This window comes from Canis lupus, chromosome 6, assembly GCF_011100685.1.
Source record: "Canis lupus familiaris isolate Mischka breed German Shepherd chromosome 6, alternate assembly UU_Cfam_GSD_1.0, whole genome shotgun sequence".
Taxonomy (NCBI): Eukaryota; Metazoa; Chordata; class Mammalia; order Carnivora; family Canidae; genus Canis; species Canis lupus.
Genome location: NC_049227.1, coordinates 4,580,549 through 4,724,727, shown reverse-complemented (window position 1 = coordinate 4,724,727; position 144,179 = coordinate 4,580,549). Strand labels below are relative to the sequence as shown.

General features: G+C 43.1%; 2 long non-coding RNA genes across 5 annotated transcripts; one reads left to right on the top strand and one right to left on the bottom strand.

Annotated features, from left to right (window-relative positions):
* Positions 1-59,379: 59,379 nt before the first annotated feature.
* On the bottom strand, positions 59,380-65,552 carry LOC106558872. 3 transcript variants are annotated; one of them, XR_005360316.1, is made up of 5 exons: positions 65,382-65,552; positions 64,850-65,100; positions 61,255-61,375; positions 60,977-61,076; positions 59,380-59,975 (listed from the first exon to the last, which is right to left on the bottom strand). It is a non-coding gene; the product is annotated as an uncharacterized LOC106558872 (long non-coding RNA). The 3 variants fall into 3 exon arrangements; XR_005360317.1 differs by lacking the exon at positions 65,382-65,552 and having other exon boundaries at positions 59,388-59,575; positions 59,745-59,975; positions 64,850-65,346; XR_005360315.1 differs by lacking the exon at positions 65,382-65,552 and having other exon boundaries at positions 64,850-65,345.
* Positions 65,553-65,661: 109 nt separating this feature from the next.
* LOC111096187 lies at positions 65,662-125,292 on the top strand. 2 transcript variants are annotated; one of them, XR_005360313.1, is made up of 6 exons: positions 65,662-66,127; positions 70,098-70,153; positions 70,641-70,705; positions 75,049-75,181; positions 80,603-80,731; positions 125,137-125,292. It is a non-coding gene; the product is annotated as an uncharacterized LOC111096187 (long non-coding RNA). The 2 variants fall into 2 exon arrangements; XR_005360312.1 differs by lacking the exon at positions 70,098-70,153.
* The last annotated feature ends 18,887 nt before the right edge of the window (positions 125,293-144,179 follow it).

The window sequence follows — 144,179 nt, the reverse complement described above, 5'->3', positions numbered from 1 at the left end:
GGAAGGATTGCCGGGAAGCAGTCTAAGCACAGGGGATTGACAATAAGACAGACAAGCCTCTGCTCTCCTGACATTCCCATTTCAGGGGGAGGCAGCACTGCAGAGCTCACACAAAGGACAAGCAGACTGCAAGTTAAAACAAATGCAGTGATAAAATTTGAAAGGGCTGATGTGGTAAGGACTCCTGACTCCAGGGTGGAAGGAAGAGGCTGTGTCAGCCAGACAAGGTCTCTCTGAGAATGTGACAGATGAGCTGTCACCTACTTGAGAAAAAGGAGCCTGCCAGGTGAAGCTCTGAGGGCAGAACGTTCCAGGCCAAGGGAACAGCACGTGCAACCCACTGAGGTAGAGCAGAGCTCAGCGCATTTCCTCCTGGATACACAGAATGCCCAAGTGCGGCCCTGGCATGGCGAGAGAGCTGGAGAGAGGGCCGGGGAAACAATGGTGTGATCTGGCTTATGTTTTTAAAAGATCACTCCAGATTGCAAGTGTATGGGTGTGCAATAGCTCACATCCCGTGTCACTCTCACATTCTTCATGGAGACTACAGAAGTGTTTGTAAGGTTTAGCAATGTCTGACACATCATGCATGTGATAAAAGGCTTTTATAAAGTATGTAGTATGTGTTTGGCTACTTCTTAAAGATAGCAATCCAAAGATAATTAAGATAAGAGACTGCCTTTAGCAGTTCAACGTCTAACAAGGACACACCAATAGATGATTCTAAACCACAGACCTGTGTGTACTCAAGAACATGGGTTGGAGCAGGGTGGGAAGGAGCTGACCAGAGGGTGAAGGAGAAAGGTGGTCCCAGCAGGAAGGGGAACAGTGTGATGTATGCAGGTGGTAGGTGGTGCTGAGGGAGGCTGGAGACCAGGTAGGACTCACCTAATGAAGCATTTTTGTGAGCCCAGAGAATGAGCAGAACTATGTCCTATTGGTGACAGGGGGTCGCTGTAGAGATTTTGACCAATGGGTACCTTGCCAATGACTGTCATTTTGGGGTACATTCCCCCTGCCCCTGGAGGGGCTGGAGGGTGATTCAAGGAAGGGGGAGAAGAAGCAGAGCAACCTTGCAAGTTAGTTGGTTCGTACCATTCCTGATGATGGAAGGGAGGAGGGGGTCAGATCAGATCATGGGAAAGAGATGATAAGCAGGCAATAATAAATATAATATATAAATAATAATATAAATAATAATAAATATTTTGGAGGGAAAAAATAAACCGCACTTGACACAGAGTAAACAATAAACATTTTTAAAATAAATAGGTTGGGTTGCAAGGAGGGAGTGGCAGTAACATCTTTGTTGCTTGTCACCAGCAGTGAGCCTAGCTGAACAGCACTCACGTTCAAAGCCAGGGGGACCGGCTAAGGGGTCATCGGGAAATGTCCGCCACCAAGCTCCCCTTATGCTGCCAGTAGGTCGTTGGTGGTGGCTGTAGTCTATCTGCTCCTCCTCTGGAGAGCATGCAGCCTCATCCTGGCCTCCAGAAAGGATTGTGACCTTTCCTGGCACAGATAATGACCAGGTGGGGACCAGGTGATTGCTAAGGCCCCATCGCAACCTTGGCATTGCAGCAAGTTTGCCACAAATAGATATGGACCATGAAATGATGACCGATGGCTCTTTCAGCGGTTCCCGGCTCTGCTGGCCATTGGCCACCTGTTCCAGCTGAGTTCAGCTGTCTTAATGACACTCCATCTCCCACACATGTATCTCAGAAGTGTCCTCTATACTCGCTCCTCTCTGTCCAGCACAGATATCTGAGCTGAAGTAATCTAGATGGGGAGGGGGCATCCCCCACCCGCTCGGCTGTGTGTGAGGAGGATGGGGTGTATCTCAGGAAGACAGCGACACATTGCGGACGCTCTCCCTGGGTCTCTGAGTCCTTTGACCTTTTTTGGGTTATCAGATGGCTGAAAAGCCGCATTTTTCTCTGCGTTGAAAAATATAGTTATATCCTTGGCTAGATTCTCATTAGCTCAGGGCCTGGGAGGAGCGGCCTGAGGTCTGGGTCATCCCTGCAGGTGTTGGGGAGATGATCCCAACTGCACTCCTCACCTCCCACCCCTACCATGGCCTTGGCCCCTTCTTCACATTCTGCAGGTATGCTCAACAACCCACCTTGACGATTCCTCGGGGATAGCAAACTGAAGCTGGCACTCTTTCATTTTGCCTTTATTTTTTTCCCCTTTCTTTCCAAAACAAATGACTTTATAACAGCAAAGAAGATGAGAAAGGCCTTATCTCAGAATAAAGAATACTAATTGCGACAGAAAATATTAAGCAATGCTTCACCAAAGCGTATATCATAATGGCTAAATATTCCATTTTCCTTATAACCAGTGAAGACTCCATCACAGATGCTGAGCATTCAGGGTCCTTTTCCCACTGTTGCTGAAAGACCCTAGCGTCCCATGGAAGAGAATCAGGGCTGGGCGAGAGGCTCAGTGCAGTGGGTGGGGACCACACAGAATCATAAAGAAGTTTAAGATTCCCCAACTGTTACATCTAACACAACCACAGTACAATGATCAAAATTCAGGATGTTCACGTTGCTCCTATGCCTTTTATAGACCTTATTCTCATTTCCCAGGTGTTCCTTTTCTGGTCCTCCATCTAGAGCCACACATCTAGGACCTCATCTAGGGCCACCCATTCTCTTTAGTGGTCTACTTATTCTCATTCCATTGTTCAGGCTCTTTTATTATTCTGTTACTATTGTTATTACTGTTCTCCTGAAATCTTCAGTCTCCTTTATTATCAAATAAACTAGATTGTTTTACAGAATTTTCCTTCTAGCCTTTATATGCTATGAATTCAATCTTTCTTGCTGTTTGCCTAGGTGATAATTATGCAGTATTTTGCCAGCGTTTGTATGGGGTACACTGATCTGAGCTTCTGAAAGGTGAGCTCCTGATAAAGTCTCCCCTGCCTGGTAGAGCCTTTGAATCTAAGTGCAGGAGTTAGCTAAAAGCGATGGTGTGGGAATGAACATCTGGCCTTAGCTGGCTGAACTCCAGCTGAGCTGATGATCCCCAAATATCACTAGTTTGTACCCAGATAAATAGGTGCCAGGGAGGAGCTACACCCTGCAGGGGTAGCATTGGGAGAGCACTCGGAAGGGGAGAGAGTGAGGGGAGAGAGTGTAGAGTTTCAGCCGAGATTTTCAGCCGGGATCTGCTCCCCACACCCACCGCCTGGCCCCAGGCTGTATCTGCCGCCAAAGGGTGCCTTTTCAGAAGTAGTACAAAGGTGTGAGTGGCAGCTCCGCTCAGGCAGGTGCACTCACCCCAGAGCAACGCATCAGCAGGCCCACCAGTTTCACACAGAAGCCACCGAGGCAGTGTGAATGATTCAGAGGAAATGTGTCGCCACTGCTAAGAAGGCTCTGGAAGCAGGGAGGCAGGTGCGGCCACCTGGAATGCTCTCATCACCCAGAAGGGGGGGCGAACATGGCAGTGGTCACACAGGCATTTCCTCAATCAGGAGGGACACACACACACACACACACACCCATCCCTCTCACTGTAGAGAATGCTTTATTTGATGCTTTTACTTGGTTAATGTTTAGTTTTCACTGTAAACGCCATAACTTCTCATTAAAGACAAATTTGAAGGTAAGTAAGGTGAAGGTCAGAACAAAAATAAATAATTTTTGCTGTACCCACCACAGGTGAGGACTACTGATATCTGTTTGTATTTCGTGCTCAGCTTTTTAATAGAACCCGTCAATATTACAGACAGTTTTCTTATCACTATGATTGTGGGGCACCTGCGTGGCTCAGTGGTTGAGGATCTGCCTTCGGCTCAGGTTGTGATCCCAGGGTCCTGGGATTGAGTCCTGCATCGGGCTCCCTGCCGGGAGCCTGCTTCTCCCTCTGCCTGTGTCTCTGCCTCTTTCTCTGTGTCTCTCATTAATAAATAAATAGAATCTTTCAAAGATCCCAAACTTTACTATGATTGTATATCATCCTGCTTTTAAACTTTCATTAAATGATAGATGTTTGATATTATTACATCAATCAATGTATTACATCAGCTATATATTATTTCCTTGATTTAAATTGTCTGTGTAATGTTTCACTGAATCATTTTACTACAGGTTGTGTAACCTTTGCATTATAGCTGGGCATTCATGGGATCTTTAACTCGTATCATAAAAATTATAGCTTCCCTCTAATTTAGGATTATTCTCTTAGAATTCTAGAAATGTGACAACTTTATTAGAGGCCATGAAGAACTACACTTTACCTTTTTACTGTTCCATTCACTCCGTTCATTCATAAGTTCATTCTTTTTTGCATATCTGAATTTTTACTGGGTTCCAACCATGTTCCAGATGCTGTGTTGGGAACTGGGTATTAATTAGGGAAAGAAAAAAATCACAATTCCATTTTTTATGGCTGACTAATATTCCATTGTGTGTATATGTGTACATGTGCGTGTATGTATGCATGTATAGTATGTGTGTGCTATATATATCAGATCTGGTCATTTTCAAAAACATGGGTGGACCTAAAGGGTATGATGCTAAGTGAAATAAGTTGGTCAGAGAAAGACAAATACCATATGATATCACTCATAAGTGGAATTCAAGAAACAGAAGAACAAAGAAAAACAAAGAAATACACAAAAAACAGACTTTAAATGCAGAGAACAAACAGGTGGTTGCTAGAGGGGAGGAGGGTAGGGAGTGGGTGAAACAGATAAAGGGGATTAAGAGTACACTTATCTTGATAAGCACTGAAAAATGTATAGAATTGTTGAGTCACTACATTGTACCCTTGATACTAATATAACATCATATGTTAATTATACTTCAATAAAAAGGGTCACAATCTCTCTATGAACATTGTAAATCCAATATAGCAGAAACTGCAGTCAAGTAATCAAACACACACATGTATAGCTTAAAATGGTGATAAGTGCTATGCATTAAAAAAGAGCAGGATGCTCTGAGAAAGCACAGTAGAGGAGTTCAAATGAGATGGGAAGTAGAGCAGGGAAAGCTTTTCTATGGACCTCAGCTAAAACCCAGGAGTGAAGTAGGACTTCGATCCACTAAGAACGCAGCAAGGTATTGTCCACATAGAGGACACAGCATGTGCAAAGGCCCAGAGCACAAACAGAGGATGGTATGTCAAGAACTGAAAGGAAACCATTGTTCCCAGAGAACAATGAGCGAGAAGAGTGACCCCAAGATGAGGATGGACAGAAAAATTTGTAATAAATAACTTAGGGACTTGTAGTTTTATCATAAATGTGGTGGGACGCTGGAAAACCATCAGAAGGAAAATAACATGATAGGATATGCTTTTTTTCTTCAAGGGTTGGGTGGCAGGTTGGGAGGATTGGAGATAATCACTACATGGTGTGGGGTTTCCTTTCAGAGGAGTGAAACAACGTTCTAGAATGGATGGTAGCAATGGACGCACAACTCTGCGAAGTTACTAAAAATCTTTGGATCGTACACTTTAAATGGGTGAATGGTATCGCATGTGAGCTCCACCTCAGTAAAGCTGGTATGTGAGGCTGGTCTCAGTGTGGATGACGCATTGTGGGCAACAAGAGTGGAGCAAGTAAGCAGTCTGTAGGAAGCCAGGACATGGTGGATGGGTTCTTCCAGGCTCATGGCCACTCAGAAGGCAGCTATGGACAGATTCCGGACATGCATTGGACTTACATTTACTTCTTAGATAGACTATAAGCTTCTCAAGCTTAGAGATTCTTTTGCTAAATACACTCTTTCCCCCAGCTTTATGGAGGTTCAATTGACAAGTAAAATTGTAACATATTTATTTTATTTTTTTTAAGATTTTATTTATTTGTTCATGAGAGACAGAGAGAGAGAGAGAGGCAGAGACACAGGCAGAGGGAGAAGCAAGCTCCATGCAGGGAGCCCAATGTGGGACTCGATCCCACGATCCTGGGATCACGCCCTAAGCCAAAGGCAGATGTTCAACCGCTGAGCCTCCCAGGTGCCCCCAAATTGTAACATGTTTGAAGGGTACAACCTGATGATCAGATACACATACACACTGTGGAAGGATTCCCATGATCGTGTTAATTAACACAACCATCGACTTACATAATTACTTTTTTTGTGTGTGAGAATACTTAAGATCTATTAACAAATGTCAATTTTACAATTCAGTATCATTAACCATAGTTATCATGCTGTGCATTAGATCCTCATTCATCTTAAAACTGAAAGTTTGTATCCACTTACCAACCTCTTCTTACCTCTCCTACCCTACCAGGGCCTGGCAACAACCATTCTGTTCTATTTCTATGAGTTCAACTTTTTGTGGGGAGATGGTGATTCCACACACAAGGGATATCACTATTGGTCTTTCTTTGTCTGGATTATTTCACTTAGCATAATTTCCACTAGCTTCACCCAAATTGTCATAAAGGGCAGAGTTTTCTTCCTTTTAGGGCTGAATAATATTCCATTGTATATAGGTATACCACATTTTCTTCATCCATTCACCTGCTGATGGACACTCAGATTGTTTCCATATCTTGGCTATTGTGAATTGTGCTGCAGTGAACAGGGGAGTATAAATACCTCTTCCATGTTGTGAATTCATTCCCTTTGGATATATACCCAGTAGTGGAATTGCTTAGATCATAGGGTGGTTCTATTTTTAATTTTTTTTAATTTATTTTTTATTGGTGTTCAATTTACTAACATACAGAATAACCCCCAGTGCCCGTCACACATTCACTCCCACCCCCCGCCCTCCTCCCCTTCTACCACCCCTAGTTCGTTTCCCAGAGTTAGCAGTCTTTACGTTCTGTCTCCCTTTCTGATATTTCCCACACATTTCTTCTCCCTTCCCTTATATTCCCTTTCACTATTATTTATATTCCCCAAATGAATGAGAACATATAATGTTTGTCCTTCTCTGACTGACTTACTTCACTCAGCATAATACCCTCCAGTTCCATCCACGTTGAAGCAAATGGTGGGTATTTGTCATTTCTAATAGCTGAGTAATATTCCATTGTATACATGGAAGATGTGGTTTACATCTTCTTTATCCATTCATCTTTCGTTGGACACCGAGGCTCCTTCCACAGTTTGGCTATCGTGGCCATTGCTGCTATAAACATCGGGGTGCAGGTGTCCCGGCGTTTCATTGCATTTGTATCTTTGGGGTAAATCCCCAACAGTGCAATTGCTGGGTCGTAGGGCAGGTATATTTTTAACTGTTTGAGGAATCTCTGTGCTGTTTTCCACAGTGATTCCACCAGTTTGCATTCCCACCAGCAGTGAACAAGAGTTCCCTCTCTCTGTATCATTGCTAACATTTATTATCTCTTATTTTTTTGATAATAGCTATTCTTAAATGCAACATGATATCTCCTTGTGGTTTTGATTTGCATTTCCCTGATGACAAGTGATGAATATCTTTTCACATACCTGTTGGCCATCTAGGTATGTTCTTTGGGGAAAAAAAATGTCTACTCAGGCCGCTCCATTTTTTTGTAACTGGGTTGTTTAGCCAAAATGCTAAGTGAGATCGAATAATTGCTTAGACAATGGGAGGGCAAAGGAGAGAGAAGAAAGTATTTGGAGGGGTTGGGGGAGCCAGTGAGTTGCTGGGAGAGAGTGGGATGATGCCAAGGGATGGAGAGCATGGAGAGTACTGTGAAAAGCTGGAGGAAACAACACTACCCACACTTCAATCAGGACGCTTTGGAAAGTATTTTTTTTGGTTGTGAGATAGACAGCCATCAACAAAAGTGACTATCTACCCAAGTCCCTCCGCTATTTATTAAAAACTGTGCTTTTACCATGTTCTTCTGGGACACTCAGGAACACTGTATTTTTTATCCACCTGTTCTGGGCTGATTGCAGGCACAGCCCTATATGTTCATATCTTCCTTGATCCATGCCCTGTGATGTCCCTCTCACACTGACTCTGGGCCTGCTCAGGAAGCTTGCTCTATTGGCTTCTAATTGCCACTGTCACAATCACCTGAGGTTAGTGGCTTAAAGGGACATAAATTAACATCTTGCAGTTCTGGAGGCTAGAACCAGGGCTGAGATCCAAGTTGTTGGCAGAGCTGTATTCCTTTCTGCAGGCTCTAGGGTATAATCCATTTCCTTGACTTTTCCAGTTCCTGGATGCTTGTCTGGATCCCTTGGCTCATGTCCCCTTCCATCAACAAAGTCATCAATGGTAGGTCTGATCTTTCTCATGACGTCATCCCCCCATTTCTCACTGTTCTGCCCCTCTCTTTCCTAATTAAAGACCTATGTGATTACACAGGGTCCACTTGGATACTCCATGATAATCTCCTTATGTTAAGACCAGCTGATTAACACCCTCAATTCCCCCTTGCCATGTAACACACCATTTTAACACATTTCAGAAATTAAGACATGGACTACTTTAGGGAGCCATTATCCTACCTACTTCCAGCCTCCAAAGATTCAACTCCCACATACAAAACACATTCGCCCTTCCCCAAAGCTCTGAATCCATTGCAGTTGCTTTGGCTAACGAGCCAGTAGGAAATGTGATGCAACAGAGATACTGAGATGCATCTGCACTAGGTTGCAGCAACTTGTTCTCTTGCTATGCTGAGAAGTCTGAGCTGCCTGCTAGCTGATGAGAGAGTCATGGCCAAGTCATCCAGAAGCAGAATCTGAACCAAGTATGTGAATCAGGCCAGTGAAATCCAGAGTTAATTGTCAATTCACAGAACTGTGAACTAAGCCTTGGGGTGGTTTGCTGTGTAGCAACACATAACTGAGATATTCCCTCATGGGTAGGTGGGCTTATGTGATTAATTTTGATCAATGGACAAAAGTGATATACATCATTTCTAGGCCTGACCCCTAAAATCTTCTGCAAGAGAATCTACATGCTTCCTCTTGGCCATAAGCCCAGATAGCAGAAGGCTGTAAGGAGGCTCTAGGAGACAGTAGGCAATCCAAATGGAAGGCGCATGAGTCAGAGTCACTACCTGGAGGGTAGCTGTTCAGAGAGCCACCAACTAGGAATATCCTCACTGGACTTTGAGGGAATGAAAGGATCAGTGCTTAGGTAAATTTTTACATTGAGTCGCTGAGATATTTGTGGGGTTTTCTTGTTTCTGATTTGTTTTCATTTTTGTCATAGCAACCAGCATTAATGAATCTACTGTTTGGTATTGCTACCTAATATTTGGAACTAGATAAATAGATATGTATCGTGCATGTCCTGATACATCAAACCCATTGACTAGATAGTGGGAAAGGCAATATGTTGATAAATGGGTGAACTGGGGAGAGAATATGAACACGTTTTAATGCCTGCTAAGGCATTTAGTTATTGTGTTTTAAGCAATAAAATGCTAATAGCCTTTTTTTTTTTTTCCAGCAGGACAGTGACAAGATGAACAAGGACTGCCAAATACTTTTCTCTCTCTCTCTCTGCCCACACTTTGCTACCTAACATCATGCTGTGATCACCGGTGGTGTTTCATAAATAACTCCTTACATAAAGGCAGGATGGAGCTGTGTGGAATGGTGCTGTCAGTACCTTCATCGTTCTGCTGTTCTTAGCAGCTGTGTGATTTTCAATCTTTATTAATTACGTGTGTTGCTTTGAGCTATGGTGTTGGAAATTCTTACCTGAATTTGGTTCACTGTCTGTAGCTTTACTCTGCCCCCTTTTAACCCTCTTCAAGGGATGCACCTGTTCTCTGCTTGTCTTTGGAAGGACTCCCTGAAATAGCTCCAGACTATGAAATGCATCTCTATTGATTCCTGGAGAATTCAATCAGCAGAAAGTCAGCCTAGATCTGATGTGAAGTTTGCATGGTCTCTTCTCCCTTCTGGAATCAGGGACACATCATCTCTTAAGGATTACTTATTAAAATGTAAGGTTCAGGGGTGCCTGGTGGCTCAGTGGGTTAAGTATCAGATTCTTGGTTTCGGCTCAAGTCATGACCTTGGGGGCTTGAGATAGAGCCCCAAGTTGAGCTCCATGCTTAGTGCAGTCTGCTTGTTCCTCTCCCTCACTCCCCTCCCCAGAATAAATAAATAAATAAAATCTTAAAATAAATTAAAATGTAAGAAGAAGGTCTGTGAAGTGCCAGTAATCTTTGTTTTCTCTTTTTTCTTTTTCTTACTATAAATCTCTGTGCCTACTTTATCCCATTGGATGAGAATCAGGCTACCCTCCCATCCATTCCCCCTCTTCATGATCCCTCCTCCCTTCTTCATGAACATTGAGTCTTGCTGAAATTGCCAGGTCCAGGTTGTTTAAGATATATTTATTCTGCCATTTAGCTAAAGAGAAGGTACTCAAGGTAAGCACTTTTATTTTATAGGGTTCCGCTCATGTTGTCTCTGATCAAGAAATTAGTAGACTGACCCTTTGTTAAGATTAGCTCTCATGTTAATGGCTTGTCCACTTAACTAACCAGTGGTCACCAACTTGATTTAAGGATGCTAATGAATTAAAAATATTATCAGAAAACAATAATTAACCTTGAGTATAAAAGTATTAACCAGAGACAATCAATCACTCTCCTAGCCTTAGTAAACACTTAGAACGTATTAACTGTCCCTAAAGGAGTAATTAAAGAACTTACCTCTTCTGTTGCAAACATGAAGAGGAAAGGGTCAAGCACAACATGCACATCTGGTGGTTGCGGATGAACGTTAGCAAAATGGTTGACATTGGATGTTGCACTCACAGAGCCAGATGCTCCCTGATAAGTGAATCTATAGCACGTCGGGGTCCCAGGATTGAGCCCCACATCAGGCTCCCTGCTAAGGGGTGGGGAGTCTGCTTCTCCTTCTCTCTCTGCCTGCCTCTCCCCCTGCTTGTGCATATGCAGTCTCCCTCTCTCTGTCAAATAAGTATATGAAATCTTTTAAAAAAGTAGTTTGTTCCCATTTATTGCAAAGCAGTATTCCATTGTAAGGATAAATCACAGCTTGTTTCATCCATTCACCTGTTGTTGGACTCAAGTTATTGGCTATTGTAAATAAAGCTGTTATAAACATTTGCATACAAATCTTCATATGGTTTTACTTCCCTTGGATAAATATCTATCAGTCATATGGCATGTGTATTTTTCACTTTTTAAAGAAACTGCCCAACTGCCTTCCAAAGTGGTTCTGCCATTTTGCATCTCAAGCGGAAGTTTATGAAAGTCTCAGAATCTCAGAATCTTTTAAATTGAATTTAATATTCAATTTTATTCAATTCAATTAATATTATGTTTATTTGGAAGTACTCATTTCTCTTGGGAAGGGTCCATTGCCTAAATATTTGCAGCCAATGTATTTCCAACATGATGTTTACATTTTAGTTATTGTCTGTGTTTTTATTTTTTTTACCATTGCTTATAATTATCCATTTGGTCATAATTTAAGAAAAATAACAGCTATTTATTTCTAGTTTTTCCACTTGGTAAAATAAATCTATTAAATAAATAAATCCGTGTGAAAGGTTTTCCTCTCCCTATATCTTTTAATCTCAATTTTCATGATGCAAGTGTCTTCCAAAGCTTCACCTAAATTTTCTGTCTCTGTATTTATTATGGAGCTTCACTTTTATTTCTGCTGTCCTAGTGCTTTTTGAGGCTGCCTGGAAAACCTACCTCCCCAATCCCCACTGACCCCACAACTAGCCATGCTTACCTTAGGCCAAGAGCAAGTCTGGCAGAGAGATGATTTCAGATCTCTGAGTGTTTGGTCTGGGTGGCCAAGAGCATCTCTACCTGCTATATAAATAAAATGCATGAGCCAACTATTACCTTGAATGAACCTAAGGATGCCTCCTCTGGGTTTGGGGTAGGGAACAACCTTGGTTTGGTAAAATTTTTTGTGGTTTCCTGACATTGGTTAGGGATGGGCATTGGAGGAGGGGTAGTATTCCATAGGACCTCATTTGAACTTTCTCATATATATTTTTAAGAATTTATTTATTTATTCATGAGATACACAGAGAAAGAGAGAGAGGCAGAGACACAGGCAGAGGGAGAAGCAGGTTCCATGCAGGGAACTTGACGCGGGACTCAATCCCGGGACTCCAGGATCATGCCCTGGGCCAAAGGCAGGCACTAAACTGCTGAGCCACCCAGGCATTCCTTTCTCATAATATTAATGTGAGAAAAACCTAGCCTGACAATAGCATATATATCTACGTGTGTGTACACACAGACACACACACATGCTCATATATGGCCAGTGATTGTATTATTTGGTATAATAACATACATTAGACAATATGTATGTAATATCTATTATTATTTGGTATAATAATAGTGTTTACTATATTTGCTTATTTTTAAAAAAGATTTTATTTATTTATTTATTTGAGAGAGAGACAGGTAGTGAGAGAGAGCACAAGTGAGTAAGGGAGAGAGAGAAGCAGGCTCCCCACTGATCAGGGAGCCCAATGCAGGGCTTGATCCCAGGACTCTGGGGACCTGAGCTGGAGACAGATGCTTAACTGACTGAGCCACCTAGAGGCCCCTATATTTGCTTCTTTTATTTGACACATATATATTGGTGTACAAAGAATATATGTTTGCATCCAACACTTTGGTAAGTCCACTAAAATGAATAGTATGGGGTGCATCAGGTCAAAAAACTTGTTTCTCCTGAAGGTTTGAAGGAAACTTAAGATATTTTTGGAAGAATAGTCTGGAAGAACCATTTAAACCAGTTATTCCATGGTCCTACCATTCTACTACTTTGGAAAAGAGTTGGGCATTATCTACTGATCATGAATATATCTACACCCTATAAACCAGCAGTTTCACTCCTGGATAACAAATGTACATACTCAGGCACACGTGTGTGTGGGGGTTGATGTACATGCTCAATAGAGATGCATTTGCATGCACCAACAGATGAATGTAAGAATGTTCATAGAAGCATTTGGGGTTATAAACCCAAACTGTAAACAATCCAAATGTCTATCAACATTAGAATGAACAAATTCATCACAGAATATTTATACAGTAGAATTCCACACAGCAATGAAATAAATGATGGGTTGCTACATAAATGAATCTTCCATACGTCATGTTGGGCAAAATAAACCAGATACAGAAAATACATGTGTGACTCTATATTAAGTTTAAGAAATAGGCAAACTAATTCATTATGTTTGAATATGCATGCTTGAGTAGCAAGGCTATAAAAAAAGGCAAGAAAGTTATTAGGATATTGGATATCCTAGTTAGGATATTGGTTACTCTTCTGGAGAAAGGAAGGGGTGGTAGTTACACAAAGGAACATGGGAAATTTCTGAGGTGCTGGCTGTTAGATCATGCTTTTGAGGAGTTTGCATTTTGACAAGTCATGGTTATGTAGATTTCTTTTGTGTAGTTTCCCACATAAAATGTACATTTAATAAATTTATGAAAAGAGAGATTTAAAAAATAACAAGCTCTTCAGCCATTGTCCATGGCAGTTGGCCCATGCACTGGCAAGAGATGCCATTTCTTTCTCTTGCTGGCTGCTGCCCATGCTGAGACCCGCTGGTCTAGTCACCTCTGATTCCTCTACAAGCTCCCCTCAGTACTAAGTAGCCCCAGATCTCTATCTTAGATTTCCTTTTAAGGAAAGGAAATGTTCTGACATCTCACTCATACTCACCTGTCTTTCTAGGTGCTTCATCCTTGGTTTATTTCCTCTCATACCAGTGCCAATGGTTTCCCGAAGCTGTCACTACTACAGCAGGAGAAGTTTCTACAGAAATTCCTGGAGCTGGGGTGCCTGGGTGGCTCCATGGTTGAGCATCTGCCTTCAGCTCAGGTCGTGATCCTGGGGTCCTGGGATTGAGTCCCGCATCAGGTTCCCTGAAGGGAGCCTGCTTCTCCCTCTGCCTGTGTCTCTCATGAATAAATAAATAAAATCTTAAAAAAAAAAAAAGAAATTTCTGGAGCCATGGTCTCACCCTCCCCATGTTCTTTATTCCCAGAGACTAGACACACTCAACTATCATCCATTGGCCTGATGTCCCCCTGGGAGCCAGCCTGAGAGACAGTATGCACCCTGTTATCCCAAACAGTCCTTTCCTTTATGCTAGCCTTCCAGTATCTCTTCTTGATGTGCCCTCAGGGCAAGAGACTTTGGAGAGGGATCAGAAAGGGAAGAAGACCACACTACACTGATTAATTGGCTTTAATTAAAAAACAACAAGCCACCATCTTCCAAGTGAACTTACCCAGATATGTCCTGGTTCTTAAACAAATGATTGACCGTGTCCCCAGAGAGTGTACTCATTGACAGTGGTTTAAGGATAGAATGGGAATAAACGATTATTGATTTCTTACTCTGTGTCAAATATGGTGTTAAACTCTCATGCAGTCCCACCCTACAGGGTACATGTCCTTACCTCCAGTTCTCAGGTGAGAAAACAGACCCAGAAAAGGTCACTGGCTTGTCCTTGTTCACTCATACAGAGAATGAGAGACTCAGGATTGAAACTCTCCTGCGCTTGGCTTCAAAACAAAGGCTCTTTCCCTGCCATGATGGTTAGAGCTCCTGGACAGGATGATATATAGGGCAGACCTGGCAAAATGAATATGTTACATAGTAAACATCAGGCGAGTCAGATATTTGTCAAAGCAAATGAATTCTAATGTGAGGTGAGAGAGGAGAGAGCTTCCTGCGTGTTACCTTCATACTACCCTTGAGTGAACAAACTAATTATTGGTCGAGGCAAAATCATGGTGCCTGGATAACTCATTAGCTCTTATTTGTTTAAAGTCTGATGGTGTATGACAAAAGGATCTGTTCCAGATGTCAAAGCAGCACAATAGGGTTTAACAGCCTGTGAGTTAGGAAGGGGAGGAAATCGCAAGAGGTCACTGAGGCAGAGAGAGGCTGGTGGGAGCTGGGTCAACATGGCAGCAAGTCCCCACCTGTCCTCCAGGGAAGTCTCCACTCTCTGACCCACCTAATCCATAAAGTCTTTGTCTACAATTCTGAACGTTAATGACTTTTCCAGTTTCTGAACTTAAGCTATTTGAAAGGATTATTGAGATAAATTCCTTTTGGGGTTTGGTGCTGGAAAAACATTTAATCTGAAAAAAATATATATATGTATAATCACATGATATACTTAATTTGACACATTTTGCTTTTTCTGCTGGTTTTCAGGAAGCTCAGACTTTAATTTCCTACTCAAGCACAGAGCTCTATGGAGCCTAACTTCCTCATAAAATTAATTGCCCACTCTGTTCCATACCTTGTTTTATCACTGTTTAAATGACCCTCTATTTGTTGCGTGAATCTTTATCCACTTTACCTTTGTTTCATTTTTTCCCCTTAGGTTAAAGAACAAAAATTTAACTAAGTAAATTCAAAGATCTAACTGGCTTTATTAAAAGATTCATGAATCAAGAATCAGCTTACAAATAGAAGAGAGCTCCAAGGACTTGTATAAAATGGAAAGTTTTTATAGGAAGGAAGGGGGGCAAGAAATTATTAGCAAAAGAAGAGTTTGTTTCAGGGGTACCTGGGTGGCTCACTGCTTGAGTGTCTGCCTTCAACTCAGGATGTATCCCGGGGTCCTGGGATCAGGGTCCCTGCAGAGAGCCTGCTTCTCCCTCTGCCTGTGTCTCTGTCTCTCCCTCTGTGTCCCTCATGAATAAATAAATAAAATCTCCTAAAAAGGAAAAGTTTGTTTTAGGCAAGACCACCAGCTCTGGGGGAAGAGGAGGGGGACTTGTTAGATGAATTATTTTATCTTTCTTTTTTTTTTTTTTTTAAATAATAAGTTTATTTTTTATTGGTGTTCATATTTTATCTTTCTTTAGAGGGGGGATCCCACGTGATGGATGACCTCGCTGGTGCAGACCAGAAAATTCCTGACCGAACAGTTGAGACAACATTTGAGGGGAAGGTTGCAATTGCACTCAGGTTAGGCATTTAGCCCCAGTTTAGTGATTTGTCCTCGCATAAGTGACTCCATTTTAGGCCTATGGACTTTCTTTGTAACATTTGGCAATGATTACTTCCTGGAGTATCATTTATTTACAAATTAGTTTATTGCCTATCTACCAATAGGAAGAATATAAACTCTACAACACACAGACCTCATCTCTTCTGTTCATCATTTTATCCTTGGAGTCTAGGACAGTGCCTTGTAGACTCTAAGTGCTCAGGAAATATGTGGAGAATTGCATAATAAGGATTCCTGTCAAACGTTTGGGAGGTGGACATGATTATCAATCTCACCTTTACATACTTTAGAGGAAGGAAGCAAAGACATGAGTTTTGTGATATTTGAGTAATAGTGATCCTTACTTTTCCAGTAACTTTCCTTGGGAGATTAGAAAATATATCCATTCATCATTAATTCCTTTCAACCTGCCCACACAACCTGTCTGTGGTCATGGAGTGAAGGCCAATCTAGCGTTTTGATGTTACCACTGCTCAGGGTGCTGCTGCTTTTGTCTCCCTTACCCACACCCCATCTCAAGTACTTCCCCACTTCCTTATAAATGGACCCATTCTGGGGCACATGGGTGACTCAGAGGCAGTTGAGCATCTGCCTTCAGCTCAGGGCATGATCCTGGGGTCCTGGAATCAAGTCCCACATTAGGCTCCCCGCAGGGAGCCTGCTTCTCCCTCTGTCTGTGTCTCTGCCTCTCTGTGTGTCTCCCATGAATAAATAAATAAAACATTTAAAAATAACTAAAAATAAATGAACAAACAAACACACAAACCCATTCTTTGCTATCTCACCCCTTGGCTGTCCTTTGGACTTTGCATCTTTTCCACTTGTTGATTTGGTTTCCTGCTTGGCACTCTAGTGTCTGTGAAGACTTTGGGAATGGATATAACCCTGCCTGCTCCTGAATGCTAGTTGTAAACCCCAAGACTCCCAGCCTCCTATGAGGGACAGTAACTGTATGTGCAATAATCACAAACTCTTGGACATGGAGAACCACCTGTAAAGTCCCTGGGAGCCTAAACCCTCACATCCCCTCCCTTTCTGTACCTGGGTCCAGGGTGATTGGGGAAGACTTTTGGGCATCTGTTAAAGTCTTCCTGACATGACTTCTGACACTACTGCTGTCCCTCACCAGATTTATGACTTGTTTGCACAACTTCTGACTTTTAATTCTCTTGCCGTCACCATCATTTCCTTAATTTTGCCAAAATGGGGAGGCATATTCTATGAACTATGTCCTCAACTGATTAAGAACTCCCAAGGAAAGCCTGACTTTGTCCATAACTAAACAGTTACCTATAGGACCACTCATCATTTCCAAAACCCTTCCCAGCTACTTATCTGGGAAGATTTAGCAGATCCTCCTCAAAATAGGAGCGAAAACAGCCTGTTCTAACCTCCCATGGTTTTGTGGTGGGCATGATCAGTAGGGTCCCTCACTAATAATAAATACAAAATGTTGCCCTTTACTGTGTGACACACGCAAGCATCACCAAAAATATTTCTTATACCTTTCTTGTTTCCTGAGAGAAGCTGGAACTGTGCCTCTCACATAGTAAGTGGTCGACGAGTATTTGTGAGACTAGATATTAGCTATTGGATTCATTCATGATCTTTTTGGAGCTGGCACTAATAAAGAAATGGGCAAACATCATTTTAGAATAGGAAGAAATCCCTGTGAGCAGTCATGCCAACATATGGAGGGATTCCATGGCTCTCAGATTTAACTTGGTGAAGCTGCCTGGGTGATGTGTCTTCCCAGGCTGGGCATTTACTGGTAGAGCACATGCTGCTCTCTAGATAGGGTTGCTCCATCTTGTCTAAAATGGAATTGGTTTGTGTAAATGACCTCCATCAGTTGGAGGCTTACAGATGTTTCTGGCCCTACGGCCTTTCTATTTTCCCTTTAACATACTACCCTCCTTCTCACCTTCAATTCCCCAAACCCAGCTATCTGAACTAGACTATTGTAAAGATTTGATTCTGGGTTCTTAGGGTCTCTGGTCTGTTTCAATCATTCTGAACTTCCTTTGTCCAAGACTGGCCCTCCTGACTCTCCATCCCTTTCTCTTGACCGCCTTGCTTCAAATCTTTCCTTTGTCTAACTACGCCTCACTCAGCTAGGTCAGCTAAGTCCCATAGCAGACTAGTTTTCAAATTTACTGACTTAAGCCCATAAAACAGTATCCCTTCTTCAGACAGTAGCCCAGTATAGTAGGGGGAGGGTCATTCTGAAACCCAGACTCTATGATCCCCTTGGGTCCCAGGGTTTTCCACTGAATAGTCAACAGCATCATGCAGTGTGCATCATCCTGTTCACATCCCGCTGTCCAGAATGCAACCACGTGCTCCTTCCTCTGTTCTCAGGAGGAAAAGGAAAAGAAGAACGGACATATTATAGTCCCTGCATAACCAGTGTTATGGGACACATTGCACAGCAGCTTACATCTCTTTTGCAAATCCTGGGATTATTGCCAGGCTAGGGGGAAGAATGGAGTCTGTTTAATATTTAGAAGTCACCAATCCCATCCTGGTTTAATCAGTGGAGATTAATCAAAAGATCCAAGTCTTCTGACAATAATCATAGCTAACACTTACTGTGTACCAAGAACTATTCTAGTCACTTTACATTGTACTTTTCACATTGTATGAGATAGGTTCTACTATTGTCCCCATTTCACAGGAGAACAAACCAGGAAGAGAGAGGTTAAGTACTTCCCCAACATTGCACAGCTAAAAATGCCCAAGCTGGGATTTGAACCAGTCGGTCTGGCTCTAGGATCTATGAATTTCACAACTTTGATACTTTGCCCTAGAATGGGCCAGGATCAGACAAGACATTTTCTTTGATACTAGAGGGTGTGTTGGGCAAAGGAAGTGTCTTGTCCTTTTAGAAATCTTGGAGATGTGCCAAAACTTTAAGCTCGCATGTACATGGAGCCTGTTCTCCTCCTACTTCTTCATCTTTCTTATACAAATGGCTAGAAACGACACAAACTGTTTAGTAGTGTGCCCTCTACATGTTATTTGTCAGCCCCACTGGCTACAAAGGAGAACTCAGAGCACTTCATCTTCCACCTCCTCTCCCCTGTCCCACTCAGCTTTTCCACAATAAAGGATATTTAATGAGCACCTACTATATGCCAGACATGTTTCTAGGTGCCAGAACTGGAAGGAGATGAAAGGAGTCAAAACAACCAGATGCAAGGCATGTCCCTAACAGCATCTGGATTTATAAATGAATAAGAGGCAAAGCACCACAATAAGTCTAGCAGGTCAGATGCTCCATATCTCAGTATCTAGTATGGGGACAGCTGGTGTCAAGTGCCTCAAAGGAAGGGGTGAGGGTGTCCACAGAGGTCTCCTGAGGACATTTGGGCAGAGACATGAATGACCCCAGAAAACCCAGTATTTTAAAATGCACAATGAAATGCAAAAGCCTTCCCAGAAGAGAGAATAACATGTTCAAAGACTCAAAGCAAGCAGCCTTTCATCTTTTGATAATGACAAGGTTTTAACATTTTCAGGGTTTGTCATATTTATATTCTGCTTTTGTAAAAGAAATTATTTTGAGCGGCACCTGGGTGGCACATTTGGTTAAGTGTCCAACTCTTGGTCATGATCTCATGGGGTGTGGGATCGAGCCCCATGCTGGGCTCTATGCTCAACTAGAGTCTGCCTGAGATTCTCTCTCCTTTCCCTCATGCACTGAACTCTGTCTCTCAAATAAAGAAATAAATCTTTAAAAAAATTAAAATAATTTATTTTGAAGTAATCACAAACATACAGAAGAATTATAAGTATGATGGAAAGGATGAAATAGTTGAAAATGAATGAAAGTTAAAATCTCCCTTTCACCCACATTCCCCAGCTGCTAATATTTCATTGTGTTATTCCATATCTTCTCTCTGTCTTTCTCTGTCTCATACACACACACACACACACACACACACACACACACACACACACAGGTCTTTTTCCTTCACTATTTGAGAGCAAGCTGTAGATGTGATATCCGTTTATTTGTAAATACTCTAGTATGTATTGCCTAAAGCAAAGATAACCATGCTACAAACCTATAAGTCAGGAAGACAATATTTTTACACCACCATCATCCAATCCAAAGATGCCACTCACATTTTGCCAACTATCCCAACCATGTTTTTCTGTCTGTTATGGTCCAGGATGCCACCCAGAAACCTGCACTGGATTGTGATGTCAGGTGTGCTATTGCCTCCAACCTGGAGTAGCTCCTACCTTTCCTGCTTCTCCTGTCCTCAATAATTTTAGAGTACTGGCCTCACATGCTGTCAGATGACCCTCAACGTGATCTCCCCAGGTCATGCATTCCTGATGGGGATATCACGGGAATGATGCTATGCCCTTTGCAGCACATTGACCTCTAAAGATACACAATGTCAGCCCATACTACCCATCACTGCTGAAATTAACCTTGATTACCTGGTCATGCTGGTGTGTGCCATGTTTCTCCACCATAATGATTTCATTTTTCTCTTTGTAACTATCATTCCATGGGGATGGGTATATTCTGAGATTGTGCCAATATCATGTACATCCTCAAACTGCCACCCACCTAGTTTGTGTGCCTGAATCAACACCTACCTGAATTAATGACCATAGGTCCACTGTACCCAACAACCCCTATGATGGCTGCCAAAAGGTGAGCTTCCATTTCCATTTCTTCCACTTAGTAATTTGATTTTACTATAGGGTAGAGCTTTACCTTCTGCATTGGACCCAGACATTCTTTTTTTACTCACTATATTATAATCCCTAATCCATATTGGTTTGAAATCACAATTTTCCTAAGCTTATTCCCACAGTTAGATTGACTCCATACTTACAGCCAGTCTGTTTACCATAGCATTACTGTGCATTTCTGGGTTGGCTGGAGTTTATCATCTAGAATTTCTTTAACAAGACCCTATGGGATTTCTATCCCCTAAATCCTTACACACTTCAAAATGGTTTTTCCCTCATAACAGCTTTATTTAGTTATAATTAATAGACCATACAATTCACTTAATTTGTACAATTCAATGGTTTTTTTTTATATTGACACTTGTGTAACTATCACTACAACCAAATTTAGAACATTTGGATTGAACATTATCAATCCAAAAAGGAAGGTTGTACACATCAGTAGCCACCCTCTGTTCTCCTCACCTACCTCCCTGGCCCTTATCAAAAAAGAATGTATTTTCTGTCTATGTAGACTTACCTATTGTGGATGTTTCATAATGAAATCATATAATATGTAGTCCTCTGTGACTGGCTTATTTTCCTGGACATATTGTTTGCAAGGCTCATTCACATTGTGGTATTTCATTCCTTTTATGCTGAATAGTATTCCATTATACGGATACGCCATATTTTGCTTAGTCATTTATCCATTGGTGGGTATTAAATAGTCATTCCACTTTGAGTTGTTCTGAAAAATGCTGCTAGGAACACTCACGTACAGTCTTGAGTGTGCACTCTTGTATGTGTGGATATACACTTTCATTTGTCTTTGGTATATACCAAGGAGTGGAATTGCTGGTCATATGGTAATACCAGGTTACATCCCCACCACCAATGTCTCCACATCTTCACCAACACTTATTATGTAACCTCCTCATGGTTGACATCCTAGTGGCTATGAAGTGGTACGTCATCGTGGTTGTGATTTGTATTTCGCTGGAGGCTGATGATGTTGAATACCTTTTTAGGGGCTTCATGGCCATTTGTATCTCTTCTCTGGAGAAATGTCTACTCATATCCTTTGCTTATTTCTTAAACTATGTTATTCATCATTTTATTATTCTATCTTTAGTGTTCTTTATATATTCTAGTGATAATTGTCTTGTGAGATAAATTATTTCCAAATGTTCTCTACCATTTATGGGTTGTCTTTTCACTCTCTTTTAAAGCATAAAACTTTTTAATTTGGATAAAGTCCAGTTTATTTTTCTTTGTGTTGCATGTGCTTTTGATGACATATCTAAGAAATTCTTACCTAATCCAAAATCACAAAGACTTATTTCTATGTTTTCTTACAAGAATTTTATAATTACAAAGTTATTACTTTTAAGTCTTTGATCCATCTTGAGTTAATTGTTGTATATGATATGAAGTAGGGGTCCAACTTCATTTTTTTGCATGTGAACATCCTGTTTTCCCAACACCATTTGTTCAAAAGACTAGTCTTTCTGCCATTGAATTGTTTTAGTACCTTTGTCAAAAATCAATTCCTTGTAATGTGAGGACATATTTTTAGACCTTCAGTTCTAGTTCATTGATCTATATGTCTATCCTATGCCAGTACTAAAATGGTTTCCTTTTGGCTTTACACTTGAACAAAAGTTTTTCTAGGGGTATCATTTCTTACCTTGAAAAATTTTGAGTATAGTTCAACTACACCTAGCACTAAATACGGAGAAAGGCTAAGGCCCATCCAGTGATTATTATCTTCAGAGCCAATGCCTAAAGGATTATTTGTCTAAATGTTCACTACTTTTTAGAATACATCTTGATGCTGAGAGCCTCATGTCAGGTTTTCCTGAGAGCATGTTGTGCTTTCATTACATGGATATGATATTTATTACGTGGAGAGGTTTCTTAAATGCTAAATCTTAAAACACATTATTCTAATTTAAGTATTTCCATCTCTTGGGGGTGACAATTATGACAGATTGGAACTTTTTTGTCTTTACTCTCTACATAGATATGTATAAACAGACGATAGGTAGATAGAAGAGAGATGGATGGATGGATAGAGAGTAAATAGGTAAGATATAGACAATACAGTAGATAGATGGTATAGATATTATAAACATACACTTAAAGAATATATATGTATATCATTTGGTTCTGGTTTTATGTAAATTTCTGTTTCATTTTGCTTGCTTCTCTCAACTCTTTCCTCCATAATAATGACCATGCTTCTCACCACACTATAATTCCCGTCTGTCCCGTCTCTAATGTGGCTTGTAAATTTCTGTTTTTATTTTTCTCTTCTGCTTCCTCCTTACTGGCTTCTTTCTGCCAGCTTATGTTTCATCTCATCCTGTTGCCTTGCCCTATATTCTCTGTGCGCTTATATTTCCGCCTCAAGCTTTATTTTTTTAAAAAATGTTCCCTCAACATCTTCTTTCATGAATGAAACTACAGTGACACTCTTCCTCTGTTCAAAGACTGTTTTTCCTCTAGGCGTTTCTCATGTGCTATTTTCTCGTGCTGCTTACCTCCTGTCTTCTTGTTCAGTATTCATAAGGTTCCAGTCTCGATCCCTTTTCGAGTACACTTTGTCTTTGATTGAAGCGAGTTTTTTTCTGGACATACCATGTGTGTAAGGATTTTGTGTTGGGAGGGTGGGGGTGGCGCCATGACTCAGGCCTAAAAGAATCCTCCCCTCTATCCCATGAAGCTGTCGGGGCTCTTGGGTGCCAGGTGAGCAGACCCCGACTCCCTTCAGCGGGTGGAGGCATGCTCCCAGTGCGTTCCTCTTGCCCCATCCTGCCTACTGACTTCTTCCTGCAGTTGCTGTGCACCTGCCCCCGTGTTGATCATTGCTGCGTGTTCCCGAGCACATCCAGAAAGAGAGTCTAACAAAACAGCATCTGTGCTCTCTGAGATGCTGTGCTACGGGGTGCTTTTATCCTACTTGTAGTCTCGTTGTTAACAAAACTGTATATTCTTTCCATAATCAGCAAGTGCGTCATATTAAAAACAGAAGGTTCATATGGCTGCAGGGGGATGAAAGGACCTGGGTGAGTAGGGAGCTGGATATACCAGCCAATCCCTCTGAAGTGTACCACACTAATAGCTAATGACAGGGCAACTGAGGGGGCCGTAGGGTGAGGACCTGGCAAGGTAAGATGGGTCACTACAGTTAAACAAATCACCAGGTCAAGCAGGAAAAAAACCCTGAAACAAGGCCAGGCAGAGGGGAAGTCTTATACATCCAGATTATTATTACAACCAGAGAACTCCCACCTTGGAGGAAACTAAGGCTCAGAGAGGTTGGGTCAATTGCCCAAAGTCCCTCCATCGTGAAAATGCCGATTAAATCATGCTCTTCCAATTCCACATCCCAAGGCTTTTCCTCTCCTTTCTGCCTCCTTATTAGTTCTCTAGCCAGGGTGACTCAGTGTAGGGTATTGCTATTAACTGGGAGTGGGAGCACAAGGGAGGGAAGGAGGCAGCTTGCAGGGAGAGATAATGAGCTCTGTTTTGGACATGATGAGTTATTGTGAGCACAGCACTCACAGCTCTACTGTTGGAATAACATGGAGGCAGAGGCATCATTTCATGTGAAAGCCCACTGTTCCTGTCACCTCACTCCTGTCAGTCAAGCAAGGAAAAAAATAATGTTTCTAGAAACCTGCTGGTGGCTGTCTTTCTCCCAGAATGAAACCACCTAGTACAGATGACACTGGATCTCAAGGAGACGAGGCTCTGACAGCGCCTGCTCTGAGTCATCCGAGGCCCAAATAGCATCGGGATCATCTCTTGGCATCAGGATCATTTCTTGGCATCCATCCGGCTCAGGGCTCTTGAATGGGGCCTTCCAGACACCTTGAAGGTTGGAGGGGGTAGGAGCAGTGACAGCCTTATTGAACCACCCAGGAGCTTCAGAGATTCACCTTCTCCACTGTGGTCTAGGCAATCAGCCTCAGGGGAATTTTACCAGGGTCGTTTTCCCCTTAGGACTGACAAGCACGGCATCCCGAACTTTTATCTGCCTTTGTGCATAGGCCAGTTTGTCAAGACTGACAAGGTGGCGGGGGTGGGGGTGGGGGCAGGTGTCCAACAACAATAACAAAACCACCACCAAAATACATCCAGTCAAACTAACTAATAGCAACTTGGGTGAGATTAAATTTTTGAACAGGAGGTAATTGCTGATTCTCAAACCTATTTTACAAGTGTACCAGTATGAAAAATGAGGCTACCCCATTTTTTTTTTAATCACAAAGGACTGACTTACGTGTGTCAGATTTAGATTCAAATCCAGACTTTACCACTTAGCAGTTCTGTACCCTTTGGAAATAATTTAGTTTCTAAACCTCAACTTTCTCATAATAAAATGGACAGGATAAGCAATCTCATGACATTCTTGCTAGGATTCTATTAAATGCGATAATGTGGACAAAATACCCAGCTGGAGCATAGCCAAGCATAAAATAAATGGCAACTCTCATCAATATTCTTTCACAGAATACAATACGCAATTCCCCACAAAAAAAGTGTACCACGCACATGACTCCAGTGTGATGGTAGCTCATAAGATGTGGCTCCAATGGCGCATTTGGATGTCTGGCTTGATCCTCCTTTACAACAGTGCAGATAAACTCTGTGCTCCGGCATTCATGCAAATGGGACCTTTATCAATACACAGCAGTGACAACGTGTTCCAGTTATGGGTCACCTGCAGAGTGTCGGCAGAAGAGAACAGACACCCTTTTTGTTTTATGTATCAATAGGTCCCCAGCATCGAGTACCTAATAGGGTCTTAATATACATTTTAGATGGAATAAATGAATTGCCTATTTGCCCAACACCATAGGAGTAGCTTTGCAGACTTTGCTTCTTTTAATTCTGGACCCCCGTGAAAACTAACAGAGCCTGTATCTGTCAGGATTGGCTAGGTTATGCTATAGTAACAAATATCCCTCCTGTCTTAGCAGCTTATGAGTTTCTGATTCATTCATTCTACATGTCTAATGATTCAGCTGGCAGCATTGCTCCCCAGTTTCCTCAGCCCCAGATCTAGATAACAGAGCAGCCACCTTTGCCAGTCTCAGGGCACAGAGAAGGATCAGGGAGACTCACAATCTGGCTGGTGGCTCCCATCCCGAAGTGATGCGGGTTTCTTATGCTCCCCTGTCACTGGCCAAGCGTGCCACCTGGCCCACCTAAAATCAAAGAGGATGCGTTGGAGGTAGTGCAACCTTTGTCAACTGCTTCAGAGAAGCAGGCAATGTTTGGGAATGGTTTCTCCACAAGGGAAATTGAAACTCTTGGTTAAGCAACTAAGCCAGGTGTAAGGAAGTGAATCATGGTCTGTCTGACTCCAGAGCACATTGCGTCCCATTTGTCTTTTTGGTCTGCCTGCTTCTCATGTTTTCATGGAGCCAAATATTTGGTCTCTCCAGGAAATCTGCTTTTCCCTAGATTTAAATAGACTGAGCAAATAGAACCAGGTTGCTAATTCAGATAACTATTAAATTCCGGCGAACTGACTCCTAGGCAGAAAGACTCTCTCCAGAACCCAGGAATAGCTGGTTGTCAAGGCCCCACATGTCACCCAGAAGCTGGCCTTTGTCACTCTGATGTGGCACAGATTTCCAGGCCAAGTGCCAAATGCTGTCAGGATTTGTGGTGGAGACGTCCCTGCAATCCGGGCAGATATTCTACTGGTAATCCAAATCCAGGCCTGCTTTTCCCAAATGGCTTGCTAGTCTAGTTTCCTGAGCAATCACTGCCTTGCAAAAACAAAATGCAGATCTTGTTACTGATGCTCCCATTCCAGAAAACTCATAGAACATCTCTACTTATATAAATGTGACGGAGGAAGAAAGAGCATATACCTCTTTTTCTTTCTAAAACATTGAGTAACTCATTTTTCACCAAGTGACATTTCCAAAAAGAAAAGTTGTTTCAGTTCAACCCTTTTTAATTTTTTTCAGTCATGGAGTCGGAGTTTGGGTTCGATTAGGTAAAAGCACTATGGAAATGTACGTGCAACACCGAGGTCTGGAATCACTAGCCTCCGTGTGTTCAGCCCCTGAAGCCTCATCTGAGCCACTTATGAGAATCTGAGGCTTAGCCACTGCTTTTAGCTTTTTCTCTTCCTAGCCTTCTCTTATTGATGTGTTCAAAGAAAATCAAATGGTCACAAGTGAGACAGAAGCAGATGGAAAAGGTGAAAAAGAAATGTGAATCCATTCAAGACTTAATTCAGTGGCTCTCAACTAGAGGTGCGAATCTGCATCATTTGCACACATTTTATAATATCTATCTGCCCAGGATTCATCCCAAACCAATGAATCAGAGCTCTAGGTATGGCACCCCAGACCCTTCTATTCTCAAAGTCCCAGGGTGTCACTTTAGGGTTGAGAACCACTGAATGAGATCATCAAACTTTGAGTGGTTGAGCCGGTGCCTGTTCCTAACCTCCCTGCCTCCCCTTTATTACTTTACATGTTTTGTTCTCATCAAATGAATGATGCATTTGTAGATGTTATGTTGAGGTAAGGGTATATTTATTATGTTAAACCCTAGAAGCTTCTGGATGCTAATTAAGGTCACTTTCAATGTTTGTTCATAAGTCTGCTAGAATAATAACCCTCACTTGTCAAGCAGTGTGGCCTTATCACATTCCCTGTGATAGGTGTGGGAGGGGATGGTTGTCTCACACGTGACTCCTGCCACATCCAATACCTCTGCCTGGTTCAGCATCTTTATTTGGGTCATCTGCACGGGGTACGGATCTATCCCTCAGCTCTGGATTTTCTGGCTCTGGCAATGCTGCATGCCCCACCCCCACCCACCTCCAGATCCCTGGCTTTGACCTTCCTTGCTGGCTTGCAGGAAAATGATTCTCCCTTTCTTATTGGTTATTCATTTTGGAGCTGAGGGTGCGGGGAGAGGGCATGTAGGTCTCCAAGGCTGAGTTGCACTGAGTGTGAGAGACCCAGCATTCCATGTTACCCCGCAATAATTCTTTCCCTGCTACTCAGGCCCCGACGGTCCATCCAGTTGGACTATCATGCCCGACTCCTTCATTTGTGGCATTTTATCTGTCCTCCTCCCTGCAAGTGAGTTTCTGTAGCTTTTCCATATGTAGGCTATTTCAGGACCTTTCTTAAACCTACATTTTGGATTCCATTCCCATGATGTGGTTTGCCTCCAGGGAAGGCAAGGAGGCAGGATCTTTGCTGAAGATGAAGGTCTCCACAGTGTCAATTCCCCAGACTCACAGGGGTAAAGCTGGTAGCACAGATTGGAAAGTGGATTCATGGGGAGGGCTCTGGCTAGAACTGAGACTAGGATTTTCCTTTGACACTCTTCTCCAAAGGACTCAGTGTCTGGAGAACTTTTCATCGTAGAAGCACCATGGCAACTTTCCCAGGAAAAGGGAACAGTGGAGCAGGAAAGCAGAGTGTTGCCTCCTGCCTCAGTTTCCACTTTGTAACACTTGGTAGCTTTTCATTCTAAACTGAGCTCTGAGATAAATCTGCATATACATAAATTTAAAAGGAAGCTGGGAGAAGCTGTTCTATGGCTTTGCAGATCCAGGGTACCCAAGAGGCAGAGTAAGGTGTGATGGGGAAATACTCTGGAGATGGATCCTCACAAAGGGCTGTGGAGCTGAGTCTCATCCCCAGAGGAGGTGAGGTAAAGGGGGCTTTAAAGCACCATTTAAGGCTTACAAATGTGCTCCTGCTTTCAGGAAACACAGGAGACTGATGTCTGAGAACAGGAACACGGATTGTAGACTGCATCAGATTTCCAACCTGAAAGGTCACAGGTGGAGATGGGAGAGGATGACTGGCCCTTTGCCTTGGTGGTGGTGCCTGGGGTAGATGGCATTGGGACTGGCCAGCAAAGGGTCTGCAGGGACATGGGGAATATGAGTGTTCCGTGGCGCAAACACAGGCGACACTGCACAAAAAGAAACCATGGGGTCATCTTGGGTCCTTTTCCATCAGGCTACCCAGAGGGACGAGGAATCCCAGCAGAAAGAGGTTGGAGAAAAAAAAAAAAAAAAAGAAAGAAAGAGGTTGGAGGACCACGGCGGGATGGCCAGGGATGAAGAAAAATGGTAAGTCATGACGTGGGACAGAAACATTCACCCCATGGGCAGCTCTGGTTGTGCAGCTGTTTAGCGCTGCCTTTAGCTCAGGGCCTGATCCTGGAGACCGGGGATCGAGTCCCAGGTCGGGCTCCCTGCATGGAGCCTGCTTCTCCCTCTGCCTGTCTCTGCTTTTCTCTCTCTCGAATAAATAAAATAAAATAAATAAAAGAAAAGAAACATTCACCCCAGTCTCCGGGTCAAGGTAGCCACCCAGTCTTCTAAAGAAGCAACAACTAGAAAATGTGAGCAGACACAAAGCAGAAACCAGATGATGTCAGAACTAGTTCAAAGAACACCTTTCCAGCCCGTCTTTCTCCTGGATGCACAGACACTGCAGCTGTGGAGGCCAAGGGTTCGGGGGAAGAGAAATTTGAATCCACTGGCTCCTGTGCCCCCCTCCTCCTGTAGGCTTCCAGACAAGTCCAGAGTCTCTATTTAAATTATGGTGTGGGCCTTTATTCGAGTTTCTGAATTGATCTGTATTTGTGATTTCAAGCAATATTTAGATGTTCTACTATCTGAGAGTGAGCAGAGAAAGCAAAGACTTGCCTGCCCACTAGGAGAAATATCTAAGATGACCCCATGAGCTAAAGTTTAAAGGGACAGTGAGAGACAATAACATTGTGGTGTGCTCACCGACCTACGTGTCTCCATACAATTTTTGACAGGAATCCGAAGGCAGAAGTCAGCGGAAACCCATATGCTCTGAGCTGTGCTTCTTGATTTGCCTTTTATGAATTTCACATATTATTTTTAAAAAGTAAATCAAGGGGAGGGACTCCAGTCCACGCTTGTACTAGAACTTGGAGGAGTCGATTGGAGGGTTGTAGTGCCCCCAGAGGGACAGGCTCATGAGTCCCAGGAATGAGGTGAAATTCAAGGCCTGGGGGCCCCATTTGGACACACACTTCCTGGTGGTAAAAATCTATACTTTGTATGTGTGGCCTCTGTTGGTTTGCTAACCCCTCAGGAGCTTCCTGGGTATGATCTGAAACCAGCCCCTGTTCTCAGAGAGGAGGGAGAGACCAAAGAAAGAGGCAGGCCACTCCAGATGGGTAGGCGGAAGGTTTTCTAAGCAAGAGGACTTACCTACCAGGCTCATCTTGGGCTCTGCATCAGCCCAGTACCCGAGGGAGTATCTAAGTCAATACTACTGTAGTAACATTGTGTAGTGACAGATGGTACCTACACTTTCGGTGGTGAGCAATTGTTGAATCACCACGTTGGACGTCAGAAACTAATATAATATTATATGTCAGTTATACTTCAATTAAAAATAAAAATTGAAAAAATGTGTAAAGTTTATATAGAAACCTTAACTGGGTTCCGTAGCAGGTGCTCTCAAGGCTGTGGCCCCCTGAGCAGCCTCTGGGAGTGAGAAAGGTGGGCAGGAATGCACATGCCCAGGATGGGACAAGGGGCGAGGAGCTTCCCTCATTGCTTGGGTCCCACTCGTGGGTCAGCCGGTGATCACCTCTTCTGGAAGACTTCCTCCAACAACCTCCAGTGGAGAATCAAACTGTCACTTTAATCAAACTTTCCCAGGAGGCCCCAGGAATCATACAGAGAGCACAGAGGCAGAGCTGGGGGGAAGGTAATGTTCACCTGGAGCTCCACTGTGGAGGATGGCACGGATGCACCAGCCACCTTGAATGCAGCTGCACCCCATCGGGATATTTATGCATTGTAAGTTTCACTGGGTAAACAGGTTGGAAACACAAACACTATTAAAATCTAATCAGTAGAAAACATAGCTAAAGGGCAGATTGACTTCAAGAGCCTCGGTTAAGTATACAAAATTGCAATATGCTTTTGGTTTGTTTCCACCTCTTGCCCAGAGCTAACCCATGGACAATGTCATCCTGTGGTGTCATTTGGGAGACGATTTGACTTACATTGGAAAACAGGTCAATGGTATTGATCTGAAACTTCGTGACACTGCCCGTTGTTACTGATAAGCAGTGTGCGGTCAGACTTCTTTCCGGCGGCTGCCCTTTCAGAACTGTGGGGTGGCAGGCAAGTCTGGCGTGGCACAGTGCCCCAGAATTATGGACTTCTGCTTGGAAGCTTCTACTCCATTAGGAGAGGCTCTTGCTCTTGCAACGGTCTGGGCAACTCTGTGGATGCTGTCTTTCAGCAAGTGGCCTTATGAACTTGGAGGGACCTTGAGATCAGAACCCAGTAGACTTGGTCTGAATTTTGACTGCCACTGACCTAGCACCTAATGGTGCTGATTCTCTACATGGCTGCCTCTAAAGCTTGAAGGCTTGAAGTCTTGTTCTGAGGATTAAATAAGTTTTATATTCGAAAATTTTTTGCACAGTGCTTGGCACATAGCAGGCCTTCAACGGATGATAGCTGATCTTTATAAGTCTATTTTTATAACAACACAATAACTCTGGAAGTTCACTACTAAGATGCCCTATCTCATAAAGAAATAATTTTAAGATTTTATTTATTTATTTATTTATTTATTTATTTATTTATTTGAGAGACAGCATGAACAGGGGAGCAAGGGAAGGAGAGGCAGAGAAAAAGGGAGAAGCAGGCTTTCCACTGAGCAGGAAGCCCGACACAGGGCTCAATCCCAGGACCCTGAGATCAGGACCTGGGCTGAAGGCAGAAGCTTAACCCACTGAGCCACCCAGGTGCCCCTAAATATATCATTCTTGAATAGGAGTCAGTGGTTGTGAGTTGATGGATGATCAATCCCCAAACTACTTAAAGTCCAGGAAGTAAAAAATTGGCAGCATTGTGCAATTAAAGAAAACCTAACATCCAGCCCATTTCAGAATGCTCACGGGATCATATTTCCATAAACACTAAAATTGGAGAAAGATTCTTGAAAGTTCTGTCTCTACTGTTCCACTCCCTTTCACCTGGCAGCCAGCCTTCTTAAATATGCCTCCACTTCTCATCTTCCTTTTGAAAGGTTTGTTGAGTGAGCCACTGACATTTTTAAGGCAACCCTGGAAACACCCGAGTGGGCAAAGCACAGTGTTACTAACAGAGGGTATTAAACAGATAAATTGTGGACTGAGAGAGATAAAATTATATGTGAGTGTAAAGGGAAAGTTGCCGTGAGAGGTTATTTGAAGCATTTCTGTAGAGCCTGCAGCTTTTCAGGTGTCGAGCAAGAAGAGGCTGCAAAGCAACCAAAATGTTTACTTGGGGTCCCAGGGATTGCCATCCGGGAGACAAAGGGTCGCAGGAAATTGGAAGTGTGCTCAAAACTGCAAGCAGGCAAAACCCGCAAGGTTACACAACTTGTTTGAAAGAATTGTGCTCAGCAATGACAGAGTTAAGCCACCTAATAAACCCTCCTTACCTAAGCTAACAGCTGTTACATTATCTCTATTTCAGTCCAGGCAGAAGGACCTGCTCCAGTAGGTGGGCGAGTTGCAGTTGACAAAAATCAAAAGTCCACATGTTCCAGAGATCGAAACAGGAGATGTGCCTGGTCCAGCTTCCTCAATATCCCCGGGAGCCTATTTTGAATGACTTTTAGCCATGCTTACTTCACTTTGGAATCTCCTTTCGCACAGCACAAGCTTTCCAGCTGGGAGAACACTTTTTTTTTTCCCTCCCTGCAGTTCCTTAAAAATGTTCCTTATGTAATGAGTTAATTCCTCTGCCAAGAGCTCTCAGGAGCAGATACTCACTGCAACAGCTGCCAGCCTCCGTCTTCCAAATCAGTGTCATGATTTTGAGCCCTTCTCCCCTTTGATCGCTCTGTCCTGGAGCCTCCTGAGCTTCTCCACGTCCCTCCTTCTCGCTCTTCCATGTGGGCGCCAACCTGTGTCGACATGGCTGGGGTTTCCGTGGACTCCTGTTGACTCTTAAGCCTGGGGTCCACACCCCAGCCCCAGCTTGATATGTCAACAACCTTTCTCTTCAAAAACTTAAAGGCAGCCCTTTCTGTTTATCCTCATCATACCAGCGTTTCATGACTGTAGCCGTGTTCCAGACTCTGTATCAGAGGTTTTACATTGGAGCGCCAGGGTGGCTCAGCAGGTGAAGCACCTGACTCTTGACCTCAGTTTAGCTCGTGTTCTCAGGGGCATGAATTCAAGCCCTATGTTGGGCTTGGAGCTTACTTTAAAAAAGAAAAGAAAACCATTTTACATTTGTCACCTCATTTAATCTCTAAACCAGGAGTTAGCAAACTGTTTCCATAGAGGGCCAGACAGTGACTCTTTTCGGTTTTAGGAGCTCTGTGGCGGCTACTTACCTGTGTCACCTTAGCACAAAAATAACCATAGACAGTAGGTAAACAAAGCATGGCTTCGTGCCAATAAAACTTTATTTAGATAAATGTTCAGCAGCATAGTCTTGGCAGACAAGACTCCTCTAAATGACCCTTTGAAGTAGGCATGGTCTAGAACACTCTAGAACGAGAAGACTTGTTCTACAATGGAAAACATGAAGCATAGAGAAAAGATTAAGCAAATTTCCAAAGATCATGCTGGTTGTATGTGGCCAGCCAGAGTGTTTTTGATTCCAGCACCCATGTACACACCACATGGAAATCTCTGCAAATAATGAAGACATGCACCTCAAGAAGAGAGAGAAGGAAGACAGATGCTCTCCCCCACAACCTGCCCCTTCGGCATTATTACAGGCTTCTCCCTAGGATCTCTTCAGCTCCACACTAGCCTCTATTTTTTCCTCATGGGATGGAATCCTGCTCAGGGCAGCTAATTAATTGCTCTTGGTGCTCTGACATGGGTGTCAGACTGTTGCTAGCTATTCTGCATTGAAATGCAACTTCCAGAAAGTTTTCCAATAAACACAACAGCTTTTTCATACTTTGCCTGGAAGTTGAGTAATAATTTTTATTTTTTAAAAGATTTTATTTACTTATTTGAGAGAGAGAGCACAAGCAGGGGGAGCAGCAGGCAGAGGGAGAGGGAGAAGCAGGCTCCCCCACTGAGCAGGGAGCCTGACACGGGGCTCGATCCCCAGGATCATGACCTGAGCTAAAGGCGGACACAACCACCTGAGCCACCCAGGTGCTGCAGTAATATGTTTTAGTGCATATGTTAATGGCATTTAGGAATTTAAGAAATTCTGAGTGTATGTGCATGTGTGTCTGCATATACACAACAGACATGGAGCTTAGTCCTGGGAATGCACTATAAAATAATGAAAACTTCAGACCTTGTTCCTGCCTTGGTGAAATACCATCTAGACATATGTGATTGACTCCATGTTGCTTAGATCTATGCAGTTTGGCCCTTGTCTGCATTACGTGGATTGACCCTCACAACCTGAACGAGGCATCAGTTACCCCATTTTAATGGTAAGATCAGGCTGGGAGATGCAGAGACCTGGCACACAGTGACGACTTTGATGGTGGAGCGGTCTTTGGCTTGGGGCTTCTGACCCCTGCCCTGTGCCCCATCCAGCACACCTTGCAGCTCTGCTTCTCCCAGAGCCATGCTCTGCACCATTCGGCTTTACTCCTGCACCCCCAGCTGGCAGTGTCTTTGTCTGAACTTTATATAACCTGGCTCCTTTCCAGGCCCTCTGGCAGCCTTCCCAGTTCTTGGTTTCTATCTGCCCAGCATCTCCCAGGTTCCCTTCTGAAGCTCTTATCCTTCTCTGGCAGCCAAATGCCCTCTATTTTATTTTCTCCCTAGGGCACACTCATAGGATGGAGAAAAGCCAAGAGATTGTTCACTTTCTTAACAGGAGCTGCTTTCAATTCAGCCACAGCTGCTACACGTTTCAGAAGTAAGATGGATCCCAAGACAGATGGCTCAGCAGCGACTATTTTAAGCCCGAGAGTCACAAGAACAGATCCAAAATAACTCAGTCCAGCAGGGGTCAAACACAGAGCAGAGCTGCTGGCTTTGGAGAAAGCGTGACCCCAGGTTTTTGGAGTCACCAAGTGAGTCAGCCCTGGTGTTTTCTAGTTAATAAGACTTCTTCGGCACAGTTCTTATGCTGATGTTTCAGGACTGAGTCAACTCTATGTTCAGCTGCTGCTCTCAAAAAATCTGCCTCTGTTGGCTTCAAAGCTCTTATTTGAATATTTGTTACTGCTACTGAGATTCCTACCAGGGGAAACTCTGTTCCCCTGTGTATCAGTCAGCTAATTGTAACAATGATGCTGTGTAAGATTCTAGCAATGATTATTTATTCCCTTTCATGTGCCTGAACTTGGCTGGGGTTCAGCTGATCTGGACTCAGCCTAGTTAATCTTGGCTTCAGGTTGCAAATTTGCTTCTGCTGCAACACCCACCTTTCATCCTTGTTGGGCCAGAGGGTAGAAATGCAAGAGGAAAAGTCTCACTATCTCACTATGCTTGCTTGTTTCAAGCCTTCGTTTGCATATGTCTGCTGAGAATCACATTAGCCAGAGCACTTCATGTGGACAAGCCCAATATCAGTGAGGTAGGAAAAGACCCCACAGATGATGGAGCAGGGAGGGCCTGTGAGGTCACAGGTGTGGCTAGGAGAGTGAAGAATTAGGAGCAACATTGGTACCCATTACCCTTGGGCTGCAGAGCACTTGGCAAAGAGGGCTGTATAGAGGGGCAGCAGAGAAACCTGGTGATCTTTCCCTGTTGAGCAGCTATGGCTGCTCATTTTCCTTATCACTCAAGAGTCAGAGTGGAGTCAGAGCCATGACAGATTGCCTGACTTCTCCCTTTGGGATGGCCTTAAACTATCTCTGCCCTCTTTTGTAAAGACTGGCCTTCTGACCCTTGAGTGGGCTGCCTGATGCTGTTGAAGGAACATTTTAATAGATTTGGTAAGTCCAGAGATACAAACAGGATGAGTGAGTAATTGGAGAGCCTGTGTGGTACAGTCGGTTAAGCATCTGACTCATGCTTTCAGCTTAGGTCATGATATTGGGTTCATGAAATCAAGCCCCGTGTCGGGCTCCATGCTCAGCACAGCCTGCTTGAGATTTTCCCTCTCCCTCTGCCCCTCCTGCTTGTGCCCTCATTCTCAGTCTCTCATCAATCAGTCAATCAATCAATCAATCAATCAATCAATCAATCTTTAAAAACAAATGATGGGTAAATAGAGGGTGATTTAAAGTCTTGAGTTCATTTATTTGCGTACGTCTTTCCCTGCACATAAAAGAATCTTGAGTTTCAATGACTATACCAGAGAAGTGGGCTTCCAGGAGCTTGCTGGAGATGACAGCACATTCAAGGTGAAGCTATCTTGCATTTGAGGCCATTATAACGGGTGCAGGCTGGCAATGGGGGCAGACATTCTATGTATAGTATTTTCACATATAAAGAGCATATAACACTAGTCAGTGGCATTGATAGAATCACACAGAGCTTCTCACTGCGCCTACCCCTGTCCAGCACACTGAGCCTTGGTGAAAGGGGCATTTGGCTTCAGAGTCACGGGGGCAATAATGTAATGCCATCTGCCTTCCATTACTCCCTATGCCACTGCCCTCCTTTACACGTTTATGGCATCTGTCACTGTATGACATGCATTTGTGTATTCACTTATTGATTGCCTGGCTCTTCCACTGCTCCTCATGGGCAAAAACTCCATTCATCTCGTTCAGGATTATATCCCCAGAACCTAGACTCTGACATGTAGTATTAGTCAAAAAAGAGTTCAATTAGACATTTGTGAAATAAATAAATAGTCTTGCCTCATTGTGTGAAACAGAGTATTCATTTCCTCCCTTCCTTCTTTCTCTCTTTCCTTTTTTCCTTCTATCTGTCCTTCCTCTGGATGTATGTTGAAGGCCCCATCTAAGACTCTACTTCATCTTTCCCAATGTGCACTGTAAACTTCCTTTTAGCTATATCAACATTTAGGGCCAACTAGTGATTTTAGAGGAAACAAATCAGTCTTGGCTCATGGAGGCCCGACCTTTGGAAACTCAGATGTGAAGACATTAAGGTCTCAGGAAGAAGGGGATCACCATTCTATCTATAGATCTGTCTATCTATTTATCTATCTAATTATAGATTTTATTTATTTCTTCGAGAGAGTGAGAGAGAGAGAGCATGAGCAAGAGGAGGGACAGAAGGAGAAGCAGACTCCCTGCTGAGCAAGGTACCTGCCATGGGGATCAATCCTGGGACCCTGGGATCATGATCTGAGCCAAAGGCAGCCGCTTAACTGCCTGAACCACCCAGGCCCCCCTGGATATTGAGAAATTGTCTCTCTTTTCCTTCATAGAGAAATATTGGAAGTGAGTGAAGAGCAGAGGCTTAGCTCTCCCAAATGCCAGCATGGTACACAGAGCAATGGCCCCTCCGTGATACCCACAGTCTAATCACATTCAGATCCTGTAAATATGTTAGATCACATGGCAAAGAGGGAATTAAGGTTGCAAATGGAATTAAGTTTTCTAATCAGTTGACCTTGAGATAAGGAGATTATCTGGATTATGTGAGTGGGCCCAAAGTTAAAAATTGGGTGGATCCAATTGTTAAAAAATAAAGGATTTTGATGGGAAAGAAAGAGGCAGAAGATCAGTGTCAGAATGACATTGTGTGAGGATGATTCAACTAGCCATCTCTGGCTTTCAAGATGGGAGAAGGCCCTTAGCCTCAGAATGTGGAAGCCGGAAAAGGCAAGAAAACCGATCTTCCTCTAAAAACCTCCAGAAATGTACATTGTTTTTTAAACTTAATGTAAGTTTTGAAGGAAAAGTTTTAAATTCTGATGTAGGTCAATTTTTTTTTTTGTTTTGGCACTTGTGTTTTTGGTATTAAATACATGAAGGCTTTGTCTATCCCAAAGTCATGAAGATGTATTCCTTTATTTTCTTCTAAGAATTTTATAGTTTTAGTTCTTTTTTTTTAATTTATTTTTTATTGGTGTTCAATTTACTAACATACAGAATAACCCCCAGTGCCCATCACCCATTCACTCCCACCCCCCGCCCTCCTCCCCTTCCACCACCCCTAGTTCGTTTCCCAGAGTTAGCAGTCTTTATGTTCTGTCTCCCTTTCTGATATTTCCCACACAATATGATACCACTTTATACCCTCCACAGCTATTAAAATAAAAAAGATAGACAATAACAAATGTTGTTAATTAAGGATCTAGAGAAATTGAAGCCCTCAACATTCCTAGATGGAATAAAATGGTGCAATCACTTTGGAAAACAGGCCAAACATTAAACACAGAGTTACATATAATCCAGCAATCCTATTCCTAGGAATTTACTCAAGAAAATTAAAAACATATGTCCCCACAAAAACTTGTAAACTAATGTTCCCAGCATTTATAATTGCCAAAAAGTGAAGACAATTCAAATGTCCACCAACTGATATGGATAAATAAAACGTGATTTCTTCATACAAGGGAATGTCATCTGACAATGAAAATATATGAAGTACTGATACACGCTACAACATGGATGAATCTTTAATACATGGAAAGAAGCCAGTTTCATGTGATTCAATTTATATGAAATGTCCAGAATAGGCAAATCCCTAGAGTCAGAAAGTAGATTGGTAGTTACCAGAATCTGGAAAGGGGTTGGAGGAAAATGGGAAGTGATTACTAATGGGAGCAAGATTTGTTTTTGGTTTAATGAGAATGTTCTAACACCTGATTGTGATGATGGATGCACAACCCTGAATATACTAAAATTATTGAACTGTATTAAGTGGGGGGGACATTTTATGTACATGATTTATATCTCAATAAGGCTTCCTTTTTAAGGAAGAAGAAACTAAAAAAGAAAGAATGCACCCTTAAAAAAAAAAAAAAACTGAGCTAAGAAGTAGAACAAACCTGAAGAATTATTATGTTAGAGGGTATTGTTGTGCCCCTGGAATGTAAGAGACCGTCCTGATGAACCGTCAATATATTTAATTTTAGAAAAAAAATAAAAAAAAAATAAAAAATAAAAAAAATAAAAACCTCCAGAAATGAACGCATCCCTGTTGGCACCCTGATTTTAGTCCTTTTTGGACCTAATGGCCTCTAGAACTCTGAGATAATGATTTTGCACTGTTTTCAGCCACTATGTTTTTATGGTTTTAATTTTTTTACAACAGCAATAGGAAACTAATATGCCGGTTTACTGATGGGATGAAATTTTAATCTTTAAAACCAAGGGGACTGAACTCGATGGCACCAACAATTTTTCCGGTTCTAATTTCCTCTCATTAGAAAACTCTTCATTTCTGTAAACTGTCAAGGAGGCATAACAGGGAAAGGACTGGAAGTTGGAGTCAGGCCGAGCCAGGGTGACTTGTGTTCCTTAGCTCATTCCGAGCCTGTTTGCTCACTGGGAACACCATCATCCCCTTCCCATGGGCATGGTGTAGAGGTCATCAACCATGGCTCAGGCCTTTTTACCTGTTTCTCTTGCTGCTTCCTGTCAGTCTTCCTTTCTGTAATAAAGGTAGAGGGATCATGGTACACACATATGGGACAGAAAAGACACTGGCTTAAGCTTAGCTGAAGGAACCTCTGTGGGTTTGGTTGTTGGCTTTGTGGGCTTCACACTATCTCTATCATGTCTACTTCTTGTTGTCCTTTCTGTGTCAGAACAGGGTGGTCAAGGAACATCCCTCTGGGCCAGACTGTAAGACTCTGACTTCCTCCAACTGTAGTTTCTACTTCAAAAAGTGCTCCATATACAGGCAGGGGTGATGGCTGGGATCCTTGGGGAGACACTGATTCAGGAGAGAGTCCAAGGCTCTCACCTTGGAACCGTAGGCAAATATACTCAATGGGGTTGTATCTATTGCAAGGCTCCTGGTTGGGATCTGAACAGAAGAATATAAGGAGAGGAGGTAATTCACACTGAACAAGGAGGGAGTTTGGAAGGTTACAAACCTTCAGGGTAACCTCAGTCAGAGGCAAATGACCAATCGACCACAGGGTTCAATTTGATGAACTACAGGGAAAGACTCCCAGGGCACCTGGGTGGCTCGGTGGATGAACATCTGACTTTGGCTCAGGTCGCAATCCTGGGGTCCTGGGATCGAGTCCCACATCGGGCTCCCTGCATGGAGCCTGCTTCTCCTTCTGCCTGTATCTCTGCCTCTCTCTGTGTCTCTCATGAATAAATAAAATCTTAAAAAAAAAAAAGACTCCCATTCCAAGTGATTCCTAACTCTCTGTGCTCACACTATTTTTTATTTATTTTAAATTTTTATTTATTTATTAAAGATTTTTTCTTTATTTATTCATGAGAGACACACACACACAGAGAGGCAGAGACATAGCCCGATGTGGGACTATATCCTGGGACCCTGGGATCTTGCCCTGGGCCGAAGGCAGGCACCAAACCATTGAGCCACCCAGGCATCCTTCACTCTATTTTCTTTAAAGTACTTTTTATAAAAGTTAAAATTTTTAAAGTTCATTTTCCTTTTTTTTAAAGGTTTTGTTTTTTTATTCATGAGAGACACAGAGAGAGAGGCAGAGACACAGGCAGAGGGAGAAGCAGGCTCCCTGCAGGGAGTCCAAAATGGAAATCGATCCCCAGACTGGGGGATCACACCCTGAGTCGAAGGCAGGCACTAAACCGCTGAGCCACTTAGGCATCCCTAAAGTTCATTTTCCATCCAAAACTAATTTATATTTTTTGTAGGTACTTTACACTATCTAAAGTTGTTCTGTACTTTTATTTAACAGACAATAAAGGCTGATATTTTATATTAGAGATCAAATTTAACATGAGAATACTGCACATACTTCCGAAAAGGTGGCCCAGCTAGCTCAACCCATTAAATAGTTGGGATGTTATCCTTGCTGAGAGCTAGAAACTTGGGAGGGCAGATGCATGCAGATTCTCCAAAAAATGAGGAAGTTTGACATACAGGATGAAGGAAAAGGGGGTTGCAGAGCTGGGGGGACAGAAAGAAGACCCCTCTGGGGGCCAGGGGCTCTCTCAGCCAGCTTTTCCATTAAGGAGCCAAGTCCACCTCTCTCTGACTGTGGCAGAAATTATACCACTTACATTCCCCAGGCCTCAAGAGACTTGCCACTTCATCTCTTGCCATTCTTGGGAAGCCTGCAGCCATCACTGTGGGAATCAGTCAGGGTTAACCTGCTGACTGACACGAGTGTGTGGCTCAGTTCCTCTGACCCCTAGCCAATCACCAGCCAACCACGTCATGCAACTGAAGCCTTCTATTGTCTGCTCACCGTAAACATGAAGTGAGCCCAACCCACAGCCACAGAAGTGCCCAGCCGCACTCAGCCCAAAATGCCAGCCCATGTGAGCTATAAATGATGGAGGACTTTATTTTAAAGATTTTGTTTATTTATTCATGAGAGACACACAGAGAGAGGCAGAGGGAGAAGGCAGAGGGAGAAGCAGGCTCCCCATGGGAAGCATGATGTGAGACTTGATCCCAAGACCCCTGAACCAAAGGTAGGAGCTTAACCAACTGAGCCACCCAGGTGTCCCTAAATGATGGAGTTTTAAGCCACCAATTTGGAGGCTTAGTTTTTTAATACGGCAAAAGCTAATTGATTAACTTGCGACTGCAGAAGGAAACCTGGAATTTTTGGGGTTTTACTTACAAGGACATTGTCAAGGACACTCAATGGTTAACTGAAGTTCTCCCAGGGGCCTCGTTTAGAGCTGGGAGAGGAAAGCTGTGCTGGCTGAGTGTCTGGCCCAGGGTGGAGGGAAGCTGTTTGAAATTCCAATTCATTCTCTCCTACTGGTGGACAACAATGACCCTGTGCTCTTAGCAAACTGTGCTTTTTTTCATTAGAGTAGTCACTGAAACGGTAGAAAAATCAACACGGCCTCAAGTGATGGCTTTGCTCATTGTTCACTGCTGAAAGAGGTTTCGCCTTAGAATATACAGGCTGAATATCCCAATCTGAATTCTCTGATTAGAAGAGAATGTCTCCCCACCAACAGCCCCACCCCACCCAGCACTGTGCCAGCAACGTTGGGCACCGCCCTGGAGACAGTGAGTGTTATTGGCTGGCGAGCCTGGAAAGAGATTTTTCTGAAGCAGAGACCCTGGCTCTCCATTTCTAGATGCAGGTTCTTGTGTCATTGCTTCTTTTTTGGAAATAGAGCTCCCATTGACATCAAAAAGAATCTTTCTCAAAGTGTGGAGAAACCGCAGGGCGGGCAGCGGGGTTCTCCCAGCGGCAGAGAATCAGCTCCTGATGCATTGACTGGAGATCAAATTGGGTTAAATGCCCCCTTCCAAGCAAGCCTGGAAAATTCTCCAACACGAGGTCTTTCATGCGTTAGACCTCGAATGAAGGGCAAGCCTCAAAGCCTGGCCTAGTTCTAAAATTAGATCAGTAATTTTATCCGAGAATGCAAGCGCACAGTGAATACTTCTGGTTTTCCTTCTCGTCTCATGCCCGAGTGGGGAGGATTAGGGCTACATTTGTGCCTTGACAATTTTGAGAAGGTGTCATGTGGATATTTCTCAGTGAAAAGAGCAAAAGTAATAGGAGACCAGCTTAAAATGTCAAGTCACATTATTGGCAGACACCTAAGGTGATCTTTGCTGCTTTTTCCCTGCTCTTAATTCAAGCAACATTACATGTGCTATGACAACAGAGAGCAGTTTGGAACAGACTGCTTGATCTCCGCGAGCTGGCTGCCGCAAGGACAATCTGAATGGTCCTTCATGCATTTTATCATCCTTAAAGGGGTGCTTATTCTCTGGGGGTCGCTTTATATGCTCTAAGAGCCATAGCAACAGAGAAGGAGTGAAAGGCTCTTGGTGTGCTTAGAGTTGATTTTAAATATTTTAAAAGTTAAATGAATATATGCATATGTATGCGCGCGCACACACACACACACACACACACACACACACAAACACACACACCCCAAAACTCCACATTCTAAAATATCAGCTGCCTTTCTTTGGGGATTGAATTATTTCAGCCCATCCTATCAAATGTGGAAAAGAAGGTCTAACTGGGGGGCGCCTGGGTGGCCCAGTCAGTTGAGTGTCTGACTCTTGGTTTTGGCTCAGGTCATGATCTCAAGGTCGTGAGATCGAGCCCCGAGTTGGGCTCCACACTCAGCGTGGAGTCTGCTTGAGATTCTTGCTCCCTCTCCCTTTGCCCCTCCCCCTCTACTCTCTCTCAGATAAATAAATAAATCTTTTTTTAAAAGGTCTAATTGGCAATCATCTATCTATCTATCTATCTATCTATCTATCTATATTAATTTAATAAAAAAGAGCAAAGTAATTAGTGGTTAGGTTATAAACACAGTGTGTTAAGGTCTCAGGGAGAACAAGCAGGACTCGCTCACCCAGCTCTGGAATTCAAAGGCCCCCCTGAAGGGGCACGGGACTGGCCAAGCCAGCAGACTGAATGGCCACATTGGGAGAGGCCAGCAACTCTGTAGTGATTTTTCAGTAGAGTCGCTGCAGAATGCAGATGTTTCGATGAAGATTTTCAGAACAATCCACGTGCTCTTGAGGCGAATCTTGGACTTACCTGTCTCCCTTATAACCTGAAAAGCAAGGCACGGGGGTTTGATTGAATTGCCTAGTAATTCTGTCATGAACTGCACTGCTTTTTTCTCCCTTGAACACATTACTGATGGTAACAAGGGAGTTATTTTCAATCAAAGCATGCTCCAACGAAAAAGATTTCTCCTAACATTGTGATCCCTTCCTCTGAAATCCATTTCAGATTGGCGGATAAAATGTGATTATATTTACACTTCCCTGACACAATTCAGGCAGCAAAATAACAGCCTGCCGGAGACATTTTTCTCCTTCATATTTAGATCTGTCAGTGCTGTAGTGGTGGGGGAACGGGGAGGGGTGCCAGAGGCAGCTGGGGTTGGCGATATGGTTTCGTTGGCTCACAAATAGAGACGTCCTGGGCACTGCGTGTCTATCTCTTTCTCCCTCGTCTCAGAGTTCCTTGAACACCATCCTGAATAGCGTTCAGAGTGATGATACAGCGTGCTAATCAATAGTGCTCTATGCAAATCAAATTTCTCATTTTTGCCTTGACACAGCCCATAAATTATTTCAACATAATACGTTAATTGGTTCACACTCATTAGGGGACGTACGATGTATGACTCACCAGTTTCCATGTAAGTCAGTTGCAATTTGTATTAAAAAAATCTAGGCTTCCAGATTGCGAGGTTAGAGTGGAGGATGGGACAGTGTAGAACAGGAGAGTCTTGAGGTGAGGGGAATCTTAATTCCTGTTCTCGACCTGCAGGGATTTACCGTATATAGTATTAGCCAACTCATTCAACTTCTTTGAGCCCAAGTGTCCTCATCTGTACAATGAGTGGGTTGATTTAGGGGGTAATCAGGATTTTATGTATGTGAACCCCCTGCCTATAGTCCCCAGAGTGGCAATGTCAAGCTTGTGTCCCAGTCTCCACACTCGGGCAAAAATGGACATTCCATTTCAACAAGATTATAAAGATCATCAGGGATCTCACAGACATCACTCACCCTGGACCCTTCCTGAGGAACCATGTTTCTAACTAAATGCAACACTGTCCCTCTTGAATCCAGAGAGGAAGGTGACCCTCCTCTTTCTCAGGTCTTCTCTGAGCTCTGGATCTGTGGTGGATATTGTGATCTAGGAATAAAGGCCTTCTTGGCTCCACAGCTGGGAGCGCTGCCAGCAGATAGCAGCAATTGGCTACCTTTGGGGATTCCCTTAGCAGCAGAGAGCAGAGCCCATAGCCCCTTCCTGGAACAGGCTGCATCCAGTGACAGATGGATATGGAGGAGTGAAAGCTGGGGCTTCTCACCTCAACCTGGGACAGCTCAGAAGGGTCATTCCATCTTGAGAAATCCCCAGAAGGTTGACCGAGACTTCCGCAGACACTACATCGAAGTTCAATGTCTTCCTCTGCCCAGTGTTGCTTCTCTCCCTCCCTTCCCAGAGCACTCACTAATAAACTTATTACCTGCTGAGCTCCATCTCAGGGGCTGCATCCAAAGGAGGCCAATCTGTACCGTGATAAAATGTGTTTCCTCTAGGACCGAAAATTTAGATATCTTCCATCAGCCATACAATGTGGATCCCAGACCCAAGTTCAGTAGCCAACCTTCGAAAACTAGGAGATATTTCACCAACCTACAGATTTCTTTGGAAAATGTTGGAGGTCTCTGAATGTTGAGACAAACACAGCAATAAGCTGAGGCTGAGTAGCCTTGTACCCCTGAGATGGGACCTATCTCTTCTCCCCTATTTGCTATGCCCCCTGCAATGCCCTATTGCTCTCCAGTGTGAAGCTGACTGCAATGATATTTTTGGTGCCAAGTTAGTGACTCCTTTTCTCACCTTCTTCCAGATTGGTAATTTCTCTTTTTATCTGCTGATGCTTGGACACATGGAGTCCAAAGTATCTTGAAAGCACCTATAGTTTGTAGTTTGGTGGACTCTTGCTGTGTCCTCTAGTAAGTATATCTACTTTGGGGGCTAGCCTACAGAAGCCAGAATTTCAGGAATAGAAAATACAAAGTCTCCCAGGGGCTCAGTGGTTGTGATGATAATTAGGAGCAAATTGGCTTCTACCCCATTGTTCCTAGACCCATACAGTCTTCTTATGGAACACAGTTATCAAATAAAGGTCTCTGATTTAATTGTGAATGTATATTTTTAAGGATACCTTCTATGCTTTCCAAGTATTCCTTTCAAGATGGTTGTTCAGCTGTGCATTTAGAAGTCTATTAAGCATTCTTTGAGGCCATTTCTTTCAGGATGGCATAGAATATCATATGACCGTGATAGACAGTATGCCCTTGCTCAAATCTTTACTATCAAGTGGGCCCCTGGCCGAATGCTATGTTGTGTAGGATTCTATCTATGAACCAGGCATTTGTAAGTTCTGTGGAAAAAAACAAAACAAAACCGAATTGCTTGTCTAGACACATAGCCCTATAAGGTGGAACTCCTGGCCCTTCATGGATGGAGGGGGCCTAATGTAGCTAGGTTGCTAACAATGGTCTGCTGGTCTCATTGAGGAAGATTTCTTTATTGGCAGTGGTATGCTGGGGTCAGCTTGTACCAGCTACCGGAAGTTACTTGTGTACATCTTTTCCAACTCTGTGTGAAGGGACATCATATTGGTAGCTTGAAATTTGCCATGGTAGAGTATTTATATCACTGAAATTGGAAAACACCACAAATGAGAGCCACTTATTAAACACTTCCCAGCATATCACTGCTTATCACTAAACTGCTATACACACTGCAGAATTAATTCTAACCCTCACCCCAACTAGGCATTTTTGTTGGCTTAAATCTAAATCAGTGAAGGTTTCTATTTCTACTTATAATGGGCATCTTCTCTTAGAACTATCATCTCACTGAAAGCAACTATGAATTTTTGATGAAATCCAGAAGCAAGCACATTTGAAATGTCTTTTTGATGGCATCAGTGCACAACCAAGGCAACCATGTCTTGAGAAACCATATGAACAGTGCTTTCCCTTGCTTAGGGAATTTGCTGAGTCCCAGCCTGGAGCCTATATGGCCATCAGGAAACATCAGACTAGAGCTTTTAGCACTATCATGGGGATGGGATAGAAATGAGAGTTCAGGGCTCCAAAGGCTTCCAGGATTTGAGAAATCAAAATCCTGGACAAAAGAGCCTACAGAGACATTCTGTGCCGCTTTTTTACCTCATGGTATTTGCTGAATCCAGAGTTGAGCTGGACAAAAAGCCGATAAATAAAGCAGAAAATGGAAACTTACGGCGGAGGTGGGGGGAATCTATAAGCAGAGCTTTTAGTCTCTTGAGGTGCTAGGAATACAAAATTGAACTTCAGAGAGAGCCAGGAAGTTGGCTAAACCTTCATGGGTGAATTTATTTGAGACCCATAAAAGGCTATGCTCCAGGAGTCAGTATGGACCAAAAATAGACAAGCCCATATGGAACCTTAAATCTAGTCCTGAATCATCTTGGCCCCTGAGTAGATGGAGATTGTCCCTGAGAGTCAGGAAAATTTTAAATTCTCTCTGGAAGAATATAAAATTATCCATTAGCCTACAATTTTTTATGCAACATGTCTGGCATTCAATAAAAAAATCATCATGCATGCCAGGAGACAGGAGCAGGTGTCCAAAAGCCAAGAGAAAAAGCAAAACAGAAGAAAGAAACAGACCTATAGGTGATATACATTTTAAGGTGAGGACATTGACTATGATGAATATGTTTAAGAAAACAGATAAGGTGGAAAATTTCAACAGGGAATTAGAACATATAAAAATAACCAATTAGAAATTCTAGAACAAAAAAATAGTAATGGCTAAAATTAAAAATTGATGATTTAATGGTGGATTTGACACAGCAGAGGAAGGAACTCACAGATTGGAAAGTAATATATACAAAAAAATACAAAGTGGTCACAAAGAGAAATAATACTGACAAGTAGAGAAAAGAACACATAGGGCATGTAAGGCATGATCTGTAGGCTAACATGCTTAGAATTAGATTCCTGGGAGGAGGAAAAGCTAGAATGAGACAGAAGCACTATTTTCAGCACATTGGCTAAAAAATTCCCCAAATTGACAAAGGGCACTAAGCCACACATTCAAAAAGCTTAACTGCTCCTTACAAGCATAAATACAAAGAATGTCTTACTAGGCACATCATAATAAAACTCCTGAAAACCATATTGAGACTCTTGAAAAAAGTCATTGACAAAAATACAGATTGCCTTCAAAGGCACAATAATAGTTTTTTAAAAGCTTAAGAGCTGGGTTTTTTTTCTACAGAAATAATGTAAACCAGAAAACAATAAAATGTGCCTATCAAGGTGCCCCTTCCAAAATTATTTCTAACCTAGAATTATATATCCAGTGAGAATATCCTTCAATAGCAAAAGTGATATAAAAACATTTTCAGACAAGCAAATATTGACAACATGTGTGCCCAGTAAAAGTTCACTAAAGAAAATTCTAGAAAGAGTTTCTTAGGCAGATATTAAATGATCCATATAGACGCATAATTATGTAGCAAATTGGTAAAAAACAAAAACAAAAACAAAAACAAAAACAAAAACAAAAACAAAAAAAACCAACCCTGGAAAGAGTATGTCAGAAGACTGAATATTTTGTATATCTCTTATATGTAGAATCTTCAAAAGCCAAATCCTGCAGAAACAGGGAATAGAATGGTGGTCACCAGAAGTTAGAGCAACTAGGGATATGTTATTAAAGGGAACAACACTGCACCTGGAAGATGAGTAAGTTCTGGAGATCTAATGCACAGCATAGTGATAATAGTCAACAATGCTGTACTACATAACTCACAACTGCTAAGAAGACACAGATCTTAAATGTGTTCACCACAAAGAGGAAGTAATAATTGCATGAGGTGTTGGAGATGCTGGCTAAAGCTGCAATGGTAATCATGTCACAACATATAAACATATGAAATCAATACTTTGTATACCTTAAACTTACATAGTGCTGTATGTCAATTCTATCTCACTTTCAAAAATACAATTGATACGAGCACAAGTTAAGATCAAATCCAGACCAATGGAATACCATACACATTAGTCACCTGATCTATGGTAAATATGCTACTGCAGAATTCCTTTTTATATATAAATGTTAATTTTTAATGTAATCTCTATGTCTAACGTGGGGCTCAAACTTATGGCCCCAAGACCAAGAGCTGCATGCGCTATCAACTGAGCCAGTCAGGTGCCCTGCCCAAATGACAAATGATGAAAAGTTGCTCAACACTACTGGTTGACGGGGAGAACTATGTTAGAACTATAAGATACCATGACAAACAAACAAATACAAAAGTAGCGTGGCTAAAGTTAAGAGGAAAAAGTTGGCCATGCTACACATTGGTAAGATTGTGGAGCGACTAGAATTTTCATAGTCTGCTGGTGAGAGCATGGTTTGGTACTAACCACTTTGGAAAACTTCCAATCACATATGGTGAAGAAGGTAGGGCAAAGGTGAAGGCAGAGGTGGCAGGAGGTTTAGTCGTGGCTCTTATTGTGTAGATGCCAAACTATTGGGACTAGGGAAACAGCCTCAAAGTCTTTCTCCCCTAGCTCAAACGTGGGGTTTGGTAAACTTCAGTAATTAATCTTACAAAGAAGCCTCCGATTTTCTGGGAATTACCGTTCTCCGTTTGAATCTTCTTATGCCAACTACAGACATATGACCTTCCAAGAGATCTTTTTAATATACTTTTCTTTCCACAAAAACATGAGATGGAATCTACTTGATACCAAAGCAGTGGCTAACTTAATTTTTATTTATTTATTGGTTTATTTTTAAATTTCTTTATTTCTAATGTATGTATGTATGTATGTATGTATGTATGTATGTATTATTTTTTTAAGCAATGACTTACTTTAGCCAGTTCTGGCTGCTTCTCTAAGTACTGAGGTCCCGGGATGCCTGAGTAGCTCGACTGTTGAGTGTATGCCTTCAGCTCAGGTCATGATCCCAGGTCCTAGGATCGAGTCCCGCATCAGGTTCCCCACAGGGAGAACTACATAACTCACAATTGCTAAGAAGCAATTGGAATTAGACTAGCAGTTCCTAACCTGCCTGAACAAGGATACGTAAGATGATGGCCTCCCTACCTAAACCCATCATGATGTCTTTGGCTGTGGTTGCTGGTTTCTCCTTTTTGCCTGTGAGGATAGAGGTTCAACTCTGAATGTCAGCAGGATACCTAACAATCTTGTTAGCTCCACATTCCAGTGGCCCACACTGGACGGTGCTTCTGCAATAACCACCAGCTATTGTTGGTTGTTCCCTACATAGGCCCCAAAAGATGTTCCGTACCACAGGTAGGTACTTCTGAGCAGAAGATCGTGACAACCCCACTCAACTTCCTATAAATACATTCCTCGTGGACCCCCCCCTCCAAACTTGGCCATCCCACATTAAACTGAACTCACTATATCCCCAGATTTTGTGATTCGTGCTATCTGACTTAACAGGCTCACCACATTTGTGGCCTTCTCCTTCCAGGGTATTTCTGGTATGTGATATGATTCATGGAAAAACTAAAAAAATCTGTCAAACCAGTTGTTGGAATTCATGTGTACTTGTCTGACAGAAATTTAACATTTCAAAGGCTTTAGGGAAAATTGTGTCAGGACAAAGGATACTTAGAATAATAGATGTACAACATCTCTGTTCAGCGCAGCCTTCCTTGGTTATTAGATCTGTAAGTTGTTACTTAAAGATGCATTTTTCAGTTTGATTTTGTTTAAACATTGCCTCTGAAAATTACATTTCCAGAGGCCACAGGACAGTCCATACAACTTAAATAAATTGGGCATATTTGAATCGATAAATAAATGCATAAATAAATAGAGTGTCCACCCACTCCAGTCCCCTGTGCATGGAATATTCTTGGGGAAAGGTCTAAGAAAATCTTGAGAATTACCACAAGACAGCAGAAAAAATCCTTCTGGAGCAAGGTGAAGTGGGACACCCACCTACCCATGAGATGAGTCAAACACATCTCCAAGGTACGGGGCAGGGAATTTTGTGGTGGAGATTTTGAAATCCAATGGATAGATTAGTTATTTTTTTAAAGACTATTTTTAGAGCTATTTTAGGTTTACAGCAACATGGAGAGGAAGGCACAGAGATTTCCCATTTACTCCCAGCCTTCACCCATGCACAACATCCCTCATTTGTCAACATCCACCTCTGAGTATTATCTTTGTGGTGATGGATGAGCCTACATGGATACATCACAGTCATCCAACGTCCCCAGTTTACTTTAACGTTCAATCCTGGCGTTGCACATTCTATGGGATTTGACAAAAGAATAAATGACATATAGGGACATGTGGGTGGTGCAGTCAGTTGATCAACTGATTCTTGATTTCAGCTCACTTTGCGATCTTGAGGTTGTGGGATGGAGCTCCTCATCCAGCTCTGTGCTCAGTGCAGAGTCTGCTTCAGATCTCTCTCCTCCTCCCTCCTACTCACTCTCTGTTGCAAATAAATAAATAACATCTTAAAGAAAAAAAATAAATGACACGCATCCACCATTTTGGTACCATACATAATAATTTCACTTCCCTAAAAATCCTCTGTGTTCTGCCTATTGATCTCCTCCTCCCCCCCTCCCACCTCCTGCATTCCATTGGTAATTTTACTGTTTATGTAGTTTTGCCTTGTCCAGAATGTGATATGGTCAGAGTCATATAGCATGTAGCCTTTTCAGCCTGGCTTCTTTCCCTTAGTAATATGCATTTAAGTTTCCTTCATGACTTTTCATGGCTCAACAGCTCATTTCTTTTTCTGGGGAATAATATTGCCTCTTGTGGATGTGCCACAGTTTATTTATCCATTCACCTGCTGAAGGACATCATGGCTGCTTCCAAGTTTTGACAATTATGGGTAAAGCTGCTATAAACATCTGTGTTCAGGCTTTTGTGTGGACAGTTTTCAGCTCCTTTGGGTAAATACCACAGAGTGTAATAGTTCAATCATGTAGTAGGACTATTTTTCGCTTGTAAGAAACTGCCAAACTGTCTTCCAAAGTGGCTGTTCCATTTTGCATCCCCACCAGCATTGAATGAGAGTTCCTGTTGTTCTCCACTCTCACCAGCATTTGGTGCTGTTATTGCTTTGGATTTGGGCTAATAGACGTGTAGGGCTTTCCCATTGTTGTTTTAATTTGTAGCTTCCTGACAGCATATGATGTGGAGCATATTTTCATATGCTTATTTGTCAGATGCATATCTGTCACCCTCTTTGGCCTATTATTTAATTGAGTTGTTTCTTTATTGTTGAATTTTAAGTGTTCTTTGTATATTTTGGGCACCAGGCTTTTTTTTTTTTTTTTTTTTTTTGGCACCAGGCTTTTAGCAGATGTTATCTTTTGCAAATATTTTCTCCCAGCCTGTGCCTTGTTTTCTTGTTCTCTTAAGCATGTTATTTTCTTGAGTTGATGGGTACAAGTCAATGGGGTTTGTGCATGATTAATTTCATGAAAAATTATAAGTTAAAAAAAAAACCATCAAGTCTTTGAGCACTTGTTTACTAGAGAGACTGGAGACCATAGTGGTTAAGGTTAAGTTTATGTTTGTGCAGCTTGAGCTGGGAATGGGAGCCAGCGACTGCTCTGCGTCAGGCTGCTTGAACTCCAATCCCAGTTATACCACTTAATTGCGAGCAATCTGGGACAAACTACATAACCTTCTCTGCCATAGGTTCCTAACCTGTCAAATAGAAATAATTATATGGTAAGCATATTGAGAGGATACAAAGATGTGTTTGACTAGATGCAAAGCACTAAGAACACTGCTAGCACTTAGAAAGTGCTCAGTCAATGCTGGTCACTATTATTATACACCCATTCCCACTGGGGTATTTTTGAGGATGCAGGAGAAAAAGACATTCCTACTCAGGGCCATCATATTATTACATTGCAAAAGAAGATTAAAATGCAAGATAATAGAAGCAAAGAGTAAAAGTGAGCATAGGCCATTTTTGAAAACATTCCACGTCACCTAAAGTCAAGCAAAATGTCGGGAACATAGTGGTTTCTGAATACATGTTTCATTCTTCCATTTATTACTCAACATAAAGGCTTACCTTCGTGGTAGGTAAGGTAGAGACATCGAGAATGAAACCGTCTAAGATGATTTAATGAAAGAAAGTGGGATGGGCCCAAATCCCAAAGGATTCAGCCAGATTTGGATTAGTAAGGGAAGAGGAGAAAAGCATAGCAGATTGATGAATAGTAGAAAGGGAGGACTGTATTCACCAGACATGGGTAGCCTGGCAGCAGAGGAAATTAGACAGGAAGCGAAGGGCCATATTACTTGAATATGAATGACGTCAGCTGCCAATTTCCAAACCAGATTTTGCATGTAGGAATAACTGCTTATAAGAATCAATTACTAGGCTTCACCTCCCCTTAAATCTGCTTGCTGAGCAGCTGCTTTCAGAATAACCAGGTGGTTGTTGAATTAAATGGTTGGGTTCACCTGGGCATTCAAGATCGCATTCACCCACCCACCGCCATGTAACTTAGTTCTCCTTCCTGGGACATCTGTTAAATCTAGTATTTCACTCTTGGGGCAAATGCAGCAAAAAGGTGATTTGAGATTCTCTTCACTTACCCAGCCTCCGAGGCCCTCTGAGAAGCTTCAGGCAAAGTGTTTAAATGTTGAACCGCCCCCCTACCCTGCCCCCCGCCCCCCCCCCCCCCCCGCTGTCCAACTAAATGTTTATTGGTTAAAATTGAATTCAATATACAAGGCATCTGAAAACTGGAGGCAACCATGATGTTCTCCTACAGGAGAAGAGAGAAACCCTGGTACACCTGTACAATAAAGTACCATTCAGAATCAATAGGAACAAGCTAGCAAGTCATAAAAAGACATGATGCAGGGGCAGACCGGGTAGCTCAGCAGTTTAGTGCCGCCTTCTGCCCAGGGCATGATCCTGGATTCTGGAGTCGCTGGATTGAGTCTCGCATCAGGCTCCCTGCATGGAGCCTGCTTCTCCCTCTGCCTGTGTCTCTGCCTCTCTCTTTCTCTGTGTCTCTCATGAATAAATAAAATCTTAAAAAGAAAAAAAGACACGGGGCATCTTAAGTGCATATTGTTAAGTGAAAGAAGCCATCTGAAAAGGCTGCATATGAAAGACTTCATCTATATGATGTTCTAGAAAAGATGAAACTACAGAGATTGCAAATGCATCAGGGGCTGCTAGGGGGTTCCGGGGAAGGAAGGAGAGGCTGAAGAGATGAGGCATGTGGGATTTTTGAAGATGGTGAAAGTAGTCTATGTGCTGCTGTAAGGGTGGCTACATGATGCTCAGGAGATATTTGTTAAAACTCACAGAACTTTATGACTTACAGAGTGAACCTTAATGTATGTAAATGAAAGGAGTCATGTAGGAATTCTGGAGCTCCCAGGATGGCGTAAAGAATGTGGCAGCAAAATGTCTAGGTAAATTACAAATGTATGAGGAAAAATCCTGATAAAGGGGATAGGGAGGAAGGGTGCTGACCCAAGTACATTTGAAAGAGTAGACATAATGCCCAGCCTTTAGCGATTCCGTGGGGGTGGCCCAGATGCTGAGCAGAATGTAGGTCCACCCACTCCCCAGCACCTTTAGGAAGACTTTGCAGCTCCCTGGAAAGGAGCCTAGCCTTATAAGTTTGCCAATTAACCTTGGTGCCCTGGGTCCTTTGCCAGATAGTAGGCCTATCTTAAGTGTCATAAGGGTGCAAACTGAGGACAGTTGTCCGGACAGGTTTCGGTTATGGAGAAATCCCTAAACTATGCAGGAGTCCTGGGATTTCTCCCTGTGGCCCCACAATATCTTAGGGTGGCAAATCAAGGCAGAATTCAGCAGAAGTCCCTGGCATCCAAGTGTAAGCGTGTTAATTAGCCCGTGGTGCCTTTCCAGGCCATGCATGCCATTCTATGAATTCAGTTAGTAAGCCAAAAGCAGTGAAGTCACACGTCATCACGTCTGTCACCGAGCTACCAATTATTTTGAAACTTACCTGGGATTTGTTCTAATCATGTATGGTAAGATGACAGACATGCAGACAACTGCCTTGAGAATAGAGTTTATTATCTATGATTCCCGGGGGTGGGGCATGCCTCTCTTCTGTGGGGGCCAGATGAGGAAGCCCCAGGGTCAGTCAGGAGCAGAAAGAGGGAGAGGAAATGGTAGACAAGAGTCTTTATTCTGGGGTGGTGGGAAGTTGTTAGCCCTGGATGTCCTCTGTGGGGCGGGAAGCAAAATGCAGATGTTGGGGTTTGCCATTGGAAGGGTTGGAATGTGATTTCTGTGTGCTCAGGCACCACACCTCAGAGATGGAAGGGACATAAACAATTTTGACTCATGACTTCAAGATGTCAAATTATCAGTTCTGGGTGATCAAGGTTGATTATCACAATGGGATCCTGAAGCAAAATAAGGGTGGGGGGGCATTAGGTAAGAAGTAAGGATATCTGAATAAAGCATGGAATTTAGGTAAACGCAATGAAGCAATTCATTCATGAGTTGTGACAAATGTACCACTCTGACGAAGGGTGTTAAGTCTGGGGGAAATTGGGTATGAAGTATATGGGAACTCTCTGTGCTATCTTTATAACTTTCCTGCAAATCTGCAACTTTTCCAAAGCAAAAGTTTATTTCATAAAACCAACTTTGAGAATAATGTGTACATTTTAGTTCTCTCTTTTAAGCTTCTTTTTTTCCCCCCACCTTAGGTATGTGTACTTCCACAGGAAGACAGAAAGAAGAGTTGGTACTCATCCTCTCTCAACGTTTGTTAATTCATTTTTCAAGTGCTTATTGAGCACCTGGCTGTTTCTGGCCCAGTGCTGGGGCCAGATCAAAAGAAAAAAAAATGCTAGCCCTGCTCTGAAGAAGGACTAGCCCAGTTCAGTGGACACTGTAGATGTAAAATCACCAAAGTGCCACACACTGTGACAAGTACAGTGCCAGGATTGTACGCAAGATGCCATGAGATACTTGAGAAGTGTTTGGAGGACCTGGGGAGAACTTCTCAGCAGAGCCAACATTTAAAGACATCTTGAAGGGTAAGGAGCAATCTGAGAAGATGCAGAGGAGAATTTGCATGAGAACACGTCTAAAGGCAAAGACACAAAGGCAGAAAGTCATGGTGTTTGGGCAGGACATGGAGCCATGGTCAGGAGTGGTAGGAGATGCATCTGGAAAGGAGTATTAGGGCTCTAGCTATTAGGAAACAATAAACATTTGCTGATTAACAGAATGAATAAGTGACCAGAAGCTGAAAGGTCCCCTGTGATTTCTAGAATTTAGATTTTACTGTCTAGGCAACAGAGAGCCACCTCAGGTTTCCAGAGGGGGCATAACCTGACATGTTGGTGCTCTTGCCACTTCAAGTATGGCTCATGGGACCACATGGTTCATGCAGCATCAGCATGATGTGAATGTTTGCAAGAGCCAGAGAATCTGAGGTCAGACTCCAGAATCAGAATCCTCATTTCATCAAGAACCCTGGGGTTGGGAGCGCCTGGGGGTGGCTCAGTGGATGAGCGCCTGCCTTCAGCTCAGGGTGTGATCCTGGAGTCCCGGGATCAAATCTCGCATGGGGTTCCCCGCAAAGAGCCTGCTTCTCCCTTGTGTCTCTCATGAATAAATAAATAAAATCTTAAAAAAAAAGAACCCTGGGGGTGATTCGTTTCCATGTTTAGATTCCAGGAGAGCTGCTTTAGAAAGATCACTTTGTTAATAGAGGGGGGATAAATAGTCTGGTTTTGTTGTGTTGTGTTGTATTTTGCTCCACACCAAAAGAGAAAGAAAGAGAGGGAAGGAGGGAGGGAGGGAGGGAAAGAAGGAAGAAACAGTAACACACATAAAAGATGTGAACCAGCACTGTTCTCCCTGTTTTCTTCCACTTAAGTCCTGACTTGTGAAAGAAGCAATGTCTCTGATCCCTTGGGCAGCCTTTGAAAGGGCTACTTGGCAATTGGGGAGGGAGCAGGACCGGCTGGACCACTGGTGGCAGAGCGACCAGGGCAACCATGGAACCCTCATTCCCTCTGCAAACAGAGGAAACAGGCACCGCATTCCCAGGAAAGTGGCTGCTGGGATTGCAGCTGAGGGCAATCCAAGGCTCAGCGGGCTTCCAGGATTCACACTTGTTTTGTGTGGCCAGAACAGACGATGGGACGGCAGGGTAAAAATGTCCCCGGCTCTTACTGGTGCACTGCTGTGTAAAACCCATCCCGCGCTTCTGTCCCCAGCTGCGCACTTGCCCAGGGCAGCCCAAATCTGGATTCGTGCAGAGAAAAAAAATGGGAATGTCCCACTCTGCGCAGGTACGGGCTGCTGCATGGAGTGATGCACCTCCACCACCTCATCTGTCTACATCGCCTGTGCTGCTAGGCCGTCCTCCTCCCAGGGACACTCACGGTGGTCTATTTGCATTTACCCACAAAGGCTGAATTTCCTTCTGATGAGCTATACAGGATAATGGTATCCTTATGTCTCAGGCTTTTATTTGGGCTGAAAGACCCAACAGAGCCTGATTAGAGCCCTAGGGCCAGTGATTATGTTGGGGGAATAGAGGCAGGGCTGGATTTGGGGTTTTGTTCTCTCCCTCCTCTCACCATTGAGAACAGAGCGCATTCTCCGATAAAGCCTGGCGGCTGCTCCCCTGCTCTGTGCCAGCCATGCTCACACAGCGTTTTCCCTTGAAGCTCCTCACAAGCACACTGGAAGGCCAGCCACTTGTTCCTAGTTTACAGACTGGGACATTGATCCTAGCAGCAGGGCTGGGATTTTGCCCAAGTCCGTGTTTTTTCCCCTGCATCGCTAGTGACAATATTCATTCGAGGTCGAAATCCTTTCACAGCCACCATCCTGGTTCCCTGGAGCAGTATGCTCTGGAACAATCCCCCACCCGGGAGAGTGCCAAGTCTTTCATACTAACACCGATAGCTTACCGTTGCTAGAGCTTTGGGCTTTCTGAACTGTTCATCCCATCTTCTCTCATTTGTGCTCAAGAGCATAAGACCTGCAGGCCTCGAGTAGCATTTCCAACTGTTCCCGGAAAGGGACTGAGCCCTGCACAAGCAACAGCATGGCTTAGCGGGAAGCTTCCTGGGAGAATGGAGGGGCGTTGAGGCACCTTACCTCCCCACCTGTGTGCACAGGCTCCGGCCTTCTCCCAGCAGAAACTGGGATGTGAAGTTTGGGATTGATGGGATGGAATTGGAAGGCTGTGACTGTTGCCTTAGAAAATTTGAAAAAAAAAAAAACATTTTGAAAATGGCTAAGAGAAGGAAGCAGCAGCCTTGGTGTGTGTGTGTGTGTGTGTACATGTGTGTGTGTGTGTACATGTGCGTGCCTGTGTGTGTGTGTGTGTGTTTTCCAGAAGGCTGTGAGAAGGAGAGAATCCAGCCTCTGAATAGGTCTCTGGCAAATCTGAGTCACCCCACTAGCTCAGGCAGATGCAGTTAAATATGGAGACAGGAGCCCTGAGCTGCACATCTCATGAGAACCAGAATGGCCAACAAAGTGACCAGCTCCCCAAGGTGCCACTTGCCTAAAGATGTCATGGGCTTTGTGTGCACAGAGTGAGAAAAGTCCATGGGGATTATGATCTTCCAAGACTGAGATTCTCAAATCAATTGGGAAGCAGCTCCCTGCCCTCCCTTGCTCCCCTGGGCCACATGATAAAGGTACAAGGTGTGCAACACAGACCTGAGCGGACAGTTGGTTGGTAGCAAGGTGGAAGCATTGGGGCTGGTGTCACGCTTACCATCTTTGAGCGTCATCTTAAGGGAATCCAGCTGAGATCCTGAAGAGAGTGACTGCCAGGATCTGGCAACCTCGGTGCCACAAGAAACTGAGTAAACAGAACCATTGAGGGCTGAGGACTACAAGGAGATGTGTCACATAGTCATAGGGAGGGCCACACTCCATCCCAGTGTGGCTAGCTGGCCTGGAGGAGCTGCTGGAAGCATGTGGAAGTGACATCCACTCAGCCTCCATGGCGTTGGCAGTCCCTGTGTGACCCATGGGCAAGGATGGGAGGGGGAAGAGGCGGGGTGGCACGGTCCAGCTGCGACACCAGAGCCATTAACAGGCCAGGAGGAAGATGGAGTCCAGCCAAGCAGCTGTAGCTGGAGAACTTCAATGACTCCCAGGATGGGGGGAGGGGGGTTTTCTGAGATGATGCCTGAGGGACCCTACCCACAGGACACCCCAGTTCTTCTCTCTACTTGATTTTATCTTATTCAACCTTTAAAACCCAGCTCCAAGGACACTCCCTGAAGTGTTCTGTTCTAGAAATGGGTCATCCTCCTCCGAACTCCTGGAGCTCCCAAAGCTCTTAACCTTTATTACACACGTTATTTTCCATCTTGTACTTGGGCTGGCTGTGGTCCATTTGCCCCAATTAATTTTTCTAGACCATAGCCACCTGTCCTGTGTTCCTCTGTCCTCTTTACATCCAACATCTCCTTTGAGATCAAGAGACCTCCTCTCCCGAGTCCTCCCTGCAACCCAGGCAGAGTGCTTCACACATCACGGATGGGGTGATTTTATTTTGAAAGAGTGACTGCATGCCTAATGAAGAAGGCAAGAGGGAGCCCAGATCGGGGAGGGAGACAGGGTGCTTTTGAGTCCTTTGGGAAAGGAATCGCTGTGGCTTTGGCTGCACTGCAGCCTCGTTTTCCCAGGAGGGGTTAAGTCTTGCTCACAGTGGGTGAGCCAAGAGATGGAGGGAAGGAGACAGCCAGTGCAGGAACATGAGTCCCTCAGTTCCAAGGGACAAAATGCCCTTGACAGGGGCAGCCTGTGCTGGGGGCCCCGCCCTGGGGATGTGTTATCCCAGCTGCCTTCCCAGGAATTAGAGGCAGAGAAGGCATGGAAAGACTCATGGTGGAGGCTGGTGGGTGAAGGGACAGGAAGCAGGGATGCGGGTGGGGGCGGAGAGGACACCTGGGCTGACTAATTAAAGCCTTTGGTAGCTGGCCCCCACCAGCTCAAGCAGATTATCACTGCTGACTCAGCTCCCTGCCAAGGCCAGAGGCACACTCCCTTTTTTCCTGCTTGATTTGCCTAATGGAAGCTGACAGTGAAGTTCAACCCTGATTGTCAGATTTCAGTAGGAACCTCAAGGGGGGAGAGGAAGGCAGACATTTGAGGAATAAAAATAGCTCACATAATGAGATCCTTTATTTAGCTGAACCACTTTTTAATGACTCACCTCTCCCTCCCTCTTCTCTCTTTCTCTCTCTCTCTCTCTCTCACACACACACATGCACACACATAGTTGTCCACACAAATGTCTGATTTTCAAGTAGAGCTTGCCTAGAGCCCATAGGAAAGAGGCTGTCCGTCCCGGACCGTCGGGGTCTGCAAAAGGGGATGTGATCTCATGGCGGAGCAGGGAGACATTTGTCCACACCCCTCCGACCAGCCTTCCTTTTAGTGATCCATTTTCCAATAGGTGACCCAAGAAATTGGTCTGGCCAGCAAAACCCAATGTGTGGGCTGGCACTCACGGCCTTGGCTGCTTCCTTACCCATCTGTGCTCTGGTTCTCAGCTGAGGTCTGGAAGGTCTAGTTAACTTCTCAAAATCTGAGCTCCTCCTCATCACAATCAGGCTGACCTCTCGTGCAGAGGAACAAAATGGCACAGGGAAACTTCTAGACACCACCTGTCACACCGCATCTGGCAAGAACGTCAGCGCCTTCTCTCCTCTGACGGGCAGTCTTCTGTGACTTTTATAGGAAGTCACTCAGTAATTGTAAGCTTGGGATTAAAAACAGGAAGCTCTAAAACAGGAAGCTGGGCTTTCATAATGGGAGGTTCTGGGCCACCTGGGTGGCTCAGTGGTTGAGCATCTGCCTTTGGCTCGGTCGTGATCCTGGGGTCCGGAATCGAGTCCCGCATCGGTCTCCCCTCAGGGAGCCTGCTTCTCCCCTTGCCTGTGTCTCTGCCTCTCTCTCTCTCTCTCTGTGTCTCTCATGAATAAATAAATGAAATCTTTAAAAGGGGCGCAGTCCCGAGGGTTTGTGAGGGCCGGGCTCCTTTCTGAACACTTCATGCACACAAACTCAGGGAAGCCTCCCCACTCTTGCCCCCCATTTTACAGATGAGGCAGCTGAGGCACAGGATAGTGAAATTTCTTGCCCAAAGTCACCATGGCATTCATCCGTGGTGAACCTAGACTTTGTGAAAGAACTGAAGAAATTGCGAAGGCTCCATAAATATAAGACGTTAGTATCCTGGGTCACATGTGTGTAAAGATTCTTTCATAAGGAGCTAATAACAAATGACAAGAGCAAAATTCTGTGTGGGAGGGACATGGGCCCAGATCCTTAGGCCTCATTGTGCTTTGTCCCCTATATGCCTCCCTCACCCCATGCTGACCAGGAGATGCTGAAGGTCACTCTGCAGTGACCCCCTTGTCCTGAAGGTCCAGCTAAACACAAACCTTCCCACACTAGCTAATGTCTCCAGAACAGGCTTCTAGAGAGCAAGTCTGGATCTACTGCCTGAAGCCAACCCTGCCTCAGGTATCGCTGAACCCTGAGGGGAAAGGCAAGCCAGAAGGTCACTCTAGGAAATTTAAAAATTGACTTGTGGAGTGTTTTTCTGAGTGGTCTTTTCCCCCGTTTGGATATAGACCACACTTTCTGCTCCTCATCTATCAAAATATCTACTGAGAGTTAGTTGCCATTTTTCATGGTGATGCTTTGCCCCCATTTGTCAACATTTCCACCCCGTCTCTGGTTTCACAGAGGACTCACCTGAGGCACAGAGAATTGATGTAAGTTGCCCAGGATAGAGGCAGCCAAGGAAGGCCTGGTGTCCAAAGCCTGAACTCTGTTCACTGTAAAATGCTCCCTCCTTATGTGGTCAACATAGAATACGAGGCATAATGAGGCAGGGAGGAACAAAAGAAGAAAACCCAGTTAGTGACCCCAGGACCTTGGAACTTACTGTTCTGCGTTGACTCCTATATTTTTTAACATGCCCATGTGAGGGAGCCACACAAACCACCACCCCAGATGCCTGTATTTCTCACCTCATACATTTTCCTTAAATTTATCTTCGTGTCTCCACCATAGGAGAATCTTCCGTTTGATTCTGAGGATTCTGCACAGCAACTCAGCCCTGGCCAGCCTGCCCACCTCTCCCTTCCGCTCCTGCAAAAGAATGATCTTCATATACATTCACGTTTGTTGTTGAGCAACAGTCTATAAACCTATGCTCTGCTCATTGCCACGCAAAGCAACAAAATCACGCACTTTTTAAGGTTCTCTGTGCAGCTATTCAAATTAATGTCTAGGGGCACCTGGGTGGCTCATTGGTTAAGGATCTGCCTTTGGCTTAAGGCATGATCCCAGGGTCCTGGGATCGAGTTCCGCCTCGGGCTCCCTGCATGGAGCCTGCTTCTCCCTCTGCCTGTGTCTCTGCCCCTCTCTCTGTGTCTCTCATGAATAAATAAATAAATAAAATCTTTAAAAAATAATTAATTAATATTTAACTACTTTTACAAGGCAGGCATGATTTTTATCAATCCCCAGCTTCCCATCGTTGGTGAACTGTTAATTTGGAACATATGACCAAATAATAACATCCATTGAAGGATTCCCCAACTTTTGCTCACTTCATTTTCCATCTGCTCCATGACCAAGTGACTAGAAAAGTGGCCATCAGGAGGCTGGTGACAAGACAGAAACAGCAAGAGAAATCTGCAATCAATAAAACAAGTGGGACTCCTATCAGCTCCTCACCTGCTTGGCTCATTCACTTCTGATCAACACCTGCCACGGGCTTCTGCTCTCTCCCTGTCAGGGGGACAGACTGACCATCACCAACTCTGCCCATGAGACCCCAGATGAATCCAAATGAAATAAAAAGCATGCCCACCCAAACCGAGGGAAGGGGCATGGGAGTGGGTTACTGTCGTTAGTGGTTGAGAGATCTCAAGACAGTGAAAAAAGATGAAAGCCACATAAAGTGTATTGTTGGGTAAAACAGGAATCTTAGCTCAGAATATCTAAAGAGATGCAGGGGTGCAGAAGTTGGCCTTCTGAGAAGAGCTCAGAATAGACTCCGGACTAGAAGGGGAATAGAGGCTGACAGAGGGAGGAGAAACAGAAGCAAAGAACTTAATTGAACATTTCCTTGTCCTCAGAATGGATATGCCATGAACCCTTCCCTCTATGCTTATACTTAGGGAATGGAAATGAGGGAAGTTCTAGGATGGAATCCAGGAAGCACCTGGATTGAGTTTGAAAAGAGAGTTTGGGAGGATCCAGGGAGAGAAACTGGGTGCTCTAATAGGTGGAATCGTTGACAGATGGGATAATTTCGAGGATTTGGGTGAGACATAATATTGTTTTATCAATAGATAAGAGAGAAGGAGGGAGGAAGGGAGAAAGGGGGGAAGGAAATAAAGGAAGAAGGAAGGGAGGGAGGGGGGTGGAGGGAAGGGGGTGTTCCAAGTGGCGGAAAGAAACTCAGCATCCAAATATAAAGTGAAGTAAAATGTGAATGTTTCTGAGTCATTAATAGAGTTTTCAAAAAAAAGGAGAGAGAAATTCTACTTCATCTACATGTTTGAAACCTTTTCCCTGGAGTGGGCATTATGCTCAAGAAGGAAATGTAGTCCTAGTATACAGAAGTGCTTTGCAGACCAGAAACTTTATATAGTTAGGTTAGGGTGAATTGTTTTTCAAGTTTTAGAATTAGTCTGTAGAAAAAGTAAACAAGTCCTCATTTGGGTTATGGAACACCATGATTGTGTTTTTATCTTGATCACATAAAAGTGATATTGTTGGAGAGTGGTCGGAGAACAGAGTTAGGGATGGAGGAAGAAGAGGCCAGAAGGCCAAACTGACGAAAAGGATCCACTCTGATGGCCTAAAGTCAGGCATCTGCTAAAGTCTATGCAAGAAGAATTAGAGGTTTAAATATAGTATTTGGGGGCACCTGGGTGGCTCAGTGGTTGAGCATCTATCTGCCTTTGGCTCAGGGTGTGATCCGGGGATCCTGGGATCAAGTCCTGCATTGGGCTCCCCTCGGAGCCTGCTTCTCCTCCTGCCTGTGTCTCTGTCTCTCTCTGTCTGTGTCTCTCATGAATAAATAAATAAATAAAATCTTTAAAAAATAAGCAAATAAGTATAGTACTTAAAATTGTCAGCAGAACGGTGAGGAAAAAAATCCAAATCATAAATATCAAATGTCAGGACTGAAGAGGTTCCTACTGTATTCCACAAGGAGTAAATAGAGTGATCCTGGAGGGAGAGGGAGGCAGAGCAAGTGACCAACACGGTTTTCTTTTACAGTATCAGGTCAGTGTATCTGCTTTACCATCGACAAATTAGGAAATGTTGCTATAAGCGCTTTATCTGGAGGAGAAACAAAACCAAGGGAAGTTGAAAGTTCTAGCTTCTGTGGTTAAGAATGGGAATCAGAAGACCATTTCCCTTCTGTTCAAGAATTTTTGAACTATTTGTTTTCTTCCCCCATATACATCTAATATTGTGATTAAAACTTAAATGAAAAAAATTAGATCATTCTAGCAAATGAAAAAAAAAATTGAAGAACTATCATTCTCCCCTGGGAAATTGTGACTCACCTCAGGATAACAGATTTATTTGCTTCAGACCAAATGTGAGAATCTTAAATTTTGCACATGACTGGAATTTTTGTAAATTCAGGAAAACGCAGCTGTGACTCTCATGCTTTACTTCTAGCTTCTGTCTCACTGTATGTATGAGTTGCATGCTTTCCTGAAGACCTCCTAATCAAAGGTCTAAGGCACCATGAAGTTAGCTTATCAATAACCCTTCATCTCATCTCCCTCATAAAGCTTATCCAGAGCCCATTGCTTAAGATAAATGTCTTTTCTTTTCTTTTCTTTTGAAACATTGGCAGGGGGAGAAGCAGGCTCCTTGCAGGGAAAACCCTCCCCCCCCAATGCTGGACTAGATCCTAAGGACCCCAGGATCACGACCTGAGCCCAAGGCAGATGCTCAACCACTGAGCCACCCAGGTCCCCAAGAAATTCATTTTCTTGTTTCTGTTCTCTTTCCATGTGTGTTACAGACCTTCAGATAGCATATCAGTTCACCTCATCCAAAGACTTCCCATTCCACCTATCGATTCTGCTCTTTCGTGCTCCCTGCAACTGTCTGCTCCTGACCATTATCTGCCTCATCATTGGCAGGTTCATCTTGTATTCACTGTCTTACTTTTACTTCTTCTGGGACCTGTCAGGTAGTGTCCTTTGAAACTACATTGATGGCAAGGAAGGAAACCAGCTGGGAACTCAAGTAAAAGTTTACCCCTTGCTAGTAGTTGATTGTATGGGAAAAGAATATACATGATCCAGAGAACCAGCATCTATTGAACACTCTCAATACTATGGTAGGTGTTCCATAGGAATGATCCACTAAATTCCCACAAGCAACTCATGATAAAGGAATTGTTTCTTCTCTATTACAGATAAGAAACAACTTCATTAAAAGTTAGGCACCTGTCCTGGCCATACTGTTACTATGGGGGAGTGCCAAGTTTGACCTTAGGTCTATCTGGCTTCCCGTGTCTTTTAAAAATATAAATCTGATAGTAATTTCATTGTGGCTGGCTTTCCACATAAGACAACTTACAGTGAATAATAAAATGGGGATCAATATAGCTGTATTCCAACCAGCTGGCTTCTAGGCAGTCGAGAACTTGGAGTTGGTGCCATACGTTGGCATCAGGAAACAATCAGCAGGATTGAGGATCCAGGGATATTGGCTTTCATCTAGGCCCTAAGACCAAATAGCTCTTTGGACTTCAATTTTCTCATTTATAAAATAAATCATTTTTACTGGATGATCATTAAGCTCTCCTCTGACACTGTCGAATCTGTATACTTGAAAGAAATAAGGCTCATTAAAGTTATTGTCTAATTCAGATATCTTGCAAATCACTGTGGTGAATGAGGTGGAAAAATGGATTTTTAAGGTTAAATAGTAAGATAATAATTGAACTAAAAATAAAATCCTCACATTCTAACATTTAACTTGTTACTGCATGGAATGGAGTTAAAGTACTATAGTGTATTTGTCAGCTCTGGGCTGCCATGACAAAAAAAAAAAAAAAAAAAAAAACACAGACTGCATGCTGTAAGCAACAGAAATATATTTCTCATACTTCTGGAAGTTGAGAGAGCTAAGAGCAAGGTGCCAACAAGGTAAATTGTAGGTGACCACTATCTCCCCATGTGCTCATGTAACCTCTTTTTTTTTTTTGTATGTGTGCAAAGAGAAACAGAGAGAGACAGAGCCAGGGAGAGAGAGGGAAGAAAGGGAGAAGGGAGAGGAAGAGAGAGAATGTTATCAGTGTTCTTTTCTTACTGTGACACTAATTCTAATCCTATAGGATCAGAGTCCCACCTTTATGTCCTCATGTAACTTAAATTACTTCCCATCTCCAAAGACAGCCACGTGATAGTGAGGAGGGGTTAGGACTTTAACATATAAATTGTAGGGGGACACAAACATTAAATTCAGAGCATTAGAATCAGGAAACAATGGCCTGAACCTGTGAGAGCTGAATTGCCAAATTATCTCCCTCAAAGAAGAGCAAAGGAAATATCCCAGTAAAAGCCTTAAGTTGTAAATAATGCAGAGCAGTGCTTTCTCAAACTTTAGCATGCATAAGCATCACCTAGAGAGCCTGTTTAGATGTATAGTTTAGCTGTGAAATTGGCTCTCAAATTACCTGTGAACAGAGCAGAAAGGAAAACATGCTGGTTGTACACTTTTCATTGTCCATAAGAAATTTGATATAAATCCCTTAGGGGAGCTAAGTTTTTGCCATTGATTAATTCTAAAATAAATGTATCATCTCTATGATAATGAGAATAAGTGAATGATGCTTGGAACAAAATCCTGACAGTAAGTAATAAAGCTATTTCTTAGAGCATTTCTCAATATAAGTTGAGGCTATAATGTCAAAACCAACTCAATAAAATCATTATTCTGGGATTATGGATTATAGACTATTTCAAAATAAATGTAAATTTGTTTCTTCCAAATGCATAGAGTAATTAAAATTGGGCCAACAAAACATTGTCTAACAAAAATCCTTGGGGGACCTGCTTTAATGAATAGATAACACATCTTCGATAAGCATGATTTAAAAAAACAAAAAACAAAAACCGAAGGTACTTCTGTAAAGCTTGAAGAGTTGTTTGTCTCCTAAGTAGTTTAATCATTCTCCTGGGGCTTGTGTTTATACAATTAATTTGCTTAGGAACACTTTTTTGTTTTTGTAGGCCAATAGGTTTTACCTAGAAATAGGGATGTTAATGAGAGAAGACAGGCTGTATGTATAAGATTCAGAAATCCTATGTCCTATAACTTTTATATCTATTTTATGCAGCTGGCCTCTGATGCCTGTCTTTATGGTGTGGTTGAAGGGCTGGTTGGTAAAATATCCATAAGAGTTTGCTCAAAGATATGTAAGACAACAGATTACATTGGATGGGGCATAGTTCTCTGATCCCAATGCTTCTCCATAATATCACTTAAAAATGCCTCCACACAAGTGTTTTGTGCTAGCCCGGGCACTGTATATCTCATCTCTTTTCTGAGCCAGAGGAGATGTGCAGATATGAGGGGAAAAAACAAAGAGAAAACAACAAAATTTCATTGTGTTTGATTTATGGATTTGTTCTACTTTGGGAGTCTCAGAGGCGTTCTTTTTTGATAAGGGCCATAACCGATTAGAAAGTAATGAACTATGGAAAAGAGTCCAAAGATACTGAGATTAGATCTCCATTGAACTGAAACTGGTAGGACTTGTATGAAATGTCCTCTTGCTGTCAGCTACACAAAATGTGGTTGCCTCCCTGTTGTCATGTTCTTTACCTTCTAAGAGCTAGGTTAGAGAGCCAGAAACACCAGCAAAAGGAGTGAGCATGCCTTTGTGCTTGGCAGTTATGTTACCTATTTTAAGTAATGTTACCTCTATTAAGCCATGGGAGTGGGGTGTATGGTATTACAACCTTCCCAGGAGCAATATTTATACTTCCTATACTTCAGCTAAATGACTAAATCTAATCTAGTCACTGAGATCAAAAGTGTTCACAGATAATGTTTGCCTCCTCTTGAGGTAGATTCACCATAAAGATTTCTGATGGACTCCAAAAACACACACAGAATCATATTGTCTATCTTTACATCACGATTGTCTTGTTAGGGCATGTCAGTGGAAATCCAGCTCAGAATTAATATGTATCAATCACTTCTAACTTCATCAGTCACACCATAGACAAGTTTATACTTTGGTTTTGTGCTATTATATATACCTGGAAAGACATCTTTTCATCCATCCATTTATTCAAAAAGGCTTCAACTTCATACCGAGATTGAAATAGAGAAACTAAAGCTCATCTTATTTGTTCTAATTATTTATCCTACAGTATTTATTTTGAAAAGATAAGCAGAGTACAGAAATAGTTCTAGTTTTCAGGGGCTCTGGTGGGCAATCCCAGCAACCCTTTTCATATCAATATAATTGATAAACCTCTAGGCAGACTCAGAGTGAGGGAGAGAGAGAGAGAGAGAAGGAGGGAAGAAGGGAGTAGAGGAAAGAAGAAAGTAAGAGAGAGACAGAAAATCCAAATTATCCATACCAGGAATGAAAGAGGTAATATCACTCCAGATTCTACAGATAATAAAAGGATGTGTCAATAATTTCAGCAATTTAGGTAACAAGGGCCAATTCTTGAAAAAGCACTCAAGAGTAAGTAGATAACCTGAAGAGTCTTGTATCTATTATAGAAATGGAATTTATAGTTTAAATCCTCCTCACAAAGAAAACTCCAGGCCAAGATTACAGCATTGGTAAGTTCCAACAAACATTTAAGGAGGAGATAATTCTAATTCAACACAAACTCTTCCAAAAAATCAAGGAAGGGGGAATACCTCCCCATTCATTCGATGAGGCTAGCATTATACTTACTTCAAATCAGACAAAGACATCCCAAGAAAAGAGACCTGTATACCAATATCCCTTATGAACATTGATGCAAAAATTCAAAACCAAATTTTAGCAAATTAAATTTAAAAATAAAAATAAGACATCATGAGCAAGGAAGGTTATCTCAATAGTACAGTTTTGGTTTAACATTATTAAAGGAATCAAAATCAATTCACCATATTAATAGAGGAAAAAAAGGAAACTCATCTGAACATCTAAATAGATGGAGGGAAAAGCATTAAAAATAAACAGCTTATCTGCATTTAAAATAAACAAACCTCTCAGCACTATAGGAATACAAGGAAATTTCTTCAATCAGATAAAAGGCCTCTAAGAGGAAGCATAGACAAGGATATCTTCTCTCATCACTTCCACGCTGTATGTATTTGGGGTTGTAGCTGGTGCAATCAGGTACAAAAAAAGAGTTAAAAAGCATCCAGATTGGAAAGGAAGAAGTTACCAGTCTTTATTCTCAGACAACCTGATAATCTTTATAGAAAACCCAATGGAATCTACAAAAAGTGCTACTAGATCTAGAAAGTGCAAAGTTGTAGGATCTACAATCAATATACGAAGATAAATTGTATTTCTATACGAGCAATCAGTAATTGAAATTAAAGAAGTAATACCATTTAAAATAGCGTCAAAGTACGAAATATTTAGGAATACATCTGACAAAGTGTGCAGGACTTGTATATTGACAGCTACATAATATTGCCATGAGAATGTAAAGAAGAAATTGATAAGTGGAGAGTTATGTCATATAAGATCTAGAGCTATAAAGCTTTTAGAACAAAATATAAGAAAAATATTTTTACTTTTGCATTCCATACTTTAGATAGGACACTGAAAGCATGATCCAGTTTTTTATTCTGTATGTTGGTAAATTGAACACCAATAAAGAATAAATTTAAAAAAAATAAATAAAAGAAAAAAATTAGACAAATCGGACTTCATTAAAAACTGAAATCTTTTGCTCTTCCAAAGACACCAATGAAAATGAAAAGACAAGCCATGAACTAGGAGAAAATATTTGTCAATCAAACATGTAATAATACATCATATATATTATTATATATAATAATACATTATATTAAATATATTAATATAATGTTCATATATAAAATGATATTAATATGACATAATTACATATATAAATATATTAAGGATGTAATATATATTATATATTATTCAGACATGCAGATAGAAATATGTACAAATAGGAAAACATTTTAAATAACATTAGCCATTAGTGAAATATAAATTAAACCATGGTAAGATGCCTATTACATTGGTGAAAAAAAATAATGACAATGTCAAGTGCTAATGAGCATGTTGAGGAATTGGAACTCTCATGCACTGCAGGTGGGAATGTAAATGGAACAATTACTTTGGAAAGCAGTTTGGCAGTTTCTTTAAAAGTCAAACATACATTTACCATATGAGCCAGCCATTCCACTCCCAGGTATGAATCCAAGAGAAAAAAAAAAGTATGTGTCCTTTCAAACACTTACACATGAATATGCTGTGAAGCTTTATTTGTAATAGCTCAACACTGCAAACAACCCAAATGCCTGCTCAGAGGTGAGTGGATAAACAGAAGGTGGTGTAGTCTCACGATGGAATACTACACAGCACTAAACAGGAATGGGCTCCTGCTAAGGCAGAATCATGGATAAATCAAAATAAGTGTACTGCGTGAATAGTGGTAGATGAAACAAGAGTAAAAATACCAGATAGTGAAAACATCACTCCAATCAACTTGCACTGTCCACACTTTGAGGACTGACCATATCCTATTTTGAGCTAATGAGTGATTTTCTTTTTGAAGTTCTTATTTTAATTCCATCTGGTTAACATACAGTGTTATATTGGTTTCAGGTGTACAATAGAGTGATCCAACACTTCCATACAACACCCTGTGCTCATCACCATAGGTGTGTTCCTTAATCCCCATTACCTATTTCAACCATCCCCCTCTCCCCCTCCCTTCTGGTATCCATCAGTTTGTTCTCTAGAGTTAAGAGTCTGAGCTAAGGAGTCTTTAAAAAACAAACAAACAAACAAGCTAAATTTGTGTTAATCTGGAAAGCCATCAACCCACCTTTGATCCTTTGAACCAGTTGGATGAGTCCATGTATCCTAGCTCCTGCCAGGTGACCAAGCTGAGCCCCCTAGAGCTGCAACACCATAGCCTAGAGCTCATGGCTACTGCATGGACTGGGCCTCCCTTTCAGATGCCCTACTCTCTCCCAAATCCTATTGCCACCAGCTCTCACTTGGAGATCCTGGAGTTACAGCCCTGCTTTCCACCTGGTTTTTGGCTTGGAAATTTGCTTTTGCCCTTGGTTTCTCCCAGCATTTGATGCAAACAGTCCTCAACCAGTCTGAGCTGGCTTACCTCTCTGCCTTCCTTGTTACCAGGTTCCTGATCCTGACCCCTACCATGCAGAGAAAGCCAGCCCTGGGTCTCCTGTGATATCAGGCAGGTAATTAGTTAAGAGTGTATGCACGTTTCATCTGAGTTTGTATTGTCTATCAGGTTGTGTGAAATATATATGTTCATCTCCATGCCTATTTAACACAAAGTCCCTATCTCTAGGGGTAATGTGCCATTTTATCAGTAGTTTTCCATCAAGTGAAGATCATAACATCCTAATATTCTCAGTTCTGTTCCTCAGTTCCCCAGGGAATCCCTTTTCTCAGGTACTAATCTTGGCAGCAGTGCTCATTAATATGATAAGGCTCTCTGGTTTTAAACAGCTCTTCAGACCCAAACAGACCATAATTGAATGGAAGATTTAATTGTTTTTTTCTCAGCAAACAATCAGGCCAGGAGAGCAAGGACACTGCAGACAAAACAGCACCGTTCGACTCTGGAATGAAAGGCGTGTGTTTCCATTCACTAATAGGCAGAAATGTCACTGGATTGCAGAAAGGCTGACTCGGGTCTCAGTTCGGAGGAGGGCACTATTGAATGCTCCCTTCTGGCTGGCAGACAGCTCAGCTGAGTGGCTCTCTCTTCCGCTGTCACTCCTGTTGATTTGCCTTCAAGGTGGTCATTCAGAGGGAAAGAAAAGGCCACAGTTTGCATTTCAGGCCCAAAGATTTAGCTGTGACCCCCATCCAGCCTCAGCTTTCAGCTGCATGGCTCAGTGAAGCTCCAGCAGAAGGGTGGCACACCTTGCCTTACTGTTGTCTTTTGTTCGCATTAAGTAAGATCATCACACAGAGGGATAATAACTGCTTCCCACCCACCCACCTCCCCGCCAAAATCCCACAGCCAGGGGCATGGGTTGGATGCATCGGTAGCTAGCCCAGGATCAGCCAATCCCATATTTCACTACACAACAACTTGGTAAATCATCTTTTTAACCTTATTGAGAGTTGGCATCTCCTCTGCTTTATTACCTTCTGCCTGACTTTGCTCTGTTCCTCCGCTGGCACTCAATTTTCCAACTCTTTGCATTCGAGCTGGAAAACTTTGTAAAACCTGAATTTTCAGCTTTTTTTGCTGTTGTTCTCAGACAATGCGAGAGAGCCTGTCTGTATACGGTATAGATCATGTTTGCTGCCATTTTGAGGGACTTAGAATCATAGAGCAAGTTTATAATATAGTTTCAGGAGAGGCATGCCTCTTGAGCAGGGAGCAGAATGGGAGACTGGACATGTTTCTAGCTATACTGGAATCAGATCTCCATATCTGGAGAGGAAACAAAATCCCAGAATATCACAAGTGCCTAGGTCTGTGGTGGAAGGAGTCAAAACACATCTTAAAGCCAAGTGACCAAAAAAAAAAAAAAAAAAAAGTGACTCTGAACATGCCCAAATTCACTTCTAATAGTGATCATTAATGAAAATAAGATCAATTGCCCCTCTGTAGTCTGGTAGAGATTGCTAGAAGTTTGTACAAAGTTTATGCATTGCTAGAAAACCAATATTCCTTTCTTCATGGATATATTATTCAGAGTCCATGTAGGAAAACAATTACATTTCTGTAACTAGTCTCATTGATACACATAACTTTCTTCTTCACTTCCATTCTACTATCCCTTTGTCTTTATTCAGATTCCAAAGTGGTTAGAGTTCTTGACCTTGTTGATGATATGAAACTTCTTTCCTGATGGGTCTGAATATTGAGTGGTCCTGCCCTTCTTTGATTAGTATAGTTTTCTATTGAGCATGGAACCAAAAAATGGCTTCTCTAGAGAATCCCTAGTTTGAAGAATGATCTGGAATGTCCCTCTTATGTGGCTGCAACCCTAAAAAAAATCAAGATCTATCGGGATCCCTGGGTGGTGCAGCGGTTTGGTGCCTGCCTCTGGCCCAGGGCGCGATCCTGGAGACCCGGGATCGAATCCCACGTTGGGCTCCTGGTGCATGGAGCCTGCTTCTCCATCTGCCTGTGTCTCTGCCTCTCTCTCTCTCTCTCTGTGTGTGTGTGACTATCATAAAAAAAAATTTAAAAAATCAAGATCTATCACTTCAGTCAACAGAATAGCAGCCTTCTTTGTCTATTGGATCAATGGCATAAAGATCCCAAAATGGGGGCACCTGGGTGGCTCAGTCAGCTGGGCATCTGCCTTCAGCTTGGGTTGTGATCCTGAGGTCTTGGAATTGAGTCTTGTGTTGGGCTTCCTGCTCAGCAGGGAGTCTGCTTATCCTCCCTCTGCCCACTTGTGCTCTCTCTCTCTCAAATAAATAAATAAAATCTCTAAAAAGAAAAATCCCCAAATGGCCAGAAGGTCAGCTAAACTTCGTACTTAATGGAACCCTAGGCGTGTACTTTGTTGGAAGTATGGGAATTAAGCCTAGAATGGCAAGGATGGGAAGCAAATATTTGCAAATTGGTCATTTGGTATGTTAATTCCCAGACCCATGTATTAAGGCTATGAGAGAAACAGCACTGTACATAGGTCACTTCTTGAAAGTACACTCTACATCAGGTTTTAAGAGTTCTTTCTCCCAACTGGGACTATAATCAACTCTTAAATAAGCAATTTTCCCATCTATCTGACCAGCTGCTTCAGTGTAATGTGATACATGGTAAGACTAGTAAATTCCATGGGCATGAATCCATTGTCACACTTATTTTGCTGTGAAATAGGTTCTTTCATCAGCAGTAATGTTGTATGGCACACGGCGACTGAAAATAAGGCATTTAATAAGTGCTAGTGCTGGCACAAGCATTGAAAGAAAAGAAGGCATGTATGTATCTATCCTAGTATGAACGAATCACTGCCTTCTTCATGCCAGAAGGAGACTGGAGAAGTTAATTCACCACCATGTAGCTGTCTGGTCACCCTGGACAAAGGCACCAAAGCAGGGCTTAGCCCTGGTCTTTGCTGTTGGAAGTTATACCCTCAGACCACATTGGTGAGCCAATACATAGCCTTTGTCTATGTCCTTCTGGGAACTTTGCACATCTGACTTTGCACACGTGACATCTATAGAATGTGTCATCTTGTCCATGTGATTATTGAGAGCCTCCTCTGCAGTGCACAGCCTTTGCTTGGCATTAACATGGAACACAAATATGTTGACACGCTGCTCATCCAATACCTCTTCCTCAGACTTGTTGTTGCTAGTCTTCCAATTTTGTGCCTTCTGATGCCTGACCAACGAGCCAAACACTTAGCAACTGCACATGAATCAGATACATCCAAATTGCTCATCTCTCAGTCCAATCAGAGTAGAAAAACAACTGCCCAAAGTTTTGCCATTGGGAAAGATTTGCCTGTATCTGTATCTTGACCGAATATTCCTGATCAGAGCTGTAATACCACAGCAGTTCATTTCAGATTGTGGCAGCACATTGTGCAGAGCAATCTGTGAACCAGATCAAGCTTTTTTTTTTTTTTTTTTCAGTAAACCAGTCATCTTTGAAGCCATAGATGTGGATTGAGAGAAAGGAGTGTTTGCAGGAGGGATAGATGAAGTAGGAATTGGGGCCTCCTGTTCATGCATCTTACCTCCCTTTCAGACCTGCTTAACCCCGAGCTCTTTCATAGCATTCTAACTTGATGAGAGATGGTTGCTGTGCATATCCAAAGGTGGTGAGTCAGTTAATAGCCAGTTCATAGTTGGTAGAGTAACAGATGCTTTGGTGCTCTGCCCGGATCTTGACACTCATCATTTCGGTACATGCCAGTAGCGTTCTGCTGTAGTCATCAGCAATTCTCTACTTGACAGCTTTCTGGGCACATGGCACACCAATGTGCAGAGCAGTTAACAGCCCTGGGAACAGCTCTCAGCCAATGACAAATGGGAGGCAGAGAGTCAGTACACCAGCTTCCTCATCCCTTTAGGTAGAATGTTCCAAACAGTCTCCCAAGGGTTTCCAGTGGGATTAACCACTGTGAGTTGCTCACAGTTCAAAACTCATGAATGTGCTCATAGTCCTTTGTTTCTCTTCCCTGCCTCATATCTCTACTACTTTTCTTTACCAGTGCTTTCTGGGATCATCTTTCAAACAAACTATATGTATTCAAGTCTTGTCTCCAGGTATGCTCCCGGGAGAACCCAGGATATGACAGCTCAGATGGCACAGAACTCGATGTCAGGTGCTCAGGTTCTTTTCAAAAATAATCAGGAGCTTTACCTCAGGAAAAGGATATGTAGATGTGAAGGCATCCACGACTTAGCTCTAAAACCTCTATCTGCATGTAGGTAGGAAACCACACTTCCCACCTCCCTTGAAGCTCAGTGTGGAAATGAATCTGAATTCCAGTCAATAGGATGTGAGCAGAGAACTGTGTGCTACTTTTTAGGAGCCTTGCTCATAAGCAACAACAACTCCCATGAGTACTCACCATGCTCTATTTCCTTTCAGGCTACCTGCAGTGGCAATACCTGATTTGTCACTGGGAAGCACATGATAAAGCTAAGAGACTTGTTAGCCTGGGTGACTGTATGGAACACTCCCTTCCTCAGCTTCCTGGGAATGGCACTAAACTGGTATATGGGTAAGTAATGAACTTCTTTGTCCTTGAGCCAATCAAAGCATAGATATTATTCTACCTTCACCAATATATATAAACCTCAAAATATATAAACCTCAGAATTATTATTTTAAGTAGAAAAGATGAGAAACAAAAAATAATGTTTCAGAGAAAATCTTTTTTTAAAAAGATTTTATTTATTTATTCATGAGAGACACAGAGAGAGAGGCAGAGACACCGGCAGAGGGAGAATCAGGCTCCATGCAGGGAGCCCGATGTGGGACTCGATCCTGGGCTCTAGGATCATACCCTGAGCCAAAGGCAGGTGCTGAACCACTGAGCCACCCAGGGATCACCCTGAGAAACAAAAAAATAATGAGAAGTTTCAAAGAAAATCGAATCACTATAGTAAGCTTGATTTTGTTTGGTCCACATCAAAGCTGCTCAAAAACAAAAGAAAATAGAGAAAACAAATCTATAGAAGTTCATCAAACCTGCATCCAACCAGGGCCCACTGGTCACCCCAGAGTTATGCAAAATCATTTTGCTCTCTCTCAGAACAACTTCCCATGCCATGTAACTTTTGCCCACTTCATCAAGGGGGAAATCTTTGTTCTCTCCTTGAATATTTTCTACTCAATTTGCATTCCTGTTAGGCAAATGCCTTTTCCAATGATCTATAGAGGGTCTCCAAATATTCCACTCCCTCATTTCCCCATTGGGCTGCCCATACCACCATTGAGAGATTCAAATCACAAGTAGGAAGCCTCTCATTAAACAAATGGATTAAAGACAGAATAAATGGAAGTTCCAATTCTTGTAACTGTGAAATAGTTTTTATCTGATTAAATTTCATGCAGAAAACAATGATGAAACTGGGACAAACAAAACAAAACAAAAAAAGCAAAGAGGGATGTTTCTATTGGTACTGGAGAACGATCAAAAGCAGGCAGAAATTGGAATGGATTCAACACTTGAGTGAAAGAAAATGCACTGGGTGAGAGCTATGTTTATATAGCTTTTCCCCTGAGGGCTTCTCCAGTATGCTCAATGTAGGTTGCCTAGAACTCAAACTACTGTATCCAGCCTTTTAGTCTGAAGTATCAGAAGGAAGAATTTGGTGCTTCCAGAGTAGTTGAAAATTTAGGAGAAGAATGTTTAAAAATAAGGAGCTACAGAAAGAGAAGACCCCACATTTACATGTAAACTCCCCTCAAATTCTTGATGTCACTTGAATTATATGTAAATGAGGGGGAAGCAGTGCTGCCAAGACACTCAGCAGAGAGCAGAAACTGGAAAGTTGAAAAACTTGAGCAGAGAGTTCAGTTGTGACCTGCTTGAGGAGTGATAGAGTTCAGAGTTTGAATCCCATCAAGTTACAAAGTACTGGTCAACATGTCAGGTTTCTACTGATTTTCAAGGACAATGCCTTCATGACTCTTTCCCAGAACTAAAGAAAAACTACATCTGACCCACACTAACAAAGGATAAAACAAAACATCTACAAGTTCAAGTTAACTAGCTAGCAATTAGATCACTGGCTAGAACAAAAACTGACTCATTCAAGGAAGATGAGTTTCTGAACATCTACAATATCCAATACACAATAAACAATTAGTGGACATGGAAAAAAAAAACAATTAGTGGACATGGGAAGAACAGTGCAGTGTGATCCAAGAGAAAATTCAGTCCATAGACTAAGATCATAGATAAGTATGTTGTTATTAACAAACAAGGACTTTGAAGCAGTAATTAAATATATGATCAAGAAAGTAAATTAAAAGATAGTTATAATTAGTGATCTGAAGAAGAATACCAACAGAAAAATACGAACTATAAAAAAGAACCAAAATTAAATTCTAGAACTTGAAAAAATAATATTTGAAATGAAAAATTCACCTGATGGGCTAAGTAGCAGATTATATATGGTATAACAAAGTCACTATGAACATGAAAGAGGAAAAAAATGGGAAAAAGTTCAATAAGTTCTCAGGAACATAAAGGACAATATAAAATACTCTAACACAGGTGTAATTGCAGTCCCTAAAGGAGAATTTTTTTAAAGACCAGAAAAATATATGAAGCAATTGTTGACTTTCCAGAATTTGGCAAAAACAATTAACTTATATATCCAAGAAACTCATAGAACCTTCAGCAGGATAAATATAAAGGAAACCATAAGTTGATAATCATATTTACACTGCTGTAAACCAAAGAGAATAAAAAAAAATCAGAGAGACATGACACATGATGTACAGGGGAACAATACTTATTATAAATAACTTCTCTTTTGGAACAATAGGGATCAAGAGACAATGGAATGTCTACCTAGAATTCTGTATCTAGTAAAAATAGTCTTTGAACATGAAAGCAAAATGACATTTCAGATAAACAAAATTTGAGAGAATTCATAGTCAGCAGACCTGATTTTAAAGAAATGCTAAAGACATTTCTTCAGCCTAAAAGTAAGTGAAACTTGATAGAAACTAAATTCTGTAGAAAGGAACGAAGAACATCAGTAATGATAAGTCGAGTCAGTCCTCATTATTCAGGGATTCTGTATTTATGAGTTCACCTATTCACTAAAACTTATGAAGGACATGTGCCAAGTGGTGGAAAATGTGAGTTGTCTGATGTGCATGTTCCCAGCTGCAGTGACACTCTGCTTTCTTGCTTCAGCTCTCATAGTGTAAATAAATGACTTTTTAGTTTTACTTAGTGCCGTATTTTTCAAATATCTGTGCTTTTTGTTGGTGATTTTGCCATTTAAAATGACTCCTTCAAGGGGCACCTGGGTAGCTCAGTCAGTTAAGCCTCCAACTTTTGGTATTGGTTCAGGTCATGATCTCACAGTTGTGGGATCCAGCACCATGTCAGCCTCTGAGCTCAGAGTGGAGCTGCTTCACATTCTCTCTCTCTCTCTCTCCCTCTCACTCACTCACTCTCTCTCTCTCTCAAATAAATAAATAACATATTTAAAATAAAATAAAATAATAAAAGTGGCCCCTTTGGGGCATCCAGGTGACTTAGTTGTCAAATTCTTGATTTCAGCTCAGATCATCATCTCATGCTAATAAGATGGAGCCCTGAGTCCCTGCTTTAGATTCTCCCCTCCCTCTTCCTCTCCTATCCTCGTTCCCTCTCTCTTTAAAATAAATAAATAAATATTTAAAATGGCCTCTTCAGTGTAGTGCTGACGAGCTGTATAGTGTTCTTAAGTGTAAGTGGGCTATGACATGACATGTGTGTGGGTAAGCTTCATTCAGGCATGAGTTACAGTACTGTTGTCCATGAGTTCAATGTTAATGAATCAACAACATATATTTTAACTAAGGTGTCTTTAAACATAAACACACATAAAACAAGGTTAGGTATTGGTCACTTGATGAAAATGTTGTGACCAGAGTCTTGAAGGAACATTACCCTGTATTTCCTATAGAAGTGAGAGCTCAGTATTCACTAACTCACTATTCATAGAACTTGATGGAACATTACTAACAGAGTATCAGCTGTATAGAACATTACCATGAATAATGGGAAGAGGAGTCAATTGTTCCTTATTAGCTTCCTTAAAGACACATGACTAACACAAAAATGTTAATACTGTTTTGTGGGTTTATAAAGTATGTAGATGTAAAATACAAAACATAGGTAAACAGTAAACGGAATCGTATTGTACTGTCGCAGGTTTCTTACATTTTATGTGAAGTGGTATAAAATTAAATCCAAATAGAGTATAATAAGGATGCATATTATAATCCCTAGAGCAACCTCTACAAAATTGATATGAAAAAAATTATAGCTTAAGAGGCTATTAGTGAATTTAAATGGAATATTAAGAGTATTTGATTAGTTCAAAGAGGTCAGGAGAGAAGGAACACAGGAACAAAAATCAGATGGGACAAATATAAAACAGATAGTGAAATGGTTGACCTAAATACAACCATGTATCAGAATACACTAAATGTAAATACATGAAACAGATTGAAACGTAGAGAAATGTCAGACTGTGTTGAAAAAAAAAATGAGTGAATGAACAAACTATCTTGAAAAATGGGTCAAATGGGACTAGTGAATATGTTGTCCTTACTGGAAACCATTTAAAGAACTAGCATCCCCCACCTTCATTCAGTTCACCCAGTGTAATGGTGAGTCTAACCCTATCTGTGGCTTCCAAACTGGGCATATAACCCAAACCTGGACAGTCATAGCATAGTTTATCCCTATCTATAGTGACTGACTAAGAAACAGGCATAGTACCCAAACTCTACTAATGAGTCACAGCCAACACTTTCGCTGGTATGCTGGGGAAGAGAAGTTATTTTTTCACAAGGTTCTAAGCTGATAAAATGTAAACCTGGGACTTCCATTTTTGTCAGTTTAATGATGACAGTAACACAGAAAAAGCAGAATTGAAAAAAACATAAACAGTTTTCTGATGTTATCATTTTAGCCATTTGCGTTCAGGTGTGCCTGTAGCCATATATACTCTGTCTTTTGAGTCATTAAAACAAAAACAAAAAAAACCCTCTTTTAGTTTCTATTATTTTCAACCAAAAGAGACCTGATTAAGATAAGTAGCAAACCAACTATTTTCCAAATAATCCTGAATATTGATTGAAACGAGATATGCCTGTTAAATGAGTTTGTTTTTAATTTCTGACCCATTTTCTTCAACCCTGAGAAATCCTTGCAAACTCATAAACCAGAAATGATATAGAGAGCTGCCTTCAACTTTTCACAATTGATGGATATTGTTCATGAAAACGTTGTGCCCTCGAATTTCCACATGACATGTTAGTAGGCCCCCGAGGGTGTGCTCTCAACCATCATCTATTCCCTCTAGGGTGCTCCCCTTGGAAGAATTCTTTACCTTTTCCCCAGATGATTGGCTCAGTGTCCATGACTATGGGTTTATGTATAGGAATATTAACCTCCTCTTCCCACAGCATGGAAATGCTGTTTACATATACTGAACCTAGAGCTAGGTGGATTTCAAGTAGATCCCTACTTGCCTATCATTGATGAAAGTTTTTATGAAATTAAAAACTAAAGGGATAATCTATGCTGTTCTGTACTTTTAAAATGTCTGATGTTTGGGGGATTTGTATGATTAGAAAGGGAAACTATCCCTTAATTTTCGTGAATTGCCTTCCAAGTAATTGACTTTCTCACATGTCTTTTTTTTCTTAAGATTTTATTTATTTATTCATGAGAGACACAGAGAGATTGGCAGAGACATAGGCAGAGAGAGAAGCAGGCTCCCTGCAGGGAGCCCAGTGCAGGACTGGATCCCAGAACCCAGGATCACGCCCTGAACTGAAGGCATATGTTCAATCGTTTAGCCACCCACATGCCCCTCTCACATGTCTTTAAATGTGACATTTCATCTGTAATGAAAGAATGAGTTTTTAGGGACTTGTAAAACTAACAACTGTTTTTTAGGATCTTCCTCCACAACTATCTACTGTCACACATATAAAGAACAAGTCGGCTGCCAGTGGATTAATAAATGTACACCAACATAGGCATGATATATTGATCAGCACTCAATTCAAGAAGCTGTTGTGGGAGGTAAGTGCAAAATGGCTTAAGTGCTACTTGTTTATTCATACAACATGGTAAATTCTCAATAAATGTCCCATGGATTGAATTGAATATATGCTGGAACAGACTTGTGTGCAAAGCGTACTGGCCTAAAGAGGACGCAGACAGAGCCGGGACAAGGGGGATAAAAATGAGAGCCTAAGGAACAGAAGAACAAAGTACACATGACCCTGAGAGTGGATAGCTCGAAGATGAGCCAGAGATGCCTCACTAGCTTTGCCCTGGTCCTGGCCTTCAGTGTGGGTCATGCATTCCAACCAAGAAGGATGCAGAAAGTATTCTAAGCATAGGGAACAATGTGCACTACAGATCAGAAACATGGAAACAGGTGTAACTAGAGGAGAAAGAAGTAGTCCTTTTAAGTATAGCCAACAATGTGGAAGGGAGAGGGAAGAGGGGTAAAAGATGAGTCTAGAAGAGTGGGCTGTGGCCAAATGGGGAAGGATCTTATGTGCTACACTGAGGACTTGATCATGGAATGTGTCTGATGAGGAAAGGCCACATGTAACTCCATGGTCTCCAGGATGAGCAAGTGGGTGAGTCTGCCCACGAGGAAAGACAAGAGAAAGGGGCAATCAAGAGAGTAAGCTGGTAACATTGAGTTCAGGGCACGTTTGAAAACATTCACCTTGTGTGTTAGCTCAGCCTGCTGTAACAAAAATACTGTAACCAGGGCAGACATTTATCTTGAACAGCACACATTTATTTCTCATGGTTCTGGAGGCTGAGAAGTCCAAGATCAAGGTACTGGCAGACTTACTTCCTGGTGAGGGCTTTCTTCCTGTCTTTCGGACATCTGCCTTCTCGCTGTGTCCTCATATGGCTTTTGCTTTCCTTGGTGCAGGCACGCACTCCAAATATCGTAGAACAGAAGAGATAGACGGATGGAGGAAAAGCTTTCTGATCTTTTCATGTAAGGCTAGGAATCTCATTACAGCTCTACCCTTGTGATTTCATAACTACTCCCCAAAATCCCCAGCACTACATACCACCACAATGGGAGTTAGGGTTTCAACATATGTATTTGGGAACACCAAAGGAAACTCAGTCCAGAGGAGCTCGGAGAACTTTTTGATTTCATTGGCAGGAAAACTGGACTCCATTCCTTGGCACTCCATAAATACAGTCAACAGAGCTGTCTCTAATCTATTTTTCACATGTTCACAGCTGGCCACCAGGACTTGATGGGCAAATGAGATCTCACCCGTGACTTGAACCACTTTAGCTCAGGAAATATAAAGGCAATTCCCAGTCTTACTTGGAAAAAAAATAAGCAAGCTTGTCCTGGAAGCCCAGTGCTGACCCCACAGCCCCAGCTGACAATCTTTTGGCTTTGGAAATTTGTGTAAAGTGTCTCCTGGGCCTTACCATTTTTCATAACCTTTATTTTCAAATCAACCCCTAGTTCCTGATCCCCTAGGCCCCTGCTGGAGAAAAGTTGATATATCTTAGAACCAAGGTGTATACATGCAACACTTGCTACTCTACCATATTTGCCAAATGTCAAATTCCCCTGCTGCCTATTTTCAAAACTAACCTTTCATCTCCTCCTCCATCAGTATCCCCCCCAAATGCCCATATTATTATTATTTTGACATCTCTTGGGTCTTCAGATTTAGATGAAGGCATAGCATGGCTCAGGGGTGGTTTCAAAAGCCATAGATCAAAATCCATTTTTTTTTTCATTCCACCTTGTTAGCAGAAAATTACACACACGCATACATACACACGAGAGCACACTTCATTCTCAATTATTATTTTTTATTTATTTATTCCTGAAAGACACTGGAGAGATTGGCAGAGACACAGGAAGAGGGAGAAGGAGGCTCCTCACAGGGAGCCCGATGTGGGACTTGATCCCAGGACCCTGGGATCATGACCTGAGCCAAAGGCAGACGCTCAACCACTGAGCCACCCTGGTGCTCCCATTCTCAATTGTGAATATAACAAGAAGACTCGGCTCTCCCATCCTGGACAGAGTGTATAATTGTAAGAAAACTGGCTTTATGTTCGTAGAGAGGCTTCAGACAGCAGAAGGCACAGGTGCATGTTCCATAAGAGCCTGTTGCTGAATGAGTGAACGATGGATTTACAGGCCCTCCTGGGTATTGAACAAAATGCTCCTCATCTGAATAGCAAAGTGCTCCTACCAGCGGGGCTTCTCTGCTGTCTGGCACAGTGAAGGCCCTGTTCTCTGTGTTAACAGAGGGTTACAGGACAGCAGGTGGGGATGAGGGCTACCCAGAGCCCAGGTGATAGAGCAGTTTCCAGGTGAAGGAACCCCTCGTTCTGACCATTTTGTCCTGAGCACTGACTACAGCAGCCAGCTGGCTGTGGCTCACCCACAAGGACCTTCCTTCATCTCCCACTCAATGCACTCCCCAGGAGGCTGTCTGCAGTCTGGGACCCGGGTCACGAGAAAGGCACTCTCCCCACAGCTGCCATATTATTTACTTGGAAGCTCATAAGATCCAGGATTGCAAATTCCAATTCCGAAATAGCCAGGAAAGCAATTACAGCAGGCCACACTGATGCTCAGTTTTAGAAAAGACATGTTCTCTCCTGATGCATTTGAATGCGCTGTTTCCTCCGTGGACCTCTACTTTGTCACATGCTCCTGCATTCAGTCAACAAACATGGCCAAGTACCCACTCCCCATGAGCCAGCTCTATCTCACAAGTCACTCTCTTCCGTGAAGCCCTCCCTGGCTTGCTCAGCCTGAGTTAACAATTCAGCAGCACTTATTTGCCATTCATTTCAACTGTGTATTTACTGCTTTCACTGCCCACCTCCAGTATGCCATCCTCGAGGGACACTGAGGCACCCAGCATGCCCACTGACCCACAGGAGCACAACAAGCCATCACGTGGTGTTCAAAATCCCACATTGGCTACAAAATCCCACTCTTCAATACCAGAGATTTTTCCAGGATAAATACTACATATTTCTCCCTACAGGGTTCGAGTAATGCACTTAGATTTTTCGGTTGTTTCTTTTTGACACTAGAAATAGCTTCTTGGGACACCTGGGTGGCTCAGTGGTTGAGAATCTGCCTTTGGCTCAGGTTCTGATCCCATGGTCCTGGGATCGAGTTCCGCATCGCGCTCACCACAGGGAGCCTGCTTCTCCCTCGGCCTGTATCCCTGCCTCTCCCTCTCTCTGTGTCTCTCATGGATAAATAAATAAAAGCTTAAAAACAAAAAAAGAAATGGCTTTTTTATGAATAGCTTGGCTGTTGTACACCTGCGTTTAAGGTGGACTTCACACCACAGTCAGGATTATCAGAGAATAATCTCACACGGAGATCTCCGAGTATTGGGTCCCAGAAAGAAAACAGACAGACAAACAACAACAAAACCCCACTTCCTAAGAGTGCTTAGGGGTTAAGTCTGGACTCCATAAGAACTTCAAGGCCCTGAGGACAAGCCAATGGTTCAAAATCTGTGGTCGTTTCTCAGCCAGGTGTTATGCTGGAATATCCTGTGTCCCAGGTTTCTGAAATAAATCATTGCAGTCCCAGCCAAATGTCCTAAATACTACACATTATTAATTAGTATGACTAAAAAGGCCAGCACGGGCCAGCAACATCCCCAAATGGGACAGAGTGTTGAATAACACAGTCAGTGATTTCTAAGGTATCCGGCAAAAATAGGAATGTGCTTGCTTGTAAAACCAGCAAAGTAAGCCTTATTAAGAGGCAGTGCTTTGTTGGTGGTCCTGCAGGTCAAATAGCTAGGCTATCTGCAGACAGACAGCAGAGGGTGAGAAAGAGAGGGGACGAGGGGCAGAGACAGAGACAGAGAAGGGGAGAGAGCTGATGCTAGAGACGCTGCTGGAGGGATGCTGGGGGCAGAACAGTTCTGTGCTTTCTGCTAATTTATGTCTTTGGTTCCCCACCGATTCCTCCATCGACTGAACCCGGATAAAGTCTGGGAGATGCAGTGTGCAGGCCAGGGCCCACAGACAACGCAGGCTGGGCTGGGGAAGGCGAGGCAGGCTCTGACGTCCCAGAGACCCAGAGCAGGCACAGCGGTTCTGGAGCTGCCACGGCTCCACGGGACCAAGAGGTGAGCATGCAAAGAGCAATGAGTCCCACGCTGTTTTCCAGGGAGCCACTGCCTGTGACTAATGTTAAGCATGTTCCTGAAGGTCTTTATTCACCTCTGTCACATGATAGAAAGTTAACCCCAATACCTTGCAATTCCTCTTTCCCTTCATGGGCAGGTGGGTGTTGATCCCAGCAATTTGCCCCGTGTGTGGGAAGCAGCCTGGATGATCTGAGCCCTCTGGGACTCCTGAGCTGCTGAAACATTGGGTGACCCGTGAGAAGGAATCGCTGAGCCCGGGCCAGCACACACTGTCCCCTGCTGGGCTCATAAGCGCTCCAGTCAGACAGGATCTATGAACAGCTCAGATGACGGTCTACCCAGGAGCAGACACAGTGAGAACCTGTGTCCTGTCTTCCTCCCAGTGTGTGTTAGTGTAAGGGAGACAGAAGAGGAGGAGGGGCTTTAGCTTTAGTTAATATAAAAGACAGAAGACGCTTTCCAGAATCTTCTCCTTGGCAGAATGAGAGGCTAAGAGCCAAGGGCCACAGGTGCTAGGCACACACAAAGCTCCTCGACTGGGCCTTCAGCTCAGGACCCACGGACCCCACATGCTGCAATCACAGAGTCACGGGGCTAAAGTGACTTTCTGTCCAGGAGACAGTCAACTATTAAAGCTGCTTGATTCGGGAGAGCTAGCTGTAAACCTTGGATCTGCCATTTATTTGTTAAGGGTCTTGGAGGCAGGTGACACAAATCTCCTAGAGTCCCAGTGTTCTTGTCTGCAAAGTGCTATTCCTCACTGCATTGCTGGAAGAATTAAATAAATAAGATCTCCGAAATATGAGAATCCTAAATAAATGCATGTACATGTTTCTGTTCCATTTCGAAGAATAAGATTGTGACAGCTACTCTTGATTTGACTTAGCGTAATGATGACCATGATTTCTATAGCTCTCGGGATAGGAGCAAGAGAAATATGTCTCTACTTTTTGATTTAATAAATTGAAGCTTCTGAGCATAGGGAGAGGGAGTGGATGCTGCTTCTGGGATGGGATGGGGGCTGTCAATCTTTTCGGCTTCTCCTGTTCTTTCCTCAAAAGAACATTGCCTTGTTCACAACGGCCTGGGGGAGGGGAGTGGATACGTTGTTGGGTCCCTTATGAGGTGACTTGAAATGAATTTCTACCATTGAACAGGTAGCCAGGTAGCTTCTGGCTGTCTCTCTGGCTGGTCCCCTCCTGCTGATGCCCCCAGAGCACCTGTCTACCAGTTTCCATGGCAGCAGCTATAAGAGTAACAAGCTGGACCACAGGGAGGTGATGGTCACGTGAGATGTCAAAATCTGATCACCTTGAATCCTGCTCCCAACCATTTATTCCTGAGCGTCGCTCTGTAGGCAGAAGCCTAAACCCCTGCTCCTACCTTCCCTGGTGTCCATTTCCCTTTGTCCTTTGTCTTTTTATTTGTCCCTTAAGGCCTCCCCCATGTTATCTGTTCAGTGATATATCTGGAAGATGTTCACTTGATCCATTTCTCCTGTCTTCACCCTAATCCAAGTCACAAACATCTCTCAACTAGAGTGTTGCAGCGGCTTCCTAACTGGTCCATGGGACTCTCCTCCAGCCCCCATCATCCATTCTCCAGGCTGCAGCCAGAGAGAGCTTTTAAAAACACAAATTAGGTAGTGGTATCCCCTTCCTGACTCTCTTTAATGGCTCCCCATTGGTTGGAGGATCAGAAGAAGATTCTCAGTGCAGCTTCCATAGCCTTGTGAGGTATGGCTGACACCTCCCATCATCCGCAGTCAGCCACACCAGCCTTCTGTTCTTTCAGTGTAGAGGTCTTGTCCCTTAGGGCCATGGCATGTGCTGTCCTCACGGCCTGCAAACTCTTCAAAACCTCCCCACCTCTCTTCTTCTTGAGAATGCCTGCCCACCGGATCTCAGCTGAACTGTCTCTTCTACAGGGAGGCCATTTCTTCCAGGACAAGCTCACTGCCGCAGCCAGCCTCTCTAAGACACGCTGGAGTCCCATGTTCTACACTCACCCAGGCTGTTGTTCTTTGTCTTTCAGAGACATTATCATGGTCATAACTACATGGGATCTCTTATAACTAGGTGTGTGTACTTCATGTATTCAGCCAGTCATTCTTTCTGGTTCTCTACCATAACTCCAAAGGCTGAAAAGGGATTGGCACGTGGTAGATCCTTACTTAATATTCACTGGATGAATGAATGAATGAATGATGTTTGGCAAGAACAATTATCTTTTCTGTATCTCAGTTATACATTCTGGAAAGTAGATATCATATTATAATCATCCTTGTTTTCTAAGAGATGTTGTGTGGAAAACTGGAATTCCACACCACCCCAGCTGGACTCAGCCCTCAGCCCAAGGACCAAAGTGCACCTGCCAGCCTGTATGTGGTGTCTATCCTCATCGCAACCTTTTCACCCCCCACAGACAAGCTGGAAACCAACCCCTGGCACAGGTACTCCATGCCTGTTTGGGATCAATTATAAAGACTGATTAATTCCTAAGGATTAGTCCAAGACGTGACTCCCTTTCCTCCCTATTTCTTCTTCTTTGTCCACTCTCCTGGCATGTCCCATGGTCAAGCCTAAAGAAGCATTACCTCAGCAGAAGTTCCAGGATTCCTGTCCAAGTCAGTGGTGGATCTCCTGCTCATTCATATGCTGCCTCCTTATACCCCATGCTGGGGTGTGAGTGCCCCATCCTGCCCATTCCAGCCTTTGGTGTGCTGGCTAATCCTCAGACTCACTCTGGCAAGACCTGGCCAAGCTCAGAGTCTAGAGCACCCCTGCTTCCAGGGCTGCAAAAGAGAGAACTGGATGTACTTCCTTTGGGCAGGCCTGTCCAACCATGGCACCTGTCACAGGAACTCTCTCATAAAACTCTGAAGCCCGATTTTATCCTAATTTATGTGGTGCGAAGGACAACCCTGACCACATTCACTGGGTATTGGGAATAGAAACACGTTTCTTCTTTGCCAGCAAAGGTCTATTTGACTTTTCAACCTGTGGCATTTAAACCTTTGTGTTCCTTTTGTTGTAAGCAATTCTGGAGCTCCAATGCATCCCCTTAAGATGACATCTCTAACTGGAATGGTAGCTTTGCAAATTGATGTGAATGTACTTGGCAGTGTCTTGAGATGCTGAGTTAACAAATCTGTCCTTCCAATCATCTGAATTCAGTGTGATACCTTTTGGCCCAATGTCAACAAACACTGTGAATGCATGTGGTTTTAGAGACGGGAGTTTACCGCAGCTTGTTTAGATGTAGATCAAAAGAAACAGATGTTTGCATTAAGAATTAGACGTGGGATTGTCCTCTGAACATAACTATCCTCTCTTCCCAATGCATGTAATGCTGTTGGATAATCTATATTTCTACATGGCATTCTTTCTGATTTTATAGATTGACTTATCTTAAGGCTATTTTTAATCATGTTGCCCACAGACAATATATGTAATTCTGACTTTCCTTCATGAAACATGATTGAGATCTAGCTTTGTGCCAAGTCCTGTGTTATGTCTTTTGATAAAGAGATAGTGTTACTATCTGTTTCTGTTTCATTTTCTAGTAGAAGAGACTAAAAAGGAAATGAATGTTGACAGTGCATTATGATACATATACAGATCTTTCTCCATTTACAAGGGGGTTACATCCTAGTAAACCCATGGTAGGTTGAAAATATCATAAGTCGAAAATGCATGTAATACACCTAACCTACCAAACATTGTAGCTTAGCCTAGCCAAGCTTAAATGTGCTCAGAGCACTTCCAATAGCCTACAGGTGGGCACAACCATCTCACACAAAATCTATTTTACAATATAATGTTAAGTGTTGCATGTGATGCATTAAAAGCTATCCTGAATGTGGAAAACCTGGATGCCAAACGTTTCTGAGTTACAGAGGATATAGATGCTGGCGTGGCCATTCTGTAGAATAAACTCTCAATATTTAGTGAAATTAGGAACTTGAATGCTCTCTGGCCAGCAATTCCATTTCTGGGCATCTATCTCCCACGGAGATTTTCATACAAGTCCATTGTGGCATTATTTGCGGTTCTGGGGAGTTAGAGGCAAGCCCTTGCACAGATGATAGTATGCAATGAACTAAAGCTGAGATTAACATTACTCTAAACCTGAGACTATAAAAGGGAAGAGACAGAAACAGATTGAAAATTGGGGAAAGGCATTTCAGACAAAGATAATGAGGCTTAAGAGAGAAAGTGTGTTACTTCTTGAATATCTCAAACACTAGCACTTCTGTTGCATTGGGTGTGCCTGGAAGGCAGTGGAAGAAGGGTTGGACAGGTAGGTCGGGGAGAGAATGAAGAGGTCTTGTAATCATGCTAATAAAATACTTTATAGTCAAGCTATATGCAGTTGGGTTATAGATATGCCCATATTTGGATATTTAAGCTAATCACTCAGGTAGCAGTTTGAAAGAAGAGCTAAAAGGAGGTGATGTGTCACGTGCCAAGGGCCAATAGAATCCTATAGTAATAATAAGGAAGTTCTCAATTTTTAGCTACATTTTCCCTTCCATAGATAAGTGAAATGACAATGACTTGTGAAAAGTGACACCACACTTGAACATATTTAGTCATTCATATTTTAAAAATTTATTTTGGGTGGGGGGCGCCTGGGTGGCTCAGTGGTTGAGCACCTGCCTTTGGCTTAGGTTGTGATCCCCGGGTCCTAGGATCAAGTCCTGCATCAGGTTCCCTGCACGGAGCCTGCTTCTCCTTCTGCCTATGTCTCTGCCTCTCTCTGTGTCTCTCATGAATAAATAAATAAAATCTTAAAGAAAAGAAAATTGACACGAAGGTGCCTGGAACCCCAGCTCTGTCAATCTCTTAGGTGCTTCTTCTAATTCTTCTCAGAGAAGTCCCTACCCTCTGAACTCCATTAAACAACTTTGAACTGGCTCAGTGCAGACAGCATCCCAGGACTGACTGGTGGCTTGGTTTTCACCTTTCAGACTGAAAATTTTTCTTCCTCCCACCCACACTTGCTCTGGTTCAAATTCCTCCTCCCTCCTCAGGAAATGGAGGGGAAGAGATGATGCCTTGTCTTGGTAACAGGAAAAGACTCCCAAAGGAAGTCTTTCCTGGGCCTTAACATTAGCAAATCAATCAATGTGTTTTACCACATTAACAAACATCCCTTTTCTGCATTCTGAATGCAGAAAAGGCATTCAACAAAACCCAACATCCACTGCAGATACAAACTCTCAAGAACCTAAGAATAGAGGAAAACTTCCTCAACTTGACAAGAACATTTAAGCAAAACCTGTAGCCACCTTAATTCTTAGTGGTGGAAGGGTGAATGCTTTCCCTGTCAGGGACAGGAAAGAGATGGATTCTCACCAGAGATTGTAACAGTGCAATCAGGGAAAGAGGAAGGAAAGAAGGAAAGAAGGAAGGAAGGAAGGAAGGAAGGAAGGAAGGAAGGAAGGAAGGAAGGGAGGAAGGAGATAGAGACAGAGACAAAGAGAGAGAAAGAGAGAAAGTAAAGAAAGATTGAAAAAATGAAGTGAAACTACTCTTAATACAGACGACATGATAGTGAAGGGGATCAGAATATGCCACCCCAAAGTATACCACTTTGGTATACAGGTTATTTTGAGCTGAAGGCAAATGAGAACCAACAGACACTGTCTGCGGAAAGGAGCCTTCTTGGAACTTCCTTTACTCGACTAAAACCAGAAACTTCTGAAAAATGAGGCTGCTATAAATTCCCTCTCCAGGGGATTTTTATGGCCATGAAGAAGACAGGAAATTGGCATTGAGATGAATCTGCACAAACAAGCCTAACTAAAATAACCTTTATCTTCCTTGTTTCTCCATATAGTTGATTTCCCACAATTTACAGCTCCTAGAAACCCAAGCTCCCCTTTCCTTTGTCTAGTCACTTCTTACCACACTTTGTTAAAATTGTATGAAAGCTTCAAAGTCCACCTACTTCTTTGGGTTTTCACGTCTGTGTATTTTCCTTGCATATAAAACTAAAGAACATTAAGGAAATTTGTTTTCCTTTTTCCCCATTAATATTCTTTTATCACTTTTTTTTTTAATTCACTGGCCCCAGTTACAGAGCCTAAGGAGGTAGAGGAAAAGCTTTCCCTCTCCTAAGATAAATGATGCAGAGAAGAGGATAAAAATCTCTAAAAACCTAATAAGCAAGATTAGTACGGTTGCAGGATACAAGATCAATATACAAAAGTCATCATAATTCTATGTACTATAAGTGAATAATGAACACCTGAAATTAAAACATCTTTTACAGGGATGCCTGGGGTGTCTCAGCAGTTGAGCGTCTGCCTTCAGCTCAGGTTGTGATCCTGGGGTCCTGGGATTGAGTTCCACATCGAGCTCCCTGCAGGGAGCCTGCTTCTCCCTCTGCCTGTGTCTCTGCCTCTCTCTCTGGGTCTCTCATAAATAAATAAATAATAAAATCTTTAAAAAATAAGTATAAAACATCTTTTACTAAGCATGAAAAAATATTAAATGCTTAAAGAACATATGAGAATAGAAAAGATCCACATACCAAAGAGAACAGAACACTGAGAAAGGTCAAAGAAGAATTGAATACATGGAGAAACTACTGTGTTGGTGGGTCAGAAGATTCAATATTGCTAAGATGTCCATTCTTCCCAAACTGATCTATGCATTCAATGCAATCCCAACTGAAAACTCGGTGAGCCGCTTGTAGAAATTGACAAACTGATTCTAAAATTCATATGGAAAAGCAAAAGCACCCAAAATGGCAAAAAAAAAAAAGTCTGAAAAGGAACTAGAAACCATTACTTGATTTCAATATGTCTTTTAAAGCTACGGTAATCAAGGTCTTACGGCATTCATGTCAAAATAGGTGACCAGATCAATGGGACACAAGAGTCTGGTAATAGGCCCACATTTATATGGAAAAGTGATTTTCAACAAAGGTGCAAAGCAATTCAGTGGGAAAATGATAGTCTTCAACAGATGATATTGGAACAAGTGGATAACCACACACACACACACACACACACACACACACACATCTTGGCATCCTTTTCAGCATACAGAAAAAATAACTTGAGATGGATCATACAACTGAACATCATACCTAAAACTGTATAAGATATAAATGAAAACATCAAAGAAATTCATTGTGAACTTGAGTACCCAAAGACTTCTTAGATATGATACCAAAAATGCCACCTATAAAAGAACAAATTAATACACTGGCTTTGATCAAAATTAAAAAGTTCTGTTCTTCAAAAGACGCTATTAAGAAAAGGCACAGACTGGGAGAAAATATTTGCCAAACATAGATGCGATAAAGTGCTTGCATCCAGAATATGGGAAGAACTCTCGACATTCAATTAAAAGAAAACAAACAAAAAATTGGCAAAAGTTCTGAACAGACACTTCATCAAAGACTATGTAAGGCTGGCAATAAGCATGTGAAAATATGCTCAACATACTAGTCATCAGGGAATGGAAATTAAAACCACAATGTGATACTACTACACACCTAATAAAGCAGCTAAAATTAAAAAGGCTGACTACACTGGTGTTGGCAAGGCTATGGTGGACCCAGAACTTTCTTCACACCTTGCCCATGGAAGGTAAAAAGGCGGAAGCAGTGGTAAAGACAGTTTGATAGTTTCATTAAAAATCAAACATGTACCATATGTTCTAGTCATGCCGTTTCCTAGGTATTTACTTGAAAGATCTTTTAAAAAGTCCACACAAAAACGTTTTTTTGTGTGGCAGCTTTGTTTGCAATAGCCCAAAACAAGAGACAATCCAAATGTCCATGAACGGGCGAAGGGACAAGCAAATTGTCATCCATCCATCCATACAACAGAATTCTAATTAGCAACATACAGGGGTTAACCACTGATAGAAGCACAACAGAAATGGATCTCAAAATAGTTCTACTGATCAAAGAAGTCCGACAAAAGCAAGTGTGTATTGTATAAAATTCCATTTAGATAAAATTCTAGAAAATGCAAAGTATTGCCTTAACTCAGTGAAGGAAAGCAGATCCGTGATTGTCCCGGGGTGAGGGTGGATAGCTGGAGAATATGATGGGATACACACAGACACACCCAATAAAAAAAACTCTTGGCAATGATGGGTCTATTCATTGTCTTGATTGAGGTGATGGTTTACCCAAGCATATTCATATGTCAAAACGTAATATTGTGTACTTTGCTGTTTTAAATATTTTATTTATTTATTTGAAAGAGAGAGAGCATGAACATGAGCAGGGGAGGGAGGGGCAGAGGGAGAAGGAGAAGCCGATTTCCCACTGAGCAGGGAACCCAAAATGGGGTTCAAGGACCCCCCATCAGGACCCCAAGATCATGACCTGAGCCCAAGGCAGACGCTTAACCGACTGAGCCCCGCCAGGGGCCCCAACAGGGGTGTATTTTAAACATCAACAGATAGTTATGTTAACTGTACCTTAACAAAGATGATCAAAATAAGCTTTCTACATTCTAAAAATGGAAAAGTAGTGGTCAGAGAGTACAGGGACCAGCAGGTGGTGGGTGATAAAAACCCAAGGGAAGATAGTGTCTCAGGAAGGAGAGTGGGCAGGAGCTGGAATGCTAACAAGAGAACCAGTCAGAGGAGGAAAGATAGTGTCCTCTTGTGTAAAATGAAGCCAGTAAACATCTCTCTCCCAGGGCTGCTGTGAGGATTAACTTCTGTAAACTCTCTGTAAAATGCAATGACTGTTAATATGCAATCAATAAATATGAGTCATTAGCACTAATGAGATATCCAGGTAGAGCCACGGCAGTCAGGATCATAAAATAATATCCCACAGAGAAGAGGGTAGAAATCAAGGCAGGCTTCGTGAAGGAGGAGTCATTTGATCAAAGGCACAAGCAGTATATGCATCATTATTTAAATTTTCATGTCCCGGTGACCTGCGTGCACAAACACATAAACTCTCTGTGGAATATTCAGCTTTTTATATCTTTTCTCGCCAGCTCATCTCCAGCCACCAGCTCGGTGCTCAACAGTCTTAAGCCTTCAATGAATGAGAGTCACAAAGTCATAGAATTTTAGATTTGCGAGGGACCTCAGAGATCAGCTAGTTCAAATTCCTCATTTTATAAGCAATTGAATTGTATTTTAAAGCAGCCAAGCAAAAAGGAGAGACAGTGGAGTAGAAGGCAGGTTTTTTGACCTCCCAGTAGCCTCAGGCTAACCTCTTAACCTTTGCAGGCTTCAGAGGTGTTTTATATGTAAAACAAGAGCAAAGGTACTGCCTGAAGACAGTAGGCTAAACCCCCATATTTCCCTTCCTTCCTCAAGGTAACAGCATGAATTCTTATATCTTTCTCCTTTTAAAGTTCGAAGAACATTGGAGGTTCGGGACAGAGGTTACTTATCTTATAAATCGTCACACACACACACACACACACACACACACACACACACAATCTACAAAAGAAGATGCACAAAGTCAGCTCCTGCATGCAACTTTGTGGTGATCTTGAGTATGTCAAAGCATGCTCAACCACTTATCTTTTTAACTGCACATCCTCACAAAGAGATCCTGCGATATCAACAAATGAGCCTCTTGTCCTCACCACCACAGAGGACCACACACCCAGAAATGTATCCCGGGTGCGTTTGTAGCATCTCTGATCGTGCACTAAATATTACAGTTAAATCTCACTATTCGAAGCAGTGACATGCTACAAGTGTCCGTGAATGCTGAATTAGCAAGTCCTGAATCACTGCTCCTAGGGTACATACAGAGCTAGGTTCCTATGAGCTTCTGGATACAACATGTCCATCAGCTGATCAATGCATAACTTTGTTTTATATGTGCTTCTGTTTAAACACACCTTAGTTAATACATACTGTGGATTCATGACCTTCAGACAGCGCCGTAACTTGGGCCTTCACCAAGTGCGTTTAACACATCATGACTGTCTCACCTCAGCACTGTGCTTGGGGGCCATTTTATATAACATAATTAACCACCACCACCCCCAAAAGCTCAAAACTGTAAAGAAAATGGCATTGAATAGATTATGAAAAAGATGCTCATTTATTGTGTGTGATCTGACACAAGAAAACAGAGCATCCCCTCGTTCAACCTTGGCTGGAAATGTGTATATTGGGATGAATCACCTTTTTGGCTGCTCTGTGCATATCTGCAAATGACCATGAAAGCACTTTGAATATTGTACTTTGAAAATTCACAAATAAATTTTGAGGGAGTGGGTGAATTTGCAAATGCAGAATCCGTGATTACCGAGGGTAACTCTTGGTACTCAGTAGCATCTTCTCTTGGTACTCAGTAGCATCTTCTGCTTTTAAGCTCTCCCCATACATTGGCTGCAAGGAGCCCAAGAACTGTATTCTTAAGGCTCCCTTGTTAGTTGAATTATTATTGAGATTCTGCCAACAATGGATATGGAAGGTGGGAGAAAAACAGGAACAGTTATAATCCTCAGACATAGGTGGGCAGGGTGTGGGTTTCAGCAGAAGGCTGTGTGCTGTTTTATGAGGTTTTCCATTTTCCTGTGAATTGCCTGCTCTGAGTGGCAGTTTCTTATAGTTTCTCTAATGCCTGATATCTGGGTGATTGGCACCATTGATGATTCCCCTGTTTGTACTCCCACCCACCGCTTTGCCAAAAGTTTTGTGGGGCAACTGCGATATTACGATACATAATAAAATATATATTTCATCTTTGTCCTTGACACAGAGTTCCTGAAACCTTTGTCAGTTCATAAGAGATAAGAACACTAGGACTATCTTTTATTCTATTGAGGTGAGTCTGGGTGAGCTCTGGGTTAGGGGCTGGTCACCAGAAAGACTAACTCAGGATTAGAAGCTTGAAATTTTCAATCCCACCTTCCATTCTCCAGAGAGAGGGGAGAGGGGCTGGAAATGGAATTAATAATTGATAATTGATCATGCCTGTGTGAAAAAGGCTCCATGAAAATTCTAATAGTACTGGGTTCAGAGAGCTTTCAGGTCACTGACCACATCTACACTGGGAGAGTGACATACCCTGTTTCCACAGGACAGAACCTCCTGTGCTCAGGACTCTCCCAGAGCTTGTCCTGTGTATCTCCTCATTTGGTTGTTCTTCTGTGTCCTTTATCACATTCTAAACTGGTAAAAATAAGCTACTGTTCTTGTGAGTTCCATGAACCACTCTAGCAAATAAATCAAATCTGAGAAGGAGGCTCATGGAAACTTGTGACCTATAGGCCATCAGCCAGGAGACAACCTGGGTGTGCAATTGACTTCAGAGAAGGAGGCTGGTCTTATAGGACTGAGCCCTTAACTTGAGGGATCTGATGCTATCTGCAGGTAGATAGTGTCAAAGTTGGAGTAAATTAAAAGATACTTAGCTGCTGTTTCAGAGAATGGCCTGGTAGTAGTAACATGAGAATAAAGAACACAGAAGGGAGGAGGGACTGGGGTTTTATCGTTTAGCACCTAATTCTCTACATTCAATTCCTTCCTGATGATAACATCTTGAGTGCTTTCTGTGTCTTTGCCCAAAATCCCAACCATATTGCTTAGAAAGACTGGAACTTACTGATTTATTTGAAAATAATACATTTGGGGACAAAGGTTCCCACTGATCACCCAAGATGCAAATTCCTCTCTCATGATTTCAGTTTTTTCACCTTGATGGTCGTGTTCTGAAAAGCATGTTGGATGATTTGTGTTATTACATATTCAGGTAGGGCTGACATCAGAATGTTGCTTATTAGGTCCTGGGCATGATGCTAAGCACGGTAGAAAAGTGACCTGATTCTATCATTACCACAACCCAGTGAGGAAGACAATATTAGCTTTTATAAATGAGTCTCATAGAAGTTCAATTCCTTGACCAGGGTCATGAAAATAGCAAATGGTGGAATAGTGGCTGAGTACAAAGTTTCCTATAATGACCTCACTGGTGCTTCTGACAGCTGCATCCTTCCATATGATCCCATATTCCCTCTCTCCCCACCATCACGTCAATCCTCAATCTGCAATTAGTCTTTAATAATCTGGGGAGGGGATTTAATGAAGTCCGATTTTGAGGCTAAAAAAGAATAGTTTGTGTATTTTATATTTTATCTGATGTTCACAATGATAGGGGATCATTTTCTCAATCATGGATACAATAATGAAATGAACATGTGCTGGGTGCAACAACCCTGGCTTGCACATCTTTCCTAGATTAGTCAGAAAATGGTAGTCCCCTTTTCAAATGTACAAAGTGCAGGTGGGTGTGGAGACGGTCTCCCCTGGATAAATCTTTGTAAAGTGCATGATCTCAAACACTTCTTTGCTGACTCTCAATTCTGTATAGGCTCTGGGGTCACATCACTAAAAAGCTCTGAGTTTAATAAACTTACCACCCATTTGACTCTTAACCATCTGAGCAATGCTACAAGCTGAATACCACATATTCATTTAATAAACATTTACGAGCGCCTCCTGCGAAATGGGCTCCATGCTTGTGTAAGTAGATGTGCTCTTGAAGTGGGGGGAAGACCATTTTCGTGGATGGGCATCAACACCTCCTCTTTGCCGTCTGGTCTGCTCCTTTATGGGACTCTTATAATCTTTCATGGGAGACATGGTGAATGAGACTTTGGGCTCTTCCCATCCTAGAATGAATGAGAAACCTATTGTTAGTGTCTTGAATGTTTTCTATCCTCCTAAATTCATCTGCTGAAGCTCCCAGTGAGGCTGTTCTTCGGAGATAGGGCTTTCAAGGAAGTAGTTAAGGTTAAATAATCATAAGGATAGAACCCTGATTCCATAAGATTAGTGTCTTGCTTCCTGGCAGGAGGACTATAGAAGACACTTTCTATTCTCCTCCATGGCTATGCCAGGCTTGGGTTTCCAGGGAGTCAGCCCAGAGTCTAAAAGGAATTCACACAGGAGAAAGGAGCTAAAATGTCTGAGATAGGAGAGGGTGTAGGTAGCTTGTTTTAATTCTAAAGCTTAGAAGATAAGGTTGGGGAAATGACTGTAGCCTCCTCCCCAGTGTCTGGCATTTCTGCACCTTCAGCTCTTCCCACACAACCCTGAGATGTTAGACATGCTGGCCTGATGGCCCCCAATTCTCCCTACTTGTCCACTCACCTACACCACCACCAAAGAGGCCCTGTTGTTTGTCAAAAATGACTCTTCTAAGTGGTACCGGCCACCCTCTACTTCTCCTCCCTATTCTTAAACTCTGTTGTCTTCTTGCTAAATAGTCATTAATTGAATGAACATTTACTGCTTCCCTATAATGTGACATGTTGGAAAAGGGTAACTCCACACAGTTGACCTTGCCATTAACCACCCCACCCCAGGAACTTTGCTTGCTTGCCTTTCTCCTGTGTAGGAAAGTTGGAGTCAAAGTATGAATATCAAATTTATTGACATTTCTACTGGCGGGGCTGGGGGTGGGCAGGGTTCTGATGAGTTTGCCGAGTTGAATGCCATCCTGCCTAAAACACTTAGAGCAGTTTTGGACTTTCCCCAACCAACACCAACAAACCAAAAACTAAAATTTTCAGATTTCTGAGTGGTCAGATTGGGATGGAACATTCCCATGGAATTTTCATTCCTTGGTACTTACTCTTTTGTGTGTGAACCAGGAGCCCCTAGGGTCTACCACATTAGGGGAATCAGTCATGTTATCTGGCCTCAGTTTCCCCAGCTGTTACCAATGTTCTAGAGCTGTGTTGTTCAATATAGTAGCCACTGGCTCCTTATGGCTTAAAAAATTTTTTTTAGAGATTTTTATTTATTTATTAGAGAGAGAGAGAGAGAGAGAGAAAGCACAAGTGAGGTGAAGGCAGGCAGAGGGAGAGGGAGAAGCAGGCTCCCCACTGAGCAAGAAGCCCGATCTGGGGCTCCATCCCAGGACTCTGGGATCATGACCTGAGCCAAAGGCAGATGCTTAACAAACTGCACCACCCAGGTCCCCTAAACTAATTATAATTTAATGAAGCTAAAAATCCAGTTCCTCAGCTTCTTTAGCTGCATTTCAAGTGGCTGGCGGTTACTGCATTGGATAGCACAGGCTTAGAATATTTCCCCCATCATAGAAAGGTCCACCTCACAGCACTGAAGCTCTAGCAAGGACCACAGCAGAGATTTGTACAGAGACAAGTTTGTCCAGTGCTTAAGAGCAAGGGTTTGGGCTCTGACAAGCTTGCACCGAAATTGCAACTCTGTCCCACTCATATTAACTGAGTGACCCTGGGGAGTTGCTCACCTTTTCTGAGCTTCAAGGCCCTCCTCATCTGTTGTATGGCAATAAGGGCATTCATAGGGTAAACTGTGAAACTTCCATGAGGCATGAGAGGGAAAGGGCTAAACTCGGACTTCCATACCTGCAGTCTTTGCTCTCATGTAGTTCAGGTGTGTTGTGGAGGAGGAAGAGTGGGTCAGAGGCACCCAAGAGAATGAAACTCAGGGGCTTCCCTGTGCTGCCTGCACAGTGTAAGGTGGATCTGCTGTTGAAGGTCATTTAGGTACGGGTTTGCCCCTCTGGCTGGCTTTCTGGGCAAGTCAGTTTGAGACCTTTCATTTCTGAAAGGTAAACAGCATGGAAGGTCAGGAGCCTGGCACTTCCTCTATGCAGAAGATGCCTGCTGGCAGCAGAGCCAGCAACCTGGGGTTTGTGCAGGACATCCAAGCGAGTATGAAGACATAAAGAAGATGCTATTACATCTAGTGTATGGCTGTAGAGTTTGTATCCTTTTCAAAATATCTGGCTTTTAGGATTCATTAATCATTCATTCAGCCCCCATTTGCTTTCATGTTGGTTGCATGCCTACTTGACGCCAGTGGTAGCTTCTGACCTTGTGCATATGTGAGGGGTGGGAAGGTAGGCGGGTGGGTGGGTGAGTGGAACGGTGGGTAGGTGGTAGGTAGGTCAGATTCTAGATGCTTAAGAACAGGATGAGGATGCGCATAAGAGTCAGCAGACCTAGATTTTGTTCTCTGGATGACTGTACCTTGTCCATGTGGTCCCTGGAATACCATCATTTATTTAGACTTTCTGCTCCATAGGTAGAGACATCTATAAAATGAGGCTGTTCATTTCTGTTCAGCCTATCCCAGGTTTTTATTGAGAATCAAACAAACTTCTGTGCGTGAAGGGCTTTGAAACTGTGGTCTCTCCCTCCAGTAATACCCTTCCACGCCCGCCTTCCCTTTGCCTCTGCTTCTAGATGGTAAGTTCCCTGAAGGCAAGGAAAAGGACTCTTTCACTTGGTACTCTTGCTACTATGTATCCAATACCATCCCTCTTTCTTCCCTACTTAACAGAAGCCCAAGAGGAAACTTGCCAGCTTAATACGACAAAGCCAATCATGACAGCTCTGTCCCCTGCCCAGGTTCCCTTGCACCTAGGAACGGACCAGTGAGTAATTTTGTCTTGACCAATGAGATACAAAGGGGGCATTGGCTGAGAGAAAGTGATGTGGAGAAGTTTTAGGCTTTCTCAATGAAAATATCATTACGGCTGAGTTAGCCTTTCTTTTTTCCTGCCTTGAAATGGAAGCTATGGTTGGAGCTGCAGCAGCCACCTTGAGATCATGAGGAAGGGGCTCAGATATCAGAACTGTCATCCCAAACATCATACAGCCTATTCACTGATACCAATAATTATCTGATACCAGCCTTCTTGATATAAAAGAGAAAGAAAATCCTTCTTTATTCAAGGCAATTTTGTTTGGTTTTCTGTTACTGGGAGAAGACTAGAGTCTTAATTGACATAAAGTTCCAGCTCAGCACCTACCAGTAACTGGTCAATAGCAGGTGCTCAAAGATGTTATTGTAAGAATGACTAGATAAATACCTGAATGAACACGTGAATCATCAATCTTCATGCCCTCTGCAGCACTTAGCCTGGAGCCTGACATCCGATAAGCACATGATAAATATTTGTTGAATTCAATTGCAGAACCCAAAGTTATCATTTAGCACATGGAGGAAAGGAGCCAGAAATACTTCTCTGAACAACTCAATTGCCCTTTTAAATAACACAACAAAAACTGCCAGCTCTCTGAGTTGAAGGAAATACAAAATTGAGAACATCTAGTACCCAAAAGCAGTGCTCCAATTTAGAAAGCCTAAAATAATACCACTCATCACTCTTGTCTCCTGGCAAAGTACAAATTAGTGGCTTGGAAAATTCATCCAAGCTCAAGGGTGACACAGACATTAGCCTAACTAGGAAAAGCCCTTGTGGCCTGCTAGGTCTGCTTTCCAGGTAGGGTTTCTCAGGCTCCACCAAGTCCAGAAAATCACAGGGCACCTCATTTAAAACAATCTCTGCAAAGAGTCAGATACAGCAATGTCAGAAGCACAGAACATTCTCAGTGCAGGCAGAGGCTGCTCCTTGCAGCTCCCCTGGCTCCCAGCACCGAGTATAAAGGGGTTGCTAAAGGAGGGGCTGGCATTGCCTCGAATCCCCCCTTGGTCATTCCCCCACTTTTAGCAGAAGAGACTCAGACCCACCTTGCCCTCCATGGAGATGGCTCTGCAGACAGCCTCCTTCCAGGAAAGCATCATGTCTGGTCTGCTTGGGCCTCCAGCAAGAAAGAAGGATGGGAAAAACACCAGGCAGATTACTGAGCATGAATTATTAATTCTTATTAGCATATGAAAATGCTGTCGGTGACAAGCACTGCGAGATATTGCTCATGGCAGCTAGGCCCACGTGCATGGAGCCGGCTAGACTCCTCTGCATGGAAACTAAGCATATGTTCAAATAGAGCAGCAATGATTATGGAGTGGCCACTCTGCCCCAGATGAGGCATTCATCACGTAGGCACAGGGGCAGCACAGTACGGCTGTGCGCGCACATGTGTTGGAGTCAGACAGACAGGATTCTGAGGCCAGCCAAACCGTCTGTTAATTCATTCCTTCTATCATCCAGTTTTCTCATCGATACAATACATTTGATAGTATTTAAGCCCAAGGACAAGATATGGCTATTAAATAAAATAATGTAGATAAAATGCAATGCTGCATGCCTAACCACTTACGTGAATGATACATATGCACACGTGTGCACACTATGCTTATGCAGACACTGCTCTTTACCACGCTCCCCAGAAGAGGAAACCCAGTCTCCGAGGGGAAATAAGCAAGCGACAGAGCTAGCAGCAAGCTGTCAACCGGAGCTGGAGCCGGAGTCAACCCTCCCTGCCATCACAGCCTAGGTTCCCTCTCTGGGACCTCTCACAGGAGGCGGGGGTTTAGCAGAGAATCATGCAGGGAGAATGTCTTACAGATCCAGTGCTCTAGAACATCCCTGCAGTTCTTTCACTCTCCTTCCTTGTCCACAGCCCAAGCCTTCATTCTGGATCTGACACCTGAACTCAGGAATGGCTCACCTCTTCTGGGGGGTCCTCGGGGCAAAGTAGCTAGCTGAGCCAGATCTTGTGGAAATTCAAAAGATCCTCAGGGACTGCTGGCCCAAGCTTCATAAAGACCTAATGAAAATCTGTCAGGAGGTTGAGCACAGGTGCTTATGAACTGCTTTTTCTTTTTCCTTTGTGGCAGTCTTTTATAGGATCCTATGTCTGGAAAGCCCAGGGTCAGAGGCTGGGGCCAGCAGGCTGGGGCAACTACAGCCACAACCAGGCTCTGTGTTCTGATGTGCAGGTGTGAGTTCAGGGAGCATCATAAAAAGATAGAGCACAGATCACTCGGGCAAAGGTCACCTCTGAAATGAATGTGACTGGTGATCACCTGTCAAACAGTAAGAGCATCATTTATACTGTGCACTGTTTGATGAATGGGGGAAAGAGAGAGGTCGGTGGTAAGAGGGATCTAGCATTTATTATGAATGGACTCTCTAAATAAATCTGTGGGTCCTGGTCACTTAATTCCCATCCAACCACCACAACCATCCCCTTATAAGACCTCTGAACCTCTTGAAGATCTTAGACCAAGGAGTCCAGTGTAGCGGACACTTGTAGAGTTTGTGGCTGTGTAATGTCCATTTTGCCTTTGATACTGGCATCCAGATTTCCTTTTGGGAAACTGATTCCCTCCCACGAGATACAGACTGGATAAGCCAAGAAGCAGAGATGTGGCACCTGAGTAGGATCAATCAGACCCTCTGCAACAGGGTGTGAATCTTGAGCAGTGACAATGAGGATGAAGGTGATACATGCTTGGTTATTCCAGTAGCAGTGTTCTGGTGGGACTGTCAAAATCCATGCTACCTACACCCTTGAGTTTCCTTGTTCCTCACTCTTCAATATTCCTGTCATTTCCTGGAGTTCCCCTTCCTCCGAATTATAAGAAATAATAGTAAAGCTGCTAATTACATTAATGCCCATAATCATCTAGAATCACACAATCTCTGTGGATCAATCAGACTGGTTGCTAAGACAGACACTACAATGGACACAAAGAAATGTAGGACGGGAAGCGAGGGTAGTTACAATTGACAGGGACTCAGAAGGAGCAAGACCAGGATACTGATGACCAGGCAGCTGGGGGAAGAAATATGTGAGATGGAACTTTTACATGGGCCAGAGTATTAGAATATTTGTATCCAGTGTAAATGCTCACCAAAAACTACCCCCTTCCCCACTGAGGATGGACAGATGGACTCTTCCTTCAATACCAATCACCTTCCTCTGCAAATACCCAAGTACCAATGAGAGAACCTAGTGACCAAAATGGCAGCTGTGGGACTAAGGATAAAGGGTAGGAAAAAGCTCAACAATATGGACTTCCTCTCACCAAGGACCTCCTGTCACCTGCTGTCACTCTAGAATGACCAGTATGCTGACATCAGTAACAAACTGTGGACATGAGGGAGTAGCACTATGATAAAATCCCTCCAGGAGGTCATCCAGCTGCCTGGTGGCAGGTTAATTACACTAAGCCACTCCTGTCACAGGGGCCTCTGTAATTTGTCCTGTTGGAACAGACCTCCATTCTGGGTTTTTTTGCTTCTCCCTCCTGGCCTGTCAGGCCTCCGCCAGCACCGTCATCTGTCAAGTTACTGAATACGTTATTCACTGTCTCACACAACATTGCTTCTGGCCAAAGAACGTACTCCCCAGGCAGAGAAGAAAGGCAATGAGCTGATGCCTATGCAATCCACTCTTATCATGAATCCTATCAGCCAGGAGCATCTGACTTCACAGCTTGGTGGACTGGCTTGCTGATGGCTCAATCACAGGGCAAGCTGAAGACAATATTTTCAAAGTTGGGGGCTGTCTTTCTGAGGGGTGTGCATCAAAGCCCAGAATATGGTCCAGTTTCTCCTATGGCTGGAGCACGTGAGTCCAGAGACACAGAGGGGAAGGTGGGAAGGGCATTGCTCATGAACATACCCGATGATCCATTTGTAAGTGATTTTCTTCCTGTATACATGATTCTGTCTCTCCTAGGAAAGATAGTGGAATTGGAAGCAGGAAGTGCCACCCAGATATTCCCTGCTACATTTCACTGGGACAAAAGTGGTTCCCCTGCTGGCTGGGACGATTGGCTGAGTAGTAAAGGGAAACTGGGCCCCTGTTACACAGTGGTGAATAGGAAAATACTCAGGGCATCCCTAGGGCAGTCACACCATTCTGACCTGTGACAAAGGTCCATAGGAGATGCCAGTCACTCTATGTGGGCAGGTACACCAAGGGCTCAGAGCCCTCAGGATGCAGAGTTGGGTCTTTGTAACTTGCCCAAGAGCACCCCCATCCCACCATTTTCTGCAGTGCTGGAACAAGGTGGGGGAAAGTGGAATGGATATTGGAAGAGGGAAGCATTATAGATTGATGGGACAGCTGCCATGGCCCCATGAACAGTTCATTCATCGATTCATTCATTCAATAAACATTTATTGAGCGCCTCCTACATGGTAAGCAGTCTCTGGGCCAAGGGGCAAAGTAATGAATGAAACAGACAAAATTCCCTTTCTTCATAGAGTTTATGTAGATAATAAGCCCCATAAATAAACAATATATATTGTGCTCGAATGTAATAGGAAATATGGGTCCAAAAAAAAGCAGAGGAGCAGAACTGTGTGTTGGAGGAGAGTGTAAGTCTTATGGTTGGGACCAGTCTCCCTGAAAAGGTGACATGTGAATAAGGACGTGAAAGGCTTGCAAATGAGCAAGGTGTGTGGAGTCTTCCAAGTAGAAGGGATGACAGGTGCACACATGCTGTGGTGGGGACAAACCAGCCATGTTGGAAGAGTGAAGGGGCCAGAGTGGCTGAAGTAGAGTGAACACAAGGGATGAGGCCACAGGGTCAGGGAAGCATAGAGGCCAGATCATGGATACTCTACTGGCATGATGATGAAGAGTCTGGTTTCTAGCAGAGAGTACTGAAAGCCACTGGGGGTTAAGACAGGATGCTGTCAGGTTCATTCTGGCTGCTGTGTTGAGAATAGACTGTAGCAGGGCAAGAGAAGGGACAGGCACGCTGGTTGGGAGGTTATGGCAGCAATCCTAGCAAGAACCAGTGGTGTTTTCAAGAGGATTTTATAACAAGGAAGGGATACAGAGTGGTTGGATTCCCTATGCACTTTTTAAAGTAAAGCCAATGAGACTTGCAGACAGATTTATACAGAATGAGAAAAAAAGAGGAGGTCTAGGATGTCAAATGTTCAGGTTTATATTTTAAATAATTTCCCTTCTTTTTCCTCTTTTGTTTGCCTCACTTCACATGTAGGTTGGGTAGGTGGTGGTTAAATTAACCATCTACTTCATAGACTGGAAAATATCCAGATGGGCTCACATATAAGCAGAAGTGAGGTAAATATGAATCAGAGATTCTGGACATGGACCTGGAGGCATGATTGATAAGAGTTTAATTTGCTGCTTTTTGGTAAAGGGGTGGGAATGTTTTCAGTTGTATCTGGAATATCAAATTACTTTAAGTGAAGGTGTTTTGAGAAGTGCATGGCAGGGGGTTGGGGGGAAGAGTGGCTATAGACACTGCACTGCAGTGGACACCTGTTTGTTTCTGGCTTTTCAGCACCCATCCTACCTTTCTCCTGCATCCTTCTGGGAAACTTTTCCCAAATTATGGACCTGCGGTCTCTCTTATGGGTAATGAGGATGATGATAGTCCTTGAGACCACATTCCAGGTCTGCAAATTCCAGCTCTGGGGATCTTGGACCAGCCTCCCAGTCTTGAAAATGAGGATTATAATACCTTGGTGAGCCCCAATCTGCAACCTACTGACCCTGGTCTATGTGTGGAGCATTGGTCTGGCTTGCCTTTCCCTCTGGATTGGATTTACTGTTCATTTCCCCAATGGACAAACCCCTCGCCCTGAATCCAGTCTAGTTGCCTGTGGTCTTGTCCTTCTGACCTAATTCCAACCAAAATTTTCCATCCAACCAACATAGTATTAAACCCTTATGTTCTTTATTGGAATTCACTTTCTTGGAAGGATCCTAAAGGATCAGGGCAAATAGAGATATGGAGTCAAAGTTTATGCCTGGAAAGAGTCATACTGGGCAGATAAACATCCTGACAACTGTGAAATCCAGACTGTCGTGAGAGCAAAGTAAGCCTGAGGTGGGTAGCAGAAACCCAAGAATAAGCAAAGGGCTCAAGATCTGGGGAGAACGAGTAGGCAATGTCCAGGATGATGGGCTCATGGGGGCACAATGGGGATACATGCCAGAGGAAGAAGCAGGGAGGTGTTGCTACTGGCTGGCCTTATTCTTCTTAACACTGACTCACATGGATAATCTGGAGCCATTTAAGTGCCCAGACGCAATAAATGCCCGTGATCTCCATTGGAGTTGTTCTCTTGGGTCTAGCATTTTGACAGCCCTCTGATGATAAGACTCATGTTGCCTGAAGCTTCAGAAGCCACATACTCCCTACCCAGATCTTTCAAAACTGCACCTAGACCAAAAGCAGCCATGTTCTTTGCACATGGAGTCTTGAAATCTTGGCATCAACTGCTAGTGAGACCAGTGTCACCTTGTCCCTGTGCTATAGTGGCCCTAGCTCAGTGCTATCCTCACTGTCCCCTCCCTCATCACCTTGGAAATGAACCATATGGCTGTCAATTTCCTGTCCAGAGTGACTTTCAGAGACGTGCTGGGGAGCATTTTATTGAAGTCGGGAAATTGGAAAGCATCTCAATTTCTCTTGCACCAAGATTTTATTATTTCCTTTGAAGTGAATTTTCAAATACACCAGACAAGTCTCCTCTCAAATGGAAGTATGAAAATGCATGTAAAAATCAAAAAGAAGTTTTTTTTTTTTGGCTTCTCCCATTTTGTATCTTCCCTGCACTTGCTTGCCTGTCTCGCATCTGTTAGTGGAAAGCTCACCTCTACGTACCCGAAAGTGGAAGGCCAAACAGAGCGCTGAAACGCCAGAGAGAAAATGACAGTGAGATTTTTAAGGTCTTACTTCATCACCAGTTTTAGCTATTTATCATGCAGGGATGACAGTCATCTTCATGAAATGATGCTTATTTTTATTAACATTTTTTCTATATGCTCCATGATGAACATGTATTACATTTAAAATAAAACAACAAGCTCCTTTAATTTTGTACCATAGGCCTCAGCTATGTAGAATGCAATAAAGAAATAATAAGTTTGGACTTGGAAGTGACGTTTTAGGTCATCAAGAATCCTTTTGTAGCACCTGTGACAGATTAGGATCCTTTCAAAGGAAACTCTTAAATTCTAGTAGGTCAGAGGCAGGAGGATTTTGTTTGGCCATGACTAGCCTTCTGGATCTAATTAGAAAATGTCTCCATGACAGGGTCAGCTCACAGACATTTCCCTGTGCTTGGTATATGGAGGAATGCCGCAGGCGAAGCCAGCGGAGGTCTGGGTCTGATTGAGCCAGGATGACACTCAGCAGCCTCAGCCTCAGTGTCCAGTGACGTCTGGGACAAAAGAACCTGTACTAGACCTAGGATGGGCTCCTCTGTAGTCTGGAAGTCATAATTTGTCCTACACACCTAGCCTAGCTAGCATCTGCAGGCCAAAGCTTGAATCCCGCTCTTATTCCCAGCTACCCTGCTTCATGTCCTAGTCTTTTAAGGGGCTGCGAGACCTTTCTGGAATGCCAGCCCACTGTAATGAGATCTCCATCCCTCCCTGACTCTTGGAGTCTTTTCAGGGCTCAAAGGTGGCCCATTCCTAGAAGCTTGTTGGATCTTGCTGTGAATGAAGAGAATCCACCTAATTTGGACCCACACTACCTGATTTTTCACACACGTCATGTCATAGCTGGTATAGAAGCTCCTGCTACAGGGGTCTGCTCAACCACAGCTGAGCCCACCATCACCTTTAAACACCATGCCTCAACTTCCAAGGCAAATTTCTGACATTGGCTCAGTCTCTGTGACATCTGAGTCCAGACTAGTGTTCAATCCTGGCTGCCCCTCCTCCCTCAGTGGCCACCCATGCCTCGCATGCCGAATGCACACATGAAACTTTTCAGATATGTGCACACAAAATCTGATCTAGCTCAGTCAGCAGCTCTTCAGTATTGACCCCAGGCATAGACATTCCATGCATCTCTTGTTCCATGGATGAACACCTAGGCAGCAAGCCCTCTAAGATTTTGAGGGAGGCTCATTTCTCAGCAATTACAGACCTAATCCCTGCTCAAGAATGAGACAGCTTCCCCTGTGCCTGGAACTGGGACTATTCACCCTCCGGCCAGGACATCAGAATCCAACCTTTGGCAAGGATAGATTGATGCTGTTTCAAGTTCATTTGTTGCTATCAAAGTCCCGACTCAGTCCACCTGTCATCATTTCTTGAGAAGTCAGCATTTCAGCACTGGCCTTGTTACTGTTCACACATATGCTAGAAACTCCATCCTACACAAGAAAGGAAGCTACTCTTCAATTGAAGAAGCAGAGTCCATTTGTGCTGTCATAACTACATCTGGCTCAAAAAAAATGAATGGAAGGTCAGGGCAAAGCTTAGGAACCCTTAATCCCTGATAGATCACCTAAATAATGCTTTCTGTTTAGTTGAGGTGGTTCGGGTGGCAACAGGTCAGGAAACCTCACAAGGGGAGCCTGATGTCTTCGGGAAGAAGAGCTTGCATTCATTCTCCAGAAGAGTGCTGCCATTAAAGTCCCCGTGGAGTCAACATCTTTCCCGCTTTCCACGGTGGGCGTATTTCATTAAACCAGAACTAGAACTTGGCTGTGAACTTGGAGTTCACATACAGGCGTGGAAGCACCGGTTCACCAAGATGGATCTGATGGGCCCGCCCTGTGTGCTCAGGAAACCAGCAGGGCATAGTTAAGGGAAACAGATGCTGTGCAATGTCACCATCTCAGCATCCTGTGGGCTTCCGCACATGGGCACTCACAATGAACACTAGCCATTATCTTGTAGGTAAAATGCTTTCATAGTGGATGCATTATATTATTATCCCTAGCCTCGCCAGTTTATTTGCCTAGTCTTTGTGATAAAATCTCAACATTTTTTTTTATCTGATAAGTTGCCTTTACTCTAATCCATAGTGGCTTGATTGAATGGAGAGCTAATGAAAAGCCAGGGAGTACAATATGATAAAATCAGCTACTCAAAACTCACCAGTGCTAAATACTGTCACAAGTACAAAGATCCTACCTCATCGCCCAGCATCCAACGTGCTCTGTGATCTGCCTCTGGCCAACATTCCCAACCATGTCTTCTATACTTGTATTTTGTATTTGAAGCATCTATTATTTTATTGCGCCACACATTTTTTTTTAACTTTATTCTCGGAAATATGCTTCATATTTTATCCCTACCCCTCCTCTTCTTATCCCAAGTCCAGAATGTGGGTTTAGAAGTGATATTCTTATTCTTACAAATTCTATGCTTTTATAAGATCCCCCATTGGCTTCTCTATGGACAGTATCAGTATAGGAGTGGACACTCAACCTGAGCTGAATTCTTGCACCGTTCTTTAGATCTTGACCCAGGATCTGGGAATTGTACTAACAGGGGACCGGCACCATTGTTTCCCTCCAAGAGGAGGCAGATAGTCTAGAAGATTGTAAATGACAAGCTAAGAGATTCAGAGACAGAGGTGGTCACAGTGAGTCCTGGTGATTCTCAAGCTATCTGTCCCTTTTGTTGTTATGATACCTATTCCCCTACTGGCCCCACAACTTTGTGAGCCTTACTGTTAGTTTCCATTTTTACCTGAGCTATGGCAAGTTGATTTTTCAGTCACTCGCAACCAAAATAATTCCAACTAGCACATAGAATATGTGCTTTTTCTACCCATTTGCCTGCCTCTATGGGTCCTGCTTCCTCTGTGAATCCATTCCCTTATCTCTAAGGCACAGAGTCCTACCTTTCTTTCAAGACCAAATTTAAATGCCAAAATCTTAATCAAAAATGGCAGCCAATATTCCCAGCTGAAGTGATCACACTCTCTCTGCTCTACTGCTCTCACCACTTCTTTACATTTGTGATGCTCTGCCTTAGAATGAAATGATGCAGGTATTTGTCTGACCTTACCTCTTATTCTCCATTAATTGCAAAGTTTCCTGAAGCCACAGATTGTATGATCATTGGTTTGTTAATCCCTACCATATTTAGCACTGGACAAGTCATGTGAGAAGAAATACTCACTTAGGTTTTTTTCTTTCTTTCTTTCTTTCTTTCTTTCTTTCTTTCTTTCTTTCTTTCTTTCTTTCTTTCTTTCTTTCTTTCTTTCTTTCTTTCTTTCTTTTTTTTTTCAGATTGTATCTACACCTGATTCTTCCAGGTCATGGGAGCCAAGTTGTGGAAGTAGTTAAATTTCCTAATCAAGCAAATTCCACCCAACAACACTGTGTTCTAAGCATGAGTTTCAGGCTCCTGGAAAAGGCACTTTCCATATCCCAAGGCTGCTTGACCTACAGCCACTCTTTTTAGTTTTTGCTCAAAATATGCATGCAAGCATTAGCATTGCTGCAGAGCAGCATTACCCCAGGGGACCTCCCTTCCTTTTGAGCCCCTGTGATGTCATGAAATGATGTTGTTGGTGGGCCAACGAAATAGTCCCCCTCACTGACTTTTGAGCCAGGATCACAACATAAGATCAGCGCAGGACCTGGAAAGTAACATGAACCAGCAATCTGCAGGAGCTGCTACCCTAAGGGGTCATCAAGACTGCAGAGCATGAAACATCGCTGCTGGAGATTGAACATAGCCATGTGTTTAATTGTAGTGTTACTTAGTCTTGGAATGGCCCATTCCAATCCACCTTCCGTGTCTATTGGAATATATTTTTTTTTATCTTTCAGGGTACTCTCAAAACCCGTCTCCCTTTAGCTCTCCCTCTGCCTCCTCCCTACCACTGGGAGCATTTCACCTTCTCCTGCCTCTCCACAATACTCCTGTTCCCCGCTCTTAGAGCTTTGAGTGATGAAGGGCAAGCATCTGCTTGGCTTATATTTGTACCGCCCGAGTCTGTCTCCCCGGCTAATGGAAGGCTGGAGCTTGTTCCTTTTGATGTCCTATTTCGCAGCATGGAGCCTGGCACAGATTAGGTTCTCAGTCAATATTTATTGTTGGTATCATCCCATAATTAGATGATGACAACAGGAAATATTTATCTTCTCGCATCTAGGTAAAACTGAACCTGATTAAGCAAGGCAGTTATAGGTGTCTGGGCAACTTCTGTGGCCTTCCAGCGGAGGAAAAATTTATAACTCATCTCAGCAAACACTTATAACACTGGTGCAGTTTGCTCAGTGATGATAAATATGTTGGCATTGTCATTTTGTCTGTCATCTGCTGTTTGTTTCTCTTCCTGGATTGCGGCGTCTCGAGATACACTTATTACCTTTCTTCCTAAAACTCCACTGCATCTAACCTAAGACAATAAGCGGAGTGGACAAGTCATAAATGATTGATTAGTTGATTGACTCCATTAATAAACATTTCCTGGGCTTTCACTGACTGCCAAAGATGCATAAACTGGGATGATTTTCCGTAAGGCTCTTAGTCCAGCGAGGGAGACATTGCATCCAATTGCAGCTTTTTGTTGATGAATGTGAATCACAATGGAGACATTTACAGGCCAATATGGGAACAAAGCAAGGGGTGAGGAATCCTGCCCCAGAAAGTGCTTCACAGAGGAGGTGATATTTGAGCTTCATTTTGCAAGTGTTTGGGCCACCCAGAAGAGAACAGATTTGAGGCTGAGGGTCATAATTAAATGTCATAATTTCATGCCTCCATACGGCATGGCTGTTTGCCCAGCAAAACACTTACACCACAACTGACTGGGTCCTGACCCTGAATCGAGCATGAAGAAGTAGAGACAGCCAGCTACAAAGCATCCACATGCCAGGTTCCAGTCCCAGGGACAGAGCTGCAAGGACAGCTGGCCCCTTTCTGAGCCTTAGTGTTCTCACCTGTAAAGCAGGTGTGATCATCTCATTCCGATGAAAATTCAAGTTTGAAAGTACTTCGAAGCTCTGTGATAGTCCCTACTCATTTTTTTTCTTTCCTTTGCTCTGGTGCAAGTACTCTACTGTTCTTTAAAGTCCATCACTTTATTCCTCTCCTGCAAAGTGTTCATTGCTTTCATGTTGAAAGAAAAGCTACAGCGCCCCTGCTAACCCAAGGAGGAGTGGACGGAGCAGTGGTACAGAAGAAGCAGTTAAAATATAAAATAATAGCAAGGGGCTGGGCTTGCCCCTGACTGCCCATTGGTGCTCTAGTTTTTATAGTCCATTAAAACCTACAATCACTGTAATGTTTATGCATTATTGGGGAGATAAATTGCATAATTTTCATTTTGCAATTTAAATGTAATTATGATCTTACTAATGACTAGAACCTGAATTTGCTAGACTATCAGTTTTTCTAACCCTTGCCAAAATTATAGGTAATTACTTAAGGCTTACAATAATTATAAGTCCATCTCTTAAATAATTAATGTGCACTTTCATGGTACAAAACAGCTAGTAATCAAACGACCTCCGCTTATACCGCAAACCCATGCAATTAGGCCTATTGTGAAGGGTCTGCAGAAATAGACCCATTTGTAAGGGGCCCTTCAGTTGGTGAGCTGAAATGCGGGGTTGCTGTGTTTTATAACATCAAATAAGGCAGAGTTCCCCTGGGAAAAATGATCTGCGAAACGGTAGGAATTCAATATTAATCTGCAGGATGCTCGAGTAGTTGGTGGGAGTTAGTCTGAGAAGGGGAAAGAAAGGGAGGAGTGCTTTCCGTGTTGGGCCTGGAGAAATGGGGGATGAGCACAAAGCACCTAAGCATGGTGAGTTTGGGGGGGTATCATCTACCTTTTGGGCTGCCTTTCTCTAGGGGACGTGTCCATTCTGTCATATGACCAATACAGAAGAGCATGCTGGGCTTTGGAAGCACAGGATAAACTAGACAGGTTTTTGGCCATAAGGGATATAATCCACTGATGTGGACAAGCAAACAGAAACTGAGACTGTATTCTGAGAAGTGGCACGATTTCCACCTAGTACTGGCCGATCTAAGAGCACCGAGCCCTGACCAGTGCTTCTCACTGTTTATTATTATCCCACTCACAAAGAGCTTTAAAAATTCTAGAGGGGGGAGTGGGCCAGCAAGAAACCTCCTAAGGGCCTGTATGCCTTCACACACCCACTCCTGGCCCAAGGTTATGCTTCACAGTGAACATGATGACCGTGTCTTAGTCACATTGGCAGATGTTCTTGATTTAGGAAATGTTGGAAAACAAGCTGCTGGAGGCATCTCTTCCTCAATAGTCTGTGTTCTCTGTTTTCCTCCTCAGCTCTTCCTTTTCTTTTTTTTTTTTTTTTTTTTTTTTTAAATTTTTATTTATTTATGATAGTCACAGAGAGAGAGAGAGGCACAGAGACACAGGCAGAGGGAGAAGCAGGCTCCATGCACCGGGAGCCCGACGTGGGATTCGATCCCGGGTCTCCAGGATCGTGCCCTGGGCCAAAGGCAGGCGCCAAACCGCTGCGCCACCCAGGGATCCCAGCTCTTCCTTTTCTAATTACACTCTGTCCACTCCCGTCTCCTCCAAGAACTTCTCCAAGCACTACAAACCCTTTGACTTTTCCTCTTTGTGCGACAGTTAAGCTTATTTGAAGGGTGTTGTGTTCATTCATTTTTATGTGATCAACTTGGCTGGGCACAGTGCCTAGATATGTAGTCAAACATTATTCTGCATGTTCTACAAGGATGTTTTTTGGAAGAGATTAATATTTAAATCTGTTGCCTTTCCCCATGTGGGTGAGCCTCAACCAATCAGTGGAAGGCCTGAATAGAACAAAGTCTGATCTCCCTTGAGCAAGAGGGAATTCTGGACCAGATGGTCTTTGGATTTGAACTACAATGTCCTCTCTTCCCTGAGTCTTCCACCCTGCAGATTTTGGGACTTGCCAGCCTCCATAGGAGCACAAGCCAATTCATTTTTTTTTTTTAAGATTTTATTTATTTATTCATGAGAGATACAGAGAAAGAGAGAGGCAGAGACACAGGTGGAGGGAGAAGCAGGATCCACACAGGGAGCCTGATACGGGACTCGATCCTGTGACCCTAGTATCATGCCCCAGGCCAAAGGCAGGCGCTAAACTGATGAGCCACCCAGGGATCCCCACAAGCCAATTCTTTAAAATCTCTTCATCTCTTCCTCTCTGTATATATGTATATATATACACACACACATATTTTACACATTTAAATGTTTGTATATATAAATTATTAATAATTATTTATAATTAACAATTCTGTATTATACTAGTTAATATGTGTTTATATATAATTAACATATTATCATATATTATACTATTAATATTTATTAACAATGCACAATATTTTATTATTATGACATGATTATAATATTAATATATTATTATACTGTATTTTAATATTATAGAATTATATATTCACATACATTTCATTGGTTCTGTTTTTTTTTGGAAAGCCTAATACAGGTGTCTTAGTCTAATGTCAATAAACTTAACTATTAATTATATATATATAATATATATATAATATATATATATAATTATAGTCTCCTGCTCTGGAAAGATGTGGATCTAAGGCCTTGCCCTCAACCACTGGAATCCTCATCCCTCATCCCTTCAATATTGACTAGTATGTGCTTAAAATGATGCCATCCCAGAGGCACATACTCTGCAAAACCAAAACACTATTAAGATTCAAAGCGTGGGCTGAGTAATCAGTTTATTTAGGGGAATAGTGAAAAACAGTGAGGCAGAAAGCCTTGTCCAGTTCCTGCCCAGATGGAGCTGGCTTCATGTACCCATGTTCTCCGAGAATCATGGCATTCTTCAATGTGGCAATGCAATATTTTTTAAAAGATGTATTAATTTATTTGGGGGGGCACATGAAGAGGGAGAGGGGAAGCTGACTCCCCACTGAGTGCAGAGCCCAACCAAGCCTAAACCAAGAGTCAGACACTCAACCGACTGAACCACCCAGGTCTCTACAATGCATCAATTTTTAAGTGTAATATTTTTATCTTACCCATCTCCCAGTGAGTCTATAAAATTCCAGGAGCATAGGGACCAACCATATTTGTAGTTAGCTCAGTGGTTCAATAAATACACGCTTTCTAAATGATTAATCAATTCCATCGTAATGGTTAGGCTGAAAATCTGTGATAATGACATTTCTTTTTAATGATCTAATTCAAGCTACCAACCTACCTCTACAACCACCACAATTTCCCTCTATCCAAACCATTAAAATTCTGGCCAATCTGGCCATAAAATAAGAACCCAGAAGTTTGGTTCAGGAAGGCTTCACCAAGCTCATCTGTTCTGCTTTATGCCTTGCTCATCCATACTCTTGCCTCCCACCAATGGGCTAAGTGGAGTCCAGTCCATGAAGAATGCACCCTCTAAGGGCAAAAGTGACCCAAATTGTGAGTGATCCATGGTCCTATACATGAAGGATACTCCCCCTGAACCATTTCCAGTCAGATCTTCTCCACAGAATAAGGATAATCTTTAAAAACTTCACTGGGGTAGCTGTCCAGTGACGTGAGATTCGAGGGACCTAGCTACAGTCCTATCTTCCACCTCCATGATAAAAGACTTTTCAAATTAGTTAAGACACACCTCTTCTTCATGCCAGAGTAAGGGAGACATACATGAAGACATATTTTGCCCATTTTTTTCTTTCTAAAATTTTTATCTTTCAATCTGTGATTTAAGTAGTATCATGTGTGCCAGAGGGGCTGGTGGGGTGTTATTTGTACTCTCTCCTTTGGATTTCTGATGGAATTTATTCTTTTATGTCCTTGTACTTACCTGCCTCAGGAGCAGAGTATGAGTGCGGAGGGTGGTTGTGGAAGCAGTGATAGTTCTCTTTGATTCTGGATATCCTGGCAATGACAAGGAAGTGAAGGCTGATAAGAGCTGGCACTGGAACCTCAACTCTAGCCTGACAGTAAGAGGACCCTGTGCTTAGCTATGATGACAAAATTAGACCTGAAAGCCTCCTTCTTGGGATGCCCAAGTTGAGAGGCAATCGCTTCACTGAAGCCAAGAAAGTGAAATCCAGGATCCCAGATAGAAGTGACAGACTGTGGGACCCAAACACGGATACTCCACACCCTTGCTTCACCTTCCTCACTCAGTGAATTTATAGAGTTCTTGATGGATGTGGTATGATATGGTGTGGACCCTTTCTCTTAAAACAGCAGCAACAACAACAACAACAATAATATTCACTGATATTCAGGGCCTTAAGGGATTGAATTCCAACCCAAGTCCTCCACTCACTGCTGGGTCCTCCTGTGAATGTCATCTTCTCTCTCCGGCTTCACATATGCACAAGTAGAGTTAAAAGGCTCAAGACTCGGCAGACTTGGATTCTGATATCTGGCTCTTCGCACCAGATACCTCTGGTAAATGGTGAGAGATTTACATTTCTTAACTATAATCAGCAGTTTCGTGAAGACATCGTAGCTTTTGCAGTCGGGAGATGTCATATGTCCTCACCCTGCCATGTTAGGGATTTGTAGGATGTGAGCATGTAGGATTACGTGAAATCTATTTTTTTTTCCTGAAGAAGCCATCCCACACCATCTCAAAATCCCCCAAAGCACCTGTCGTTGTATCCCTGACCTCTTTGGCAAAGACAGCAGCCCTGCAACAGTTGTTCTCAAAGTATGCTTGACAGATTTTATCTTCTCTGACAATAGGGCTCCACACAGGCCTTACTGAAATTTAAGAATCTGTGCAAAGTATCCATATCCACACTATCACCTTCACACCCCATCACCCTCAAGCAAAGGGTCTGACTCAAAGGACAGGAGACTCTGTTGCCAACTACAGCAGGCAATTGTCCTCCAAGATATGCTGAATTTCTCAGCACTCAGCACGTTATTCCCCAGAGGGAATCAGCCCCCCTTGAATCCACAACTTGATGGTATAAGAGACCCTCGGAGCATCTTCTTCTGAAGTCAGAGGAGTGCAAACCAACAGTCTTTGAGTGCTCCAGTCCCACCCAAACTCATAGCAGAGATTGGAAAACCACTAGGTTGGCACGCCCAGTCCTTGAGCCACTGGGAGCCTGCCAAGAACAGGCAGTGGATTCTGGTAGCAGATGGGGGATCCCACTGCAGGAGGCCTTATGTGTGCTCACTGAATTCTGACATCCTCTGTGGATCCTCTGTGGATGATCACTCCACTCTCTCAAACCCAGAGTGCAAGGACACAGATTTCTATATGAAGGAGAGAAAGAAAGCGTGGCAGAAACAATGACTTTGGACTCACATGCATTTGGTTCAAAAATCTAGCTACGATATTCTAGACTCTAAGATCGTGGGCACGTTGCCTAGTATGAGAGATTGGGGTAACTTTCTGGTGCAGTTGTTAAAAGGTGGGAGGGTATGGCACATGGTTTGTGCCTAATGCACATGAGGAATCATAATCACTTCTCTGTGTAGACACTTAGGAGCTCTTTGTAAGTCCTACTTCCCAGCCATCCAACAGGGCTTTCCTTGCCTCTTTTGATGTGCTCTGACAGCTTTGCCATTGCCTTCCATGTAATGCCCACCCTCCACCCAATCAAGACTTTGGTTGATTTAGTCTGGTTGCATCTCAACTCCAGATTCGTCTTTGGATATCACCTTTTAAGTCTCCCTAGACCGCACTCTGAAATGTACAGGTCAGGTGTTCACACCCTCCAGGTTTGGTTCCCAGACTTTAGTCTATTGGGAACTCTAACCACCAGTCTGGCTCCCTCTTTGTAGTAGATTGTTTTTTTGTTTGTTTGTTTTTTTGTTTTGTTTTGTTTTAAGATTTTACTTATTTATTCATGAGACACACAGAGAGAGTGTCAGAGAGACAGGCAGAGAGAAAAACAGGTTCCTCATGGGGAGCTCAATGCAGTTCTTGATCCCAGGATCCTGGGATCACGACCTGAGCCAAAGGCAGGTGCTCAATGAGTGAGCCACCCACGTGCCCCTCTTCTTCTTCTTTTCTAAAAATTGATTAACATATAGTGTATTATTAATTTCAGAGGTAGAGTTTAGTGATTCATCAGTTGTATATAACACCCAGTACTCATTACATCAAGTGTCCTCCTTAACACCCATCACCCAGTTATCCCATTCCTCCCACTCACCTCCCCTCCAGCCTGGCACCCCATTTTTAACCAGACCTTCTCGGGAAGTGTGAGCCTATTTCTTGTACATTTCCCCCTAGCCATGTCTACTGGTCCAAACCAGACACCACCTGTTGTTTGACATCATCCCAAGTATCTGCCCAGCAAGAAGGACTCTGTCTCAAGGGCCCACCAGCTGCAGTTGAAGCGATGTCAATATGGACACTGCTTCCTATAAGCCGGAGCTAAAAACACATATGTGCACTGTTGGTCCCTCTCCCGGGAAACCTTTGGCCAGGTTTAGCCCTATCTTCCCCCCTCTTCTTTAAACCCAAACTGCTGACGTTGTATATGCTATTTGCAAGCCCAGGAGAAATATGGCCTCTCTAGGCTATGTAACTTCTCCGCTATAGCAGCATGAGAAGGCAGTCGTGATTTCTTACTGGGAGAGACCAATTTTAAACCTCCATTGGGTTCTGCAGCAAAGGAGCTGATGATTTCACCAGGCACCTCTATTTATTTTATAAAAGAAGACATAGCAGACCGACTGGGGAAATCTTGTAGAATAGAGCACCATTCATTATATAAATGGATGAGATTATTCTCATGCATACAGCTGGAAAACATGTCTCTTCTGTTCTCTGGTCTGCTACCAGAATTGTAAGCCAAGACACAACATTCTCTGTGAAACCCTTGTGAGAGTCTTCAAAGAGTAAGAAAATATTTCTAGAGACATTGAACTCTAGGGCGTATGCAAGTGAGCCAGTCATTTTAAGCAGTGTCTCTGGGTAGCAAAAATAAAGGACAAGCTTCTCTGCCCAGCCTTTGTGGCCTTCGCCTGGCTAGAGGTTCAAGGAGAATGCAAAACCCCTTTGTCTTGAACTGCAGGCAGCTGAGATACTAAAGATAATTTAGAGAGTGACTTTTTAAAAAATAGATGGATTATCTTCATAGAAGAAATCTGCCTTTCCCAGCCTCCTTTGGAAACCCACTCCCCCACGTAACCGACCCTTCGGCTACGCTCCCTTTTGGGTCACTGTAGTAACTTCTAGTGACCTTGGTAGAGGTCAAGTCTCTCCAGGCTTTGGTTTCCCCTCTCAGGTGCCTCAAGAGGCAGCCCTCATTCTCTTCGTCATCTGGGACTTATGATGGTCACCATGGTGGGCTCCCCAGGGATGCTGATGGTCAGTCAGTAGCAGGTATAGAGTCTCCCAGCACTGCTAGATACAGCGTCAAGAGATCCGGCGGCAGTGAAACCTGCACACCAACTCATTTCCAGGCACCTCTTTCCTCTCTCTTCCCTTCTCTCGCATAGGAGCCCCCACCTTCCTGTCTGCGGCCCAATGAGTAGCTCTTGGTCCAGTGAAACCAAGCATCCCTTCATGGCCTTTAATGATGATTAGATTGGCTAATGATGATGATTAGATGGGCTTGGAATAGCAAGCCAAGTCATTGATTCTCATTTCTGTGTGTCACACACTACGGAATGTGATGGAAGAATTAAGGTTCAATTATGGAATCCCTTTATACTGGGCTCCTTCATGGGTAGTGAGCACTGTGGACAGAGGGTCAGGGTAGGGGGTCATTAACACATGCTGTGTATACACGATGGGCCCAAGTGCTTCCTGGAGCTTCAAATACAGGTTTCCACTTTAGCAGGGAAAAAAAAGTAATTTGTTTCAGAGTTGGATTCTCAGGGCAGTGTTAGAAAAAAAAATTAAAGAAAAGAAAGACAATAGTAGCAGGACTGCTTGTGAGCGAGGCTGGGGAAAGCTGTGACAGGAGGACCTGCAGACCCCACCCCCAACCAGAAGGGGGATGTCACGTTCTACCACATTTAATTAGGTTTAACTCTATATTCAGGTTCTAAATTGTGACATTGAAAACTTGAAACTAGGTGTGAAACATTTCCATTTGTCATAAAAGTGCCAATCTGTATAAGAAACGGAAACACTCCCCGCACTGCCAACCTCCGCCCCCAGAACTCTGCAACTGTCCCTTTAATTAGGCGTTCATTAATAAATCTATCTCATTCTCAAATCCCCACGCACTTGGTACAGTAGTTCATTAGCACAGGAAGAGGCAATTTAGATTTCCTCAGATAATAGCATCTGTCGCTAATCAAATTAAGGCAGGATGTGCAAATGTATCTAACGCTGGACAAGCCAGTGTGGGGTGAGGTGGGGGGGTCACGACAGAAAATATCATCTTTAAAACTACAGTCCTGCACCCTCAGTGTATGAGGAGGCAGTCCTCATGCCAGCTATCTTGCCTTATTTTTTCAGTGAAAGCACTTTTATTGATCAGAACATCCATGTTGACATGAGGCTCATCTACTCTTGACACCATATCTAAAAGCAGTGGAGTCACTACCAATGGACTCTCTGAAATCCGTTCATTCATATATGTACTGTGTATATCTGAATATTTATGTGTGCATATGTATGTATATACACAATTATATATACCATATTATATATACATTATATTATATAACAATATAGTGTATATATGTATATAATATGTATATTATATTATAATGAAATTATAATAATATTATATTATTATATAATGTATATATACATATATAATATATATGCGTATATATACACTAACATAAATATATACATAATACATACATGTGTATGTGGATATGTGTGCATATGTGCATGTATGTGAATACTTACGTGTGTATATGTATATATATTTCCATAAATATATACAATAATATATACAAATATATACAATGAATATATATGTGTATATGTGTACATATATAATATAATTACATATAATGCAATTAATATATACTAATAGTATATATATATCATAATTAATATTGATTGAGCTTGTGCCAGGCCTTGGGATGTGGAAGGAGGAGAAAGACACAGGGAATGCATTTACAATTCTGTGTCTGTGAACATGAATGCAGGTGGGACCATATGCATGCCCTCTGCCGACTGCCACCAACGTGGGCACTAGAGATCCAGCATGAACAAACCCATGTCCCTGCCCTTGGGGAGCTGATATTCCAGGACTGGTACAGGGATGGGGCAGACCAGCTAGATGCTATGAGGTAGTGATGTTGGTATGGAGACAACAGAGCAGGTAATGAAAGAAACTGAGAGGGGCATGGAGCAAAGAGAGTCCTGATCTTCTTGGAGTGACTAGGACAGGATTCTGAGAAGATGACCTTTGAGCAGAGACCATAATCATCAAGTAAGGGCACGAGCCACAGATCTGAGAGCCATGAAGAAAGACCCTAAAGTCAAGGTTAGGGATAGAACAATGACAGTTTGGTTTTAAAGACTGTGTTCTGGGGCACTTGGGTGGCTCAGTGGTTCAGTGTCTGCTTTGACTCAGGTCATGATCTTTGGGATTTGGGGATCGAGTTCTGCATTGGCTCCCTGCAAGGAGCCTGCTTCTCCCTCCGCCTATGTCTCTGCCTCTCTCTGTATGTCTTTCATGAATAAATAAATAAAATCTTTTAAAAAGAAAAGGAGACTGTGTTCTTACCCCCCATACTATCCTGCCCATCTTGTTTTGCCATTTGAGACAACATGGATGCACCTTGAGGGCATTATGCCCAGTGAAATAAGTCAGACAAAGAAATACACATATTATGTAATATTATGTAATCTCACATGTGGAATCTAAAAAAAACAAAAAGGACTCAAAGATACAAACTAAATGGCAACAGATGGAGGAGGCAGGAGTGGGGGTGAGGGTGAAATGGGTGGAGGACATCAAATGGTACAAACTTCCAGTTATAAAATATATAAGCCCTGGGAGTATAGCATACAGCATGGTGGCTATCACTGATAATACTGTATTTTATATTTGAAAGTTGCTAGGAGAGCCAATCTTCAAAGATCTTATGAACAGGTTCCCATTATAAGAAAAAAAATTTATAACCATGTATGCTGATAGATATTAGCTAGACTTACCATGCTGATCATTTTGCAATGTATCTATTGAATAATTATGTTGTAGACATGAAAATGATAAATTTTATATGTTAATTACAACTTCGTAAAAGAAATTCATGCTCCCAACTGGCAATGTTGCAGTGATATCCCCCTGACCCTCAGGACAGCTTCCAGAAGACCAAAGTCTTTGGGTTTCAGCAAGGGGAGGGTATGATTGCAGAGCTGAAATGTAAAGGGAACCACCCTGAGGTTGGGGGGAACTAGGACAGCGTGGTGACCCTGAACCCTGGTGAAGAGGGTCGCTCCAGCCAGAAGGCGAAGCTGTGCCATGTGCTGCTGAAACCTTGAGTCAAATAACAAAGAGAAGTAACTGGTGGATCCAGCAGAATGAAGATTTTTGCTGACTTTGGCAAGAACAGTTTCTATGGGTGATGAAGACAAAAACCTGACGATGGTCGTGATTTGAAGAGAGACCACGAGACAAGTAAGAGGGGGCAGCAGGTGGAGTCACTGTTGTGAGGAACTTGGCTATGACAGCTGAAGGAGGATGCAGGCCCCAGGGAGAACATTGTTCTTAAAAGATGTGAACTGCTATGATATTGTCATAAGCTGAGAGTAATGGCTCTGGAGAGAAGGAGAAGCTGATGACGATGAGAGCATGATCATTGTGGGGGGCAGGGGCGGCTGTTCCAGTAGCGACACTTGTCTTGGCTATGTGCAATACCATTTCATCCACTTTAAAGAGGGGATGTAGAGAAAGTGTGTAAAACGTAGCCATGTGAGTAGATTACATGGTGGCAAAGTAGGCTAGTGAGTGGTTCTCCCACTGCTTCTGTTTTCTCAGTGAAATATGGAGTCAGACCCATCGGTGGAGCAGGGGGTATGAGAGGTGAGGAGGTATGAGAATAGACCCTGAAAATGTCGCAGGACACCTGGGAGGAACACCTGAGGTTCCACTCGAGAATTGTAGTCATAAATTAAAAAAAGAGAGGTATCCATCTTGTAGGATGGTTTTCTCCAGTCATGTCCAGCAGCTTGGCTCAGGGGAGAGGTTAAAATTTGAGTTGGGGGCAATTAGGATGGTTGGAGGGTGAAGTGGGGGTCGTTAAGGATGTGTGCAAGGGAGGGAAGGTAAGGATGGAGTGTGGACTCTAAACTGGGCCAGGAAGGTAGTGGACACAGAAGCAGCAAAAAAGAAAATTGGCAACGATGATTGGAGGACCCAATGCATCAAAAAAGGAGTGTGGGAAGTGAGTGGGAAACATGGCAGCAGTTGACCTTGGCGACTGGAAATATCCTTGCATCTTAGTAGTGACCCTGAGGCCTGGCATTGTCTTGTCCACATTACCAGGGCTAGTTGAGGATAAGGAATAGACTCAGGACTAATGGAATCCTGGGAAGTTACTGGCCAATGTGGGGAACCCTAGCAGGTTAATTTTGACTCACTTCCACTAAGAACATGTCATAGAAACTAAAATAAGTTAAAGTAGAAATAAGAAATCTGAGTTACATCTCAGGACAAGAGCTTGGTACCAAATGAGAATCCAAAGTGCATCCATAGCAGGGATCATGAAGTTAGAAGTGATTAGAAATTAAGGAGTATATAAGCAGCATGTGGTGTAGACACAACCATGTGTATACCTGTCATTACACAAAGGCCCAGAGAGAGTTTTCTGAATTTACGAGAGTCCCTGCTGGTTCCACATTCAGATGTCTCTGCCCTTGGATCCTCAAGGTAAACAGTATGCCTTCTGATAGCAGTAAGGTATCGATCTCCCATGGATGGTGAACAGTATGCTGGGCTACAGGATCCCAGGTCACTGTCCAGTGGTCAAGGTTACACTGGGCTGTGTAGCTGGTAGGATAGTGATTCTTTCTGAGGGTTCACTTTAGAAACAGACCATCTTCTCCACTTCTCCCAACTCAGTGTTTACAGAGCAATGAGAGAGTCAAGGTGATTTAGCAAAGGAAGGACAGTATTTAGGGGCACTGGGTTCTAGATCCAACTTTGCCACAAAGTAATCAGCTAGTGAATAATTTAACTTCAGCAGATCCAATCACTGCCACAGAATATTGGCGGACATTATGGTCTAGAACAGTATATTTCAAATATCCATGTGCCTTAAGAATGACCTGGCAAACTTGTTGAAGTATAGGTTCCTTGACCTGGTGACTCTGATTTCGTGTGTCCGGAATGGGACCCGTGCATTTCACTTCTAACCAGCTTGTAGGTGATGCAGAAGCTACACCACACTTTGAGTAGCACTGGTTGAACTGTAATGATGGGAAGAAAAAGAGGAATCAGGAGCACAGTTGGCCAAAGGATACAAAACAAAGAGGAGAAGGCTGAAGAGGATGACCAGGGGAGTCCCCATTTCTTTGTGAAGTTGGGCTTGTGGGAAGGTAGAAACCCTTCCCAAACTCAAGGTAAGGTCGGTTCACGAAGGCCTGGCAACCATATTGATGTTTGGACTACCTCCTCCAGGCAGCAATTCCTGTGAGTAGAAGTGATGACAGGATAAAAACCATATTGCAGGAATATTATCATGGCAGGAGACAGGGTCACAGGAAAGACTGAAGCCATCACAAGGGAGACCAAAATAAAGATTATCATTCACTGAGAAATCAGGGGTAGGGGTGGGATGAAGACCATAGAACAGAAGGAAAGCAAGGGAAGTAGGAAATTGATGTTCAATCTGAGAAATGATACAAAAGAACAGTAGAATTGAATGAAAATTAGCTGTACAGGCAGAAATGAGGAGATGAGCTTTCGAGACGCTGAGGCTTTTTGACCTTCTGGATCTTTTATCTTTGGGACAGGGGCAGAAAAAAATCACCAGAAGTAGATCTTCTTCTATGTCGGCATGGAACGAAGTTTGATGGATTCTTACTTTGAGTGGAAGAATCAGAGACAAACATCAAGAAGTTAATTTGCGAAACACTCTGGTTTATCATCTAACATAATAGTTTTTTAAAGTAACACCCCATAAAATTACTCATTCTACAATTAGTCTGTTTGCTATGGAACATGGTTTTCTGACATGATTATCATATCTACAAACATGACGTATCCTTAGACATCACACTTGTAAAAGTCAGAGATAAACTTGTTTTGTTGTGAGTCGGGAACGTACAGGAAGCGCTCAAGGATGACCTTGTCACTTTTGGTTCTCTTGGGTTTTGGAAGGTTCTGTTCTGGGTTTTATTACTTTGGTTTTGTTTTCTGATGGTGGGATCTGTGAAGGGAGATTCCAAAGTGAATTAAGCATCGCAAAAAGTCGTTTAAAATGGGGTGGGGGTGGAGGACATCGAGGAAGCTAGACCCAAGCACATCTCCTATTTCAATTTTTGAAACTCTCCGGACCTTTGTCAGTTGCGATGGTCAACTATAAATCCACCATCTCCTGGAACACGTCCTCCTACTTTGGACTGAAATAGAGATAATGGAGCATCCATTAGCTAAATAGGACAATTGTTTATTTGATGATCAGTTGATATCTTCCAGAACCAATCATAATTCTTTCAGAACAAGTTATACAACCCTGTGGCTTTTGCCTTTATAAGTCTATACTCCCCACATGGAGTTCAGAGCATAATTTCGATTATAGTCCACTCTGTCTCTGAGATTGCCAATCCCTGAGACCCCAAATAAACGTTTTTGGTTGCTGTGTAGGCTCCTCATCTTCTTGATGGACAGACCTGATGTGCATGGTAACTGGCACCAGTGCGGGTAGTGTCTGCTTTGTTTGCTCCCTTTCCTACACCCTTATTCTGACTAATGAGACAGCGAAGTCCGATGGGAAGAGCATTGGCTGGAAGTCCAGAAGACCTTGCTTGGGGGGAATTAATGACGTACCTCAGGTCCTCTCTTAATAAGGCTTCAGAAACTCCCGGGTAGCTTCCAGAGCTGACAACCAATATGTTTGTAGACCTGTCACTGATGTCTTAGTGGATATTCCTTTCTAAACACATCCCCTTTCTCCAGAACACACCAACCTCAGCATGAACTATACAAGACTCCTTCCTGGGGAATGCCAAAGTCCCTCCCTTCCCCTCTCTCCCTTTCCTCCTCTCTCCACTCCCCACCATCTCCCTTTCCCCATCTCTCCTGCAGCTCCCTTATCTCCCCTCCCCCCCCACAGTCTTCCCTCCCCTTCCCTTCTCTTATTTTCTTGTCTTCTCTTCCAGTCTTTTCTCTCTCCTTTCCCTCCATCTTTCCTCATCCCCATACCCCTCTTTCTCTCTCTCCCCCACCATAGATACACTTTTAGGCTTTCTCTTGCTCTCTCCTTCTGCACAAGAAAAATAAATATTATTCATGTACGTGCCTCCCCAAATCCTCCCGTATCTGAAGCTTTCCTTTCTAAATTTTTTTTAATTTTTAATTTATTTATGATAGTCACAGAGAGAAAGAGAGGCAGAGACATAGGCAGAGGGAGAAGCAGGCTCCATGCACCGGGAGCCCGACGTGGGATTCGATCCCGGGTCTCCAGGAAGGCGCCCTGGGCCAAAGGCAGGCGCTAAACCGCTGCGCCACCCAGGGAGCCCTGAAGCTTTCCTTTCTAAATCTGCCCCCAGTAGGTGAAATGCCAACATTTGAGATCCATTCCTTTGCATGAGGACACTCTACAGAAGCCCTTTATAAAAACACACGTCATCCTCCAAAGGGTGATGTCAAAATTAGCAACTGTGAATCCATCAGATATCCTTCAGTCATCTCACTGAGCGCCAATGACTGGGGGTCCAGATGAGAGAAGCAGTGACTCTGAACAGAGCTGGGCTCAGTAGGGTGGGTAGTACTGGACCCTGGCCAGTCACGGCCACAAAGAACTCCTGTTTTCTCTTCTGGAGAGAGGAGACAAGTTCTAAGCCCATCTGTTGTCCATTGTGTAACCCAAAGTCACCTTTTTCTGGGGTCTTTGCTTCTTTGATCGTAAAATACGATGTGGGAAATGGTTGCCATCAAGCTCCAGAAGGATGGCTTCCAGAATACCAGGCAGAGGAGAATAGAGCACGAGGGAAGGGAATAATGTAAGCAAATCTACTTCACAGCTTCTTCCAAGACCAGCCATGTGGAAGTACAAGTTCCTCCCAGAGGGTAAAGAGATGCAGTCTGGATATATGCCTAGGATTCCAACTTAACTGAGTAATGTCTCCTCCACTTTCAAAAGGATCATAATGTGGGTCAAATATTACTGCTCACCCATTTCTAGTGAATGTTCTCAAGGATAGAAGAGCAGGAACACTCCTGTCTCTCCCATGAAAGCACTTCACAATCATTTATTTATTTATTTTTTTGTTAGCTGAAGCCAATCCCATCTAGCCCACCTCGTTTGACTTCTATCACACCTACAGAGCACTTACGCAGAGAGTAGTGGCAGCTATTTATTATCCCAACTCAAGAATCCTAAAGGCTGGGATCCCTGGGTGGCGCAGCGGTTTGGCGCCTGCCTTTGGCCCAGGGCGTGATCCCGGAGACCCCGGATCGAATCCCACATCGGGCTCCTGGTGCATGGAGCCTGCTTCTCCCTCTGCCTGTGTCTCTGCCTCCCTCTCTCTCTCTCTGTAACTATCATAAATAAATAAAAATTAAAAAAAAAAAAGAATCCTAAAGGCATTCGTCCGTCCAGAGCCTCACCTTAGAGAACTGACATTGACCTTTGGGCTGTTGGCCTCAGGGGACCACATATCCCAAAATATCTAAAGCAAAACAAGCATTATGCTTTGAGACTAATGTGGATGGAATCAGCTTAGGACAAATAAGCTTAAAAAAGAGAGAGAAAGGTTTCTACATCAGGTATTAATGCAGAAAAGCCTGACAAACGTTTGGGGATTTCTTACCCGAGGCCCTTGTGACCCATCTGCCATGATGACCATCACCCGCAAGGTGGTGGGTGGGGAGGCATCACTTCCCTGTCCTGCAGTAGCAGAAGTTCTCCTGAGCCTTGTCATTGGTCCACACAGAGGCATCCTCTCACCCCCTTCCCACTCTTAAGAATGCTTTTCCCCAGTAGGACAATAATTTTCTCATCTCGGCTCTGCAAGACCTCCATTTTATGAGATCTTGGAGGCTCAAAGCAGCTATCTACCATCCAAAACAGCCGGCACGTTCATCCTCAGGACATGATCTCCAGCCCTTTTTCAAACAAGCATTATTACAATCATTTTATAAAACCCAGACAGAGAGAGCTCCCTGGTGTGTCTTTGTGGTGTAGGCCACACACAAGAACCTTGCGTTTCCTCCTCCCTACCCACTCCTGGAGGGAGCCAGGAGGACAAGAAACCCAGTGCCTGCAAGCCACAAGCCAAAGGGAAGGCAGTCAGGAGAGAGCCATAAAGGACAGAGGAAGGGTAGGGGTGGCTGAAATCATGGTCCTCAAAGCTCTGTCCACGTCTTGATCCCCAGAACCCATGAGTGTTTCCTTACTTGGCAAAATCACCTTTGCAGATATAAGTAAACTAAAGAGCCTGAGATGGGGTGATTTTTTTGCATTATCTAGGTGGGCCCTAAATGTGATCATATGTATCCTTGAAAGAAGGAAGTACAGAGATTGCAGACACACACACACACACACACACACGTATGCATGTGGCACACATGTGGGCACACGAAGAGGGGAAGGTAAAGTGACCACAGAGAGAGATCAGAATGATGGGGCCACAAGCCAAGGAATGCTGGCAACCAACCAGAAGCTGGAAGAGGCAAGGGACTGATCCTTCCTTAGTGCCTCCAGGGAGAGCACAGCCCTGCCAGTATCCTGATATTGACACAGTGGAACTGATTTTGGAATTCAGCTTCTAGAACTCAGAGAATACATGTGCCTGGCCTTAAACCACCCAGTGTGTGGTGACTGGGTACAGCAAACACAGGAGGCCAACATAGGTTGTCACTGCAGTGTCCAGGATACAGAGGGGTATGGGGGGTAGAGGACAGGTCAGCCGAGGGTTGAGGGGCTGGAATCCACTGCATCTTACAGGCACTGGCTCTGGGACCAAATAGCAGTGAGTGCCACTCACTGGCTGCACGATGCTGGGCGTCCCAGAGCCTCAGCCCCCAACCTTTGACACCTTTGACAAGAAAGTAATAATATCCCATTTCCAGCATTGTGGTGATGGATCCAAGAGCTAAAATAGAAAAGAAAAATGTCTTACCTATGGCAGGTGCTCATTTGAAAAGTAATGACTATTGAAAAAGCGTGTTCCTGAAGCACCTGGATGACTCAGGTCGTGATCCCGGGGTCCTGGGATCGAGTCCCACATTGGGCTCTGCACAGAGAGCCTGCTTCTCCTCCCTCTGCCGATGTCTCTGCCTCTCTCTCTCTCTCTCTCTCTCTGTCTCTCCTGAATAAATATATAAAATGTTTTTTTTTTTAAAGAAAAGATAAAAAATAAAGAGCGTGTTCTCTGATACCCACTTCTACAGGATCAGCTGTGACTCACCTGCAGTGAGTTCTCTGCTCCACACAAATACCCTGGATTCACCCACTGGGGAAACAGGGCCTGCTTTGCCCATGTGCTGCCTCTGGGTAGAGAGAAGGGAACAGCCACTGCACTGTGACATGGGGAGGTACAGGAAATCAGAACAAGAGAGGCCACAAGACACACATGCGTAGCTGCTTGGGGATCCCAGAGATTTTGCAGGAGGGGCATTTTGCACCTTCCTGCTGTGGGGCAAGGTGACACGTCAGGGCCGGAAGACCTGGGAACTCCACCAGGTGAGTACAGTAGGAGCTACATTCTTATTAACGTCGTGGCCTGAATGCGAAGCCAAGCGGGCGTCCACACCCCAGGGTGCTGGACAATGTGTGGGGTGAGTGTCGTTGTTGGTGAAGTCACTGTGTTTGTTCTTGCCCGCTGGGCTGGAACAGCCAGAGCGCTCCGGGCACTAGCCTGCCTGCCTCCATCCAGTCCCCACCAGCCGCCAGCCTTTCCTCCCCCCTGGAGAGGGCCCCTGCTCACCCAACGGAGCCTGCCTCCTGGGCCCCTCTTGGAAATCCTCCCACTCTGCGCCTGTGCCCCTGTGTGACCTTGGCCTTGCAGGGGGGAGACTGTGAGATCAAAGGAATCAAAGCGCTCCTCTCCGCACTTCAATCAGGGAGAGAGGCAATTAAAATATGAATTAATCTAAGTGAGATGAAAATGCAGTTGTAGAACAAGAGCATCTCTATCACCTTGAACCTGCACTGAGCACAGTTTAGCTTCTGTGATTAAAGGCATTTTCATGCCATTAAAAGCCATCCCTTTTAATGTGGCAAACACTGTCAAACTTCCCTGCAGCCTTGGTGGAGACTGCCTTCTCCTCATTTCTGTCCCTTGATCTTTCCAGAGTACTGGGAGCTGATGGGGAGGGGGTGGTGGTGGCTCTTAGGAGGGGACATGGAGGGCTTGGGGGATGATGAAAGTCCAGGATCCTGAGCTACATGGAAAGAGCCATCATCACCTGTGTCCCTTCTTAAACAGGTCTCTACAGAGCTGGGAAACCCCATTCCTGGCTCTCCTTGATCCCTTTGGCCCTTCTGGGTTCCCAACTGTCTCTTTGAAGGGAGGGATAGCTGTAGTATTTACTTCCAGAATTTTCCTTCTGCTTCTCTATTGCCTTAAGGATCCAGGATCCTTAAGGGTTGTCTTAAGGAGGAGCAAGGCTGTGACCCCAGAGGAGAGGATATATGTGAGGGAGTGACTGGCACATTGAGCCATTGGATCTTCCAGGCCAGCCATTCATGCCATGGCCTTGGATTTGCTTACTTCTGTTGACACCCTACATCCGACTTTGGCTTTTTCTCCGATTTCCAGCTGTATATTCTCTTCTTGCTTTCATCCATAGTATTTGTCAGTCTCGGGGTTTGAAGCATGGAACTTAAACAAACTCATCCTGAATCCCCTTTTCCAAAGCAAACTGCCCTGCTCCATCCCGCCCTTGTGGATTGCTGGCCTGTCCTGATCTGAATTTAAGAGGGTCTCTCTCTCTTCCCTTCTCTGACTCTCCTTAGGGACGAACTAGTGGAAATTAGAACCAACAGCAGTGCCTGCTGTAAGAATAACTTGGGAAAGACCACCCATGGAGGTTGGGAGGTGCACTGTAGGTGGGATAGTGGCCCGCGGGAGGTTGGTAGCCTGAATCTGATGGCTAATGCAGCTTCTTCTCTTGCTGTCTCTAGAAACCCCTGCTCAGGCCATGCAAGACACAGGTCCCGAGGACACCTCCGGTTTAGCAAACAAATCATCTCTTACTCCAAGGCCTGTAAAGAGATGCCCAGAAGCTTCATATTCATACACACTTAAAGTACAAAGGGCAGCACTCTGGTCTACACTTGCAAACAGTGTAAGGAGCCCCAACATTTTGAAACGTCCTCAGAGTTGGCCACAGCATTCTGATGTAGACCATGCAAGGCAAAATCCTTTGCATGTTTTGTCTCAGTCTCCCCAACATGCCAAGAAGCAGAAAGTGCCCTACCGTGCTGCCGTGTCACACTTCTTTGGGCCTGCCCCTCTGTAGGCTGCTACTCTTTCAAATTCATTCCCTGTCGATGTGTTTCACCGTAGACAACATCACAGGCAGTTAAACCCAAAGCCCCAGAAAACCCCCGAGCAGCCAACCAGCTTCTTGTTTCCACCCCAGACCCACCCTGCCTGGCCCCTTGGGTCTTCAGGGGGAGACAAGTCTTCTAGGTAGAAGACAGTGCCAGCCGCCAGGAGAGGTCTACGAAGGACCCTCCTCTTTCATCTGGAGGCTTAAGTAGAGTCTCCAAAATTCTTGAAGTTACAACTCGAGGAAGGAGGAGAGTATGGGGCTCCTCGGTGTCCATTCTAATCTGTGTGCCCATGTTCCCACTTGCCCCCTCAGTGCTACTGTATCTTAGTAGGTGCAGGGGGCAGAGGTGCCTTCCTAGGTGCTCTGCTTCCTGCTGCTGGGTTAGAAACCCTAATTCTGCCAACCTCCAGTTTTGCTTTCCACTTAGTGTCTTCGAAGGCCACCACATATAATCATGATTAATGAGCTTCATTGTGATCCCAACTTCATTAGTTGCAGTAGCTATGTGTCCTTAGCTGGAGGATAACAGTGCTGCCTACCTCGAAGGATTTTTTTTCTGCAAATTAAATGAGACAATATATGTAATATGCATATGTATATTATGTAATGTACATAAATGTGAGCTATAATTACTGTTATTGTATTATTGTTACACTCACTGCTACTTTGACCATGACCAGGTCCTCCTCTTGGTAACTGATTTCTTTTATCAGTGTGGGGTCCTATCTCTTGGTTTGGGCTCCCAAGCAGGGTGCCACCCACCCGTTCACCCCTGCAAATGACCCCACCTGCCCCTATTTGGTCTACATGTCACTACTGGTCTCTCTGTCACTGGCCTGGCCACTGCTGCTCACAAACATTATAGCACCTAGTGGTCAGCTGGCTCGAGTCGTGCAATTTTGTGCATTTCTCATCCATTGGCTTTGTGTTTCGGTCCTCTCAGCCCTTCATGACCTGTCAGACTCAGCCTTGGGAAATCACTGCATGAGGAGCCCTGCTTCTTTCTTTAGGACACTGAACTCTGGGAGAGTAGATACTCTGCCTCTGAGATTGGGACCAGAGCTTTAGTTCCCACAGGTTGGGTGGCCTTCTACCCATGTCATAGAAGGGTAGTGGACACAGAAGGACCTGGAATGGAGAACACTATCCTCTCTTTTCTCTAGCTATGAATAGAAAGCCGAAACCTGATCAGTGGCTAGCTTGGAAGGATCTGGCATTCTAGAAGCAGCAAGTGAAATGTGCCAACATCACTGCAATTGATAACTTGCTTATCATTCATCAGGAAACCAAACCTAATCTACATGGATTTCCTGCAACACGAGACTCCAGCCACTGCACCCCACGTGTGCATGTGTGTGTGGATGTGTGTAGACACACGCGTGCACACAAGTACATGCGCAAGTGGGCTATCCGAAAAGGAGGATGCTCCCGTCATCAGTGAGATAGATTGGGGGCCAGAATTGATTTTCCATAGACAAATGCTTTACATTTTGGTAAACCCTTTGTAGCATCTTAGTCAAATTAAACCAAGCCCTCTGAAGTCAGATTTATAGTCCATAGGATTCCACTTAACTGAGACAAGCAATCCAATTTAAGGGCAATTTAAAGAGTATTTCATTTGGAGACAGAACCAATCCTTGTCAAGGCCCTGGAGGTAGCAAGAAATCTTCCTCCTCTCATTTGCTGAGAAGCAAGTGCTGTCCAGGCCATGGGGGCCGAGCAACCCCTGAAGCGCAGTGAGTAGCTCAGTGCAGTAGATTTTATGCCTCATGTTCACTAAAGAGGAACTGATCAAAAAGAGGGGATAGGAAAGAAGGCAGGGCCTACCTCCAGCACTCAGAGCTCCCTAACATAGGAAGGGATGTTCAGTCCAAGTGCACAGATCACTGTGAGATGCTTCCCCAACCCCGGCTGCAGCTCCTATCAGAGCACAAGACTCAGGATCTGAGCACTGGCTGGATTGCCATCCCCATTTGTCCCCCTGAATGGCACCCGTGAGCAAGGTGCAACCTGTGCAACTGTGCACGGCAGCCCTGGGCAAATGACATCAGGAAATTTACATGCACATGTTACTTTCCTTAATGCTCACCATGCTAGGAGGTTTTAATTACGGCCCCCATTTTACAAATACAGATAGCTGGGAGAGAGTAAGCACGATGTTCATACAAATGTAGACTCAGCTGGGATTCTAATCTAGGACTTTGTGATTCTAAATTCCAATCTTTCTCTCCTAATTCACCATGGACTGGGAGTTCAACCACAGGGCTTGAAATTTTTTTCCAGGGAAAAAGGAAAGACTGGAAGTTCTGAGACTCAAATCTTTGGAGGTGCTTTTGAAAAGAGGAAGCAGATATTGTCAGGTTGGCCATCTGGCTTCTGCTACAAGGCTCCTAGTTAGTCATAAGGAACTCAGCTTTGCTGTCTACAAAGTTCTGCCTTACGTAAAGCTGAAACCTTCCTCTCCATGACCCAGACAAATGACAAGATTAGTGCCCATGGATTGCAAGTCCATTTTCCAGAACTCATGGCAAAGCTGAACAGAGAGAGAGAACTGAGACAGCCACTGCTTCCCCTCCCTGTCTTGGTTCTGCTCTGGAAAAATACAGCAAAAGCCCTTTTCTTCCCCATCCTACTGGGTGTGAGCATCAGAGATGAAGCAAGTGCATGACCACACTTGCAACTAAAATGAGGAAATTAAGAAAATATATTGAGTTTTTAGTTTTATAAGTTTCTGTTATCCATTGTCATATATATACAACAGTATATTGTTAACATGTTTACATGCAAGTTTTAACACATTGAGTTTTCAATATATTAATTTTTAAGAAAATTTATTTCATTTCAAGAAATTTTATGCTGAGATTAAAATTCTTTTGGGGCATCTGGGTGGCTCCTTGGTTGAGCGTCTACCTTTAGCTCAAGATGTGATCCCAGGGTTTGGGATAGAGTCCTGCACTGGGGTCCCCGCAGGGAGCCTGCTTCTCTCTGCCTGTGTCTGTGCCTCTCACTCTGTGCCTCTCATGAATAAATAAATAAGTAATCTTAAAAAAAAAAACCTCTTTTACTGTGTTGTTTTTAAAATCCCTTTATTAAAGAAGGTAATCGATAGCTGTGTGTATGTGTGGTTTTATTTTAGCTTATTTGTGTTTTGTAAATCCTGTACTTTGAAGAAAGTTATAGTTGTCAAGTTTTTGTCAGTATCAAAAACATGTGTGTATGTGCGTATGTGTGTGCTTTACACTTACAGGCCTATGATTCTAACATCATAGGAATCATTGTCTTTGACGTACAGAATTAACATTTACTGACTGCCAGCCCTATTATTTTAATACATCACTGAATTCTACTCCAGAAACCAATATTGCATTGTTAGGTTGTTAGGTTCACTAACTAAAATTTAAATTAAAAAAAATAAATTAAAAAAAATATTCACAACAGCCCTGCAAGATTAGCATCTCTGATTCAAGATAATGCCATTTCTCAAAGAATTTGTGCATCTTTTTAAAAAAAGATTTTATTTATTTATTTAATAGAGAAAGAGAGCAGAAGCACAGACAGTGGGAGAGTGAGAAGCAGGCTCCTGAGCAAGAAGCCTAATGTGGGGCTCGATCCCAGGATCTTGAGATCATGACTTGAGCTGAAGGCAGATTCTTAACCCATTGAACCACCCAGGAGCCCCAAATTTGTGCATCTTGTCCAATCTCTCATAGTTATGGAGCTGAAGATCTGAACGCAGGCCCTCATGGTCCCCAAACACCAGCCTCTTTCATTTGTTCTTTTTGTTGTTTTTCACTTGACCACAACCTTAATACCTTCCTTTATTCCTGTAGTTCCACAGTGGGGTACTCAGAGGAAATTTGCTGGCGTCAAATATAATCAGTAAATTTTCATTAATCCTTTCCCTGGGTGTCCGCGATATTAAATATATATGGCTGTAGAAAACATATCTGACCCAGTCGGACAGATGTTTTGGAGTCTGTAATTCAATGCAACCGAAAAAGAGTTACTGGCAAATTAAAATCCCCTTCCATAGGCTTCTTGGTTTGCTTAGATCAGTGATTCTTAAAAATGTTCAGGTCCACTGGAAATTAGACAATTTGCCCACAAAGACAGGCATTTTGTCTTGTTTTATTCACTGCTATCCTTGCTATACCAAGACCATAGTATAAACACTCAACAAATAGCTGTCGAAAGAATGAATAAAAATAGACTCATTTGAGTATCTGATAAAAGCTATGGACTACCTTCCCAGAAAATTGCAGAGAGGCCCATGGGCAACACAACACCATGCATGGCGTTCAGGTTCAGTGACCCCTCAAAGCCTCTCCATGAGACACAAAAGCTTTAGACTATACTCTCATGACGAAATAGCTCTTGACATTTTCTATGATGGAGAAGAGGACGGCCAGTGGGCTCTGGACTCTTTCTTCCATGCTGATGGGCACCTGAGTGGTGTGAGGCCATCCACGCTTTGGATCACTCCTTCTTGACCTATTTGATCTGAACATCCTGGGCCCTTCTGAATCTAGAGTAAGAAGAGGAATAATAGCCACCACTCAATGAGATTTTATAATTTGCCCGGCACTGTGAGATGCATTTTACATATGATTGATCTGATAATCCACCTGTCAACCTTACCAAGTAGATCTTGTTAACCCCATTTTTCATTGTTTAAATTTTTATTTTACCTTTCAATTTATTTTTTATTTATTTTACCTTTTGAGGTACATTGACATACTACAGTAGTTTCAGATGTACACCATAATGAGTTAATATTTGTATGCACTGTAAAATGATCACCACAATAAGTATACTTAACACATCACTGTGTTGCAAAAAGTTGCAAAAAGGTTTTTTGTTTTTCATTTTTCTTGTGATGAGGACTTTTAAGATATGCTCTCAGCAGGGCTCCTGGGTGGCACAGTCCATTAAGTGTGGACTCTTGGTTTCAGCTCAGGTCATGGTCCAGCATCATGAAATCCAGCCCCATGTCTGCAGTCAGCTGAGAATCTGCTTAAGAGTCTCTCTCGGACCCTCGATCCTGGGATCGAGCCCCACATTAGGCTTCTTGCTCAGGAACCTGCTTCTCACTCTCCCACTGTCTGTGCTTCTGCTTTCTCTATTAAATAAATAAATAAAATCTTTTTTTAAAAAGATGCACAAATTCTTTGAGAAATGGCATTATCTTGAATCAGAGATGCTAATCTTGCACCCCCTGCTCACACGTGCTCTCTCTCTCTCTCTCAAATAAATAAATCTAAAAAATATATATATACCTGTAGCAACTTTTAAACATGTAATACCATTACTATTATCCATATTCACTGTGCTATACATGATATCCCCATGACTTATTTTATAAATGGATGTTTGTACTTTTAGACTCTCTTCACCCATTTTGCCCTCCCCATCCCCAACAAACCACCAATCTATTCTCTGTTTTTTCCCATTTGTTTTATTTTCTTAGATTTCACATATAATTTACATCACAGAGTATTTGTTTTTCTGTCTTATTTCACTTAGCATAATGCCCTCAAAGTCGATCCATGTAGTCGCAAACAGCAGAATTTCACTCTTTTTTATGGCTGAATAATATTCCTGTGTGTATTTGTGTGTGATCATATTTTCTTTATCCATTCATCCTTCAATGGACACTTAGATTGTTGCTTCCATGACTTGGCTATTGTGAATAATGCTGCAGTGAACATGGGAGTGTAGCTATCTTTTCAAGTTAGTGTTTTCATCTTCTTCAGATAAATACCCAAAGATGAGGGACACCTGGGTGGCTCAGTGGTTGATTGTTTGCCTTTGTCTTGGGGTGTGATCCTGGGGTTCTGGGATCTAGTCCCTTATCGGGATCCCCACAGGGAGCCTGCTTCTCCCTCTGCCTGTGTCTCTGCCTCTCTCTCTCTCTCTCTCTCTGTGTGTCTCTCATGAATAAATAAATAATATCTTTTAAAAATAAACAAATAAATACCGAGAGGTGGAAATGCTGGATCATAGGTAATTCTAGTTTTAAATTTTTGAGGACCCCACAGACTGTTTTCCATGGCAGCTGTACCAATTTATTCCTCATAAAAGTGTACAAGGGTTCCCTTTTCTCCACATCCTTGCCAAGAATTGTTATTTATCTCTGTTCTTCAGATGGAGAAACTGAGGCCCAGAGAGTTTAAGGTTAAGAAATCTTGTGAAGACCACACAGCTAGAAAATGCTGGCAAAAGATTTAGGCCCTTGTCTACCCAATCCCCAGCCTTTGTTTTTCTTGGCATGCCTGATGACCTTGGTGCTTGCAAGCTGTCCAGAAACTGGAAAAGCTCTAGGTCATCAAGTCTAGGAGGTGGAGAGTACAGATGTGCTCCCTGACTAGACATACAAGCCAAATAAGCAGATAATTGAAAAAAACCAAGTAAGCAAATGAGCTGTTTTAAGGTACAAAATTTGGACCTTAAAGGTGTTACGTTTGTATTTTTTGAATTTTTTTTATCTCTCCTTTTTTCTTTTCTTTTTTTTTCTTTTTTTTTTTTCTTTTTTTTTAGAGAGACCGAGAGCATGAGTGAGGTACGGAGAGGCAGAGGGGAGGGAGAGAGAGAATCATAAGCAGGCTCACTGGGCTCCATCTCATGGCCCTGAGATCATGACCTGAGCTGAAATTAGAGAGTCGGACACTTAACTGATTGAGCTGCCCAAGGTGCCCCTGTTTCTTGGATTTTAAATGTATTTTCACTTGTGCTTTTCTTAAAAGTCCTATATAAAAATTGTAGTTTTAGCTGTGCTCAGAAGAACAAAAGAAAAGCACTACCATCATTTAGGAGGAAGGTGGCCACGGGACAAGTGAGGCCAGTGCAATAAGATTTAATCTCCCACAATTCTGGCTTTTCAGGATGTGTCCAAAATCCAAAGTATGTTGTTCGAAGAGATGCAGTACATTCAGACTCCATGGTCAAGGGGCTCCAACTCAATGGGTGGGGCAAGAGTCAAACTGAGGAGCCTTGTTCCCTATTTGAGCACCTGGGTTCTATATCCTCATTCCTGGGGAGGGAGATGGCCAAAAGCAAGTAAGGTATCAGAGCCCCCATAAAGATGGCTGGGAACAAGACCACAGTTCCATTCTCAATCAGATCTAATATGGAAATCAGATGACATGATTGGGGCACACATGTTGAGGGCTATGGATGGATGCAGCTTCATAGGCTCTCAGCTCCCCAACCAAGTTATGCTAGATACACTAATACACTAACAAAGATGGTAAGACCACTCCTGTTATTGAGATCTGCTTCCTAAGGTGCAACATGTCCTAGTCTGGGCTGGTCAAGAACTGGGCAGAGCTAGGAATTCAGGTTCTGGGCCCCAGGAACTTCCTCTGAGGCAAAGCCTAGGCTGGCAAGGATAAGTAGGTGCACCTGCTTATCAGATCCTTTGTTCTGCACTACCCCAGAGCACTGTTCCTACTGGATTCCATCTGTACCTGAGGCAAGAAAGGGAGATTATTGGAAGATGACAAGAAAGAAGGCTAAAAGGCAAGAGCATTTCACTGGAACATATTTGATAGTCAGACCTTGAAAATCCAGAGCCAGTTGCTTCCATGGCTTGGCAAAATAGTGAAAGTTGAAGAACACCAGGGTCCAATGTGTTTTGTGAACTGGGGTCTCCCGACAGCCATTCTTACAGTTAAGAAGAGTTCCACAGAGATACAAAGGGAGTCCCAAAATAAGATTTGGGTTCAAATTTGACTTGATAGATTGCAGACTTATAAAGTTTTTATTTTTATTATGAAAGATTTCAAACACATACAAAACCAGAGGGCCAACAGTTCAGTGAAGCACCATGTTGTCTCAGGAACCAATAGATTTCTGTCAATCTTGTTTCGTCACCCTACTATATTTTTATTGCAATTTTTAAGAACTTTTTTCTTGATGCCTTCAAATGCATCCCACAGAAGACATCCCAATAGGGACAAGTTGACTCATGTTTAACATAGCCATCATCTTTTTATAGTTGAAAGAGCAAGGAATTTGTGGACAATATAATCTGATCCTTTATTTTCAAGAGAGTGCAATTTTGAGTCATACACATGCAAAGGAGAGAAGGGTCACCACCGGCACACCAAGTAGACTTGAAAAAGTCTTTCTTTCAGTCTGGCAATGCGGGTTTCCTGGGATGTGTTGAATCAAGCTGTATTCCCCAAAGTACTTGGGTCTTTTATATTAGTTTCACTAGGGTAGTTCTGGTTCATACTTGTAGCAGAGCTTGGTAAATGAGAGGCCACCTGAGAAGCAATTAAACTAAACCAGGAAATCTTTCCTGTTCATTTCATCTTGTCCTTAAATAGTTTACACATCAATTGAACTGGGAAGAGCTCATGGTGCTTTATGGTGATTACTCCAGTAGGGGTCAGCGCCTAATGAGTTGGGTACTTATCTGTGACCCCGACAAGATGACTGTAAATGAACAGATAAGAGGACCACTGGGACTCATTCTCAAAGCTGCCCATGGAATGAAGATAACAGAAGCTGATGGAATTAGGTAGACTGAAAAGCAGAGCTGGTGAAGTTAGGTAGTTTGAAACACCTAGGGTATTTTAGTTAGAAAAATAAGGTGCTTGATTTACTCTTGACAAATTACGAGATACCTATTTGACACATTCTTGCTTTTGGTACCACACCTTCCTTGTCTTTCTTCACAGTACCTGGTAAACTTGTGGTTCCTGTCAAGTGATTCTATGGAGGTGGGTATCTTTACTTATTACAGAAGATGTGTGTCAATTTAATGGAACTGACTGCATGTACCTTCACAGCAGCTGACTGAAAAGGGGAAAACAAAACAAAATCTTAGTGGGGCACTGTGTGGCTCAGTCAGTTAGGCATCCGACTCTTGGTTCCCACTCAGGTCTTGATCTCAGGGTCGTGAGATGGAGCCCCACATTAGGCTCTGTGCTCAGTGCAGTCTGCCTGAGATTCTCTTTCTTCCTCTCCCTCACCTCCTCCACCCTGGCTCACTCATGTGCTGTCTCTAAAAATCTTAGTAAAAGTGTGTTTACAGAGTAAATGATAAAATTGTAGCAACACATTGTATGAGATGATCAAAATTCTCAATAATTGGCAAAATAGACACACAATCTCCTCCCCCCGCCCCCATTTATTAGCTATATTATCCAGGTCATTTGGATTTTTTTTCCTGTGAGATGTTAGTATAACAACCAAACAAATCTCAGTGGTTTGCAGCAGCAAATATTAGTTTCAAGTTTATGGGTTGAAGTTTTGCTGTGGCTTGGCTGATCTTAGCTGGGCTCAGCTGGGCTACATTACATCCAGGTTTGCTCCCTGTATTTTCATCCCAACATCTAAGCTTAAGGAGCAACAGCTTCCTGGGGCCTATTTTTCTCATTACAGAAGGCAGATGTTCAATAGGGCTGGTGGAAATTTGATAACTTCTTCAACCCTCAGCTAGTTATCAAAGTAAATTGCATGGTCAAGTTTAAAGACGAGTATCGATGTACACACTCTATAGACTCCAGTGGAAGCTACTACAAAGTCATAGGCCAAGAGGCATGGAAATAGAAATTCCCTTCTGAGAATGAGGAGTTGGGAACACTAATTCAACCTCCCACAACCACCATAAAAACAGCCAATTTCTGCCAAAATTGGCAGAAATCTGTGTTGGTGTCTCGACACAACTTAATCGATCTGCTCACTTGTGGCCATTTTGGTAAGACAGAGTGCTCTCCAGGTCTGGGTAGCCTTATCCTCTGGCTCCTTTGACAATGGCACCAATGATTCTATTTACACGCCATCAGCATGGAATGAGGATGGGATTTTCCTCCTCTGCAACAAAGCATCAATTACGGCTCTCACAGAGAGAAATAAGTCAGGTAGCAAGCACACAAGAGTCACAAAAGCAGCACTACTCAGGCTAAAGTATATTATTTAATAGAAAGGGTGTTATTTTAGTTGAAAAGTTTGAGAATGCAAGGGCTGGACTCCAGTGGCAGTTAATTTTCAAGATAATATTTGCCTCTTCCTGGGTGACTAGAGAGAAGCCAGCAAGTTCTACAGGCTTGACACCAGGGCCAGAGCCATTTCATCTCGTGCTTCATTAACTGGTGCCCGGTTAGAGAGAAGACGTGAGGCAGGTGGACTGTGGGGATGGGCTAGAGTGACAACTTGTGTGCTCGTCTGCTCACCCCAGGTGGCTCATCTTGCCTGAGACGCAGCTCACACACCCAGGTGCCTTCAGCTGCCAGAGCTATAAGAAGACTGAATGGTGCTGACTGGGCATCAGGAAAACTACTGCAGAGGCATGACGATTGTTGGCCACTGACACTCAGCCTTGGTGTCAGGGTGATGGTACAATGGGGGGTAGACTGAGATCTCATGGAAGGCACAGGCCAGTCCAGAAGACAAGCCTTTCATTAACTAGTTTCAGCTACCTACCAAGTGAAAATCTGAAGCCTCTGTTGCCAGATATTAGAAATTTCCAGGAGAAGCCAGAAATCTAGATGAAATCTAATTTTTTAAATGTTGACAAGGATAATAAATTTAAAAGAAAGGAAGAGAAGAAAAAAGAAAGAAAGAAAGAAAGAAAGAAAGAAAGAAAGAAAGAAAGAAAGAAAGAAAGAAAGAAAGAAGAAAGAGGGGGGGAGGCAGAGAGGAAATCACTTGGCAGTCAAAAAAACGTCCTTCACAAGCCAAGGACAGCCAGGATGGCCAGTCTGTGACTTCAATGTATGAGGTGACACCTGTACCCCTTTGAGAGCTGGAAATAGGGAGACACTGAGGAGGGAACCATACAGCGACTCCCAGCTTCTCCTGAGTCAGACCATCACCCTGTATCCTCATTATTTTGTAAGAAGTGACATGAATCCCATAAATAGCAAACCCGAATTCAAACATAAATACACAAATGCATTTGAAAAGAAAAGCATCCATGATTAAGTAACTATCCACCCTTTGAATTACCCACACTACTCCTCCCAGGAACGGGGAGAACAGAATTTAAAATCAGTATTTAATTTCGGATCCACTAGCACCGTGAGAAGAATGAGCATGAGTTTATGGAGTGTCTAGTGTGGGTCCACACAGCGCTAGGCACTGCGTGGACTATAGGGCAAGGGCAGGCTCTTCACGTCCCGTGGGGACCCCAGTATAAAGGACCATGGGGACAGCTAGCCTTGGCTCCATTCACATTGTCCCCTCCTAGGCTGTGTGCTTCAAACAGGGACCTCATCTCCTAAGCCTGCCCTTCCTTACAGCAAGCTGAGGAGTTCTTAAACATGTAGAATGAATTCATGATAGATCACTACAAGCCCTAGTTTCATACCTGATACAACACCGATGAGAACTTTGTAACATCTCTGTGCCTCAGTTTCTCATCTACATAGAGGAAGAATAATAGTTTCTGGATCAGAAAATTGATAGAAGAGGGTGCCTGGGTGGCTCAGTTGGCGAAGCATCTGCCTTTGGCTCAGGTCATGATCCCAGGGTCCTGGGATTGAACCCCACATCCAGCTCCCTGCTCCGTAGAGAACCTGCTTTTCCCTCTGCCCCTCTGCCCCCATTCATGCTCTCTCTCTTTCAAAAAATAAAATAAAATATTAAAAAAGGAAAAATGATATAAGAAGCAAATGAGATAATGTGCCTACAGTACTTAGAATGTAGCTCAACGTATAGTACTACTCAATATGTATGTATATTGAGTAGCTAAATATATATAAACATAGTAGCTACTTTTTCAATACTTATTACTATTATTATGTAGATTCATTACAGGAGGAAAAATAGATCAACACTGTAATGGTCTTTCACGTCCCAAATAAGATGTTTTTCATCAACAGAATGCTCTTTATAATCCCAGGACCTGGCTGGACCTTTGGCTCACACCTTTCCTGTGGGTGGAAGTAGTAATTAAGTGCTTTGGTTTATAAGAGAGAAAATGAGACCACCTTCTCTCTGGCTCTGCCCTGTGCGGATGGAGGTGGTCACCGTAGAAGCATAGGAATTACTGTGAGCTCAAAAGAGCGGAAGCCGCATGTATGCTGTCTTCTCCCACACCCGGAGGACCAGACCTATGGAAGATGTTCTCTGCGTCCATCCAGACAAGCGCACACACACACAAGATGAATGGACTAAGCAAAGGTAGGAGCCAAGAGCGGGCAGGAAGGCAGCCTGGCCTCCCCAGATTCCAGCGACCTCCCGCTCCTGTTCTTCTGGAGGCCGGTTCTACACTGGAATTGCAGAAGGGAGGACCCTTGGATGCTCAGTGCATACAGACCCTTGGGAGGAGGAAGAGGAGTTGGTCCGGGAAGAAGGGCAGTCAAGGAAAGAAGAAGAAAAA